Source organism: Oncorhynchus nerka, linkage group LG8 (genome assembly GCF_034236695.1).
Source record: "Oncorhynchus nerka isolate Pitt River linkage group LG8, Oner_Uvic_2.0, whole genome shotgun sequence".
Taxonomy (NCBI): domain Eukaryota; kingdom Metazoa; phylum Chordata; class Actinopteri; order Salmoniformes; family Salmonidae; genus Oncorhynchus; species Oncorhynchus nerka.
Window position 1 is genome coordinate 43,415,988 of NC_088403.1, and position 144,179 is coordinate 43,560,166.

Here is a 144,179-nt window from a genome sequence, read left to right on the forward strand (position 1 = left end):
AGTTTATGGAAATGTGAAAGGAATGTAGTAGATTATAACACAATAGATCTGGTAAAAGATAATTAAAGGAAAAAAACAACCATTCTTTTGTATTTTTTTGTACCATCATCTTTGAAATGCAAGACAAAGGCCATAAAGTATTATTCCAGCCCAGGTGCCATTTAGATTTTGGCCACTAGATGGCGTCAAGGTGTGTGCAAAGTTTAAGACTGATCAATGAACCATTGTATTGCTGTTCAAAATGTTGTATCAAGACTAACCAAATGTGCCTAATTTGTTTATTAATAACTTTTCATGTTCAAAATTGTGCACTCTCCTCAAACAATAGCATGGTATTATTTCAGTGTAATAGCTACTGTAAATTGGACAGTGCAGTTAGATTAACAAGAATGTAAGCTTTCTGCCAATATCAGATATGTCTATGTCTTGGGGAAGTTGTTTATAAGTTTTTTTATATGACCTTTATTTAACTAGGCAAATCAGTTAAGAATAAATTATTATTTTCAATGACGGCTTAGGGGGTTAACTGCCTCGTTCAGGGGCAGAACCTTGTCAGCTCTGAGATTCAATCTTGCAAGCTTTCGGTTACTAGTCCAATGCTCTAACGACTAGGCTACCCGCTGCCCCAAAAGTTATGGGAACATTTGTTGTTAGCTGGGTTGTGGAGTTAGTCCTGAGTTAACCTGCCCCAGAGCAGGTTAGTTCTGAACGATTCATTGCCATAGAAATGTATCTAGCTGAAAGGTGAGACACTTTCGTGGAGTTGAACTCATTTGACCTTGCTGACTTAAACCTGATTCGTAGTATAGGGCTCAGATGTTTTGAAATGTGTTATGTATTGGGCCTTGTTATTGAAACTACTGTAATAAAATTCTAATGAACACATTTCAAATGTCACTTTTGTCAGACGGACTTTTATACTGAATTCCAAAGAAGCGGAAGTAGACGACTTTTATTCTGACAAAAATGTGCAACGAACACTGTAAATTGGTGTAACGTTAGCTAGGTGGACATTGTATTTAGCTAACTAACCCTACCTGTAGATATTTTTCTAGTGTTATATCAACAAGTTCGTTGGGAAATCAGTTGATTTTTTTCAACGAACATAACTTTGTCTATTTGCAAGTAAGTGGCTTAGCTAGCTATCTTCTCAAGATGATTGACGTTTAGACTACCATTTAACGTTAGCATTTAGCTAACGTTCACTAGCTAGCTAATGAAATTGCATTTGTTGTTGATTTAGCTACTGTAGCTAGAAGCAAATGAATAAAGCACTAACGTTAGTGCTACTTTTTGTTGGAAAACTGAAGCTATGAAGAGATATTTAGTAGAGTAGTCAGGGTAGCTAACAGTACCGACAGACTAACTAGCTAACGTTAGCTGATGTGTTTGCTCGAGCTAACTTTACAATCATATATTGACTGACTAACGTTAGCTAGCTGGTTAGGAAACGTTACCATAATCTTTGGTGTAACGTTAACTGCCTCGTCCTCCGCGAAACACACCCTAACTATCTAGCTAGTCGCGCATACGCCGGTTATGTCCCTCTCACCAGTTAGCTAACTGACGTTCCCTTAACTTGAACCACTGAAGCTAATTAGCCAGCTAGGTATCTTCGCTTGCCAACTGTCATAATGTTTGTGCTTGATGACGCTTTCACCTAGCTTGGTCCCGCAACTAGCAATTACATTTCGATTGTTACTTTTAAGGTGACAGGTAACTTTTTAAAAATCAAAATTGTTCATTTAAATTACAAAGATACTTTCACCTGACCTTACAGGGCAGGATGATACTAACAACCTCTGAAATAGATACTCCCCAGGATGAGCATTTTCAATTGGTGACAATGACAGTGCTGGCGTGAGCATAATCAGGAACGCATTCTTTCACACTGACTGAGTGATGTTCTTTTTTTGAGTAGCTACAGAGATCCTTATCAGTCTACTACAGGGAGACTACAATGTTATTGTTTATTTACTGGGATTGGGCAGAATTACACCGGTTCACTTCAAAGAATTGTAACGTTTGTTGAATCCCGAAGCACCAAAAATAATGGTGAGGAGGAGCTTTGCAGACTCTTTGTGTCCGGAAGTAATTTAGCCATTCATTGTACACCTTTTGCGTTCTGTAGAGTTGCTATTTTCTCAAATTTTTTCGTGTCATTATATGAATAAAGTCTGATTTAATCAAGAAATATGATAGTCAGTTTATAAAACGTTAAAGGTACCGGACTGTGTTATGTCTGTTGGAAAAAAAACACTACATATCCCATTGAGCCAAGCAGGGAGAGGCTGCCAGTTGTCACAGTTCCAAGACCAGTCATAAACGTCCAGCTAACCTTAACCCTTGGGGGCTCCCGAGTGGTGCAATGGTCTAAGGCACTGCATCTCAGTGCTTGAGGCATCACCACAGACCGTGGTCCCAAAGGGCGGCGCAGAATTGGCCCAACCATCGTCCAGGTTAGGGTTTGGCCGGGGTAGGTCGTCATTGTAAATAAGATTTTGTTTTTAACTGACTTGCCTAGTTAAATAAATCCAATGACGCCTGTGGATCTCAAAATTGAACATGGATCTGCGTTAAGTAGAAATTCTATCCTTTGCCAGTGTTGTCTGATGGTTTGAACCAGTCATGACTATTCTACAAACAATAAATAATGTAAGTATCTTTCCAGCGGATTTCTTAGTGAAATGATTGTATAACTAGCAAAGGAGTTTTGAAGTTGAGGGTCTAGTATTTATGAAGTTGGTCATTGGTGATAACTGGAATAGTTTAGCAAGAGAGAACTGGGAAAAACAAGCTTGGAACAGCATTTAGCTGGGCGCACATGCACACTAGGTTAATTCAGGAGACAGATTTTTTTTTTTTTAGCCCCTAATATCAGGAGCTGGCAGCGAAAGTTAGATGAAACAATTCAGAGACTGACACAATAGGCTACATCAGATGATATCTATTTAAAGAGAGCCAATCGATTTACAGTCCCAAAATCATTTTGAACTGTTAATGCTAAAGGAAAGATTTAAACATTGTTTGAGTGAAGTCTCTTCCGGACACGGTAGACTACTCCACCTCACCACTCTATAGCATCCGGTTAGGCCCTCCTCTTTTGCACCCCTCTCCTGTCTCCTCTTGCAAGGACATATAAGAGGAGAGAGAGAGAGAAGCTTTCACTCCTTGTTTTATACAATTGTTTTTGGTGATAAATAAGACAAGTCAATATGGCTGGAATGCGCAGGCGGCATTCTGTGGCCGTCCCGGCGATGGGCCTGGGTATTGGCCGGGGCAGCTTGGTGAGTCTATCTGATATTCTGCCTAAGACTAGGCTTGTCTTTAGGCTATAGCTACATTTATTTGATTGAACAAACAGCAACAGTCAGCTATTTTTGCCTATGACTAGTAATTGGCTATCTACATTTTGATTTGATTTACATTTCATTTTTTGTTGTTATTGTGCCACCTTTTGAGAACAGAACTGTATCAAGAGGAGTTTTCATGTTGATACTGCTGGCAAAGAAATGAAGATAAAATCATGGTTTTACTCACAGTGCAGGCGATACAGCAAGGTCCTGTAGATGATGATGTTGGTGATGTTGTGGCTCCATGATCTGTTCACCTCTTCATTTGAAGAAGTCATTGTTAGGATGGGTGGTCTATTCCAGTTTTGAAGGGTATTTCCTGGTGGTTCATTTTTATTCCAATGTTATTACCAATGGCATACATGGGAGCTCAGTTTCTCCTTCTTCTCTTGTTTCTAACACCATTCCTGCCATGATTGGATTCTGGCTAGTCCTCCCAGTTGTCTGCCCTTCGGACGATATCCAGAAGGCTAGCTACCGTGAATCTGGTCTCCTCTCACATGGCATTGCCTCGCCGAAGACCGAGACCAAGATCCTCCACTGCCCCCATTTGACCATTTTTATGAATGAGTTCCTCTGTGTCTAGACAGTGAGTGGTGCTCTCTGTGTGTCTGCTGGCTGTAATGGTTACAGGGTGCTGAACCATATGACTGGGTGTGTGACTGTGTCCTCAGGCTGTCTGTGTCCTAGCTATCGACGAGTCAGCTGGTTGACATTCAGACAAAGGGAACTAGGCCTAATGATACGTCATCAACAATATGTTTTTTGAATCTAGTTCTTGTTGTGGAATAGCCCTTTTATCATATATTTTCCCTCTCAGCTTCTTCCTAGCTGTCTATATGGCCTAGCTAGTAGACAGAAGTCAGCTGTCTGATATTCACAGGGAACTATGCCTAATGGCTCACAAAAAAAAAATATATATATATATTATATATTTTTTTTAAAACTAGGCAAGTCAGTTAAGAACACATTCTTGTTTACAATGACGTCCTACACCGGCCAAACCCAGACGATGCTGGACCAATTGTGTGCCGTCCTATGGGACTCTCAATCACGGCTGGTTGTGATGAAGTCTGGATACGAACCAGGGTGTTCAGTGATGCCTCTAGCACTGCGATGCAGTGCCTTAGACCGCTGTGCCACTTGGGAGCCCACTTCTTCACTTGAGTCTGAGACTGCCAACATTGAAGTTGTTTCTGGTGACGTGAGGCATTGTGCAAAACAAAGTCATCGGCGATTGGGTTGGCTCTAACCATTCAGAGTATCAAAGCCAATGATACATTTACAAACTGCTGCTTTACCCACGTGTTCCGACCCAACTCATCAGTTTCTGGACCAATCAGATGGCCCCAAATGTGTTCACATTCGGTGAAGGGTCGGGGAGGTACTCTGATCCAGACTCCTTGCAGAGAAGAAACTAATGTCCTTGGGCGTGGTGCAGTGTTGGTGCAGCGAGTCTGGGTAGCCAGGCAATTAATGGGGCATTGAGTTGATGGCATATCCATTCCCCCTCAACAACTATTATTCACTTAAATGACACATTTCATGGTTTAAAGTCTTAATGATAACAAAATCAAAGTGTTCTTACTGACCACTTACAGTGGCTCAGTGTACAACAACAGTCCTTGCTTTCTGTCCCTCCAGCAACCATTAGTGGACTCTGCTCCACCCTCTAATGACCCGCTGTGTCCCCCTCTTTCTCCTCCCTCCCCAGCTCTTCAGCAGCCCCCTCCTGAGCAAGATGAGTGCAGACGGGGGCGGCAAGCCTGCTAAGGTGGGCTCGGTGGTGGAGGTGATCGGTAAGGGTCAGCGTGGTACGGTGGCTTACGTGGGCGCCACGCTCTTCGCCACTGGTAAGTGGGTGGGCGTGATCCTGGACGAGCCCAAGGGCAAGAACGACGGCACGGTCCAGGGGAAGAGATACTTTCAGTGTGATGAGAACTGTGGTATCTTCGTGCGCCAGTCCCAGGTAAGCTAAGTTTACACGTCACACAATATAGACACTTCATACAGTGCATTCAGGAAAGTATTCAGTCCCCTTGACTTTTTCCACATTTTGTTACGTTACAGCCTTTTTCTAAAATTGATTTAAATTGTTTGTCCTCATCAATCTACACACAATACCCAATAATGACAAATCGAAAAAGTTTTTTTTAGAACTGTCATCAAATTTATTAAAAACAGAAATCCCTTATTTACATAAGTATTCAGACCCTTTGCTATGAGACTCGAAATTGAGCTCAGGTGCATCCTGTTTCCATTGGTCATCCTTGATATGTTTCTACAACTTGGAGTCCAGCTGTAGTACATTCAATTGATTGGACATTGAGGTACACACCTGTCTATATGGTCCCACCCTTGACAGTGCAGGAAACCTGGCACCACCCCTACGCGAAACATGGTGGTGGCAGCATCATGCGGTGGGTATGTTTTTTTAGCGGCAGGGACTAGGAGACTAGTCAGAGATCCAGTACAGATGAAAACCTTCTCCAGAGCGATCAGGACCTCAGACTGGGGCAAAGGTTCACAGCTAAGACAATGTAGGAGTTGCATCGGGACAAGTCTCTAAATGTCCTTGAGTGGCCCAGCCAGACCCTGGACTTGAACCCGATCAAACATCTCTGGAGAGACCTGAAAATAGCTGTGCTGTGACGCTCCCCATCCAACCTGACAGAGCTTCTGCAGAGAATACTGGGAGAAACTGCCCAAATATAGGTGTGCCAAGCTTGTAGTGTCATACCCAAGAAGACATGTGGCTGTAATTGCTGCCAAAGGTGTTTCATCAAAGTACTGAGTAAAGTCTGAATACTTATGTAAATGTGATATTTCCATTTTGCTTGGTCATTATGGGTTGTTTGTAGATAGAGGGGGGTATTTGATCCATTTTAGAATAAGGTTGTAAAGTAACAAAATGTGGGAAAAAATCAAATTTTATTTGTCATATTTGTCACAGGTGTAGACCTTACAGTGAAATGCTTACGTACAAGCCCTTAACCAACGATGCTTTAAGAAGTTAAGAAAAAAAAATGTGATAAGTAAAAAATAGAGGGTTCTGAATACTTTCCGAATGCACTGTATGCACTCCAATGCAGATGCACGCTCTCACGCATAAGGGGAAGAGAAGATATTTGATGACGAGACATTCATTTTAGTGGGCATAAACTACTTGCATAGGAACAATAGTATTCACAAACACACACTCTGTGGTGGACTGACGTATTGAGCATCTCTCTCCCTCTTTATCTTTGTCAGATCCAGCTAGTGGAAGATGGATCCAGTGCCACCTCTCCAGACACCCCAGAGGCGGCCACTGCCAAGTTCCTGCCCAAGCAGAAAGGTGAGCTGGATAACAAAGCTTTTATACTGTCATTTAGGCCTCCTACAGGGTCTGGACCCATGCTCATACAGCGTCTCAGAGCAGGAGTGTGATCTAGGATCAGTTTTTCCTTTTCAAATGATTATTAGTAAGATTACATGGACAGAGGGGACCTGATCCTAGATCAGCACTCGTACATAGACTGTGAATACTGACCCCGGTGTTCCTCGTATGCTCCACTCATAAGACTACACTGTAAAACTTTACATTGATGATACCAAAAAAGCATTTATAAGTAGTTTATAAACTAGAATGAGTTTGAGATAAATCTTTTTTTTCCCCCCCAGACATTCCTGAGACTCCGAAATCAGTCAAACAGGTGCAGTAACAATACAGACAATATATGGGTTGTTTTAGAATGATTTGTGCCCTTGTGCTGATTTATACCCCGTCCCTCTCTTCTTCCCCTCCCTCCCATTTCTCCTTTTTCAAGTGATTGTCCTCCCTTTCCCCTACTTCTCTCTCTCCCTCTCCTTTCCCCCCCGAATACCGTTACAGATGCCCATTCCCAAGAAGGTATAGATATTTAAACTGTGCTCATCTGCCTTGCCATGGTGCTTGCTTGTCACGTTTTCTTTTCCAACACTTTTTAAAATTTAGAATTGATCTATTCTGGGTTATATTTGTGCTCAACAGTAATATCTTTTCTGTAGTTTGTCTTTCGCAGTTTATACCTCAACTGTTTTACATGGACATTTTGTGTGCTCATTTTTTCCCCTTTGATTTCTTGAGACATTTGGGAGCATGATTTCACATTTTTGGGCTGTTTACGCACATTTTTTTAGATTGTATTTTTTGGTGAACCTTTCTGAGACAAGTGTATGCTTGCTTGCATTGTGATGCGCCGTGTTTGTGCCTGCACATCACTTGGGTTTTGAATTTGAACTAATTTGATATACTTTTAAAAATCAACTTCACCCACTAATCTATTACAGTATGTCTTCAGATTTTGAACACAGTCGTTATGGTCAGTACATACTTGCATAAAGACTTAAGTGGTTAATCCAGTAACACACAGTAGTAATCCTGCCTGTAGAGTGATATCTCTGTGTGTAGACTAATCTTAACCCTGTGTATTTCTGCTCCTCTCGTACTGCTATTTGCTGCCCTCGCGTCCTCTGCTGGGCCTATGTATGTCTATCTGTGTATGTGTCCTCTATCCTCTCCTCCGCCTCTACCCACCCTCCTCCAGTTCGTAACCCGCCGTAGTACCAAGGTGAGCCTTTGAACATCAGGCAGAGGCATTCAGTGAGGTAACAGGGGTACTAAGAGGGAAGAGTTCACCTGTCTGTCATTTTGTGTATCACATGAAATGAAACATGGGTTATAGCTCTTAGATATGGATGTTGTAGGAATGTAACAGATTAGGAATGCAGAAGGTCATCTACAGTCTATAAATTATGTTCAGAGTGCGATATTCCTGCTACAGTGTACATCATATAGGTCTAATCTGATAGTAGCCAATAATTAACATGCAGTATTTCACACACACTACATGGAGTGTGTGTATGTGTATCTGCATCGGCCTAACTATAGAATGTGGGTGTAGTAGTGTGTAAAGTTGATATGTAGAGAATGCCCACAGGAAGAGAGATCACAGCAGCAGACAGTTCTTCGAGCCCTAACAGAGTCTACTTTATCACACACAACAACAGTTGAACACTCCTGATCGCCTCTCCTCCTCCAGCTCCCTCCCCTCCCTCCTCATGGTACGTTCCAGGCCTAAAACCACCCCCTCCCCCAGGGAGAGACCAACTCACATCCTGGAGGGGTGAACTCTGGTTCTTCTGGTCATTGGTCAAAGGTCAAAATCCCTACAAGAACTGGAATGACTACAGCATGTATATAGTTTGTTTTTGAAACCAAGTTCCCACAAAAGGGAAATAGTAACTTGCTGCTGTGGTTTAGCAACCATCTACAACCAGAGTTCACCTTTTTCCATATAGTTCAGTTAACCTGTGCCAGTTCCTTCAAGGACAGTTGATACTTTTTAGTGTAGGCCAGATCAGTACTGTAAGGGGAGACTTATATGGCACTGGGTGTGGCGTTCTATCACCTGTGTGCCAGGTGTGTTGACTCACTATGACCGGTTAACTTTACCATGGGTTGACCTTAGTTCACCTGGGTTTGTTTGTCTGTTCTTAGCCTGCATGCCAGTCTGTTTCTGCTCTCTTGCCAACTCCTTATGGGCAAATAACAGCAAATGGATCTAGGACCAGGCTATGTACCTGTGTTCTGGGTGGCAGTCTGTTTCCTCTATGATCACTGGGATTAACAGGTAATGGTACTGTCTCACGGATGTTGTTTTCTCTTTTACATGCGTTTTACTTTTATTTCTCGATTCCTTCCTGTTCTTTCTCTTTCTATCTTTTCTCCATCTCTCCCTGCCCCCCTACTCTTCCCCTCCCCAGACCCCCCGAGTCTTAGCCACCCCGGCCTCTGGTCTGTCCAGCTCTCTTTCCAGGGAGGATGTCAGTGAGGGCAGCCTGTCTTCCAAGGGTGCACTGGGGGCTCCCGTTGTCCCCCTGCCCAGCGGCACCCCCACCACGCCCGGTGCTCCTCCCCCTGCCACCCCTAGCAAGGTCAGTCCACAACTCACCCTAGCCAATCAGATCATTAGCTAAGGTAGTGTACACCAATTCTGTTTCTGTGTATGTACTGTGTGTAGGCTTTTGTTCTAGCACAGCAAGAAAACACCATAGTCAAATAGTCATTATGACTTTGATAAGTTGATGGATGTTTTTAGTGCTGGGCTGGAACAAAAGCCTGCCTTAACTGAAGCTCTCCAGAACCAGAGTTGGGGAACACTAATCTAAGGCCAAGGTATCACCTCAATCCATTGTTTCCTCATTTGTCATATCATCTTGTTGACTGTTCTATTCATGTTGCCATTGTAAACAGGCTGAGCCTCCCGTAGCGAAGCAGGTAGGGTAACATTACCTGGACGCATGCGTAGATCTGGCCTGGGCATGTTGTTTGACTGAGTTCACAGGGTGTTTCAGAAGAGTGCTTCTCCTCAACCTCACTACTACTGCACTTCCCCAATGTGCCCACAGAGGGCAGAGTTTCCATCTTTAGTTTCATGTCAGTGGAACTGTGTCAATGTAACGATGGTCCTTGGTGGTGGGAGCATGTATTTGAGCTATGTGGGGGTTTTATATGCGGGTGCTTTAGACTCCAGTCACTCTCTGAGATGTCAACTATCCCCTCTCTCGTTGTTAAAAATGCCTTTCCCAATTGACCACACATCAACATGAAGTGATTCTCTGTGTGCACCTCTCTCTTTCCACTTCTTTATTCCGTTCTTCCCCCAGGAGGAGGAGTCTCTGCGAGGTCAGGTGAAGGATCTAGAGGAGAAGCTGGAGACCCTGAAGATGAAGCGGGCAGAGGACAAGGTCAAGCTGAAGGAGCTGGAGAAGTACAAGATCCAGCTGGAGCAGCTGCAGGAATGGAAGACCAAGATGCAGGAGCAGCAGGCCGACCTGCAGAAACAACTCAAGGAGGCCAAGAAGGTAATAGTACCCACCATAGAAATGAATAAATCACGTTGATGTCTCTTTATGGGTACCTGTCCACTTTCCCTATTAGATAAGAAACATTTTCAATGAACAGTAAAACATGATATTCTATTTGGCAGAAATTCTTATTTTTCTTATAGGGTAACTGATGTAATTGTCTTGTATGTGAAGTGAGATTACTGATGTCAACTCTCGTCATTCAGGATGCTCGGGAGGCCCTGGAGTCTAAGGACCGCTACATGGAGGAGATGTCAGACACGGCGGACGCCATCGAGATGGCCACACTGGACAAGGAGATGGCCGAGGAGCGGTCGGAGAGCTTGCAGGTGGAGGTGGAGTCACTGAAGGAGAAGGTGGAGGAGCTCACCATGGACCTGGAGATCATCAAACACGAGGTCGAGGAGAAAGGTCAGAGTTCACTCAACAGGGTGGTAATGTTAATTGATTGGTAGCATGTTGACCTATTCTTAAGGGGGGAAATAAAGTTGTTTGGATTGAATGGACCTTATGGCTAATGTTACCAAATTTGGAAGTAATACAATTCTGATTGTGAGGTTGAGGAGAAAGGTCAGAGGTCACTAGTAGTGTGTTGGCGTGAACAATTGCTAAATTTATGGCGTTTTGTTCTTCCTGGAACTTAATGTGAATCCCTTTTTACTACAGGGATTATTGAGTAGCTACTCAAATGTATTTTTATTTTTTTCCTAAGAAACAAATAATTTTTGTCATTTTTAAATCATATTTGTCACATGCACTGAATACAACACAGTGAAATGCTTACTTACAAGCCCTTAACCAAGTTTGAAGAAAATACCCTCCAAAAAGTAAGAGATAAGAATAACAAATAATTAAAGAGCAGCGGTAAATAACAATGGTGGGGAAATATACAGGGGGTACCGGTACAGAGTCAATGTGCTGGGGCACTGGTGTCAAGGTAATTGAGGTAATATGTACAGTAGGTAGAGTTATTAAAGTGACTTTGCATAGATAATAACAGAGAGTAGCAGCAGTGTGGGGGGAGGCAATGCAAATAGTCTGGGTACCTATTCGATTTAGCTGTTCAGGAGTCTTATGGCTTTGGGGGTAGAAGCTGTTTAGAAGCTTCTTGGACCTAGACTTGGTACTCCGGTACCGCTTGCCATGCGGTAGCAGAGAGAACAGTCTATAACTAGGGTGGCTGGAGTCTTTTTGACAATTTTTAGGGCCTTCCTCTGACACCGCCTGGTATAGAGGTCCTGGATGGCAGGAAGCTTGGTCCAGTTATGTACCCGGCCGTTCGCACTACCCTCTGTAGTGCCTTGCAGTTGGAGACCGAGCAGTTGCCATACCAGGGAGTGATGCAACCCGTCCGGATGCCCTCGATGGTGCAGCTGTAGAACCTTTTGAGGACCCATGCCAAATCTTTTCAGTCTCCTGAGGGGGAATAGGTTTTGTTGTGCCCTCTTCACGACTGTCTTGGTGTGCTTGGACCATGTTATTTTGTTGGTGATGTGGATGGCAAGGAACTTGAAGCTCTCAACCTGCTCCACTACAGCCTCGTCGTTGAGAATGGGGAGTGCTCGGTCCTCCTTTTCCTGTAGTCCACAATCATCTCCTTTGTCTTGGTCACGTTGAGGGAGAGGTTGTTGTCCTTGCACCACACAGTCAGGTCTCTGATTTCCTCCCTATAGGCTGTCTCATCGTTGTCGGTGATCAGGCCTACCACTGTTGTAATCAGCAAACTTAATGATGGTGTTGGATTCGTGCCTAGCCGTGCAATCATGAGTGAACAGGGAGTATAGGAGGGGACTTTGCACGCACCCCTGAGGGGCCCCCGTGTTGAGGATCAGCGTGGCGGATGTGTTGTTACCTACCCTTACCACCTGAGGGTGGCCCGTCAGGAAGGCCAGGATCCAATTGCAGAGGGTGGTGTTTAATCCCAGGGTCCTTAGCTTAGTGATGAGCTTTGAGGGCACTATGGTGTTGAACGCTGAGCTGTTGTCAATGAACAGCATTCTCACATAGGTGTTCCTTTTGTCCATGTGTGAAAGGGCAGTGTGGAGTACAGTAGAGATGGCATCATCTGTGGATCTGTTGGTGCGGTATGCAAATTGCAGTGGGTCTAGGGTTTCTGGTGTAGCTGTGAGCCATGGCCAGCCTTTCAAAGCATTTCATGGCTACAGACGTGAGTGCTAAGGGTCGGTAGTCATTTAGGCAGGTTACCTTAGTGTTCTTGGGCACAGGAACTATGGTGTGCTGCTTGAAACATGTTGGTATTACAGACTCAGACAGGTAGAGGTTGAAAATGTCAGTGAAGACACTTGCCAGTTGGTCAGCGCATGCTTGGAGTACACGTCCTGGTAATTTGTCTGGCCCTGCGGCCTTGTGATTAAGACCTTTAAACAGGCCAACATCCACATCGGCTGCGGAGAGCGTGATCACACAGTCGTCCGGAACAGCTGATGCTCTCATGCATGTTTCAGTGTTACTTGCCCCGAAGTGAGCATAGAAGTAATTGAGCTAATCTGGCAGTCTTGTGTCACTGGGCAGCTCTCGGCTGTGCTTCCCTTTTGTAGTCTGTAGTGGTTTGCAAGCCCTGCCACATCCAACGAGCGTCGGAGCCGGTGTAGTACGATTCGATCATAGTCCTGTATTGACGATTTGCCTGTTTGATGGTTCGTCGGAGGGCATAGCGGGATTTCTTATAAGTACCGCTCCTGAAAGCGGTAGCTCTACCCTTTAGCTCAGTTTGAATGTTGCCTGTAATCCATGGCTTCTGGTTTGGGCATGTACGTACAACCACTGTGGGGATTACGTCCTCGATGCACTTATTGATAAAGCCAGTGACTGATGTGGTGTACTCCTCAATGCTATCAGAAGAATCCCGGAACATATTCCAGTCTGTGATACTAAACTACCGGACTGTTTTGCTATCTGCTTCATCTGACCACTTTTTTATTGACCAAGTCACTGGTGCTTCCTGTTTTTAATTTTGGCTTGTAAGCAGGAATCAGGAGGATAGAATTATGGTTAGATTTGCCAAATGGAGGGCAGGGAGAGCTTTGTATGCGTCAGTGTGTTGAGTAAAGGTGGTCTTGAATTTCTTCCCCCTCTGGTTGCACATTTAACATGCTGATAGAAATGAGGTAAAATGTATTTAAGTTTCCCTGCATCAAAGTCCCCAACCACTAGGACCGCCGCCTCTGGATGAGCGTTTTCCTCTTTGCTTATGATGGTATACAGTTAATTGAGTGCGGCTTTAGTGCTAGCATTGGTCTGTGGTGGTATGTAGACAGCTACGAACAATACATAGTGAGGTCTACAGCATGAGATACTTTACCTCAGGTGAGCAAAACCTTGAGACTTCCTTAGACAAACAAACAAAGTAGCTATTCTTTAAGAGGATTTATCCAGTATTGCTTGGCAAGTTGAGACATAACCTAACTGCATTTCTTCACCAGGTTCTGATGGAGCTGCCTCCAGTTACCATGTCAAGCAGCTGGAGGAGCAGAACAGCAGACTGAAAGAGGCTCTGGTCAGGTGAGTGTCTTTAAAAAACAAACACCCATCTCCCTTGAACATGCATTTTACTCCAGGATTCATTTTAATGTGTGTCCAGAAAACCAACCCATAATTTTTTCCTTTGGTTTGAGCTTTAACATAACTATCTCTCCTCCCAGGATGCGTGACCTGTCTTCCTCTGAGAAGCAGGAGCATGTGAAGCTCCAGAAGCAGATGGAGAAGAAGAATGGAGAGCTGGAGACTCTGAGGACCCAGAAGGAGAAGCTACAGGAGGAGATGAAGCAGGCTGAGGCCACCATTGATGAGCTGAAGGAGCAGGTTAGTCAGCCAGTTATATTTTAGTACAAGTCAAACATTTGGACACCTTCTCAGTCCAGGGTTTTTATTTTATTTTTACCATTGTCTACATTGTAGAATAATAGTCAAGGCATCAAAACTACAAAATAACACATGGAATCATGTTGTAACCAAAAAAGGGATAAACAAATCAAAATGTACTTTATATTTGAGATTCTTCAAAGTAGCCACCGTTTGCCTTGATGACGGCTTTGCACACTCTTGGCATTCTCTCAACCAGTTTCATGAGGTAGTCTCCTGGAATGCATTTCAATTAACAGGTGTGCCTTGTAAGCGGTTAATTTGTGGAATTTCTTTCCTTAATGCGTATGAGCCAATCAGTTGTGTTGTGACAAGGTAGAGGTGGTATACAAAAGATAACCCCATTTGGTAAAAGACCAAGTCCATATTATGGCAGGAACAGTTGAAGTAAGCAAAGAGAAAGGACAGTTTGTCATTACTTTAAGACGGGAAGCTCAGTCGATCCGGAAAATGTCAAGAACTTTGAAAGATTCTTCAAGTGCAGTCGCAAAAACCATCAAGCACTGTGATGAAACTGGCTTTCATGAGGACCGCCACAGGAATGGAAGACCCAGAGCTGTTGTTTTTGGGTGCTATTTAATGAAGCTGCCAGTTGAGGACTTGTGAGGTGTCTGTTTCTCAAACTAGACACTAATGCACTTGTTCTCTTGCTCAGTTGTGCACCGGGGCCTCCCACTCTTTCTATTCTGGTTAGAGACAGTTTGCGCTGTTCTGTGAAGGGAGTAGTACACAGCATTGTACGAGATCTTCAGTTTCTTGGCCATTTCTCGCATGGAATAGCCTTCATTTCTCAGAACAAGAATAGACTGACGAGTTTCATAAGAAAGGTCTTTGTTTCTGGCCATTTTGAGCCTGTAATCGAGCCCACAAATGCTGATGCTCCAGATACTTAACTAGTCTAAAGAAGGCCAGTTTTATTGCTTCTTTAATCAGAACAGTTTTCAGCTGTGCTAACATAATTGCTAAAGGGTTTTCTAATGATCAATTAGCCTTTTAAAAGGATAAACTTGGATTAGCTAACACAACGTGCCATTCGAACACAGGAGTGATGGTTGCCGGTAATGGGCCTCTTTACACCTATGTAGATATTCCATAAGAAATCTGCCGTTTCCAGCTACAATAGTCATTTACAACATTGTTAATGTCTACACTATATTTCTGTTCAATTTTATGTTATTTTAATGGACAACAAATGTGCTTTTCTTTAAAAAACAAGGGAATTTCTAAGTGACCCAAACTTTTGAGTGTGTGTGTGTGCGTGCATTCGGAAAGTATTCAGACCCCTATAGACCCCCAGACCCCTATACCTTCTCCCCATTTTGTTATGTTACAGTCTTAAAATGGATTAAATTGTTTTTTCTCTTAATCTACACACAGTACCCCATAATGACAAAGCAAAAACAGGTTTAGATATTTTTGCAAATGTATAAAAAATGCACTGATATCACATTTAAATAAGTGTTACTCAGTATTTTGTTGAAGCATTTTTAGCAGCGATTACAGCCTTGAGTCTTCTCGGGTATGACGCTACAAGTTTCTCCCATTCTGCATGCAGATCCTCTCGAGCGGCAGGGTAGCCTAGTGGTTAGAGCGTTGGACTAGTAACCGGAAGGTTGTAAGTTCAAATCCCCGAGCTGTCGTTCTGCCCCTGAACAGGCAGTTAACCCACTGTTCCTAGGCCTTCATTGAAAATAAGAATTTGTTCTTAACTGACTTGCCTAGTTAAATAAAGGTTGGATGGGGAGTGTCGCTGCACTGCTATTTTCAGGTCTCTCCAGAGATGTTTGATAGGGTTCAAGTCTGGGCTCTGGCTCAAGGACATTCAGAGAATTGTCCCGAAGACACGTTGTCTTGGCTGTGTGCTCAGTCTGAGAACCTGCTCCAGAGCATTCAGGACTTCATCATCGTTCATCTGTCCCTTCATCTGATCCTTGCCACTGAAAAACATCCCCACAACATGATGCTGCTTCACCGTACAGATGGTCCAGGTTTCCTCCAGACATGAAGCTTGGTATTCAGGCCAAATAGTTTAATCTTGTTTGGCAAACTCCAACCGGGCTGTCATGTACTGAGCAGTGGATTCTGTCTGGCCACTCTACCATAAAGGCCTGATTTGCGAAGTGCTGCAGAGATGGTTGTCCTGGAAGGTTCCACTGAGGAATTCTAGAACTCTGTCAGGTCACCTCCCTTCTTGGTCACCTCCCTGACGAAGGCCCTTCTCCCCCTGATTGCTCAGCTTGGCTGAGTGGCCAGCTCTAGGAAGAGTTTGGTGTTTTCAAACATCTTCCATTTAAGAATGTTGGCGGCCACTGTGTTCGTGAACTTTCAATGCTGCAAAACAATTTTGGTACCCTTCCACAGATCTGTGCCTCGAGACAATCCTGTCTCTGAGCTCTATGGACAATTCCTTTGACCTCATGGCTTGGTTTTGGTCTGACATGCACTGTCAACAGTGAGATCTTATATAGACAGGTGTGTGCCTTTCCAAATCATGTCCAATGAATCTACCCAATCAATTGAGTTGACCAATCAAGTTGTAGAAACATTTCAAGGATGATCATTGGAAACAGGATACACCTGAGCTACATTTCTAGTCTCATAGCAAAGGGTCTGAATACTTAAATAAGGTTTTTTAATTTTTAATATATTTGCCAACATTTCTAAAAACCTATTTTCACCTATTGTGTGTAGATAGAGGAACATTTTTTATTTAATCAATTTTTAGGATAAAGCTGTAACATAAATATGGAACAGGTCAACGGGGCTGAATACTTTCCCGAATGCACTGTATACTACTTGAGGTGATGAAGCAGGTTGAGGTTACCTAATGATCTCCATGAACAACATAGGACGTTTTTCTATGCTAGTGTCACTTCGGATTACTCTCATCTGTATGTGTATAATTTATTTTTGTATATGCCTAGGTTGCTTTTAAGAGCTTTGTATCATACGTATTTGTGTCCTAGGTTGATGCTGCTCTCGGGGCAGAGGAGATGGTGGAGACTCTGACTGAGAGGAATCTGGACCTGGAGGAGAAAGTCCGAGAGCTCAGAGAGACTGTCACAGACCTGGTGAGTTCAAATCAATACTCCTGTCAACCCTGTTACCTTAATACCAATGTCAACCCTGTTACCTGTCAACCCTGTTACCTTAATATCAATGTCAACCCTGTTACTTTGTATGGTTTGAGTAGTCAGTGATTTGAGTTCACACAGTTGGTATGTTTTGAATAACCAACTCTGTCAACGCTATGCCCCTGATGTGCACACACTATATTGGTAAGGACACTGTTTTAGAGACCGAGATACACCCCTTTGTGTTTGAACCCTGTCCACTCAATACTCCCCACACCACCACATAAGACACCTCTTCCACCTCTGACCCATTCCAGGAAGCGATCAACGAGATGAATGACGAGCTGCAGGAGAACAGCAGGGAGACGGAGATGGAGCTGAGGGAGCAGCTGGACTTGAACGGGGCCAGGGTGAGAGAGGCCCAGAAGAGGGTGGAGGCCGCTCAGGAGACGGTGGCTGACTATCAGCAGACAATCAACAAGTATCGCGAGCTCACCACCAGCCTACAGGTATAGAGTTTGAATTCATTGTTTCGGTGTAGTGTCATACAACATGCAATCGGGAGAAGGACACTTAACACTATCGTTGTTAATAGTTAAAAAAAAAAAACGATTCTGTGAACTTCTTTGCCTCAGTCAGGGTTTTACTGACATCCTGAATACATCAGCCTTTAGGCAAAATGGCAAAGGTCTTGTTAGCAGACTGGTTTATTTTGGTTATTTGTATATGAATTGTGTGTGTAGGATACCAACAGGGAGCTGACCATTGCTCAGAATGCCAATGCAGAACAGGTCCAACAGCCTCCTGCTGAGCTGTTTGACTTCAAGATCAAGTTTGCTGAGACCAAGGCCTACGCCAAGGTAAGAAAGTGTGCCACACACATACATTTTAGTGCAGTGGTTCCTTTACAGGGACCACCAGATCACTGTTTTTTTATTTTTACATCAGATATTTATCAGTGAATGTAGTAGTTTAAAGGCCTATTATCGCAGGATGTGTGAGATTCTACCATTGCAACAACAAATAACATGTTTATCCTATTCACGTGTGTCTCCCCAGGCCATCGAGATGGAGCTGAGAAAGATGGAGGTGGGCCAGGCCAACCGACAGGTGTCTCTCCTCACCTCCTTCATGCCCGACTCCTTCCTGCGTCATGGAGGAGACCACGACTGTATTCTGGTGCTCTTGCTCATACCAAGACTCATTTGCAAGGTATTGTGTGTGTGTCTGTGTGTTCCAGTTGATTAGTATTACAAGCTCAGAATTTGACGAGGAATGTGTGTGAGTATTTAAGGTTCTTACTGTGTGTGAGTGTGCCTAATGTGTGTGTTCCTCCCTCTCTGTAGGCTGAGTTGATCAGCAAGCAGGCCCAAGAGAAGTTTGATCTGAATGGTAACCCAGTGGAGAGGACTGGGATGAAGATGAGAGGACCACCTGGAGAACAACTCAGCTTTGCCTCTGGACTGGTGTATTCTCTAACCCTGCTACAGGCCACGCTGCACAAATATGAACAGTAAGGAGGATCGAATTAAGCAATATGGTCAATATACCACGGCTAAGGGCAAAACGGAATGCCTGGATACAGCCCTTAGCTGTGGTATATTGGTCATATACCACAAACCCCCAGAGGTGCCTTATTGCTATTATCAACAGGTTACCAATGTAATTAGGGCAGTACAAATATTTTTTTTGTCATACCTGTGGAATACTGTCTGATATACCACGGCTGTCAGCCAATCAGCATTCAGGGCTCGAACCACCCAGTTTATAATCCCACTTATACTTCTAAAATAGTAACAGCATATTGAAGTGGTTGCTTTGTCTCTCTCGCCTGCCTGATCACACTTGTTTTCCAATAGTGTACATCTAATGATAATCGAGCAAGGGGAAATCAAGGAGTGCCATGTTCTTGAAAGAGCGAATGCCCCTAAAAAAAGCAACTTCTTGTTTTGAAAATGGCCTATGTAGCATCTGAGTCAAACATTTATTCTAGTGTAAAATGGACTACAACGTGTAAATAGGATCGTTTTGGTCATGAAGTCGGCCTCGTCCAAAACAGATTTGCATCATAGGAAAAAAGGGCATGTCACGGAATGAAGGGTAACGTAACAAGTTTTTCTTGGGTTGGGTTTATTTCAATCCTGCACACAGCTGGCAGCACCCAAGTAAGTATCAATTTGGAGTGCAGCTGCACACGGCCCGATCTTAATGTCCACGGTCAATTTGGTTTGACATTCGATATCCCCATGGGGTTAGTTGGGGACCATCAGTAAATTACACAATATTGGACAATATATTAAAAGGTTGATAGCTCCAAATTTCAATAACTTAAAAACCTCAAACCAACTATGCATTGTAGAAATGCGTATACAAATATTAATAGCATTTAATGAGAACTAAGATGTGTAACATTTACATTGTTCATTTATTTACGATCCATAACTAGCCACAGAGATAGGCTATCCAATGCCAAACCATCTTTACCACGGTTGCACACCAACCAGCTGAAACTAATTGGTGAGAAAAGTTGACTAGCACTAGCTAGCCTAGGTGACTTCAAGACACAAGACCTGGTAAGTTATCTAAATGGGTGAATGACTAACTTTGTACTGTTTTGGCAGAGTGAATGGACAAACGCTTGCCATGTGTGAACACACACGAGAGACCCACATTAAACCCCCCCCCCCCAAGACATCTCTTGTTTGGCTCCAGTCATGGCCACTTAATTTCTTACTGAAAACGAGGCCAAATCAGGAAGTTCATACATTTCCTTTTCTCTCCCCTCTCCCTCAGATCTCTGAACTGCTGCAGTGTGGAGGTGTATAAGCGGATGGGGACTCTCTACTCAGAGATGAGTGTCCATGAGCGTTCTCTAGACTTCTTTATAGACCTGCTGCACAAAGACCAGCTGGATGAGACTGTACACGTGGAGCCTCTCACCAAGGCCATCAAGTACTACCAGGTACGCAATACACACCCTGAACACTCGCAACAGAGAACACACACTTCACACACAAACTCTTGTTGACACTCAATATATAACACACAATTGACCACACATGCTGTACACTCTTGAGAAAGCGCTAGGACCAAGACGTACCATTGCTTCACCATACCATTATTTGGCCACTCTTGACAGAACACTCCACACGCTCTGTCCACTCAATTGTGCTCATTCTCTCAACTCGCACACCCCAGCACTGACATACTATCAAGTTAATCAAATGCTATGAGTAAGGCCTTGTAAGCCACTCATTGACTAATCTGTTTTTATTTTGCAGCAACTGTACAGCATCCACCTGGCTGATCAGACTGAAGATTGCACCGTGCAGCTGGCTGATCACATCAAGGTACAACCATCCTTCATCAACAAAAGCGCAATTACATTTTATTATACAATTGCTAGAAAGACTATATTTAAAAAAAGAAAATACCCTTGTAGCCTATTACAAACATATCTTACATAAAATCAGTTATAACACTGAACTGAATTTGACCTCTGACCTCCAGTTCATCCAGAGTGCATTGGACTGTATGGGTGCAGAGGTGGTGCGTCTCAGGGCCTTCCTGCAGCCGGGGCAAGAGGGGGCTGACCTGAACATCCTGCTGAAGGACCTAGACACATCCTGCAGGTCGAATATACAAAACTTAATATGTCATTTCTATGTAGATCAATTTATCTCAATTTATACTTTTGTTATTTACCCCCTGCAGCGACATCAAACAGTTCTGCAAGAAGATCAGACGCAGGATGCCAGGGACCGACGTGCCAGGGGTGCCCGCCGCTCTGGCCTTTGGCGCACCGGTATGTGCCGAGTGCTATGCTTAGGTCTTATGTTTAGGTTGGGGAGTTTTAGCCCTGGGCCAAGTATTTACAGTAGCTCATAAAGTACAGTAATGCAACTCAACTTTGCATTTGTGGAACCGGGACTACTGCATGAGAATTTGACTGACAGTTCTGTGGACCAATGGCAGGTGTCAGAGACTCTAACGGACTGCAGGCGTCAGCTGACTCGGGTGGTTGCCGTGCTACAGGAGGTAGCTGCGGCGGGGGCGCAGATGGTCGCCCCTCTAGGAGAACAGGAGGGGCTCAACACCCTCAAACTGGAGGACGTGGCCTTCAAGGCTGTTGAACAGGTACTGTGACCATATCAGTATAGACTCTATATCAGTATAGACTGATCATTGCATGTTTGCGATTGACTACATTGCAGTTGGATTGCACAGAACCATTGATCTAATATTAAAAATCCCCTTGAGGGACTCCTGAGTGGCGCAGCGGTCTAAGGCAATGCATTGCAGATCTGAGGTGCCACTAAAATCTGGGGTTTGATCCGTGACCTGGAGCCCCATAGGGCGGCGCACAATTGGCCCAGCGCCGTCCAGATTAGGAGATAGTTTGGCCGGGGGACATTCCTTGTCTCATTGCGCTCTAGCGACTCCTTGTGGCGGTCCGGGCTCCTGCAGCCTGACTTCAGTCGTCAGTCGAAAGGTGTTTCCTCTGGCACATTGGTGCGGCTGGCTTCCTGGTTAAGGGAACAGTGTGTGAAGAAGCAGCGTGGCTCGGCGGGTCATGTTTTGGTGGACCTTCGCCTTTCCCGAGCTGGTTGGCGAGTTGCAGCGATGAGACAAGAGCGTAGCTACCAATTGTGTATCACGAAATTGGAGAGAAATGGGGTGAAATTACAATAATAATAATAAACAGAAAATATCACCTTACATCCCAAATAACTACTTTGTGATCAAGAATAGTGATTCTGTCTTGCTCAAACTGACCCCTTCAAACACTCTGACTGTCTCTCCCTCCTCTCCAGGTGTATGGGTCCCATGGCCTGAATCCCCATGAGTGTCTGCGTCAGTCCTGCAGCTCTGTCATCTCCACCATGAACAAGATGGCTACCGCCATGCAGGAGGGAGAGTATGACGCCGAGCGACCACAGGGAAAGGTATGTACGGGACTAGGGCTGGGGGGAGTATGACAATAGGGCGGGAGGTATGGCTGGAGACTGAATTTCTTCACATTTTCTAGCCTTTTCAAAACTAAGAACACTACGTCTGTAGCACGTTTGCCCCTCATTTAATTGACATTCACAGTTCATCCCCTTCCTGTCTCCCCCCTCCCTGCATAGACTCCCCCGGTAGAGGCTCGTGCAGTGGCCCTCAGGGCAGAGATCACTGACGCAGAGGGTCTGGGAGTCAAACTGGAGGACAGAGACACTGTCATCAAGGAGCTCAAGAAGTCCCTGAAGATCAAAGTACGGACATGTCTCTCCTTTCTCTCTCGCGCACACACAAAGATACACACGATTATTCTCATCCTTGCACTTTTTCTTATACACACACATTTTTCCCTCGCATGCACTCACCATCTCTCACATTAACACCCGCACACTCTCACTCTCTCCCTGTCTCTCTAACCCAGGGAGAGGAGTTGAGTGAGGCCCACGTCCGTCTCAGCCTGCTAGAGAAGAAGCTGGATACGTCCACTAAAGATGCAGACGAACGTGTGGAGAAGATCCAGACCAAACTGGATGAGACCCTCGCCCTGCTCAATAAGAAAGAGAAGTAGGACTGGGGAACACGGTGGCTGTGGGAATTATTAAGCAAGGAAGGAGGATGTTATAGAATCAGGACACTTCTGTCTGTGTATAGTTGTGTGCAAAGAATTTAGCTTTCTCATATCCCAGTGCCTTTCAGATCAACATATGGGAGACGTAAGAGAGGAGTAGGGGTGAAGATGGTAGATGGCATATTTTCACCTAATATAAGTGTTTTTGCATCGTTGCCTGCTGTAGAGCCAGGAGAGGACATTATTTTAATTCACATAGTGAATGTATTACATTGATCAAGTATTTGTGTAAAACCTAAGTTTTTTTTCTCTCACTCTCCCTCCCCAACCCAGGGAGTTTGAGGAAACCATGGACGCCCTGCAGGCAGACATCGACCAGCTGGAGGCAGAGAAAGCAGAGCTGAAGCAGCGTCTCTCCAACCAGTCAAAGGTGACCATTGAGGGCCTCAGGGCCCCGCCTGCCTCTGGCATCGCATCCATCGTCTCAGGAACCGCCGGAGGTGAGTCTCATGAGTCTTTTGATACCTCACACGCCTTTATACCTATATAACACACCTTACACCTCACATTATACCATCACTCACATTCTGATGAAGCTGTTTCAGAAGATTGACATGTAAAAAGCCATGTGGGGTTTGGACGAAATCAACTTTAGTCGTGAGTTTGTACTTAGAAAATCGCCCGATAGACAATATTATCGCCTCCTAGCGGCCATCCCAAAAATGTCAAATACGAATGTAATAAAAAATAAAAAAAACATTTAAGACAGCGAGCTCGCATGCTACGGGAGGGACAGGGTTACCATGACATTGACAAAGCAAATTATTGAAGCTAAATATTTTCCAGTAGCCTGCCCTGTTCCATTCTGGTGGAGCTGTGGCACGAAAGAGGTGTGTAGGCCTGTCTGGGGGGATATGCATCTTTCCCTTTTCAAGACAATTCGATGCGTATCTCGATACATTGGCTTAGAAACGTTACATGAGCGATGCGATTGGTTTGATTAGAGGAAGGGATCGATGCGGTACAATCCGGTGCACTAACATTTGTTGCATACACACACACAAGCTTTCCGTTCTAATTTAAAATCTTCTGCTGATGGAGATCATGAGCTGGATCTGTCTGAGGTGATATGTGTGTGTATGTAGGCACCTGAGCTAAGCCATAAGGGAAACTTACCACCCCACACGGAACCCAAACCGGCTGCGCGCGTGCACCATCGTGCATACATTTATTTTGCCCCCCCAGACCAAACGCTATCACGACACGCAGGTTAAAATATCAAAACAAACTCTGAACCAATTACATTAATTTGAGGACAGGTCGAAAAGCATTAAACATTTATGGCAATTTAGCTAGCTAGCTTGCAGTTGCTAAAATGCACAAGGTCCTCTACTCCGACAATTAATCCACACATAAAACGGTCAACCGAATAGTTTCTAGTCATATCTCCTCCTTCTAGGCTTTTTCTTCTCTTGACTTTATATTGCGATTGGCAACTTTCATAAATTAGGTGCATTTACCGCAACCGACCTCGTTCGTCTTTCACCCACGTGGGTATAACCAATGAGGAGATGGTACCTGCTTCTATAAACCAATGAGGAGATGGGAGAGGCAGGACTTGCACCGCGATCTGCGTCACAAACAGAACTGACTTTTATTTTAGCTCTTGGCAACGCAGATGAGTCAGCCTGTTAAATGTTAGCTATTGTCGTCCAACCACCCGCCCCCCACACTTTTGATCTGAAATCAACATCACCCACTAATTAATTTGTAATTTTATAAAAAAGTGTTAGAGCAAGATTGAAATAAAACATTTGGTATAACCTAGCCAATGAATATAAAGCACAACTTTGGATTTTTTTTTGAAATAGTGCAAGATATATATATATAACATATTTTTTTAAATGGACTATAGCCAATAGAAATATATAGGCCATTTGCTCAATGTCACCCATGAAACTCTCTGCTGGCTTTGCCTGACTCTGCTTTTTACTGTGCGGCCACAGTCAAGCTGAAATAGGCGTGGTATTGTCTGTCACATCACCATCGATGGCATCATCTATCACAATATCATCCAATCCTAAAGCCATGTGATTAGGGTTTATAATCTGCTAAATATGTTCCGACTGTTTTAATTTACAAATGTCTTACCCCTCCCTATTCCTCCACCCCCTCCCTTCCTCCTCTCCAGCGGGTGTTGCCCCAGGAGCAGGGGGCCTGTCTGGGCCGATGCAGGTGGTGGACTCCCCTCTCCTCCGTCAGCAGGTGGAGACCCAGAGACTGGGCATCAAACACCTGAAGAACGAGAACAACAGACTGAAGGTCAGAACACTGCAGGGAACTGACTTGTGTGTGTCACTTTTAGTGCCATCTCTATTGTCCTAATCAAAATATGGATTCATTCTTTCTCTTGTTACCAGTAACGAGAACTGTGTTTTTGCAGATCATTGAAGTCTGTGTTGTATGCTTCTCTTGATGTAGTTCACTGAAGTCTATTTACCATGGAACATATATTCACTAGTTGTCCATTTTAATGTATGCATGTATGTTTGACTGTAGTTGGCTCTGTGTTGATAACTCTGTATATCGCTCTCCTCCAGGCAGAGAAGATGAGAGCCCAGTTAGCCTCCCTCCCTCCCCTCCACGTCCCCAAGCTTCCTCTGAGAGAGGCCTCCACCTCTCCCCCTGCTGAGGGGCCTCTCCACGGGGCTCTCTACAGGAAGACAGACCAGCTCCTGGGGACCCTACTCAAGATGAGTGCCGCCGTTAAGGTGGTCGACATCACTGGGAAGACTCCAGGTGGGAGGGATGTGGGTGTGTGAAGGGTGTTGTGAGTGTGTAGCGTCGTTGTTTTTCAGTACGTGTGTATTTGCGTTAAGATAATAAAATCTCATATGTTCTTTCTCCCCTACAGTGAGTGCGAGTGCTCAGCTCCTGGACCAGACAGCTCGACTGCAGTCTTTGAGTGACGCTCTGGACAAACTGAAGGTGACCTGAATTTATATGATCAACCCTAGTAATAATCACAGTATTTCTCTACACTAGACAGATTTTGTCGACACATCTCTCTCTCTCAGGGTGAAGTGTCAGAGCATGTGGTTTCTCAGCAGCCTGGGGCGAAGGTCTCCTCTGACTTTGCCACCTTCCCCATTTCCTCCTTCGTCAAGGTACACACACATTGTAGGCACTCAAATAAATACCTGGTTTAGGTAGAAGACTTTATTTGTTGTCCTTTGACCTGTTCTTCTCTCTTGTCCTCTCAGGCCAAGGAGGAGAAGCAGGGGGGTACGGTGTTCATAGGGCGCGTGGCCATCCCATGTGCCAAGGGCCAGGAGCAGGTGCACCGTCTTGTCCTATCACAGCAGCACCTGCAGCAAGTGCACCGCCTCCTCATGACCTAAGATGCCATCCCATTGGCCTGCGTCCACAAGTGATAGCAAGCTCCTCCAATCAGATCACAGCAGATGCAAAAAATGTTTTCAGTTCCAGTCCATTTCCTATTGTTCATCAGATTCTCTCAGGACACGGTTACACTACACCACCTGGTCAAAAGGTATTACCGATCTATGCCAAAGAGACACACAAGTGTTCTCGTCTAGTTATAATACATAGAGTAATTGCTATTCTTTACCAACACGTTCTACATGATTGTCAGAAGTCTTTTTAAAACGACTTGACTCGTAAATGTTGCATCTCTAGAATTGATTTAAAAGTATGGAGAAACAAACAACAAAATGTATGCACACCAAGCGAGATGATGGAGCAGAAATTGGTTAACGGCAATTATTCATGCATTGCACTTTTTTTTGTACTGTGGTGATTATTTAAATCTACACCGGTGTAAACCAGCAGTCGGGACCAAGCAAATTCACCACTGAAATAAATGCCATTTAGCCACGTTAATGTGTGATTCCCGTTTGAGATAGACTAATGTATTCTAAATCAGGGTGTCAAGGCACCCTATGACAATGAGGTTCCAATTCAGACACCTTTAACTTATGTTGAGATGGGATGCTAATTTGAGAAATGTAGAGTGTTTGACATGCCTACAGCAACCAGGTTTCACTGATAGTGTTGGTCATTCAACTATGGTCTATCATATGTACCGGTGTCATTATGGTAGATGAATGCAAGTATGTCTGGGTGGAAAAGACATGAATAGTCTAACTTTCAGCACTAGCCACATCCTAATCTCAAAAGCCATTATACTGTATAACGGTTGAAATGTTCTGCACTGAACACATATATACCTACTCTCCAACAGTGTTCATTGTGGACTGAGTGACTATCCATCTGTCCTGTATCCAAAAACAGACCAATAAAGTTCTTACCTAACAAAATTGATTACTTGGTAACATGAAATTCCTTCCATGCCTAGACCTGGACTAAAACACAAGGAGACTCGATGAGAACTAAACATTAAATCAGTGTAAGTTTATTGTAAAAAAAAATCCAGTATGCCTAAACATACAACCAACCCCCACCAGGGCAAGAAAATACTAAGATATAGACTGACAGAATGTCACAGCCTTTCAGCCTCAAAATAGTAATACAAAAAAAAAAACTTTCTTGAGCAGAAGACAACACAGCCCTCTAGGAATGTAGTTGAGGCACAAGCAAATGACAGAATTATGAAATAACTTTAAGCACTGCCCATACACGAGCAAGTGCAATGTCTTTGACCACTATATACATGGTCCAGGAAAAACTCCTGACCCAATGTGCCACTCCCTCCTTAGGGCCAGGAGTTTTCCCCCCTAACCCAACCAGGAAAAGCTCTGTCCTAGTTTGCACCGTCCACAGCAAAGAGCTACATGGCCTGTATAAGAGCTTTCCAGTCAGTATCTCTGGCATGTGTATGGGGCGTAGTGCTTCCTGGGTTGTTTCTTCCTCATCACATACTTGTTCTCAGGACGGCGAGGGACGTAGGGTCTGGGGTGGTAGCCCTCATTATGCTGCACCGGCCTGGAGTGTCCAGCTGGAAGAGAGAAAAGGGAGAGTGCTAAACAGTAATTTATAGCCCAATCACCCCAGGATTGATACAATTCTTGGCTACAGAGCAGAGGCTCTACTTGTAAATTCATTTTGCATCAAGCAAGGGAGGAGAGACTTCACAATGGAATCAAGAGGGATAGGTACAAAGAATTACACTTCATGGCTGTGTCCAAAATCTGTCTTGCCTACTATGGCCAGTGTCAGAGGTCCCATGTTTAAACTACTGTGTGCACACGTTTCAACTTACTCCTGTTCCGGACCATCCTGTTATTTTCACTGCATCTGTTGTTCAATGAGTGTCTGTTGACTAGGGGATGTCTGTAGACCGCCGTGTGTCTGTGATGCACTGGGGCAGTCGGCCGTCTGTTGGCTTGGTTCTCCTCGAAGCCGAAGTAGCCAGCGCCGAACTTGGGGAACGCGTCCTCATAGAATCAAGTCAAATTGTCTATTCATTTTTAAATGTGTTGGACATTGTTAAATTGTGACTTGACTATTTAAAAGTGCATTTAGAATCGCAACACTTCAATAAAAATAAATAAAATGGAAGAAATTAAAAGCAAACAAAAGGCAATCAAATCACAGATTAAAGGCCAAGCTAAAACGGTGGAGTTAAGTGCAATTTCAACCTCACCACTTTTAAAGGGGTCATAATTTCAAGCAACATACCAGTATCTACATGAGAAAACGGGAAATAGTGGTGAAGTGTCCCTTTAAAGCCCTCAATGGTGTTTGCCCCTTACCTCGTAGAACTTTTCTCCGCAGTCATTGTATTTCCCTTCCAGAGGCCTGTAGGGTTCATCCGAAGCTGGTCTGTAGGGTTCATCCGAAGCTGGTCTGTAGGGCTCAAGGCCTGAGTCCTCAGCAGGATGCCATCCTAGAGCTAAAAAAGAAAAGAAAAATGTTGTTCAGTTTAATGTACGTAAGCTATCCTTCCATAGATCTGAAGGACAGAGTCAAATGCAGGCTGCCACCTTTAGAGATACAGGACACGAGGAGAGATGGATGTTGCAGTTGAATTAAAGAATACAGAATTGTTCTTCCCAGAAAGGTTTCACAAGAGCTGTATTAGGAAGTTGTCATTATACAAATATCTGATTCATACCTGCTGAATTGGGAGTGAAATAGTTTGCCTGAGGCTCGTATCCGTCATAGTGTCCAAACCTCTCCGTTGCCCAGGCAACTGGTGAATTACATCGCAGGGTCAGTACACATTATACATACATTTGTCTCCACTCACCGAAAGATTCCTTAGGATCCAAACCCTCCCATAACCTGTGGTCATGAATCATTACGCAGTTGTGGGACTTGTGAATGAATTGGTTACTCAGGTGCTGTGCACAGAGGGACAGGTGTGAAGGAGGCAAGTCCAAGTGGGTGTGAATGACAGCAGCCTTTTTAAAGTGGCATTAGGTGAAGATGCAGGTTAAACTCCACAGTAGTCAAGTGAACCAGGCAGTCAAGTCAATCACTTTACCACTGCAGTGACCTGGGTTCATCATCCTGGGGTCTGGTCTCCTGAAATGAGGCTCTGGTGGGTAGTGCCAGGTGTGTAGCAATGAGGGAATAACACCAACTCCAAAGCAAATCAGGGGGAGAAAAATAGGTTTATTTGAGAAGGACAAATCATAGATGTTATGCTGGGAGGTAGATGTTCAGTCTCCCCTGTCCTCAGTTTTTGTCCACAGAACAAAAGAAACAGGATGCCATTTATAATCCCCCCCACCCTAGCCTGGGGTTGACCAATCAGAAGTCTTTGGAGCACAACTGGGCCAATGGCCAAATAAGTATCCTGCTCCAGACTCGATGTACAGACCGTAGCACACGTAGCTCTGAGTTCAAGTGACATTCCACAGATTCTAAACAGATGTTGAACTGAAACCCAACTCCTATTTACAATTCCCCATTAGTACTCTAGTTTTTACTCTTCTCATCCTGTGTTGTGTATTTATCTTCAAAATATTCTTTCAACGTCACGATAACCTGGCATGGTAAAACTGTACTGACCAATACAGTGAGGAGGAAGCCACCACTTACCTGTGTTCTTGGTCATGGTTTTTGTGTAGGCTTTGAGCTGCTGCTGCTCTGAATGATCAATGTGCTCTACAGGGAGAAGAATACCAGTCTTTCAACTGACAGTCAAATTCAAAAACAGACAGGTGATGTGTGTATGTATATTTCTTATACTCTATGTGTGTGGTGTTCTACTAACTAACGGTGGTGAGAGGACAGTGTAGCACAAACCCCCAGACCTGTGCAGTAGCAGTAAGGATGTGAAGCATCAGTGAGCTAGAGTTCCAGTGTGTATGTGTGTGTACTAACCAATCGTAGTGGCAGGACAGTGCAGCACCACTCCCCAGGCCTCTGCAGCATGTTGCAGTAGTAAGGTGGTGATGCGTCGGTGGGCCAGAGAGTTCCAGTGGACCCCATCCTTCATGCGGTGCTCAAGCGAGAAGCGGAACTGGAAGTGAAGGTCCAGGACGTCAAGGCCGTAGGCGTCGGCCATTTTGCTGCTGTAGAAGTTGGCCTGGATCACGTCGTAGCACAGCGTTTGGCCCCTGTGCTCTATCTGGTTGGGAGAAATTAAAAGGGGAAGCTATAATAGTTCTTTAGCCATTATTGTTGTGCACTGTACATCATTTACTATAATTGAGAAATTACTGGGTCACATTAAATAGGAGCAAACATTCTTAAAGCGGAAAGCCAAAAATAAGCATTCAAGTTTGGGTAGTAAATCAAAGATGGTTCCAAATCCGCGCTTATTGAACACAACCCGGCCTTGTCATCCATCTACCTCAGGAACGAAGAAGCCCCCTACGATCCTCTTCCCCAGGGGCATGGTCATGTTCCACATGACCAGACATTCAGGAGGCAGGATGGAGTTCATCTTGTCAAAGAGCTTATGAAGGTTCTCCTGGTACTCATCGTGCCATTTAGGGTTATACCTGGGTGACAAGACCAGGGACAAACTGGTGAGGGCCCTAAAAAAAGTTAAATGTTTAAATGTGCACACAAAAAAGTTGTATAATGCAAGAAAATGTGTCTATTTTCAGGATGAAATTGTCGCAATACAGAGTAGTATCGGGATACCCAAGGGGTTAGCCCTGTCCCCCCCCAGAACACATGTTCCCGTTTTGGATACATTCTGCACAAAAACCTGTCCCTGATAGTTACACCTCTGCACAATACAACAAATTGAATTTAACTTCACAGTTCAGTGTTCCCCTAGGATATTTTTCATCAGCAGCAAAGTTTGCATGGGGGAGTGGCGGGGCGTAGTAGTGGCTGTGGACAATAGAGCGGTTTCTGACAAGATTATATAGGCCCTCTTGGCCGAAGAGAAAATGTTGCTGTTTTAAACCTAATTTCCTGCAATTCTATACATTTTGCCATGTTGTTATGCCATCAGACTGACTCATAAAAATAAATAAAGATACACACACACAAACTCAGCAAAAAAAGAAACGTCCTCTCACTGTCAACTGCGTTTACTTTCAGCAAACTTAACATGTTTAAATATTGGTATGAACATAACAAGATTCAACAACTAAGTCATAAACTGAACAAGTTCCACAGACATGTGACTAACACAGATGGAATGATGTGTCCCTGAAGAAAGGTGGGGTCAAAATCAAAAGTAACAGTCATTATCTGGTGTGGCTATGGAGCTGCATTAAGTACTGCAGTGCATCTCCTCCTCGTGGACTGCACCAGATTTGCCATTTCCTACTGTGAGATGTTACCCCACTCTTCCATCAAGGCACCTGCAAGTTCTGACATTTCTGTGGGGAATGACCCTATCCCTCACCCTCCAATCCAAAAGGTCCCAGACGTGCGCAATGGGATTGAGATCCGGGCTCTTAGCTGGCCATGGCAGAACACTGACATTCCTCTCTTGCAGGAAATCACACACGAGCAGTATGGCTGGTGGCATTGTCATGCTGGAGGGTCATGTCAGGATGAGCCTGCAGGAAGGGTACCACATGAGGGAGGAGGATGTCTTCCCTGTAACGCACAGCGTTGAGATTGCCTGCAATGACAACCAGCTCAGTCCAATGATGCTGTGACACACCGCCCCAGACCATGACGGACCCTCCACCTCCAAATCGATCACGCTCCAGAGTACAGGCCTCGGTATAACGCTCATTCCGTCGACGATAAACGCGAATCCAACCATCACCCCTGGTGAGACAAAACTGCGACTCGTCAGCGACGAGCACTTTTTGACAGTCCTGTCTGGTCCAGCGACGGTGGGTTTGTGCCCATAGGTGACGTTGTTGCCGGTGAAGTCTGGTGAGGACCTGCCTTACAACAGGCCTACAAGCCCTCAGTTCAGCCTAATGCGGACAGTCTGCGCACTGATGGAGGGATTGTGCGTTCCTGGTGTAACTCGGGCAGTTGTTGTTGCCATCCTGTACCTGTCCCACAGGTGTGATGTTCAGATGTACCGATCCTGTGCAGGTGTTACACGTGATCTGCCACTGCCAGGACGATTAGCTGTCCGTTCTGTCTCCCTGTAGAGCTATCTTAGGCGTCTCACAGTACGGACATGGCAATTTATTGCCCTGGCCACATCTGCAGTCCTCATGCCTCCTTGCAGCATGCCTAAGGAACGTTCACGCAGATGAGCAGGGACCCTGGGTATCTTTCTTTTGGTGTTTTTCAGAGTCAGTAGAAAGGCCTCTTTAGTGTCCTAAGTTCTCATAACTGTGACCTTAATTGCCTAAGCTGTTAGTGTCTTGACGACCGTTCCACAGGTGCATGTACATTAATTGTTTATGGTTCATTGAAGCATGGGAAACAGTGTTTAAACCCTTTACAGTGAAGTTATTTGGATTTTTACGAATTATTTTTGAAAGACAGGGTCCTGAAAAAGGGGAAACACTGAACTTTTTACTGTATAATAGAAAAGGCTATTGCAGAAAATGGCTGATTTGCACATATCCAAAGGCCTACATGTGGGCAGGAGGAATGTAAGTAAGTAATAAAAACGCATAATGATCTGCCTTTTCATTAAATAAGGCGGGGGACCCCACATCTTTAGCCTACTCTTCAGACAACCTTACACACAGCCTACACACTCTCCCTCTCTCACACACACATCCATTTTCTCTCACACACACATCCATTTTCTCTCACACACACACACTGCTCCCTAAAGTTAGGCACCAAACAGAATAAGGAACACCAGAAAAATATGGATTTTGGATTCAGATTTAGCTTAGAATTACATTGATTAGACATACGCTTCCTACTTTTGAGGCACTACTATGAGTAGGCCAACTATCCCTTTTTCTTTTGCCATCCAAATGTGTGCATCACCAAAGGGTACCATGTTAGCTAGCAAGCCAGGCAACATGACTAAACATGGTCGTGTGTTATCAAACCAAAAACCTCACAGACCAAGAGTAATTTAAAAAACGGCCCCGCGACATGGTTTATAAAATGATATAACATATGCGCCAATTCGCGGTAGAATGGGGTTTGGGCTAGAAACTTGCGGTTTTCAGTGATGTTAAGGCGCAAGCATGACTGTCACTGTGCTCCGTTATTCCTCTATGGCAGTGACAGCGAAGACTAGTCAGACTGGAGAACTTGTTCTTACAGGCGAAATGAAAAGGTATCTACGTATCCACTTCACTCGCGTTGCGAGCCACTCCAATCAAAATGTAATAAGTGAAAATGTGCTTATGTCATCGGTCCAAACAAGAAAAACATTAGGCCATTTTTATGCCCAAAATTGTCAGATGCTAAATGCTGATCCACATAATTCAAAATTGTATTATATTTCCAAGTACGATACATTTGTTCACATTTTCATGTCTTTAAATCCATAATATCAAAAAACAAGTTGCTTATAGTTGGAACTAGCCTAAAAACAGCCAAAAAGCACTATTTTTCAAAATAATGGCCTTATTGTGCTTTGTAGCCACTATTCATGTGTAATTCAGTTAAGAAAAATCTGCAAATGGGGAGTTGAAAATGGGAAGGGATGGCCAGAAAAGCAATTTTGGGGAAAGATTTGATCTCATGGTCCAAGTGGCTCTATGCCCGTTTTCAAATGTGCCCATTTATTTATTGTTTGCTTATAGGCCCTACAGAAACAATTTAATTTGTCAATGTTTTAATTGTGTCTGTACTCTAGAAAATGAATAGGCCTCCATTAGAATTGGCTACTTCTTGGCCGTTTTAACTGTTATAAATACCACCTCAGTCACCGGCTTCATCAATAAGTGCATTGACGACGTCGTCCCCACAGTGATCGTACGTACATATCCCAACCAGAACCCATGGATTACAGGCAACATCTGCATCGAGCTGATGGGTTTGGATTTCTGAGCTTTAACCATTATTAATCATTAGTTATAATAGAGACATGAGGGGTGCCATAGCCGAGGGTCTTAATGGTTATCTGGAGTTAGTGGTTATCTGTAGGAGGAAGGGTTATGGTGAGAGCAATTAAGCTTGGAAAGGGCTGAGTGGTCACATGTGGAAGTACTGATAAGGGGAGAAAGCCTTGGATAAGGGGGTCACGGTCAGGTCACTTTAAGGGAACCGTTTATTGCCCGTATCACTTAGGTTCCTGCCAAGCAATAAATATGCAATGTTTAGCGATAAGGAGGAGACTCCACCCAAATTGGGGTATGTATACTACCACAGGTGGAACCGTGTCTGTCTGATGCAGCTGTATTGACCCTCTGGGAAGAATAAACTTGGTTTAAGCTAGGGATGCACGATATAGGGGTGAACATATCGGAATTGGACGATATTAGCTAAAAATGCCAACATCGGTATCGGCCCGATGTCTAGTTTAACACAGATGTCAACGCTACCATGCATACCCATATAACGTAGGTACATGGTGTAATGACGCACGTGTAGCGCAAAATTTAACGCGGCAACACAGAATTCCTAACCTAGCACACACAATGACTGCTGTGTGAAAAGAGCAGTCAACGAGTCGAGCAGTCATTTGAAAGAGTAAAAGAATTTCAGCAAGACAACTCAAAGGTGAAATCCATTAAAGCCCTTGACCCACAACCGTTCTCTGTCGTGGATGTTGGCTTTTGCCGACTGGTCGAGCACCAGTACACACTACCAAGTGCGCTATTTTTCAGATGTTGCCCTACCAGAGTTACACAGTAATAGCGTCACTGCTATTAGCTTCACGACATACATAATATGGAACGCCGTTTGGGTCTTTGAGTGTCAAAAAAGATACAGTAGCACTGTCAAAGCAGTACAAAAAAAGTCTGCAAACAAGCAAACACAGACCACAAATGATGTTTACAATAACACAACTTCTGGGATAGCTAGCTTTAGCTTGGTACCTAGCAAGCACCAATGCAACCAGCCTGAAAACAATGACCAATTGAAACTGCAGTCATTTTCATTATTCTTAGCAATGATTTAGGAATCCTTGTGAGTAAGTATTAGCTAGGTTGCCACTTGTTGTTAGTCTATTGAAATTGAAATTCAGTTCATGAAAATAAATAGCTAGCCAGCTACTTAAACCTGTTGCCCAAAGCTAACGTTATAAGCAGCCAGCTAGCTTCATCAGTCTAGAGAGCTTGACCGGACCGAGTAATGTGCTGTGAAGCTAGCCATAATAAGGATTAGGCACAAAAGTGGAATTTGAAGTTTGCCTTCAAAATAAGTGTCATTGACAGTGATGCAAATTAATACAAATAGAATTATGCCAAACTTTGATTTTGAAGGCTAACCGCAAAGTCCACTATTGTGGCTAATCCTTATTGTGGCTAGCTTCACATAGATGGGTCCGACCACATTAATCAATTAACTGTCTTGTAAATTAGGGTTATTTTAGATGACACCTAGCTATATAGTTAGCTAGCTAACTATAGCTACTGAAACAGTTGTCATTTTGCTATGTTTTTGGGGAAGAACATTGTTTGCATCCATAAGCAAGCTAGCATTTTTTTTAATGACCAGCCCTGCAGGTGCCCGAGATAACTTCACCAGCTTCATAGCATAAGTATCGATGAATCGTTGTGACATGTGAAATACGAGGGAAAGTGTAATCAATGTGTAATAACTACATAACAAATGAACTAACGTATTAAATTATGTGATGTCATATTATGTTGTATTCAGGTCCCGATTGGTCAAATAGTGTTACTTAACATGTCAAATAGTAGTGGTATTTGACATGTATCTTTTTTGACACGCAAAAACAAGTGCCGTTCAATAGAAATCCTGGTTGAGAATGAAATGACTGAACAACAAAACAGCACAGCAAGTAAGTGAAAGAAAATCGTTTTTTTACTGGTAATGGGGACAAAAAGTAAATGCCAACAAAATAACTTTTTGGTCAGTGTGGTGTATGTGTATAACCTTCATTTAACTAAGACAGTTTTACAATGATGGCCCGGACGACGCTGGGCCAATTGTGCGCCGCCCTATGGGACTCCCAATCACGGCCGGATGTGATACAGTCTGGATTCGAACCAGGGACTGTAGTTACGCCTCTTGCACCGAGATGCAGTGCCTTAGACCACTGCGTCCGTGTGCCTGTTAAATAGTTAACAGTACTAGAATGCTTAAGGCCACTAACATTTTTAATATCGGTTATTTAGTATTGTTTTTTTGGGCAAGGAAAATATTGGATTTCGGTATCGGACAAAAAAATGTCATATCGGTGCATCACTAGTTTAAGCTTTCAAGGTGTTCGTCAAGTTCTTACTCTGATAAATAGAACCTTAACAGAGCTAAAGACTAGAGCTGCCGCTTTCAAGGAGCGGGACACTAATCCGGACGCTTGTAAGCAATCCCACTATGCCCTCAGACGAACAAGCAAAGCGTCAATAAAGGATTAAGATTGAATCCTACTACACCGACTGATGCTCCTCGGATGTTGCAGGGCTTGAAAACTATTATGGCCTACAAAGGGAGACCCAGATGCGAGCTCCTCACTGACGTGAGCCTACCAGACGAGCCGAATGCCTTTTACGCTGGCTTCGAGGTAAGCAACACTGAAGCATGCATGAGAGCACCAGCTGTTCTGGACAACTGTGTGATAACGCTCTCGGTAGCCAATGTAAGCAAGACCTTTAAACAGGTCAACATTCACAAAGCCGCTGGGCCAGACGGATTACCAGGACAGGTACTCAAAGCATGCGCGGACCAACTGGCAAGTGTCTTCCCTGACATTTACAACCTCTCCCTGACGGAGTCTATAATTCCTACGTTTCAAGCAGACCACCATTGTCCCTGTACCCAAGGAAGCAAAGGTAACCTGCCTAAACGATTACCGCCCCATAGCACTCAAGTCGGTAGCCATAAAGTGCTTTGAAAGGCTGGGCATGGCTCACAACAGCATCCTCCCGGATACCCAGACCCAATCCAATTTACATCTCACCCCAACAGATCCACAATCTCTATTGCACTCCACACTGCCTTTTCCCACCTGGACAAAAGGAACACGTATGAGAATGCTGTTCACTGACTACAGCTCAGCGTGCCCAAAAAGCTCATTACTAAGCTAAGGACCCTGGGACTAAACACCTCCCTCTGCAACTGGATCCTGGCCTTCCTGACGGGCCACCCTCAGGTGGTAAGGGTAGGCAACAACACGTCTGCCACGCTGATCCTCAACACTGGGGCCCCTCAGGGGTGTGCACTTAGTCCCCTCCTGTACTCCCTGTTAACCCACGACTGCGTGGCCAAACACGACTCCAACACCGTTAAGTTTGTTGATGACAACAGTGGTATGCCTGATCACCGAAAACGATGAGACAGCCTATAGAGTGGTCAGAGACCTGGCAGTGTGGTGCCAGGACAACAACCTCCCCCTCAATGTGAGCAAGACAAAGGAGTTGATCATGGACTACAGGAAAAGGTGAGCTGAATACGTTCCCATTCACATCGACAGGGCTGTAGTGGAGCGGGTCGAGAGTTAAGTTCCTTGGTGTCCACACATGGTCCAAACATACAAAGACAGTCGTTAAGAGGGTACGACAACACCTTTTCCCCCTCAGGAGACTGAAAAGAATTGGCATGGGTCCCCAGATCCTAAAAGTTCTACAGCTGTACCATCGAGAGCATCCTGACCGGTTGCATCACTGCCTGGTATGGCAACTGCTCAGCATCTGACCATAGGGTGCTAGTGGACGGTGCGTACGGCCCAGTACAGGGAACACTTAAACAACACAATGTAACTCCAAGTCAATCACACTTCTGTGAAATCAAACTGTCCACTTAGGAAGCAACACTGATTGACAATCAATTTCACATGCTGTTGTGCAAATGGAATAGACAACAGGTGGAAATTATAGACAATTAGCAAGACACCCCCTATAAAAGGAGTGGTTCTGCAGGTGGGGACCACAGACCACTTCTCAGTTCCTATGCTTCCTGGCTGATGTTTTGGTCACTGTTGAATGCTGGCGGTGCTTTCATTCTAGTGGTAGCATGAGACGGAGTCTACAACCCACACAAGTGGCTCAGGTAGTGCAGCTCATCCAGGATGGCACATCAATGCGAGCTATGGCAAGAAGATTTGCTGTGTCTGTCAGCGTAGTGTCCAGAGCATGGAGGCGCTACCAGAAGACAGGCCAGTACATCAGGAGACGTGGAGGAGGCCGTAGGAGGGCAACAACCCAGCAGCAGGACCGCTACCTCCGCCTTTGTGCAAGGAGGAGCAGGAGGAGCACTGCCAGAGCCCTGCAAAATGACCTCCAGCAGGTCACAAATGTGCATGTGTCTGCTCAAACGGTCAGAAACAGACTCCATGAGGGTGGTATGAGGGCCCGACGTCCACAGGTGGGGGTTGTGCTTACAGCCCAACACCGTACAGGACGTTTTTAATTTGCCAGAGAACACCAAGATTGGCAAATTCGCCACTGGCTCCCTGTGCTCTTCGCAGATGAAAGCAGGTTCACACTGAGCACATGTGACATACGTGACAGTCTGGAGATGCCGTGGAGAACGTTCTGCTGCCTGCAACATCCTCCAGCATGAACGGTTTGGCGGTGGGTCAGTCATGGTGTGGGGTGGCATTTCTTTGGGGGGCCGCACAGCCCTCCATGTGCTCGTCAGAGGTAGCCTGACTGCCATTAGGTACCGAGATGAGATCCTCAGACCCCTTGTGAGACCATATGCTGGTGCGGTTGGCCCTGGGTTCCTCCTAATGCAAGACAATGCTAGACCTCATGTGGCTGGAGTGTGTCAGCAGTTCCTGCAAGAGGAAGGCATTGATTCTATGGACTGGCCCGCCCGTTCCCCAGACCTGAATCCAATTGAGCACATCTGGGACATCATGTCTCGCTCCATCCACCAACGCCACGTTGCACCACAGACTGTCCAGGAGTTGGCGGATGCTTTAGTCCAGGTCTGGGAGGACCATCCGCCACCTCATCAGGAGCATGCCCAGACGTTGTAGGGAGGTCATACAGGCACGTGGAGGTCACACACACTACTGAGCTTCATTTTGACTTGTTTTAAGGACATTACATCAACGTTGGATCAGCCTGTAGTGTGGTTTTCCCCTTTAATTTTGAGTGTGACTCCAAATCCAGACCTCCATGGGTTGATAAATTTGATTTCCATTGATAATTTGTGTGATTTTGTTGTCAGCACATTCAACTATGTAAAGAAAAAAGTATTTAATAAGAATATTTCATTCATTCAGATCTAGGATGTGTTATTTTAGTGTTCCCTTTATTTTTTTGAGCAGTGTACTAGGCAGTGTCCAATTACCCAAGTTATAGACTGTTTTCTCTGCTACCGGTACCGGAGCGCAAAGTCTAGGACCAAAAGGCTCCTTAACAGCTTCTACCCCCAAGCCATAAGACGATTTACATTGACGACACCACCCCAAACCCATTTGATTTGTACACTGCTGTTACTCACTGTTCATCATCTATGCAGTCACTTCACCCCTACCTCCATGTACAAATTACCCCGACTAACCTATACCCCCTCACATTGACTCTGTACCAGTACCCCTGTATTTAGCCTCGTTATTGTTATTTTATTGTGTTACTCATTTTTTACATTAACTTATTTGGTAACGTTTCCTTAACTCTTCCTTGACCTGCACTGTTGGTTAAGGGCCTGTAAGTAAGCATTTCATGGTAAGGTCTACACTTGCTGTATTCGGCGCAAGTGACAAATATAGTTTGATTTGATAATAATAATGATTTACCTCTACAATGGTTCATGAACTCAGGCCTATATTATAAACTTTAGATATTTCTACAACTTAAAACAAACATAAGCCATCTAACAATAAAAAAGGTCAACATCATAATAGCATTAATTAAAAGCCCATCTTTTATTTAAGCAGACTAACTACACTAGGGGTCGGTTTGGGAGGGAAACCTGTGAGGGGACGGTTAGAGCACGTAGGTTACCCGGACTGTCTAACGCCTCCCGCGACCTTCGCTCCTGCAATGCCTGGACTGTACACCCTGGGACGGCGGCTCCTGCGGACAGGGCGGCTGGTGGTTTGTCTGAGTCTTCTGGACATTGTGATTGATAGGCTAGGTAAGACTATGAATGACTGAGACTTGCTTTGGCTTCATTATATAGGGTGGCTCTACCGTGCCTTTCCAAAGCACAAAAACCAGGCAGATACAACAAATGACAAAACACAGCGAAATATAAAAGTGGCCTACCGGATGTAAGAGGGGGACACTTCTTTTGAGCGTAAATTAGGAAAATCGGCATAGGTTTTCCACATGTTATGTAGATCACATGTAGCTAAGAATCCTTAGCGTAATATATACTGTGCATTCAGAAAGTATTCAGACCCCTGGACTTTTTCTACATTTTTGTTACATTACAGCCTTATTCTGAAATTGATTAAACACCCCCCCCCAATCCACACATAATACCCCACAATGTCAAAGCGAGCAGTTTATTTTTGCAAATGTATAAAAAAAAGAAATATCTTATTTACATAAGTATTCAGACCCTTTGCTATGAGACTCAAAATTGAGCTCAGGTGCATCCTGTTTCCATTAATCATCCTTGAAATGTTTCTACAACTTGATTGGAATCCACCTGTGGTAAATTCAATTGATTGGACATGATTTGTAAAGGCACACACCTGTCTATATAAAAAGGTCCCACAGTTGACAGTGCACGTCAGAGCAAAAACCAAGTCAATGAGGGCGAAGGAATTGTCCGTAGAGCTCAGAGACAGGATTGTGTCTAGGCACAGATCTGGGGAAGGGTACCAGCAAGTTTCAGCAGCATTGAAGGTCCCCAAGAACACAGTGGCCTCCATCATTCTTAAATGGAAGAAGTTTGGAACCATCAAGACTCTTCCTAGAGCTGGCCACCCGGCCAACCTGAGCAGTCGGGGGAGAAAGGCCTTGGTCAGGGAGGTAACCAAGAACCCGATGGTCACTGGAGAAGGTTGTCCCTCTGGAAAGATTCTCCCATCTCTGCAGCACTCCATCATTCAGGCCTTTGTGGTAGAGTGGCCAGAGAGAAGCCACTCCTCAGTAAAAGACATGACAGCCCACTTGGAGTTTGCACATAAAGGACTCTCAGACCATGATAAACAAGATTCTCTGGTCTGATGAAACCAAGATTGAACTCTTTGGCCTGAATGCCAAGCATCACGTCTGGATGAAACCTGGCACCATCCCTAAAGTGAAGCATGGTGGTGGCAGCATCATGATGTGGGGATTTTTTCAGCAGCAGGGACTGGGAAACAAGTCAGGATCAAGGGAAAGATTAACAGGGTAAAGGACAGAGATATCTACCCTTTGGACAACGACCCTAAGCACACAGCCCGGACAACACAGGAATGGCTTCGGGACAAGTCTCTGAATGTCCTTGAGCAGCCCAGCCAGAGCCCGGAATTGAACCCGATCGAACATCTCTGGAGAGATTCAAAATAGCTGTGCAGCGATACTCCCCATCCAACCCGACAGAGCTTGAGGATCTGAAGAGAAAAATGGGAGAAACTCACCAAATACAGGTGTGCCAAGCTTGTAGCGTCATACCCAAAAAGACTTGAGGCTGTAATCGCTGCCAAAGGTGCTTCAACAAAGTACTGAGTAAAGGGTCTGAATACTTATGTAAATGTGATATTATTATTTTTAAATGGTTTTGTCATTATGGGGTAGATTCAGGTGGGGAAAAAACAATTAAATCAATTTTAAAAGAAGGCTGTAACGTCACAAAATGTGGAAAAATTCAAGGGTCTGAATATCTTCCGAATGTAATAGCCTAAAGCTATGACTGTAGCAGCCAGCCCTCAAGGAGGCAATGCAAAGTCAACCGCCACAGCAAAAAACATTTTTAGAAAACACTTTACCATGATAAGAAAACTAGTCCATTACACATCCCTACAGAACCAATAAAACCATTCAGTCTCTAATGGCTTATTCAGCATTGGCATCTGCAACTAAAACAAAGATTTGTCGCACAACACACCAAACTCTTATTTTGAAGGCTTGGTTTGGAAAGGATATGCGTTTGACCAATGATACAGCACTAGAGATTTAGCCCCACCCGCATCACCAGTAATGAGAAATGGAACCCATTCTTTATCTTCGCTCATCATTATCTACTTGTATAATGAGTGCTTTTTTGTTTTCAGCAATATGACAACTTAAACTTATTTCGGATTTGAAGACATGAAAGGAAAACAGGAATTATCCATAAGCAGACTGTCCTCGTCTTGCCTTTTAGTTGATTGCCCCTTTTCTTCTTGGACTTTTCAGATTGAGAAGATTAAACAATGTCAACACTATAAAACAGACCTAGTAGGTATCATGAATGCTTAATTTTTAAAAAAAAATTTTTTTAAGTGTGTGTAAAACCTGCAGACATCCTTAACAGACTGGTCACCTGGAGACGTCCCAGAGACAGGAGTTAACGATGACGACGTCTGGTTTGAGACCGTCTTCAAAGTCCCTCAGGATGCTCTGCATGTAGCGTGAGTAGATCCTCGTCAGGAAGTAGAACCGCACCAGGTGGTGGTCTGAGCGGAACTGACGCACCTTAGGACGAGATAAAGGAGAAGGCCGATGTCATAAGAGATCAGGGAGTGCACGTGGAAGCCAAGAGTTAGAATTGTGTCAAACAGGACCATTCATTCCCAGTGCAGGTATACTTCCTAAAGAATCACCGTCTTCTCATCCTAGTGACGCACCTCACGGTATTCCGTCCCGTTGGTCATTTGACCCAGCCGTCCGCCCTCCACCAGGATGTCCTGCTCGAAGCTCGTCTCTCCCTGGTGATGAGGGGGTAGATTGTGAGGGGGAAGAAGCTAGAAGCCACTTTAGTCCTGGTATTATTAAATCAATCATGGATCTGTTTTTTTTAGGACACATTGAAAGAAAAGCTGCAAAAATATTACAATAGAGAGATAGAATGTATCTACAGTAGGGTTGGACAATATGGTCAAAATATAATATCAATGATTTTCTTATTTTTTACAGTATGGCATTATGATAGTATTTTATGTTTCTGAATAATACAAGTTTTCTATTTTATGAGTCATGCATGACCCTAGGATGGCAACTAATGCATTCTAAATAGTTTTATTGTGCTTTCTCCAATCAAATGTTTTTATACTCAACCAAACTATGACAAAACTGACAGTGAAGTTCTCATTTATTTAGCACTGTATTGTAAAAATCCATACCGGTATGTGGATCCATACCGTTATACCTTAAAAGACAATATATCACCCAGACTTAATCTATAGATCAAATTTCTTTCTAGAAATGTTGCATGGGATCTCTCACTTTCACCTACCAAATCTGTGAGTCAAGGTTTACCTTACTCTTGAGCTGAGCCAAGCTGAGATATTTGTCCTTTTGCAGCAGAAGCACAATGTCCTTATACACTGAGCGCTGAACTGTGGAGAACACAAATTATGGACATTGACTGACAACATAAGTTCAGTTGGCAATTTGTCATCCAAAGGGTGCACTGCACATTCAATTTGATAACCACAGGCAAGCACTCAAATCTGGACCCCGGAAGCCAGTTCTACTGCTTTGTTTGTTAATGTTTATTTGTTTCCCTCTAATCAGGCAATGATTTAGGCCTTGGGACACTAGGTGGGTGCAATTCATTAACAGGTTGAACAAAAAAACTGCAGTATCCAGACGTCGTTGGGTAAGATTTGATACCCCTGGGCTAGGGCTTCTTGGGCCTGGAGATATGCAAAGACTGTACAAACCAATGTATGTCAGTGGTTCACTTACTTGAGTCCCCCAGGACAACAACAAACTTGTTGTGTAAGAGCTGGCTGGCTTGCTGCTGGCTCACAGCCTTCATGTTCTCCCTCTGTTCATTAAAGTACAGATTAGGTTCCCAATATTTATAGGAGTGCCTATCAGACGTTGATTTAAAATTGTGTGAGCACTGATTGGATAACAGAGGTTCAGAGGACAGAGTAGCAATTATATAGTTAGTGGTGTGTTCATAGACATTGCTGGGAAGTAGCCTACTCACTTCAATAGTCACCAATGCATGGGGTCCAATTGTTGCAGATTTCACATAAAGCTAACACACATTGCTAAGCAGGCCAAAAGGCTATCTGGTAACTCATTGCAACTATGTCAGACTGTTATTAGCAAGGATGTTAAATCCTTGATAATGTCGCAGGTTAGCTCTGGTTCAAGGCGTTCGTGCTCGTTCCTCACGGACACTAACGCACATGGACCAGAGCTATCAACCAGGTCACCATACTTACCATGATTGGTTGAACTTTAATTATCTTGATTGAACTATTAACATTAATAAATGTAGGCAGGTGGTTGAAGTCAAACCTCTTAACCAGGACGCCCCTGATCTGAATAATCGAGTTATTGTCCAAATGATCCAATTATTAGTTGGCTGCTGCTACTACAATTAGCTAGTAACGTTAGCAAACCCGTTGAGTTTTTGGAGCGAAAAAAAATAATGCCGTTTGCTGGTAACTTGATTTTCCAGGAGCGGTTTGGTTAAATATGCAGTTTTTGTACGTGATTCTTTCGCCACAACAATCCTCGTCTGATTTTATTGAACATATGACTAGTCATTCGCACGCGAATTAATTGCAATACCAATTTTCACCTGTATTGCTAGCCAGTAGTAGCCAGCTAGCAAGACAGGGAATGAGAAGTCCAATTCCACCTGCATTGCGAGAAAGCCATCAACATAAATGTATTTTCAATTAGCATTAGACGCACGTTAGACAATAAGTTCTCTATGGTTTGATAAAATACTGTAATAATTTTGCATCGAAATGTGGCTAATCTTTGGGTCCGATGACTTCCAACTATCTGCAAACCATTCACGCCGTGAAATTTGATTTATGAATTTGAACTTGGCGGAGCGGGCGTCGAGTCGTAAGTAAAGTCGTAATGAGCGCTCATCGGTCGTAATGACCAACTTTGTCCAGCAGATGGTAGTAAATTAAAGTCACTGTGATCATAACGAGATGATAAACAGCATCATTGCCATTGGACTCATTGATCAAACAAACATGCAGCTATTTTTTTAGATGCAGTTTGATCTCCATTTCTACAAGATTCTACAAATATTATTTATAGAGTATTTTGTTAGTTTACACGCCGAAAAAGAATAACTTTATCAGACAGTAATATGTTTTATTATACAAGGTCAGACGTTTACGGTTATTCAATAGTCTTTATTTTAAGAGTGGTCAGTTTGTCAGTCACACAATCTATTCACAGGGACCACAATTCCTATCTGTTTCATGATATCCTTTTCATATTTCCACTTTTAGTAAAAGTCACTGTCATCATCATCAATGTCATAATCTATCACTTGTATTTGGTCTTCTTTCTTCAATGTTTCCTTCTCTTCCTCCTCTTGCTCCTTATCTTCCTCCTTCTCGTCATTCTCTTCAACCTTCTTGGTCTCTTGATCTCTCTTCTGGCGATAGTCCCAGTATATCCCAGTCAAAGTCTTTGCTGCTTCCAGAGAGACTTTGAGTTTTCCCATCACCTCTTTCTCTACATCCACACTGACAACTATTTAGGGAGAGAGAGCGAGAGAGAGGGGGAGATGGAGAGAAGGAGAGAGGAAGAGAAAGAGGAGTGGTAGAGAAATAGGGGCGAGTAGAGCAAGAAATGCAGTGCATAAGGGAGGAGATATTACAGAATATGTCACAGAAATATATACAACAATAGAAATATAGAATCTCACTGTCGATCTGCCGCTCGGTGATGTCATTTCCTGTTAGCAGCAGTTCCTGTAAGTCCAGGAAAGCGTGGCCAACGTCGGTACACTCCTCATCATCGTCATCATACTCCTCATCATCGTCATCATCCATTGGCTCGTTGACCACTGTGAACTTCAACCTGGGTAGACACACACATTATAGCATGTATTGACTCTATTGAAAAGGGCACATACACATTCAGGGGTATCATCCAGTGATGGCTGGTGGCACTATAAATTGGGGGGGGTCATCTCTCTCTCTCTCTCTCTCTCACCTGCCCTGGTTTGGGTCAGTTCCCTCCAGCATGGTGTACAGGTACTGTCTTAGTGGGGCTGCCTCAGAGCCATCCACATAGATGACTGGGAGAAGGGGAGAATGAGGGAAATAAAGAATATATGGTGATACAGGGATTTTGAGTATCAACACCTACACCCATCCAAACACACACACAGACACACACACACACCTCGTGTGAAGTTGTAATGTATCTCCTCCCCTTCCGATGGTTTACGGAGTGACATGGGTGTCTCTGTGGTTTCCATGGGAACTCCCAGGAGGCGGTACTCCACATAGACACGCTGCACTGACTCATCGAGAGCCACTCGGGAGGTGGGCTCAAAAGAGAGAGAGAGAATCTCCACTCTCAACTTGTCTCCCTGAAACACAGAAATAAAGACTTCAATGAAAATGAGAAAAATGTAAGATGTCTATTTTTCTATTTTTCTCATTCTTACCTCAATCAGTCACCAGACCCAATTGATTGATTGATTCTTACCTTTCTGATTCTCCTTGAAGATGGAGGAATAATGAGGACGTCACTACGGTTGGAGGTCCTTGATTCTCTGGATTCCATGACCTCACGATCCACTTGGGCTACAGAGGGAAGTAGAACCAATGACTGTTCATGACATCAGGAGATTCCTATTCAACTCCAGGACAAGAGTACTTTATTGTTCTTAAATAGGATATAGATAGCACTGTAATGAATGATCACCTTCGTCACTTTTCTCCTCCTGCTCCTCCTCCTCTTCCTCCTCTTCCATAGACACCTGTTCCAGTGAGGGGGTGTCCTGAGAGGCAGGAAGAGACAAAGGTGTCAAACGTTCACTCTTAAACATATGATGATCAAATCATTAGTCCTTTTAGTACACACCTTTTAAATGTGATCCTGCTTTTGAAATTATTCCCTATAATTCGTTATATATTTTACCTTTATTTAACTAGACATAGACATAAAACAATTCTTATTTACAACAACGGCCAAAACCGGACTCCCAATCACGGCTGGTTGTGATACAGCCTGGATTCGAACCAGCGTGTCTTGTAGTGACACCTCTAGCACTGAGATGCTGTACCTTAGGCCGCTGTGCCACTCGGGAGCCCAATTGTCTTTCCTGCACTGCTTATGGCCCTTGTCTGCATTTAAATTTTTGCTATACTATCTATATCCACTCACCTTAAAATAACTCTTATCATCACTGGCGGAACTCCTGGTGGAACGAGCCGAGTCAGGTCGAGATGGGGTCAACTCTGACACAGGCGAACGCTGACCTCTGACCTCAGGTAGCCTCAGAGGGGTGGCCTGCTTCCTGGTGGGCGACTGGGAGGGCGTGGCTTGACCTGTCCCAAGTGTCAAGAGTGTGGCAGGTGATCTAAGAGGCGTGGCCCGTTTTCTCGCTGGAGATTGGAGGGGTGTGGCGACACTGGGTTCCGGGGACGTCACAGGTGTGGCTCGCTCTGATTGGGCGTTGGGTTGGGGTAATCGCAGCTTGATTGGTGGAGGACGGGGCTTGGGCTAACAAGTAGAGAGAGTGATAACTCAGTATCTCTTGAGTTTTTCAAATCTCATAATAGAGCAAATACTTTGTTGCATATTCAGATGACAATGGTTGGTTGTTTGTGTGCAAGTGTGTTCCATACCTGAATGTTGGTCTCTTTATGTGCAGCAGGTCTGTCCACTCTGGGCTCAACAGCCTTTGACTGAAATAAGGAGAATATAACGAGAGGTAGAAAAAGGTTTTAAGAGAAAGGAGATGCTAACAATTAATGTGACCAGTCTATGTAAAAATGAAATGTGAACCATACCTTCACCCTAGGCTTGGCAATAGGCCTCGGCAGTTCCTCTGCTCTCTCGCTACTCCTCTCCATCGCTCTCTCCATCCTGTCCATCTCCTTGTGTCTTTGGGTGCTGCCCTCTGGTGGTTGGAAGGGGTAAATCCATCGTATGAACACGCGGACCATCCCCCGCCGACCGCCACCCGTGTCCCTCAGAACATAGTCACCTGAGAGTAAGGAAGGAATTAAAGAAGGGAGGAAGGTAGGAAGCAAGATGCAGATGGAAGCGAAGTATAGCAGGAAGCATGGCTTCGGAGTGCGACCAAAGTTTCCCCTAGGTACAGATCTAGGATCAGCTTCATGACACACTGTTCACACCCCTCTTGTTGACGGAGAGTTTGGGAACTAGGGGGGGCACAGTTTGGGAACACAGACCTTTAGGATAAGTCACCTGAGAGGTCAGAGCATGAAGGTGAGACATACTTTTTATTTCTATGAAACAATATGATCTATTATGTCTTTAACAATGTGAAGAGTTTAAGGTTTTGCAGGGTTTTACTCCAACTCAGCACTAAGACACCTGACGGATCTAATCAAGGGCACCCTGTAGCTCTACAGAATTGGTGATAGATAGGGTATGATTAGGGTTGATGACAACTGTCATTTCTCACCTCTGATAGGTCGTCCTGCTGCCAGCTGGCGGAGTGGTATGGGGGTCTTGGCCAGGTAAGCAGGTGGAGTCTGATCATCATTGTCATCGAACACATAGACCCAGAGACTGCACCCTCTTAGGTACTCCAGAACGTCAGTGGTCACGGCCAGAGGGTAGCTGACCGTGTCGTTGAACAGTGGGTCGGCGCTGCACGGTATTGTGGGGGAGGCGTGAGGCGGCAGGTCGTAGAGACGGTACATGAGGTAGGAGTCCGGAAGTAGTTCCGGCCAGCGGGCGCTTAGACCCACGCAATGCTCTAGCACCACCTCCAACTCGTTGGGTATACCTCTGCCATAGTCAAATAGTTCCTGCTGTAGTGGAAAATAACATTGTGCTCTGCATGAATTCAACCACCCAGTGAATCTTTGGTCTTTTAAGAGCAGAGCTAGGCTTACAATATTCCGGTAACTTTCCACAAATTCCCAGGTTTTACAGAAATGCCAGTTAGAAGATTCCTGGAATCAGGAGGGAATAAGCTGGATATCAGGAAATGTTCCAATTAGGATTTCTATAAAACCTGGGGATTTTAAATGACAGACCTGTTGTAAAATTGTCTCAGTAGCCTACCTCACGCACACTGTCCTCCAAGCCTAGACCTCTCTGGGCCCAGATGGGGCTCCACTGTCTCTGTGGACTGATGGTCCTTCTGTCCATCAGTCTGTCTGTCATCCTGTCTGCTCCTCTCTCTATCCATCTGTCTGCTCCTCTCTCTGTCATTCGGCCTGCTCCTCTCTCTATCCGTCTGTCTGCTCCTCTCTCTGTCATTCTGTCCACTCCTCTCTCTATCAGTGTGTCCACGGGCTCCGCAGGAGGGAAGAGACGCACCCAGAAGTCCAGGATCCCTATGACATCTCCCTCCGAGCCTTCGAGGGATAATAGGTTAGTCTCAGTGATGGGCGCAATCACACAGTATGTCATATTACTGGTATACTGTATATCTAATGTTTCCACATTTGCATGGCCTCGCATAGTGTCTGCTAATAATGATGCACATTAGAACACATAATAAAGCCACAATTGTGGCTATAACAGTGGTTGATCCATGATAGCTGAAACCGTTGTTGCTGCAATATAATGACACCAGGTGATGCTAAGACTTACCTGCGATGTTGACTCGTCCGCTCACCTGCTCCCCTCTCCTCTCTACCGCTCCAACCAGTGGCACCTGCGCCCCCTCGGGTCACAAAACGCACCCCTCCCAATGCCTGGTGCAGCTCCACCAGCACCCCTCCCCCCTGACCCCCCAGCCTCCCCAAATCACGGGCAGAGAGGGGGTACTTCGATGTGAACCCGTAGTTGGGCTGCCCTCCCGAAACCAGGGGTGTGGAGTGCATTTCAAAGTCCAGGAGGGCGTAAGTGCAAAAGGTCACGACCGCTTCATCTTTTGACCCCGCCCCTTTCCGGGCGCCCCCCATGGTCCGTAGCCCTCCAGGGGTGAAAGCTGCCCCCCTGAGGTGGATCTCCAAAAGGGACTCCCCCGCTCGTAGTTGAGAGAAAGTGGTGTCGTCTTCAATGGGCTGTACCACTTCCTGGTCCCACCCCGGCCAGGTGTACTGTAGTGGTATGCTCCGTTTGTAGTTCCTAGGGCTGTAGGCTAACTCCCTCAGCTGCGCTTTAAAGAAGAAGAAGAAAAAAATGATTTTAAACTCATTGAGCTGAGCTTTAGTAGATAACGCTCAATTTAATGTTTGATATTAAAGGAATAATTCACTCAAAAACTATATGTATTTTTTTCATTTCTGCCCAAAATGTTTTGCATGTCAGCAGTCAAGTTTTCAAGATATTGGACGTTTAAAATGAAGAGCGTAACTTGCCACATCATGAAAATGAATCATATGATGCAAAACGCATCATGATGATGATGTGGCAAGTAACGTGCTAGTTGGAATTAGGAAACTCTGACATTTCCAACTTGCTAACTGTTTGTAGTTATACACTTGCCGCGTTCAATGAATCAGCAACTCTTTATCTTTGCCAGGTCGCAGTTGCAAATGAGAACTTGTTCTCAACTAGCCTACCTGGTTAAATAAAGGTGGGGGAAAAAAAAAAGTAGGATATTTCAAGAGTTTCCTAGTTCCGACTAGCATGTGAATGCGGCATTACGCTTTGCTTCTTTAAAGTCATATATCGTGAAAACTTGACTGCTGACATGCAACACATTTTGGGACTGTATCAACAGTAGAGTAATGAAAAAAATACGAAAGATCATTTTTGAGCGGACTATTCCTTTGAAGAATAATTATTTAGATACCATTTGAATTGAATTAGTGATATCTTATTCAAACATTGTAAGTCGTCACACTTTATGATAGGGATCACATATTGAGGTACTATGCCCTTATGAGTCCCACAATGAGACTGCTTACTAAAAGTGTGTTTCTTGTGTAACATGCTCTTCTGGCTTACAATGAGGTTATTAAGGATTGGCCGGTAAAACGTGACTTATAATGTTTGAATTAGAAAACACTTCCTTAAGACCTAATATATGGCTAATAAGACATTATAATGGCCTTATAAGCTACTAATTTACACACTTATAAACTACAAATTAGTGGCTAATATGTGTACCTTCAAATAAAGTGTTACCACATTCTTTGTACCTTGTAAAGTGTTGATCTGCAAGGCTCTTCTTCCAAGTAGTTTATCTTTCTCCGCTACCCTCCTCTTGGTCTCCTCCCTCTCTCTTTCTGCTCTCTCTATCATTGTGTTCAACTCAGCCTGTGACAGGACAGGAATAGGAAGGAGAACAGAGGAGAGGGGGTTATTGAAGATAACCTTTATAATTACCTTTGTGTGTATGCAAGCGTCCATGCGTGTCTGTGTGTGTGTGTGTGTGTGTGTGTGTGTGTGTGTGTGTGTGTGTGTGTGTGTGTGTGTGTGTGTGTGTGTGTGTGAATAATAATAATAATAATACATGGGATTTATATATCTCTTTTCAAGGACCCAAAATTGCTTTACAATTATAGAAATTAAAAAGAAAAACAGGTAGGCCTATCTGCCTACCTGCAAATCATTATTGATGCGGTGCTGCAGTAACAGTATGTCTCTGGTCTTCTGTAATTCTAACACAGTCTCTGCTTGGGATGCCTGGAGGTCCCTCAGCTCTCTCGATGAGTCCTCCGCCTTCCCATCAATCCCGAGGAACTGCAGACCCTCACGGCCCTCCTGCTGTAACCTAAATGTCTACGAAAGGGATTTCAAAATGCACAGTAAGAGAGAAAGTTAATAAGGTTTAAAGGACCTCTTATATTGTTAGCTCGTTATATTGTCTTTATTTAACTAATCTGAGAAGGGCCTAACCTTAATCTGTATCAAGGTTTCACTGAGGTCCTCAACACTCATGTCAAACTCCTGAGAGAAACGGAGGGAGAAAGAAGAAAAAGAGAGAATGGAGAGACATGAAAAACGGAGCAAAACAGTTTTATAACATACAGTATATTATTAAGTTGTTATTAACATATTCTTAACATGTTATTCGTGTCAATAATAATCTCTCACCTTTGTGACTGAGTCCAGTCTCTCCTGCAGTGATGTCACTTCTTGTCTGTACTGTAGAACTTCCTGTTCCATTCGATCATGTTTTCCTCTAATCGACTCAACGGACTCTATGAAAATGCATATAAAAAGAATTGTCAAACAACAGAATAGACTGCCTATGATATTTATAACACAATTGATACCCAATAAGTAAGGAGTTTTCCTAGACCACATGACCTGACCGGGAAAAACCCTAGGTCCTAGTTATATGCCAGAGCTTTGTGCAAATGGCACCCTATTCCCCATGTAGTGCACTAAAATTGAGAATAGCCAGTGTACCATTTGGAACACATCCTAGGTCAGGTCACATGGTCAAGAAGAAACTCTTGGCTTTACCAATAAGTAGTATTGAACTTAATCTCTCTCTCCTTCACCTCTCTCCCTCTCCTGTTGTTCCTCTATCCTCTCTTTGTCCAGTTGCAACCTTTCTTTCTCCTCTTCCAGCCTCCCTCGTTCCTCCCTCTCCACTCGCAGAATCTCCTCAAGCCGTTTTATGTCCATCCTCCAGATCTCCTCTTTCTCTCTCTCCCTATCTTTTTCCCTCTCTCTCTCTCTATCCACCTTCTCCTCCACATGACAGTGGGCAGATAAAGTGCTGAGAAGGAGAGAGAGAGAGCACGAGAGAGAGAGAGAGAGAGAGAGAGAGAGAGAGAGAGAGAGAGAGAGAGAGAGAGAGAGAGAGAGAGAGAGAGAGAGAGAGAGGTGGGCAGGTGAAGAAAGAGAAAGACAGAAACAGTGTCAGTCCATTTACGATAGTTAATTAATTCCTCACCTCTCCAGGAGTGTATCATAGCTGTCCTTCAGTAGGTTCTTCTCTCCTTCCAGGTCTGACACTCTCTCTTGGAACTGAATGGAATAGTATGCAGTTAGAAGTATTTGGCCTTGTATCAATGGGTAGGGAGGGACAACTTCTACCTACTTCCTCCACCCCTACTTGCAGACTCGTTGCAATACCTCCTCGAGGGCTTGCATGGAAAGAGTGGCAGCGGTGAGCTGTCCCTCCAGTGTCAGCGCTCTCTGTCTCTCTTGTTTCAGCTGTTCACTCAGCTCCTCTACCTTCTCCAGCAATGCCCCCTGGCTCTCCTTCAGTGACCTCTGACCCTTTAGCGGACATAGGGAATATTAGACGGTGAATACAAGTTCTTTCATGTTATTGATTGATTGTTCATAGTCACACTGAAGGTTTCTCTTACTACCTCTTCCAATTGAGCTTCATAAGCCTAGAAATGGGGGGGGGGGGGGGGGGGGTAAAGAGAGGGGGAGAAAAAGAAAGAACAAGGTAGAAGTTGTCAGTTTCTCATCATGATGAAGTGAAAGAAGGATGAACGAGGTAGAGAGAGCCCCCCCACCTCTTGCAACACGTTGAACTTCTCCTGGCTGACACGCAGGGCAGCGCTCTTGTCTGACAGATGCTTCTGCAGGCGGATCACGTCCACATTGTCCTTTATAGTGATCCTGGAGAAGGAAAAGGTCATCGTTCAGATTCACAACATACTACAGCTCAGAGGTGTGCTAAGAAGTAGGAATGGGTAAGTGTGTGTGTGTGTGTGTGTGTGTGTGTGTGTGTCAAATCAAATCAAATCAAATTTATTTATATAGCCCTTCGTACATCAGCTGATATCTCAAAGTGCTGTACAGAAACCCAGCCTAAAACCCCAAACAGCAAACAATGCAGGTGTAAAAGCACGGTGTGTGTGTGTGTGAACTGCCCCCACCTGTGTCCGTTGGCCTGTTGTCTCCTCATCTCTTTCATACTGTCCTCTATCTCTCTCTCTTTCTCCCCAAGTGTGTCTCTCAGGGACTGGGCAGCCTGCTCCAGTTCTGTCACCCTCACCTTCTGGGTCTCGATCACACTGGACCTGCTAGATCAAAGAGGAAAGAAGACGGAGAAATATAGGAGGGGGAGGAAAGAGGAGTAGTTATGCTTCTGGTAAGGCAAGATCACACAGGCCTCACAGCAAAGCATTGTCATCTATGGGTCTGTTAGTGTACTGTTAGGAAATTGATGTGGTTTCATAGTAATACCACTTAGAATAAAGCAATGTATTAAATTAAGCATGTGTTCTAAGTGGTTTGCTTGTGTGGATATTGGAACATGGCCTATGATCTGCCTCATGGGTTGCTTGCCCAGCTCTACATCAGAGTGATTTGCAATTGTAATGGTCTGTTCTTATGCAGACAGGCATTCACTCACAGACCCGAGGAGCGTATGTCTGTTTAGTAGTGGTACAGTGGTGGAGGGGTGGAAGGAAGAACGTTGGACGAATGTTGGACACTTGCTTCTCTACTCAACTGTTTTTTTTCTCATGGTCTCTTGCGTGCACACACACACCCACTCTCTCCCTCTCCCTCGCTCTCTCCTTACAATTTCTCTGTCTCTCCTCTGGTGTCCTCCAGGCTGAGGCCGTAGTGGGGCGGAGCTGTCTGTGCTGCTCGTGTGACTCCTCCCTGCCCATCCATTCCCCGCCCTGAAAGGAGAAAGGGGAAAGGTGTATGATTGGATATGTGATTGGATCAGTGAAAGCCTACAGAGGATCCACTGGATAGCTTTCACTCCTTTACTCAATCAGTCAAATGTATTTAATAAAGCCCTTTTTACACCAGCAGTTGTCACAAAGTGATATACAGAAACCCAGCCTAAAACTCGAGGAGCAAGCAATGCAGATGCAGAAGCACAGTGGCTCGGGAAGAAAATCCCTAGAAGGCAGGAATCTAGGAAGAAACCTAGAGAGGAACAAAGCTCTGAGGGTTGGCCACTCCTCTTCTGGCTGTACCAGGTGGAGATTTAGTCATGTCACATCAGTGATGACGTACAGGGAGGGAGGACAATAAATATAATTTCATAAACAATATTGTGTAAAATTATTTTCACAAAGATTACTCAAAATATCGCTCTATAGTTACACAGACAGCTAAGTACCTCTGTGTCTGTGGTAACTCCGTCCAGGCCCCAGGTCCATGATGTGCTGCCTGGCCATGCTGAGTTTGCTCTGCAGTGCCCCCTTCTGGCTCTCCAAGGTGGCCACACGCGCCTCCAGCTCCTGGATCATGTCCTCCATGTCCCCCTCCCTGACCCTGGTACCGGCCTCACCCGGACGCCCCTCCCTTAGACGCATCAACTTGGTGGACATCCTGAGGAGAGAGGACATGGAGGATATACACTGGGTGGTCTGGTTCAGCTGGGTTGTGTTGATTAGGGCACAGCGTAGCAAAATGTTATGTAATGCAGAACAAAAAGAACCGTGTCTCATTGGAAAAGTACCGGCGTAGCCTCTGTTCCTGTGTGCGTGTGTGCTGTCTCAGTAGGTTGTTCTCCTCTTGCAGACGGAAACACTGGTCCTCCAGCTGCTCCCTGGGCACCTGGAACACTCTCTGACGGTCTGATGGAGAGGAGGAAGAAAAAGAAGGAAGAAGGAGAGGGAAAATAAGGGAATGGAACAGAGGTGAGGAAAAGTGTGGGGGGAGCGAAAGAGAAAGGGGAGAAAGAGGGGAAAGAGAGAGGGAATAAAGAGAGAGGGAATAAAGAGAAAGGGAATAAAGAGAAAGGGGAGAAAGAGAGAGAGAATAAAGAGAGAGTGAGAGGTGGAAGAAACTGACAGTGAAGAAGAGGAGAAAGAAATGCAATTAGGAGGGATGAAAGAGAGAGGGAAGAAAAAAGAGAGGAAGAGACTAAGAGAAGAAAGACAAGAGAAGGAAGAAAGATATTGAAGGGATTAGAGGTGAAAAACTCCCAGAAATAGATACATTGTCCTTTTGATCTGTGAGTTCCTGGTTTTGATCTGTGAGTTCCTGGTTTTGTTTGACCTTTTAACTTGAGCACCTGTGGTTTCTTCCATGACCTTCCGTCTCTCACAGAGTCTGGCAAAGGAGAGACAGACAGAAAGCGAAGGAGACAGGGTGTTAAACCACATTGCTCCAATCAAATCTATTTATTTCCTGATACTAACCTTTTATACGACATGAATCTAAAATGTAAATGCACTGTTTTGTTCAGTTACTCATTTCTTCTACATTCTTTTCTTCTCTTGTCCCCCCACCCCCTCCCATCTCACTCTCCCCCACTCCATCCTTCTTACCTGGTACGGTGGGCATTAGCCCTCCTCTCATCAGCCCTACGTCCCTCACTGGTAGATCTCCGGCTGTCTCGTCCACTGTCAGAGACATGATTGGTCCTAATGAAGGTTCAGCCAATCACAATGCTTATTTCTATGGAGATGGGGCTCTGGTGGTGATGTCATCACAGAGGATGGGACTGACATCACACGTAGTGGGTCGGTATGATCACAGAATCCATTTTCTTTTGGTGCTTCCTGATAAACAACAGAATATGATGCAGTAGACTTCCAAATATTATGTTTGTTGTCCCTTACAATCATTTCTGAGCTAGGAGAAAACACACAGATGACTCATACATGGCAGAGAATAGATCTTAAGAATAATGCCTATTTACTCTGTACTTTTAACATAAACGATAGTAAGGGCCTTACCTTTGAGCATATTACCTCTACTTCACTGACATTTCAAGCCCAGATATTAAGCTGAATTCCTTTTACAGCTCATTGAGCACAGCACAGTGTCAGTATGGTAGCTAGCAGTGTTGTCACCTACCTGTTTCGTCACAGTAGCATGCAGGTAATCAGTTACAGAAGAAGTGTCGATGATGACAAAGCCGATGCTGTTAAATGTTATGATGACGATACCAATTGTGAAAAAAATGAAGTAGTTGAGGGTTACATTTTGTCCCGTCACAATCTTCCAGGCACTATAAGTGTCTCTAAATCAGCTACTATGATAGAGCCCAATAGAACTAATCCTTAGGATCCCTCCCCCCACTTTTCTCTCTCTCTCTCTCTCTCTCTCTCTCTCTCTCTCTCTCTCTGTCTCTGTCTCTGTCTTCCTTGGTGTACAGCCTCCAGCCTGTCTCAGTTTTTATCCCAAATGGCACCCTATTTAGTGCACTACTTTTGACCAGAGCCCGAATGGACCCTATGTAGAGAAGAGGGTGCCATTTTGGACACAGTCTTAGTGTCCCACCTGCTCCTTTACTAATCCTATCTCAGTCTTAATCTGATTAGCTAGGCTGAAGGAATGGTCTAGGATGAAGTTAGACACTGGGGGTCAGTTTGTAGGTTTTGGCTTAACTGGCTGAGGTTAGGATTAGGAGAGGATAAACTGATCCTAGATATGTACAGACAACTGGGCAAGGAAGAGAGGGTGAGAGGAAGAGAGGTGGGCAGGGGCACTTGTGGTTATTAGGTGAAGGGGGAGGAGGAGAGAAGGAAAGGAAGAAGGAGGGATACATGACATTAGCAACATGCATGCCCCGCCCACCTGAGGATCTTTCCTTTTCAGCGATCTATTTCCTGTGTTTGAGGGGTGCAACATCCACATAATCACCTAATCAGTGGCAACCCGTCATTAAAAGCAGGTGGGGCAGAACCTGTTTTGAGCCCCACATTTTTAGCAAAAAAAGTATAAATATTAATACATGTAACATATCAATTCGCAAACAATGTAAATAAAAATGATGTCATCGAGTTAATACATTCTGAGCTAGGCTATATGCACAAACATGGTCTCTTTTTTTGTTTTCTTGAGTTAGGCAGCTCCAAAATGCAGGTGTTTCATCCTAGCTCAGTGCTTTCTGTGGTGGTTGGGCAAGCCAGCAGAAAATACGGAGCGTTGCACCGTGACTGACTCAGTGTTCTGTCACTGGGGACACTACGTCACTGCAAAGTCTAAGGGTAGACATTGAAAATTCTAGCTCTTTGGGAGCTGCCATAGAGTTACATTGGAATGTCATTGGCCACAGATAAAATGATGTCAAATCACGTTATATGTACAGTAGTTTTGATTGGACTGATCATGCCAACATCATACTTTCAAAATCTTAGCTAGCAGTCGTCATCATGAATCAAGTCAACAATCTCCTGGCAAATCCATTTCAATCCTTGTCATATGATGATAAATAATGAAGAGAAATTATAGATAAAACGTATCATGGACATAAACATTTCACAACAAGTTGGAAATCGCAAATTCAACAATGAGTTGTTTGGAAGGAAGTGAACACAGCTCCAAAAATGTATTGTATGTTGCTGCATAAATTATGTAATATGTCAGGGAGATATGTATACCGTAGCAAAGAAAGTAATACTAAGTGTATACCTGTTAGAAGCCCATGTGCCTCTTGATAATAAGTTGGTCCCTTTTCTGGTCTTGATTTCACCTACTGTTCTGACTTGGTGGTGCACATGTAGCCTATAGCCTGTTTTAGAGAAATGTTACCATTGAATAGTGTAAGAGCTTTCATTGCCTGCTTCTGTTATTTACCCTACGGTTCTGACTTGGTGTACAGGGAGAATAAGGTAAGAACGGGCCATGTCCTGAATTCTGTCGCTGTACATTTCAAAAGTGCTGAACAAATAGTTATATTCACTACGTCCGTCCTAGCTTGCTCATTAATGTCTTAATCTACATTACGGATTGCCTCTTGTCCGCTCATCGTTCCCTTATGCCATAGTTTGTACATCTCAATTGTCAGTAGAAACCACATTTGTTTAAACAAGTCAGCCATATCAGGTATGTTTTTTTAAAAGGCAGTAAATGAGGCTGAATTAACTGTTTCGCTGCCAGACAAGGCTCCGCTGATAGCCAGGTGTAGCAGTGATAAGGTGTTGGGACAGCTTTATGTAGGCTCTAACAGTTGGTGGGCACCGTTTGTCACCATTATAGTGCAATTAATGTACTGTTTAGTGTTGTGTTTTGTAGTGGCTTTGCTGGCATGCATATCTTTTTGTTTGTTTTGCCACACCAAGATATACATGCTAAAATTGCTACTGCACCTACATCTCAGTGGATTGATTGCTTTTAAAATCCATGTGTCACTTAAATCTTTCCCACTCTTGCTTGTAACATTAGTGTTTTCCTGTTAACATAACGATTGTGGAAACATTTGTAATGACCTGTCAAACACACTCCGGCAATGGCTAAAATGGGCTCAATGGAATACATTGGCTTTCTGTTGCATCGATAAGAGCGCTAAACGCTTTGCTCGACAGTTACATCACAAGAAAGAGAAGAAAGATAACTTTATTTTGGTGGGTGTTAATTCTTTGTGCAATTGAAAAAGTAAGATATAATACAGTTGAAAGGTTTGTAGATGAAAGCATCTTCCAAAAATGAGCACTCGAATTATAGTAATATTATGTCTGATCTCGCAAACGTACACTACCAGTCAAATGTTTGGACACACCTACTCATTCAAGGGTATTTCTTTATTTTTTATAATTTTATACATTGTAGAATAATAGTGAAGACATCAAAACTATGAAATAACACATATGGGATCATGTAGTAACCAAAAAAGTGTTAAGCAAATCAAAAACTATTTTATATTTGAGATTCTTCAAAGTAGCCACCATTTGCCTTGATGACAGCTTTTCACACTCTTGGCATTCTCTCAACCAGCTTCACCTGGAATGCTTTTCCAACAGTCTTGAAGGAGTTCCCACATAAGCTGAACACTTGTTGGCTGCTTTTCCTTCACTCTGCGGTCCAACTCATTCCAAACCATCTCAATTGGTTTGAGGTCGGGTGATTGTGGAAGCCAAGTCATCTGATGCACTACTCTATCACTCTCCTTATTGGTCAAATAGCCCTTACACAGCCTGGAGGTGTGTTGGGTCATTGTCCTGTTGAAAAACAAATGACAGTTCCACTAAGCGCAAACCAGATGGGATGGTGTTTCCCTGCAGAATGCTGTGGTAGCCATGCTGGTTAAGTGTGCCTTGAATTCTAAATAAATCACTGACAATGTCACCAGCAAAGTACTCCCACACCATCACACCTCCTCCTCCATGCTTCACGGTAGGGTACCACACACGAGGAGAACATCCGTTCACCTACTCTGCGTCTCACAAAGACACAGCGGTTGGAACCAAAAACCTCAAATTTAGACTCATCAGACCAAAGGACAGATTTCCACTGGTCTAATGTCCATTTCTCGTGTTTCTTGGCCCAAGCAAGTCTCTTCTTATTATTGGTGTCCTTTAGTAGTGTTTTTTGCAGCAATTTGACCATGAAGGCCTGATTCACACAGTCTCCTCTGAACAGTTGATGTTGAAATGTGTCTGTTACTTGAACTCTGTGAAGCATTTATTTGGGCTGCAATTTCTGAGGCTGGTAACTCTAATGAACGTATCCTCTGCAGCCGAGGTAACTCTGGGTCTTCCTTCCTCATGAGAGCCAGATTCATCATAGCGCTTGATGGTTTTTGCAACTGCAGTTGAAGAAACTTTAAAAGTTCTTGAAATTTTCCAGATTGACTGACCTTCATGTCTTGAAGAAATTATGGACTGTAATTTCTCTTTGCTTTTTTTGAGCTGCTCTTGCCGTAATATGGACTTTGTCTTTTACCAATTTTGATTTGTTTAACCCTTTTTTGGTTACTACATCATCCTTCTCTTGACACACTTATTAAATTATGTAATAAAATGTGACAAAATTATTAATGAGGCAGCCTAGACAGCTCAGGTAGTACGAGACAGATACATTTTTTGGTGGTTGTAGCCCTGTTCCACCCCTTTATATTAATTTATTAATGTATGCAAATACATATAGTGTATAGATAGTGTATGCAAATGAGGCACATATAGATATATTTTTCACAACGTATATATTTTAAAAAACATTTTACAGTACATTGAATACCTGAATTCCAACCTAAATACCCCAAATCTATAAACGATTTGTCCATGCTAGAACAATGTTTTATTCAGTCAGTATATGAGGGATTTGAAAAGTTTGGAATATCTTCATCTATTGTACAACTGTTACATTCATTCAAATAGTAAAAAAAAAAAAAAAATTGATGACCGTTGCTAATGACATGAGCTAATAAAGATTGGTTTGGATAGTTGCATTAACTTCTGTCTTCTTCTCAGACAATGACATAAAATATAAATAAATAAAACACAACCTATCTGCATTTAAAAGAGCATTCATAATTTAATTGAATTCAACAAAATTAAATGGAGTGAATCTTACTGAATCTTTCTATAACCCATTTATCAATTTTAGTCCATGGCAATTTAAGTCCATTTGGTTTTCTATTTTCCTCTTTAGGACACTTTCAAAATGAAATGTATTGTCCATGACAAAGTCAATTTCATATTGTTATGTCATCATCCAAACTACCACCTCCATTGAAAACACCAACAGGACGTATAATGAGCGGTGATATGTTGTTCCCGCTGTCACGCATATCTGGGTTGAGCAAAGGGATCACCCTCTCAGTAAACTGGTAGCCCGTGAACGAATAAATATGAGACCTGTCGGTTACATTATAAAACGACACCTTCCCCTCCTCGTAATCCACAAACACCCCAACCTTCCGTGGTTTCTCTCTGAAGTGGAGCAACACCGACTGTCCCTCACATGCTCTGTACTCACTTCCTCTCCTCAAACATATCGTCCAATAGCCGTCCTCAGGGCTCAGTGTGACCATGCCCTTCCTGTTGATGGACTCCTTGGCCACACCCAGGTCCCAAGCCGTCTTGTCTCCGACCTTGACCAATTGAAAAAAGTATAAACCACACCCCTATAGTCCAGTAGCTTTACCAATACTTAAAGGTAAGGTGCCTATAGGCTTACCTATACCTACAGTATTACTTGGGGTATGGAAAAAAACTGTACACTGAAAAATAAAAGAATCTCCAGATCTTGATGCCCCACAGATTTTATGCATTTTAACCAATGTTTCAGTCTGATAGACCTACATCAATTAAACAACGTATATAACATGCTTTTTCCTTTTCATTTCAGTACAAACCCACCTCGACCTCCCAGTAGTGCCTCCCGGTGGCAAAGCCGTCCTTGGCAAGGACACAGGGTGCCGTGTCGAATCGTTGAGGGCCGTTCAGGAGGCTCGGCTCCATGTCCCCGTCCCAGACTTGCTTACCATCTTCAGACACGACCAGCCAGGGGTTGGCAGTGCTCGGGTCCAGGGATACGTCAACTTTGAGGAGACAGAAAATAGATAAGAAAACAAAATGTTATTGTCCATTTTCTTCTTTGGTGCTCTAATTTACAGGGTCAAAAGGTAACAACATTGGCATATAACATTAAACACATTGAACATTTACATGTGTCAACGTTCAAATGATTCTGTTATATTTGTACTGCATGGCCATTCTTCTAGGGAATCACCATCACGGAAGCAACAGCTGAACAATGAAGAGAAAAAGTATTAATTCAAATGATACATTTCCATTTCCAACACCAAAGAAAACTTTTACCTGCACACAGCTGTATCTTTTCATGCTCTGCAAGGTAAGGAACCACAGAAAACACAACATAAAAATGTACGTTTTACAATGGATTTCATAAATGTAGTGAGAAGACAGATGATGACAACGACCTTTAATTGACAGTTTGTTTTTTGCGGTCTCCACTGTCTCCTCCAGAAGAGATACAGCTCTCCTCGCATTCCCCAAACACAGGTCAGAGTGAACACTGATCTCAGACCAGTCCTTGGTGGGTGGAGGGGTGCACAGGCATGGAAAAATCTACCATGGGAAACAGGAGAAACACTTCCAGACAACATCCTCTGATGTTGACAGTGAGGTGAATCCTAACTTCCACTTAAGTCGGATTTTCATTTCGTCATTCATTGATGGAAATGAGGGAGTAGGTGAAAATTCAACTTAAGAGAGGGACACTGACCTTTAGGAGGTGGAGGTGGTCCTCGGTGTGTGAGAGCTGCTCCAGCTCAGTGCTTCTCCTCTGTAGCTCAGTGATTTCCTGCTCCAGCTCTTTGACGAGCCCTTCAGCTCGCCTCTCTGCTGCTGACTGCTTCTCCTCGATCAACTCGATGAGCTCAGCCTGGCTTCTCTCGATGGAGCGCACCAGAGCGGTGAAGACCTGCACTCCATCCTCTATCTCTTTCTTTGAATTTATCTGATCAAATAACATACATTTGAAAACAGTTAGGCCGAGAGTTGAACCCTATGGTACCCCACCCAGAAATTAACATTGACGTTGTGCACATTGCCCTCTATTTCTTTCTTCGAACTTGCTTGATGACAACAAGGAAATACTGTAGAAAACAGTCACATTCGGGTGTGCCTATGGAACTGAATCAGTGATAGTAGATAACAAGATGCTCAACATAAGGACTCACTCTGCTAAGTTTGACTGAGTGTTTGATCTCATCCAACTTCTTCAATCTGGCCTGGATCATCTGCTGCACCTCTGCTTCAGTTTTCTTCATCTGAGCCTGTCAATCAGAATCAGATGAAGAACCAGAATTGAAACCAGAAATGGAACCAGAATTGGAATCAGATTCCGAATGAAAATCAGGAACATAGGAATTTATCTTGGCTAAAAATACATATGAGATTTAGTCTAAATGAAAGAATAATCAGAGCATTACCTTCTTGGCCGTACTCTCTCTCTCCGCTGGAACGGTGTCGTGAGCCCTGTGCTCCGTCTCCGTGCAGAGCACACACACACATCTCTGGTCACTCCTACAGAACAGCTCCAGGAGTCTCTGATGCTTCTTACACATCCTGTCCTCCAGCTTCTCCACAGGGTCCACCAGCTTGTGTCTCTTCAGAGTCATCACTCTCTGATGAGGCTCCAGGTGAGTCTCACAGTAAGAAGTCAGGCACACCAGGCAGGACTTCAGGGCCTTGAGCTTTCTCCCCATGCAGACATCACAGTGCACGCCTCCGGATTTGGCATCCGATTGCTTGATTCCGTTCCGTCTGTTCGTCCTGATCTTTTCTGAAATGTCTTTAGCGAATGAGTTCGCAAGGAGATCAGGGCGTCCCGCAAACACCCTCTTACATTTGGGACAATAGCAGGCATCACTGCTATCCCAGTGTCTCTTTATACAGGCCATGCAGAAACTGTGGCCACATGGGATGGAGACTGGCTCAGTGAAGACATCCAGGCAGATAGAGCACTGGAACTGCTCTTCAGATAGTATATCGCCTGAAGAAGGCATGTCTTCAGATAGAACAGATGGGATCAAACACCGTTTCAGAAAGGCAGCCCAAAATAGCCCAAGCAGTCTTTCAAATGTATTTCGGCTGTAAATGGAATCAAATACTCCCTAATTTGATCATTAAAAAAAAAATCTAAAATGTATTATAATCCCATGTAAAACACTATGCTTCAGAGAAAGTAAATCAAACAGTTATAGTGTAGCTCCCTGCATGCAGTTGCTTTAGCGACAAACCATGACCTTAAAACTCAGCCCCGGGGTGTATTCATTAGTGCACACCATAGCAGAAATTTTTTCTTTGAAATCTAGCGTTTCTTATTGGAAAAGTTCAGGTTAGTCCCTCCCCGTTTCGACCTGTTTGATTCTTAGTGAATACAGCCCTTGTGCCTTATCAGCTGTCTGTGAAAAACATCAGCGGTCAAAGTACAAAGAGTCATCATAGCCCATACTCAGAGCAGGAAACCAGTGTACTGTGACAGCCAACCCAGCGTTTTAGGTTAGAGTCAATAGGAAATAACTGCATTGAAGAGTTTCTCTCTACTTAATTCTTGCCTCGGTGTAAAGTCATAACCTCTTCCTTGAAACTAAACTTATCCTCATCAAAGTTGTCACTTACCTTGGCAGCCAAGGGTTTGCCCTCAGGTGACAGAGTAGAGTTATCTAGGTTCTGCTGTGTTCCAATCAATTGCTTAAGCCCCTCCCCTTCATACAGTGGGATAGTGTATGTATGGGAACTTCCTGATGTATTAACTCTTTCCACTCCATTTCACCACTGAGCTACATTGACACACATTATAACATTGCATCACAATACTTGAAGAAACACAAACAATAGTAAAGATTTCTTCCTGGTGCTACTCCACTGTAAAAAGTGACTGTCAAACAGGAAGGTATTGGTGTTCCCTTTCCCTTTCCTTTTATTCTGAAGGACAAAAAACAGACATCTAAAAACAGACAGGTATTCAGAAGGACAAAAAACAGACAGGTATTCAGAAGGACAAAAAACAGACAGGTATTGGGGTGGCAGGGTAGCCTAGTGGTTACAGTGTTGGACTAGTAACCAGAAGGTTGCAAGTTCATATCCCTGAGCTGACAAGGTACAAATCTGTTGTTCTGCCCCTGAACAGGCAGTTTAACCCACTGTTTCTAGGCCATCATTGAAAATAAGAATTTGTTCTTAACTGACTTGCCTAGTTAAATAAAGGTAAAAAAAAAAAAAATTCAGAAGGATAAAAACAGACAGAAGGACAAAAAATAGGCAGGGATTCAGAAGGACAAAAAATACATTTCCATGATTTCTCAAAATCAAATACCTGAACAGGCCCTCATCCCCGTCATTTGCAGGAGAAAAAGACAAAAGGAGATCGGGTGCCTTGTGAGGATCTGTCGACGAGTAGCTAATCTGCCTTTGCCATCGGTCCTATTGGCCAACGTACAATCGCTGGATAATAAATTGGACAAACTAAAAGCAAGTATATCCTACCAACAGGACATTAAAAACTGTAATATATTATGTTTTACCAAGTTGTGGCTGAACGATGACATGAATAACATGCAGCTGGCGGGTTACACACTGTATCGGCACGAAAGAACAGCAGCCTCTGGTAAGTCAAGGGGTGACGGTCTATGTATATTTGTAAACAACTGCTGGTGCACGATATCTAAGGAAGTCTCAAGGTTTTGCTCGCCTGAGGTAGAGTATCTCATGATATGCTATAGACCACACTATCTACCTAGAGAGTTTTCATCTGTATTTTTCGTAGCTGCCTACATACCACCACAGACCGATGCTGGCACTAAGACCGCACTAAATGAGCTGTGTCCCACCATAAACAAACAGGAAAATGCTCATCCAGAGGCGATGCTCCTAGTGGCCCGGGACTTTATTGCAGAGAAACTTAAATCCGTTTTACCTCAATTCTACCAGCATGTTGAAAGTGCAACCAGAGGGAAAAAATCTCTAGACCACCTTTACTCCACACACGGAGACGCGTACAAAGCTCTCCCTCACCCTCCATTTGGTAAATCTGACTATAATTATATTCTCCTGATTCCTGCTTACAAGCAAAAATGAAAGCAGGAAGCACCAGTGACTCGATCAATAAAAAAGTAGTCAGATGAAGCAGATGCGAAGCTACCGGACTGTTTTGCTAGCACAGACTGGAATATATTCCAGGATTCTTCCGATGGCATTTAGGAGTACATCACATCAGTCACTGGCTTCATTGATAAGTGCACCAATTTGTAAGTCGCTCTGGATAAGAGCGTCTGCTAAATGACTTAAATGTAAATGTATCGATGACGTCGTCCCCACAGTGACTGTACGTACATACCCCAAACAGAAGCCAAACCTGTCGCTTTCAAGGAACAGGACTCAATTTTTTATTTAACTAGGCAAGTCAGTTAATAAAAATTCTTATTTACAACCTAGTTTCAAGAGGTTAAGAAAAAATATTATTTACAATGACAGCCTACCAAAAGGCAAAAGGCTTCCTGCGGGGATGAGGGCCTGGATGTAAAAAAACAACAAATACAATATATATATAGGACAAAACACACATCACATCAAGAGAGACAACACTACATAAAGAGAGACCTAAGACAACATAGCAAGGCAGCAACACATGACAACACAGCATGGTAGCAACACAACATGACAACAACAAATCAAATCAAATTTTATTGGTCATATACACATGGTTAACAGATGTTAATGCGAGTGCAGTGAAATGTTTGTGCTTCTAGTTCCGACAGTGCAGTAATATTTAACAAGTAATCTAACAATTTCACAACAACTACCTTATTATACACACAAGTGTAAAGGGATGAATAAGAATATGTACATATAAATATATGGATGAGCGATGGCTTTGTGGCATAGGCAAGATCAGGTAGATGGTATAGAGTACAGTATATACATATGAGATTAGTAATATAGGGTATATAAACATTATATAAAGTGACATTGTTTAAAGTATCTAGTGATACATTTATTACATCCAATTATTAATTATTAAGGTGGCTAGAGATTTGAGTCTGTATGTTGGCAGTAGCCACTCAATGTTAGTGATGGCTGTTTACCAGTCTAATGACCTTGAGATAGAAGCTGTTTCTCAGTCTCTCAGTCCCAGCTTTGATGCACCTGTACTGACCTCGCCTTCTGGATGATAGCGGGGTGACCCGGCAGTGGCTCAGGTGGTTGTTGTCCTTGATGATCTTTTTGGCCTTCCTGTGACATCGGGTGATGTAGGTGTCCTGGAGGGCAGGTAGTTTGTCCCCGGTGATGCGTTGTGCAGACCGCACTACCCTCTGGAGAGCCTTATGGTTGTGGGTGGAGCAGTTGCCATACCAGGCCTTGATGCAGGCCGACAGGATGCTCTTGACTGTGCATCTGTAAAAGTTTGTGAGTGTTTTCGGTGACAAGACAAAATTCTTCAGCCTCCTGAGGTTGAAGGGGCGCTGTTGCACCTTCTTCACCATGCTGTCTGTGTGGGTGTATCATTTCAGTTTGCCTCACAAGTACCCAACCGGCAGCTTCATTAAAGAGTTATTTTGCCCACCTTAATCTTTTATTTTTATTGGCCAATCTGAGATATGGCTTTTTCTTTGCAACTCTGTCTAGAAGTACGTCAATGTAGATATTCCATAAAAAAATCTGCCGTTTTGTTACAGGAATTAAATTCCTTTATGTTTTATTTAACCAATTCAATTAAACACTCTGTCCACTCCTAAGAATTTGTAAGACCCTTATTTGCATAAAATGGACAGAGACCAGTCTCAAAATCAATCAGTAGCGTTTATTCTCGAGAGTACCGAACACAATACAGTTTACCACAGGTTATAAACTGAAAATGACGTCATTAGTTTTCGAACTGTCCCGTCTCTTCTCCACCCTGGTACAAAGGCAGTATCTCAAGCCTTCCCACATCGTCTCCCACCAATTAAATATAATTTATGACCGAGCCAAGGTCTCCCTGTGTAGATAAGCATTCTAGCCAGTCTGACGATAAGTTCATTCATTTCTACCAAGCAACAGACAGTCATTTTTCTAATTATTGATTATATTTACACACATTATATTCAGTACTAGGATTAAAAGAAAATTCATACATCTATACAGTAACATAATAGTATTCTGATTATTCAGTCCTGATTGAAATGTATACATAATTAGTCATTATTGACCAAAAATCCCTTAACACGTTTCCAGCTACAATAGTCATTTACAACATTAACAATGTCTACACTGAATTTCTGATCAATTTGATGTTATTTTAATGGACATAAAATGTAGCTTTTCTTTCAAAAACAAGGACATGTGTAAGTGATCTCATGGTAAAGGTAGGGAAAAACACCTGGAATTATCTTAGCCTGAATTATCTTCAGGTGAGTTGTTTGGTGCAAAATTATTTATGATTCATTATCTACAGTATTTTCAAAATAATGTCTTAAACCCCACCTTACTGAAGACAATGATTTGTTAGTCCTGTGAAATATTTAGTAGTGAAAGGTAAAAAATAAACCATGGCTTAACTGGGTTGATTTCACTTTAGCTAGACAAGAGTTGAATTGAACTGTTTCAAGGATGTGATATTCCACTGAGTGTGAATCATAGTTTGGCAGTCCCACACCATGGGATAACAATATGTACCCGTCTACTTCTTAAGCACTCGACTTCCTAGTGATGCGATGTCCAGAAACCTCTGTCCACACACACACACACACATTTCTCTGTCGCCAAGTGATTTCCCGCTCCAGCTCTTTGACGAGCCCTTCAGCCTGTCTCTCTGCTGCTTTAATAACTTCTTTAGCATACTGGTTATTGTTCAGAATTTCGGATGACTGACGTGCCCAAAGTAAACTGCCTGTTACTCAGGCGTAAATGCAAGTAAACACAGTTTACCCACTTTTTTCCCCCAAAAAATGCATTGTTGAAAGAGTAGGGAGAGTCTATCCACCTATTTCTTTACCACCACGTCACTGTTACCGGTAGGCCTATTTGATGTTCATGGTAATACACATTGTTTTTATTTATTTTTTTATTTCACCTTTATTTAACCAGGTAGGCTAGTTGAGAACAAGTTCTCATTTGCAACTGCGACCTGGCCAAGATAAAGCATAGCAGTGTAAACAGACACCACAGAGTTACACATGGAGTAAACAATTAACAAGTCAATAACACAGTAGAAAAAAAGGGAGTCTATATACATTGTGTGCAAAAGGCATGAGGAGGTAGGTCGAATAATTACAATTTTGCAGATTAACACTGGAGTGATAAATGATCAGATGGTCATGTACAGGTAGAGATATTGGTGTGCAAAAGAGCAGAAAAGTAAATAAATAAAAACAGTATGGGGATGAGGTAGGTAAAAATGGGTGGGCTATTTACCGATAGACTATGTACAGCTGCAGCGATCAGTTAGCTGCTCAGATAGCAGATGTTTGAAGTTGGTGAGGGAGATAAAAGTCTCCATCTTCAGCGATTTTTGCAATTCGTTCCAGTCACAGGCAGCAGAGAACTGGAAGGAAAGGCGGCCAAATTAGGTGTTGGCTTTAGGGATGATCAGTGAGATACACCTGCTGGAGCGCGTGCTACGGGTGGGTGTTGCCATCGTGACCAGTGAACTGAGATAAGGCGGAGCTTTACCTAGCATGGACTTGTAGATGACCTGGAGCCAGTGGGTCTGGCGACGAATATGTAGCGAGGGCCAGCCGACTAGAGCATACAGGTCGCAGTGGTGGGTGGTATAAGGTGCTTTAGTGACAAAACGGATGGCACTGTGATAAACTGCATCCAGTTTGCTGAGTAAAGTGTTGGAAGCAATTTTGCAGATGACATCGCCGAAGTCGAGGATCGGTAGGATAGTCAGTTTTACTAGGGTAAGTTTGGCGGCGTGAGTGAAGGAGGCTTTGTTGCAGAATAGAAAGCCGACTCTAGATTTGATTTTCAATTGGAGATGTTTGATATGAGTCTGGAAGGAGAGTTTACAGTCTAGCCAGACACCTAGGTACTTATAGATGTCCACATATTCAAGGTCGGAACCATCCAGGGTGGTGATGCTAGTCAGGCGTGCGGGTGCAGGCAGCGAACGGTTGAAAAGCATGCATTTGGTTTTACTATCGTTTAAGAGCAGTTGGAGGCCACGGAAGGAGTGTTGTATGGCATTGAAGCTCGTTTGGAGGTTAGATAGCACAGTGTCCAAGGACGGGCCGGAAGTATATAGAATGGTGTCGTCTGCGTAGAGGTGGATCAAGGAATCGCCCGCAGCAAGAGCAACATCATTGATATATACAGAGAAAAGAGTCGGCCCGAGATTTTAACCCTGTGGCACCCCCATAGAGACTGCCAGAGGACCGGACAGCATGCCCTCCGATTTGACACACTGAACTCTGTCTGCAAAGTAGTTGGTGAACCAGGCAAGGCAGTCATCAGAAAAACCGAGGCTACTGAGTCTGCCGATAAGAATATGGTGATTGACAGAGTCGAAAGCCTTGGCAAGGTCGATGAAGACGGCTGCACAGTACTGTCTTTTATCGATGGCGGTTATGATATCGTTTAGTACCTTGAGCGTGGCTGAGGTGCACCCGTGACCGGCTCGGAAACCAGATTGCACAGCGGAGAAGGTACGGTGGGATTCGAGATGGTCAGTGACCTGTTTGTTGACTTGGCTTTCGAAGACCTTAGATAGGCAGGGCAGGATGGATATAGGTCTGTAGCAGTTTGGGTCCAGGGTGTCTCCCCCTTTGAAGAGGGGGATGACCGCGGCAGCTTTCCAATCCTTGGGGATCTCAGACGATATGAAAGAGAGGTTGAACAGGCTGGTAATAGGGGTTGCGAAAATGGCGGCGGATAGTTTCAGAAATAGAGGGTCCAGATTGTCAAGCCCAGCTGATTTGTACGGGTCCAGGTTTTGCAGCTCTTTCAGAACAGAGAATTGTGGCCTAGCCTAGTAAACTGGCCTGTCACATTCTGACCTTAGTTCCTTTGTTTTGTCTTTGTTTTAGTATGGTCAGGGCGTGAGTTGTGGTGGGCAGTCTATGTTGGTTTTTTGTGTTCGGCCGAGTGTGGTTCTCAATCAGAGGCAGGTGTCGTTAGTTGTCTCTGATTGAGAATCATACTTAGGTAGCCTTTTTCCACCTGTGTTTTGTGGGTGTTTATTTTCTGTCTTTGTGTATGTCGCCAGACAGGACTGTTTCGGTTTTCGTTTGTTCACGTTATTGTTTTTGTATTTCAGTGTTCAGTTTTGATTCATTAAATATTACATCATGAACACTTACCACGCTGCGTTTTGGTCCTCCGATCCTTCTCGCTACTCCTCCTCAGAAGAGGAGGACGAGATCCGTTACATGGCCATGTGTGTTAGGGTGACCATCCCATTTTTCCCTGGACAGTTTCAGCCCCATTTCAGGTGTCACAACTTTTCAGGCTACAACAAAAGTCAATTTGTCAGCAAGACCCATCTATTAATGTAGGCCTAATCAATGGCAATCACTGAATGTCATAAGGCACACTGCTTGGTGTTTTGTTAACAGATGTCTATTTCCATTCATCAGATGGAGCGAGTGTACATGCAGCGCACTGTTTGGATGCTGGAATTATTTTGGAGTGGACAAACATGCACAGGTAGCCTACTTTTTTAAGTGATTTGTTTAACAATCAGGTAATTGTCAAGGATCCCCCTGTACTGCTGCTCATTCCGCTCACCAGCTCCAGAGGTCTATGTCACCGGCCTTCTAGGCGTCACTGAACTGGATTCATTACCAGCAACCCCGGACTGTCTTGTCTCATTACACACACCTGGTTCCCATTCCCCCTGATCAGTATGTGTATATGTGTGTTCCCCATTGGCTTCCATGCTATGTGTTATTGTGCACTTGTTTTACGGGTCTCGTCCTGTGTATTATTTAGAGGGTTACTACACCACGCTCTTTGTTTGGGTGGAGAAAATTTTAAAAACTATTACGTATTCCTGCGCTTGTCTCCTATCATTATACAACGTGGCAGTAATACATTGTTACTGTTAAATTACGTCTATTACTAGGCCTAATGGAGAATCTCAATTGAAAATACTTTTAATTCCATGATTAGGTTTACCCTGTGGCCAGGATAGCACCCCCACCAATGTTCCCTCAAAGAATTTTCAGCACTGATTTCAGGTCTGCTGAGCCCTAACTAAAAATGAACGTTTACTGTGAACACTGAGGCTGTACCTGCTCAAAGTTCCAGTTTTAACAGTGGCCAAGTAGGTTACTGTGGCTATTTGATCATAATGTAGGCCTACCAGAGTGGCCTACCATCAAAAACGTGGAGAAAATGCATCCCATAACATTTTAACATGGAAATAGCTGTTCTATCATTCAGCCTACAGTAGCAGCCAATGTGTGGTGTTCAATGTAGGCCTACCATTCCATGAGACTTCTGGGGAAAAAAACATGCAGAGCTTGACATTAACCCATTTATCCACCTGTCTTTCAGACAAGGAGGTGACTGAAAATGTTGTGTTTGATGAAAGAAATCAATTTACAAAATAAAATGCATTATTATTCACATACCATTTTTACAGACAATCAGACAAATTACGCTAAACTCTGCCTAGTGGCTACTTAGCTTTTTCAAGATGTCTCAAAATACAACACTGCCCCTTTAAGACAAAAAGACACTCTACCTGAATGCTTTTCAAAGATGGCTAGAAATGCACACATTTTGTGCTCTTGTTGAAAGCAACCACTGTTGACTAGAAATTAGCTATAACTGGGCTAATAACTCACTTACTAGCAATGAAAATGAACAAATGTGCACATGTGGCTACTTGGAGCCTTCACTTTGATTTCAAAACAACCACATTCCGACCTATACATGCCCAGTTCAAAGTGAATGGCACAGATCCATATATGGCAATGGTTATTTGCATTTCCTCAGTGTTCAGGGTTGTGCGAGCTCCTCATCAAAATCTCTTTTCTAAATATTTTCTCTTGTCAGGTTGTGCCTCAAATGGAAGCCTATTTTTTATTGCACTAATTTTGACCAGGACCCATAGGGAATAGAGAGTGACATTTGGGACACAGCCTTAGTTTCTGGCAGCTACAGTAACTACGTATTTCCACAGGGACGAATGAACTACATTACAACATTATCATCAGACAGACCACAGACATTCTGTCACATGTTTATGAGTGCCATGTTTCACCATGCCAGTAAGCCAATTATGGTAACACTTGGATCAAATCTACATTGTAAAAAGGGCACTGTAATGTGACGTTTTACTGTTGTTTCCATTTATAGTCACAGGTCGTAATGTGACACATGCTGTACATTAAGGGAGCATGAATTCTGGAGCTGACTCGAGACACCTTTCCATGTAAATGCAGTACACTCAGAACATTACATAATGGAATGATACTATCCAGGATGTCATTCTATCTCAGAAAACCTTTGCGGCTTCCTCTCACTTAAGGGCTTCCCCTTTCTGTTCCTTACCAAATGTTTCCTTGTAGTTGTTGGGACCATGGATGTGTATGAGAGTTAATATGGTTATTCCATCAAATTTGAAATTATTAGAATAGTACACAACGCAGAAAATATATCCAGGTTAAGGATCAATTGCCAAATCCCGCGAAAGGGAATATTCCAAGTTCAGACAGAAGGGGGAGTCAGATCGCTATGATCAACAGGAACTTTACTTTTGGTTTCTATTTTCAATTGTTGAACTACTAGTACTGCCTGTTGATATTACGTAGGCAGCTACAGTAGCTGGATGATATTAACATATTCGTTTTTTTTTAATTAAATGTGTTTTATTTCATCTGGGTGCATACATTACCTACAATCACCCTGGTACTACTCGTAGCTCCCGTTCTCCTCAATCCGAGAAAACATTGAGAGAAAGGTGTGTCGCAGATTAGAAATCCATAACGTTAACTAATAAGGCATCCCAAGGTTAATGCTATGGGTATTGTTATAAGGGAGTGTGAGACTATTGAAACATGTGACTTTCAGAGCTTTATCGTTATTGATATAGTTTTACAGAGCTAGCATGTCTTTCTGTGGTGCAGATGGTTAGCTGAGCTGTTTATTTATTCTAGCATTGCATTATGGGAGATATAGTTTTAACCCTCAAAGGTCTGAACGGGATAAATGCGATTTCACGTTGTAGATTGTTTGTATTACGGTGTTTTTGTACATGAGTTGTTGTATTTTAATACTGTTAACACTGAAAGCACCTAGTAATGTATTGGAGATGTAAGACAGGGTATGTGTTTTACCTTTCTTCATGCTCCTCTGTAGAACAACTTGTCAGAGGGTGAATTGGAGACTGATGTGTTCCTGTCCTGTCTTTTCATAATTCTATTGCAGGTATGGTTCTATTGTCTAAGAATTACTATTATATAGTCATTGTATTAAATATTCTATACATTATGGCTATATGCATGAATGTAATTGTGTGAGTCAGAGAAAACACTGAGAGAAAGAACAACTTGTCATATGGTGCATTGGAGACTGATGTATTTCTGTCCTGTCTTTTCATAATATTTTTGCTGATCTACATAAATGCCCAAAAAGACAGCCGTGGTGTCGCTTTTCATTTCTTGGTTCTTCTATGGTACATATAAAGACCGCTACATATGCATCCCAAATGCAACACTATTCCCTATATAGTGCACTACTTTTGTATAAGTAATGCACTATATAGGCCGGGACTAGGGTGCCGTTCGGGACGTATCCCAAGCATAACACAATAAATTGTTTTCAAGTGTCCAATGGGGGTAGAACATGCTATGACAACAGTGTTCTGTTTTATCCCCCCCCCCCCATACAGTAGAAAAATAGTAAAACTTATCTAAGAATAAACACACATTACAGTATGGTAGATATACTAAAACCTTTATTTCAAATACTACAGTGGGTCCTCATTTAAAAGTTGCGTCATACCACAGCACAGCTTGCAGTAAGTATGGTATGGCATGGCATGTTTGAGTGCATGACATCATAGTATTTTACTGTCGGCCATTGTTGCCATTAATGCTAGTTCAACCACCAGAGGGCATCTTTGATCAATATTATGGTGTTTCTATTCCAAGAAAAACAAAAAATGCATTTTACAGTAGCATATGTAGGCCTCAGGGTTTCCGTTAGGAAAATGTGGCGCTGTACACCTTGACCAGTCATTTAGTACGCCTAAATAATCCTAACATTTCCACAGTGGTGTCAAGTACTACTTAAGTCATTTTTGGGGGTATCTGTACTTTACTTTTAATATTTTTTACAACTTCGACTTTTACTCTACTACATTTCTAAAGAAAATAATTTACTTTTTACTCCATATACTTTCCCTGACACCCAAAAGTCCTCGTTACATATTGAATGCTTAGCAGGACTGGAAAACGGTCAAATTCACACGCTTATCAAGGAAACATTCCTGGTCTACTGCCTCTGATCTGGCAGACTCACTAAACACAAATGCTTTGTTCGTAAATTGTCTGAGTGTACCCCTGGCTATTTGTAAAAACATTTTTTAAATGTGCCGTCTGGTTTGCCTAATATAAGGAATTTGAAATGATCCATACTTTTACATTTACCTTTGATACTTAAGTATATTTAAAACCAAATACTTTTAGTCATGTATTATTTTTACTGGGTGACTTTCACTTTTATATTAGTCCTTTTCTACTACGGTATCTTAAGGTACTTTTCCTCAAGTATGGCAATTGGGTACTTTTTCCACCACTGCATTTCCACAGCCTAATTGTAGCCTAACCAATATCCAAACAAAGATTCAGTGAAAATAAAAATCGGATTTATCGAAACCAATCCCCATGCTAGTCTCAAAGCAGCGGAAAACAGTGCTGAAATAGTTGACCACACGCGGGTAGGCTATTGCTTCAAATCCTATTAAAGAAATTGGACGACTTTGGGTGTTTTAGTAAGCAACTATTTATTGCCTTCAATTGCATTAGCCTACTTTAGGCTAAGTAGTTGTTCACCTTGCTCGGCAAGGGCCGTGGCTTTTGTGGTGCGATGGGTAACGATGCTTTGAGGGTGACTGTTGTCGATGTGTGCGGAGGTTCCCTGGTTCGAGCCCAGGTAGGGGCGAGGAGAGGGAGGGAAGCTATATTGATGCTGTTGAATAGACATGCAGACATATTAATTCATGCAGGAAAATAGGTTTAATAGCCTACTATATATAGTCATAAAAACAATTAGGCTAAATACATTCCTGTTATTTTTGTGTAATGGATGGGCTCTCGGGAACTCATATAATAATTAATTCATAAGGTTAAACCCATAGGTCTTAGGCCCACAATAAATTAAATTAGATTACCAGGCTAATTTTTCATTACATAATAAAAATCCATGCCTTCTGAGAATGTTATAAAGTACAAAGGTTATGGGCGGAGTTAGAGAGTTGGCTGTCAGAAGTATTACAATGGAAATGTACTTTTAATTTGTCTCTCTTCATATTTCAAGACATGGTAAATGAGGGTCCAGTGAGATACCCAATGGGTATGACAATACTTTTCCCGTCAATCATCGTTAAAAATCTGGAAAACAACTAATTGTCAGTCTTTAAATGCATTATTATCCAAATGTGACTCGTTTCAGAAAACTAAGCATATATCATGTGTCAATACCTCACAGGAGCGCCATTTGACATTTATTTTTTATCCAAATGCATTTTTTGGCAGAAATGCCTTCTGGAACATGTGAACTTTCATGTGCCTTAATGGCAAACTTGTATGCCATCTGTAAATATAAAATAATAAATTGTTAAATTATGAGCCTAGTTTGTTTAGCCATGGAAAAATACGGCAAACCTTCCTGCTAGCCATGATTGGTTGAGATAATGAGTGGGCTGAACATGCCGAGAGATGAGTTCGGATTGGTCTACCATGTAGCACGCTTCTAGCTATAATATGAGCTGGTCAGTATGTGTAGGTAATCTTTTCTGACACAGCTTTTTTGAAAGATGTCACATAGTAGAACTGCATAAGTGATGCTCTCCACTTTCTGGAGGACCAAGTGTTGACATCAGTGGAATTAGAGTGTATTAGCTAAGGAGATGGCGACAATTCTGGCATTTGATTGCAAATATGCAGACGGGGTCGAAAAGAGAACACAGAAGGCTACAGATTACATCTTCAAACTAAGGGCAACAACCTCTTGTTGCTGATCGTGGACTACAGTAAAAGGCAGGCCGAACAGGCTCGCATTAACATTGACGGGGCTGTAGTGGTGCGGGTCGAGAGTTTCAAGTTCCTTAGTGTCCACATCCCCAATGAACTATCATGGTCCAAACACACCAAGACAGTCGTGAAGAGGGCACGACAACACCTTTTCCCCCTCAGGAGACTGAAAAGATTTGGCATGGATCCCCAGATCCTCAAAAAGTTATACAGCTGCACCATCGAGAGCATCCTGACCGGTTGCCTCATCGCCTGGTATAGTAACTGCTCTGCATCTGAACGTAAGGCGCTACAGAGGGTAGTGCGTACAGCCCAGTACATCACTGGGGCAAAGCTTCCTGCTATCCAGAACCTACACTACCATTCAACATTTTGGGTTCACTTAGAAATGTCCTTGTTATTGAAAGAAAATAACATTTGTTGTCCATTAAAATAACATAACATTTATCAAAAATACAGTGTAGACATTGTTAATGTTGTAAATGACTGTTTTAGCTGGAAACGGTACATGGTGAACAGCAATCTTCAAGTCTTTCCACATATTTTTTAAACGGGACTCATGTCTGGGCTTTTGCTGGGCCACTCAAGGACTTTTGCATTCTTGTTCTGAAGTCATTCCAGCATTGCTTTGGCTGTATGCTTGGGGTCATTGCCCTGTTGGAATGTAAATTTTCGCTCCGTCATTTGCACTCTGAAGCAGGTTCTCATTAAGAATTTGCCTGTATTTGGCTCCATTCATTGTTCCCTCTATTATTACCAGTCTTCCAGTCCCTGCCGCTGAAAAGCATCCCCATAGCATGATGCTGCCACCACCATGCTTCACGGTAGAAATGGTGTTAGACGGGTGATGAGCTGTCCCTGGATTTCTTCAGGCCAAAGAGTTACAGTTCTCTCTAAGCAGAACACATAACCTTTTGCCTTATAATCTCAGAGTCTTTCACGTGCCTCTAGGCAGAGTCTGGGTAGTTCCACATTTTTGAATTTTGCCAATGATGGAGACCACTGTGCTCTTGGAAACTTTCAACACTCTAGAAATAGTTATATACCCTTCCCCAGACATTTGCCTCATCACAATTGTATCTCAGAGATCTCCGGACAGGTCCCTGAACTTCATGGTAAAGTTTCTGCTCTGACAGGTAATGTCAACTTTGGGACCTTATATAGACGTGTGTTTCTTTCTAAATCATGTCTGAACAATTGAATTGGCCACAGGTGAACTCCAGTCGATTTGTAGCAACATCTCAAGGATGATCAAAGGAAATTGGATGCACCTTAGCCCAAATTGGGGTGCCATAGCAAAGGGGTGTGAATACTTATGTAAATGAGATATTTCTGTATTTTATTTTCAATAGATTTGCAAAATGTCTTAAAACAGTTTTTCACTTTGTCATTATGCTGTATTGTGTGTAAATGTGGGAGAGAGAAAAAATCGATTTAATCCATTTTGAATTCAGGCTGTAACACAACAAAATGTGGAATGAGTCAAGGTTCATTCAGGTCCATGTTCTGGTCATTTGGGGTCAGCCTCATTCTCACCACTGACTTTGTCTTCTTCACCGGAGGAGCTTACAAATACACCGACGTGGATAAAACGTCATGTTGATCGCAGTGAATGTTACAAAGTAAAAGGAAAGTTATACCGTCCTTTTCTGCACAAATTTTTACTTACAAATTGCATCAAACATGTTTTAGACCTTGTTTATGGAAAACTGTTTATAACTATATTTCACGGTTGCAACAGTATAATTTTGTATAACACTCAAAGACCACAAATGGAAGAATACAGAATACTGTATTTCTTTCACAAGAAATAGTTGTCACTTTAGTAGAAGAGTCTATACAGTAACTCACAACTGTAGCAAACGAAAGGATAGCTGTCATTCCAGTTCAAATTGAACCATCTGTCTGACCTCGTGCCTTGTGCACTGCAGCATCACAGGACTGAATCCCTCTGTCATTATTGGGTTGTCAAGGCCACCAGTATCTGAAGGAGGAGTGACTTTGTCTGACCACTTCTAGGAGTCTGAACAGGCCGAGCCACACAGTCTCATTGTCTACTTGTGTCTGTATCTAATCCTGCTTCCTCACACTGGCCAGGTCTGTGTAGCGAACTCTGCAGTAGCTCTGAGCATCACACCAGCTTTTTTGGGGTTCATTTACTATGATTAATCTCAGACGTTTGTTGTGGATGGGTTTTAAAATCATCCTGGGTGGGTATTTTTTAAACAAATGTTTGCACTTCAAATAAATTTGACTGGTCAAGTGCAACGAACATGCTGGACTTTCACGGTGCAGTGTATTAGCATTGGTTTCCTTAAAACGATACTAGCAATCATTTTACTTATATTTTTTTAAACAACCACCTTATAAACTACACACAAACCAAAACCCCTGTTTTGTCAAGTGGCAATAAATCACTCATCGATTAGGAGGGATATGTGCTGTTGGACATATTTTTACAGCACTGGTTAGAGGACAACCTGCCGAACACAGTCAGCGACATTTTGGTAGCTGAAAGAGAAACAAACTGTTTTGTCAAATAACTTGGATGGATTATCACATTGAAATGAATTGGGAGAGGGGGTAGATGAGGTTGCAAGTCCTGTTAAAACTAACACAGCTCAAGAAGCACACAGACCAGGAATAGTGTGTACATCACTGTTAAGAGGACAATTTGTAGAAGACAGATAGCTACATTTTGAAGTGTTGCATTTTGATTCAAGTAGGTCACCAGTGCGATTAGTGTAACGCAACACCTTTTGAGGTGGGGTTATGGTATAGGCAGGCATAATTTATTTTACTAGGCAAGTCAGTTAAAAACCTGTTGTGACTAGGGGGCAGTATTTTCATTTTTGGAGAAAAAAACGTTCCCGTAGTAAACTGGATATTTTGTCAGGACAAGATGCTAGAATATGCATATAATTGACAGCTTATGATAGAAAACACTCTAAAGTTTCCAAAACTGTAAACATATTGTTTGTGAGTATAACAGAACTGATGTTGCAGGACAAAGCCTGAGAAAAATCCAATCCGGAAGTGCCTCCTGTTTTGAAAGCGCTGCGTTCCAATGAGTCCCTATTGAGCAGTGAATGGGCTATCAACCAGATTACTCTTTCTCCGTATTTTTTTTTCTCTTTCTCCGTATTCCCGAAGGTGTCTACAGCATTGTGACGTAGTTTTACGCATTTATGTTGAAGAATACCCGTAAGCGGCTACATTGCGCAAGTGGTCACCTGATGCTCCCAGAGAGATTCTCTCGTAAAATACAGAGGTAGCCATTACTCCAATCGGTCCAAACTGAAAAACTAATTGTCCCGATGGATATATTATCGAATAGATATTTGAAAAACACCTTGAGGATTGATTATAAACAACGTTTGCCATGTTTCTGTCGATATTATGGAGCTAATTTGGAATATTTTTCTCCGTTTTCGTGACTGCAAATACCGGGCGATTTCTCAGCCAAACGTGAAGAACAAACGGAGTTCTATTTCGCCTACAAAATAATATTTTGTGAAAAAATGTACATTTGCTATCTAACTGGGAGTCTCGTGAGTGAAAACATCCGAAGCTCATCAAAGGTAAACGATTTAATTTGATTGCTTTTCTGATTTCCGTGACCAAGTTACCTGCTGCTAGCTGGACAAAATGCTATGCTAGGCTATCGATAAACTTACACAAATGCTTGTCTAGCTTTGGCTGTAAAGCATATTTTGAAAATCTGAGATGACAGGGTGATTAACAAAAGGCTAAGCTGTGTCTCAATATATTTAATTTGTGATTTTCATGAATAGGAATATTTATGTCCGTTGCGTTATGCTAATTAGTGTCAAGCGATGATTACGCTCCCTCATGCGGGATGGGGAGTCACTAGAGGTTAAAAACTAATTCTTATTTTCAATGATGGCCTAGTGGGTTAGCTGCCTTGTTCAAGGGCAGAACAACAGATTTGTACCTTGTCAGCTCAGGGATTTGATCTTGCAAACCTTTGGTTACAAGTCCAATGCTCTAACCACTAGGCTACGCTGCTGCCCCAACTCAAAACAACAAACACCATGCATTTTATCAATGGCAATTTGAATGCACAGAGATAGCGTGACGAGATCCTGAGGCCCATTGTTGTGACATTCATTCCCCGCCATCACCTCATGTTTCAGCATGATAATGCACGGCCCTCATGGGGCAAGAGGATAATGAAAGCTCTCAGAAGTAATGAGTAAAAGTAGACCTACCAATTAGTTATAGTGATTTTAATGATCTCAAGTTTGTTTATTGTTAGATTCTAGCTTGAAATGTACTTATTCATGTTACCATATCAGAACTAGGGGTTAGGGATCAAGGAACGTTGTGTGTGGAAAGTTACTGAGTGATATGGAATGTTACTGAGTGAGAAAAGGGGAAGTTCATATTCTGTTCAAATATGTTGTTGTTGAATATGAATGTTCCTAAAGAGGGTGGCAAAGTGCCACAGTCTAGTTTCAGTTCCTGATAAGGCAGTTCCTGTGCGGGACCAGGACCTTGAGGGATGTGGAACTCAACTCCAGATAACGTCAACAGTTGAAGAGAGAAGACTGCTGGGAGGTTGGCCACAGGGGCCCACCTCAAAGACCATCTGATTACAGTCCTATCTAGCAGACACATTTCCACGCCCATGAGGGTCCTAGACTTCGGAAGGGCAATGAAAATACCAGTAAGAGGAACCTAATTGTGTTCCTTCCTAACAACAGAGGAGTGTCTATCTTAGACATGCAAGTAGACGACTCCACCTAGTTGGACGGTATAAAGATGTGCTTGTGTGACTTGTATGTTGTCTTTGCAGTTGTATGACCCAGTGGGGTGAATAAAGCTTGGTTTGAGCTTTTTCCTACTCGTTCGTTTGAATGTTTACCCTATTTGTTCAGAACCTTACATTATGAATTATTGAGTAATTTTATCTTTCTGTTGTCTGGTGGTCACAGCAAGACTTTGAAAACAGTCTGGAGAACCCCATTTCCATTTACTGTAACAAGCATCCTCATGCCTGAGCACCGACCGACACCGGGCGTCTATGGACGTTGAAAAGTAGTTGAAATTTGGTCAGTTCAGACCAAATCTAGAGTAGAGTACAGTTTAACACTAGAGTAGAGTACAGTTTAATGTACTGTATTGTACTATACTCTACTGTACTGTACTGTACTCTACTGTGCTGTACTGTGATGTCCAAACTTGTGAAACACAGACATCTATAATTGTTTCATATTTGGTCTGGTCGGACCAACATAATGTGGTCTTGTTTGGGGGTGGAGCTAAGGCTGTGGCGGTCGTGTAATTTTGTCAGCTGGTGATTGTCAAGCAAATAACTGCCAGCCTCATGGTAATTGACCGTTAATGAATATAAACACACGTAGAATCTCCTGGCTTCCACGCATAGCCTACAAGCCACTGATGCAGACCTTTGGAACATCTACATTTTAAAAAGTATAATAAATCCATCTAATATAGCCCACACCACAATAAATCCATTATTTATTTTAGACAGGTCTAAAGAAACATGATATGAAGAAAATGTAGTCTATATCAGAAAAACAGAATGAATAGCGTACTCTGAGTTGTCCTTATGTTGGGGCCTGATCTGGCTATGCCGTATGGCTGTGGGCTACACTTGTTCACATAGCAGACAAGATTTGCTTAGAATTCCGTGGCATTATTTTATATTATTTTATAGTATTAGGAATACAATTTAACATAGCTGAATAAAATAGAAAGGATATTTTCTCCAAACGATTTGAAGGAGTGCGCACACGTGTCTATTCTGTGTTGAGCAGTTAACAAAGACATTATATGCTTAATTTATTTATTTATGTAACTTTAGTTGTGATACAAATGTTGGGCTATATGGTTTAGATTTTTATATGGTTTTTTAATACATTCTAAGGCTGCATGATGTGACTCCAATGATGATTTGTAAAAAGTTGCATGAAAGGCATCAGCTCTGCTTTGTTTTTTTGCTCAGGCTGCACACACTTCATCAGTCTCTCATTCCCAATTTGACGTGCACTTGATAATGCCTCGAATTTCCCAACTGCATCCCCTTTGTTGTGGCTGTAATGCTCCCTAAAAAATCCAGGCCTTTTGCAGCCACTGACCATTGTGCCCTTGGGCTGAATATAGTCATTATAATTCCCTTCTCCCAGCTGCATGCCGAAGCACCTCTCACTCACAGGTCTCTCTGCCACGTGATCGGGTCATTCTCACAGGCTCCAAGTGAAGACAGACACATCGGGGATGCAACTGCGCTTATATTGAAGATATTGGAAGAATTGTAGACATTTACTTTTCGCCAGCCAACAAAATGAGTAGGCCTAACAAACAGCAAAAGCTCTAGCCTATGACAATCTGCTATCCCCCATAGTACCAAAGTTGACCTATTCTATTCTGTGCAAAAAAATAAATATTCCAAACATAGTCTAGAACAATGGTGGGATACGATAGATCCCAAATTAATACAACCACTAGCATAAAAAAACTGTTTTAAGCAATGAGCCTGACGTAACAGATGAGAACGTTTAGCTTAAAATGTTGATAAACTATTAGGCTATTTCTTCACTTTATTAGTGCAGCAATGCGCACACGGCAGCAGGCTATAAGCGCGAATGTTCCATTAGTGAAAAACACAATTTTTAAAAGTGACTGCAAATGTGATTATGCATGGAATGCTTTTATTATAAAGGTGCATTTTTATGGTGAAAATTATCTTCCCCAAACTTGAAACTCACACGCTGCGTATGTATGCCAGTTAGTCTCTACACCAGTTGTAAAGTGGGTTAATGTGCTTTATTTTAAGAAGTTATTTAGCCACTTTAGTTGTGATTACAAACCTTTTCAAAACATATACGCCTTTGGGCTATATGTTTTCAAGTTTGGGGAAGATCATTTTCACCATAAAAATGCACCTTTATAATAAAAGCATTCCATGCATAATCTCATTTGTGGTCACTTTTGAGAATGGTGTTTTCCTGCTAATGGAAGTTTTGCGCTTATAGCCTACTGCCATGTGCGCATAACTGTGCTTATAATGTGAAGAAATAACTGAATAATTTATCAACAGGGACTAGGATTTGAAAAAGTCGTAAAAAAAAGCATGCACTGTTTCTAGCCTTAAACTGGGCATTATCCACAAGTGATAATATATAATTCATGAGTGACAGGCTAGTTTTGTCACCCATCACACTATTCTTGATTTAATCTTGTTTTTACACATACTAAATAATATATGTTTGAAATTTGTTTTAGAATGGACCATTATCATGCACCTGTCTCGAAACAGGGGCAGCTGAAGAAAATGTAATGCAAATGGAGGATGCTTTTCATATGGTTCATTTTCATGCCAGCCAGGTATTACATTTTTATTTTATTTAACAAGGCAAGTCAGTTAAGAACCCCGGCCAAACCCTAACCCGGACGACACTGGGCCAATTGAGCACCGCACTATGGAACTCCCAATCACGTCCGGTTGTGATACAGCCTGGAATCAAACCAGGGTCTGGAGTGACGCCTCTAGCACTGAGATGGAGTGCCTAAGACCGCTGCGCCACTCGGGAGCCCAGGTAGGCTATACTCCTGCTGTTAAGAAAAGCAATGTGCTTAATGTGACTAATTTCAGAAAACTAGGCGTATGTCACACTACTTCACAGGAGCGCCATTTGAACGTAAACTTTTTTTAATCAATATGGTAGAAATGCCTTCTGAAACATTTGAACTTTCATGTGCTTTAATAACAAACTTGTATGCAATATGTAAATACGAATACAAATGTTAAATTAGGGAGCTACTTGCTTTAGCCACAGAAAAAGGAAGCAACCTTCCCGTTAGCCATGATTGGTTGAGATAATGAGTGGGTTGGACATGCCGAGAGATGACTTTGGATTGGTCTGCCATGTACCACGCTTCTGTCTGTAACATGAGCTGGTTCAGTATGTGTAGGTTATCCTTTCTAACGCAGCTTTTTTTAAATATATCACATAGTAGAACTGCATAAGTGTTGCTCTCTGCTGTCTGGAGGACAGGGTTTTGAAATCAATGGAATTAGTGTATGATAGGAGATGGAGAAAAATCTGGCATTTTATTGAAATTAAGCAGACGGAGTCGAAAAGAGAACACACAGAAGGCTGTTGTATAAAAGACCTGTCTCCGGATTACATCTTCAAACTAAGTGAAACCATGGCGTCCGTGACAGAGAGGGAGAAGCGTCTATCCATGTATACAGGTAAGAGAGTCTAGCTAGCTACATTTTCAGATATTACACATTTCTAATTTTGTCAGAAATTCATTTTCAATTCAAGTTAAAGAGTACTGTTAGCTAGCTAGCTATCGTTAGCTGGCTGGCGAGCTAGCCAAATTACGTGTATGATCTGTTTGCATTGCTAGTTATACCCTAATGTTAGCTAGCTAACATTGAACCTGGTTGGTTAGCTACCTGCAGATTCATTCAGGGTAGTAGCATTATGAGTTGGGATTATGGTTAATTGTTTAGCTAGCTGGCTAGCTACATGTCTAAACAAACGACTCCGCTATGCAAGTACCTATTTCAATAGAATGTTCGGTCTGGCTATCTACTCCGATTTCAGAGCACTCTTGTCTGAGTGTGCCAGAGCGCAGAATAACTGTTGAATTTATGAACACTCAACACCAGTTGAATATGGCCGTTGTCAGCAAACGTTGGCAAAAAAGTGCAATGAAATTGTTGCCAGCAGCACAGTTGCAGTCACCAACGCTCTGGATAACATAAAAACAGCCTAACCAGCTCTGCAAGGGCGAATTCAATGGTCAGTGAGCTGTTCTCTCATTTGTGTCTGGAAGTAGCTAGCAAGCTAGCCAACGTTAGCCAGTTAGCTTGGGTGCATCGACTGTTGTTTTTAGGTCAGAAGGCTCGGATCAACCACTACTCCTCGTCCAGAGCATCCATGGATCATCACTGGAGGCTCCAGGCCCTGGATCATCACTGGAGGCTCCGGGGCCTGATCATCACTGGAGGCTCCGGGCCATGGATCCTCACTGGAGGCTCCGAGCCGTGGATCATCACTGGAGGGTCCGGACTGGGAACCGTCGCTGGAGGCTCCGGACTGGAAACCATCGCTGGAGGCTCCGGACGGCAGATAGTCGCTGGAGGCTCCGGACTGCAGACCGTCACTGGAGGCTCTGGACTGCAAACCGTTGAAGGAGGCCTGGTGCGTGGAGCTGGCACAGGACGTACCAGGCTGGGGAGACGCACTGGAAGCCTGGTGCATGGAGCTGGCACAGGGCGTACCGGGTTGGGGACACGCACTGGAGGCCGGGTGCGTAGAGCTGGCACAACGTGTCCTGGACAGATGACAATCTTCGCACGGCAACTGCAGGGAGCTGGCACAGGTTGTACCGGACTGGGGGACACGCACTTCCGGGAGAGTACGAGGAGCAGGCACAGGACGTACCGGACTGGGGACACGCACTTCAGGGAGAGTGCGAGGAGGAGACACAGGACGTACCGGACTGGGGAGGTGCACTGGAGGCCAGATGCGTGAAACTGGTGCATATGACACCGGACTGGTGTCACGCTCCTCCTGGTGTCACGTCTTTTGGGCTTACTCTGTGGCCACGAACCCCGGCGTCGTCACTGTCCTCCCTTCTCTCCTGTCGTCTCTTTCCCCGGCAGGCTTTCATTTCTTGCCAAGACTTTCTCCCAAGTCCAGGATATTCTCTCCTCGACCTCCTCCAAAGACCAGGATGCCATCTCCTCCCGGGCACGCTGCTTGGTCCAGTTGTGGTGGGATCTTCTGTCACGATCATTATAATGATCGAGAATAAAGATTCTCTAAGGTCAGGGCGTGACAAATACACTCATCTTTACTAGAGGCTGTTCGCCTACTAATCTCACTGCAACCCCCCTCCAGGTCTCTGATCACTACTTTGTTTATTTTTCTTTCTCCCTTTCCTCCAACCCAACCCTAACAATCTTCGCTCTCTCTCCCACTACTCTCTCCTCTTCTGTCCTATAATTTCTCACTTCTGCTAAATCCTTCTCCCTCCTGTTTCCTGATTCTGCCTCTTTGACCCTACTCTCCTCCCTTTCCGCATCCTATGACTCGTACTGACTGTCCCCTTTCCTCACAACCGGCGTGGCCTTCCGCTCCTGAGTGACTCATTGCGAGGAAAATTGAGGAAAACTAAACTTCCGGAAGACCTATTGTCCTTTCACGGCCCGCTCCCTACCTTCTCTTCCTCTGTATCCACAGCTAAAGCCACTTTCTAAACGTCAAGCTTCTGCCTCTATCCCTCCCTCCCTAATCCTCCACCCCCCTCTCTGCAGACGACTTTGTCAACCACTTTGAAAAGAAGGTTGATGACATCCGCTCCTCATTCACTCAGCCGTTTGAGTCCACTGGTTCCACTCACACAGTACTACACTACGCCTTGACCTCTTTCTCCAAAAGAAATCCTGTGACTAGTGAGGTCGGCCCGCTCGACAACCTACCCACTCGGCCCCATCCCCTCCTCCCTTGTCCAGACCATCTCTGGAGACCTTTTCCCATTCCTTAATTTCCTCATCAACTCATTCCTGACCACTGGCTGCGTCCCCTCTGACTTCAAAATGGCCCGAGTTGCTCCCCTCTTCAAGAAACCAACACTCGACTCATCTGACGTCAAACTATAGACCTGTATCCCTCCCTCCCTTCTTTCCAAAACACTTGTGCGTGCTGTCTCTCATCAACTCTCTCATTATCTCTCTCAGAACAATCTCCTTGACCCGAACTAGGCTTCAAGATGGGTCACTCAACAGAGACTGCTCTTTTCTGTGTCACATAGGCTCTCCTCACTGCCAAATCTGACTCGTCTCTCCTCTGTTCCAATCCTCCTAGATCTATCTTCGACACCGTGAACCATGAGATCCTCCGCTTCACCCTCTCAGGGCTGGGCGTCTCAGGCTCTGCACACTCTTGAATTGCATCCTACCTGGCAGGCCGCTCCTACCAGGTGACGTGGAGAGGATCTGTCTGCACCATGTACTCGCTGGTGTCCTCCAAGGCTCGGTTCTAGGCTCTCTTATCTCTATACACCAAGTCACTCAGCTCCATCATATCCTCATATGTTCTCTCCTGTCATTGCTATGTGGATGACACTCAACTACGTTTCTTCTTCCCCCTTCTGACACACAGGTGGCAACACGCATCTCTGCGTGCCTGGCAGATATCTCAGCTTGGGTGTCGGCCCACCACCTCAAGCTCAACCTCGACAAGACGGACCTGCTCTTCCTCCCGAGGAAGGCCTGTCTGCTCAAAGACCTCTCCATCACGGTTGACAACTCCAGTGTCACCCTCCCAGAGTGCAAAGATCCTTGGTGTGACCCTGGACAACACCCCGTTCTCTGCTAATATCAAAGCAGTGACTCGCTCCTGCAGGCTCATGCTCTACAACATCTGTAGAGTACAACCCTACCTCACACAGGAAGTGGTGCAGGTCCTAATCCAGGAGTAGTCCCGTCTGGACTACTGCAACTCACTGTTGGCTGGGCTCCCCGCTTGTGCCATCAAACCCCTACAATTTATCTCAAACACTGCAGCCTACCTGGGTTTCAACCTTCCCAAGTTCTCCCATGTCACCCCCTCCTCTGCACACTCCACTGGCTTCCAGTCAAAGCTCTCATCCACTACAAGACCATGGTGCTTGCCTATAGAGAAGCAAGAGGAACTGACTATGCTGACTATGCTACCTTCAGACTATGCTCAAACTCTACAACCCAACCACTCCACTCTGCCATCTCTGGACTCTTGGCCCTCTGCTAATGACTCAAATGTACATCACCATGAAGATAATGATATTTATAAACATAATTATGCATTTCTGTATAGTACAGATCATGGACCCATGATGTAATTTGGTTACCGGATGTAAATCCACTTCACCTACTGTTGTTCAATAACCAAAACAAATATTTTCAAACTCAAGATGTCATGTCATAACTGACACCCCATTCTTTCTGCAGACATCTTTGAATCTCATGTTGGAGTTTTTGGGAAATGTGGTCGAGATTTTAACCTAATTCTGTTAACAAACTTTGCATCTGCACAGTTCTTCCAATAAATGTGTAAATTGTTCAAAGCAGTTAGAAATCAATGGTTTTTGTTTGGCATACATTCTAAAGTGAAAAATCCGATTCAAAGCATAATTCCATTACCGTGAAAATGCCCATAAGCAGACTTCCACAGGTGAAACTCCAAGTCATCCATTAGCGACTCCTAATGACCGGTCATTTCCCTAGCCTCGCTCACCATGGTAATAGGCACTCCCTTCATTAGCCTAGCAAATCCCAATGGCCAGTGATGAATGTGTCCAAGGTGACCAACTGGGATTGAACCTGGGTCACTTGTGTTCACCAGACAACTGTTAGACCTATGAGCTAAATCAGTGATGCTCAGACCTCTCCTCAGGGACCCCCAGCCATTCCATGGTTTTTATTTTTTTCCAGAGCTAGCACACCTGAATCAACTTTCCAACTAATCCTCAAGCCCTTTATAAGGTAGTTCAGAAATGTTTAAATGCTTGAGGGTCCCCAAGGAGAGGGTTGAGAACCACTGAGCTAAAGCCTAGGCATTAGGCTGCCAACATGTGGCTTTGAATGACAGACCGGAAAAGCTCAGTGTTTCCACTGTCCCTCCCAGCTGAGACTGAGGATGCAGCAGGTGAGAGGTCAAGGTGCATCAGGCCCAAACCTTCACAGTCACACTACCAGCGGCCATGACATCATCACACAGAAGTGGAAATTATTTCACTGCCCAGAGTTACAAGGTTTAACTCAAATGAATTGAATTAGTACATTACAAACACGTTTATAATTAATTTCAAACATGATTTATATGGATCATACATATGAAGAGTTTAATTCCAAAATGCTAAAATGATATGTCCATTTTCAGAAATGTTGGCAAATGAGCTTTTATTGTTTAAAGAAATTATAGAAGAGATTTGAGGGTAAAATAAAAGCACAACAGTTCTTAAATCACACCAGGAGACCACTTTTACAGTCGGGTAAAAATCTGAGAAATGTAGGTTTTTGGGTGTAGTTACATTTAGTTAATTCTCTACTAAGGTCAATACATTTTTGAATATTGTTGAATTCTGTTTCAAAGCCTGGATTTTGTGACGGCCCTGATTTACATAATTTGGACCAGAATGAGGCTCTCTCTCTATTGTTCCTGCAGTGATGATTCACCATACTCATCGAATGTTTTCATAATTTTTCTGCAGATAATCTCCAAAATGTCTAGACCTACTACCAGTGGCCTATTCAAATTAGGGAGCTAAATGATCGGCTCTCATTCGGTAGGCTACACTGATTGACAAGGGGAGAGTCACTTCACTTTGGCGCCACTGTCTAGCAAGCCCCGACATCCTAAGAATGGAAACCTAGGAAATCATTGGATTTACTTTTCGGGATGTGATACCATGGACATATAACCACGTTGCATGATTTATGAATGGCAAAGGGATATAGGAGATCGAGTTTATTCAGTCAGTTCGACATCTTTTATCGATTAGTAAACACTTGCTGTTCAGTTGTCAATCAAAGCACAGTCAATAGTTGAACTACGTCTAGACTCCGCTTGGCTGGCTATGTGAAACACGCAAAAGAAAATAAATGAATGTGCCATAAAACAATAATTCGGCTAAGTGATTTTCGACTCTTTACCGTGTATGCTGTGTTTAGACAGAACCGGGTAGACGGTAGACAGCAAACCGGATGTCATTGTTTTCAATTAGAGAACGAACGTAAATGATGTTGACTTCAAATATTTAAACTTTTGCCGTCTGCTGTAGCGTTGTTATCTACCGGATGTTGATTTGCACTGTTTGTTTACTGTAATTACCATAGCAACGCATACCGTGCTTGTGCCGCCACCATCTTTCTTGCTTTCTTGGCCCTCTATAACGACTGGTGTGACAGTTTTTGCGTACCTCGTCTAAATGCAGAATTAAATTACATGGCGCTAATTAGAATTAAATTACATTGCCTACAACCGGCGCTAATGGAAAATACTGGTTAATCCATCCCTGTAGTAATGTTTGTCTGCCAGAGACCACTGCCACACCATGGTGTCTCCCTTCTCCAGCATATCTAGACTGATCCATTATCAGTGTTGAACAGCCGGTTCATGTCTTCAATGTGGTGACCGGCTCAGTGTACTTCTCTTTGCAGTAGCTCTGTGCCTCAGTCCAGTTCTTAGGGTTGTTAACATAGTTGTACTCATGGGTGAGGCAGGAGGAGAGGGTGCACAGCCCTGTGGAGAAATGCAATTCTGTGTATGATGCAAAGACAACCCCAGAGATACACTGCCGCACTCTCTCTCTCCCTCTTTCTTTATCTGTCCCTCCTCCTTTACAGTTGGGTCTTTTCTCTCTCTGACCTGGAGGTTGTGTCCCAAATGGCACCCTAGCTCCCTACATGGGGCACTTCCTTTGACCAGAGCCTTAGTCATAAGTAATGCACTACTTATGGAATAGGGTGCCATTTGGGATGAAATGGAAAGATGCAAACATTAGACATATAGGTGACATGGCCTCCTTCCCCTTTACTCAGTCACCTGTATGTGAGCATGTGTGTTAGGCTCCTTGAAGTTACCCCTAGACACAGATCTAGGATCAGCTTCCCCGTCCTCAATCCTGACCATTAGTGGGGGAAATGCAGGTCAAACTTTATTTGGATAGTCCTGTTTTTTTAATCTGTAGTACTATCAACAAACTTTATGTTGCTAAGCAACTGCTTGCTAAGGTTACGTTAGGGTAAGGGTTAAGGTTAGGGTTAGGGCTAGATCACTGTCACTATGTCAACCAAATCACGTTTTCCTTTATTGAGTAAACATGCTGTTTCTAAGACATATTCTCCAGTCCACAAGTTGAACCTGACCTTCAAAATGCAATAGGTATCTCTTTCTGTGGGCCGTTAGAGTTGTAGGGTCTACTAGCCCCGGTTTGCTCAAAGTGGGGTCCGCCCAGTTATTGCTGGGAGTCTGTAGTTATATCAAAAAATACATAACAAAAAAAGTGCATTTCATTTTTTTAAATCAATATTACTAGCAACAGATTAAACGACTTTAAGCCAAGGGATCCATTAAATAAGTGTAAAGTGTGTAATACAATATAATGTAATAAGCTGCAGTAACAAAAAATATCTCTTCCCATTGAATTGCAGGTAATTAGCTTGACAACTGCTAAATGTTCTCTCCGATGTCAAGAGGTGGGCCTTTTAAATGTTCTTTCTCCGGGCCAGAGACTTGGTTCGTACAGACATGTACTGAAGACGTCATAGTACAACTCCTTGTAGGCTATTTTTATCGCACTCGAGTGGTGTTCTGATTATGAAGGGGATCCCTGATGAATTTGCCAACACGAAAGGTGTCCCCGGACGCTAAAACTTTGAGAACCCTATAGTAAACTATTAGAATAGAAGTATATATAAATATTGGAATTGGAACCTGAGAATGTAACATTTTTTGAGCATTCCTGGTATGGTTCACTGACTGATAAGACGTGGAAGAACACTATCATCGGTAATTTGAGGCATTTACAATAAACAAGTGTTTGTTGTTGTTTGAATCCAAGATTGCCCCGTTAAAAAAGTATGTGGTTATATCCATGGTTCATTTAGCAAATGATCAAGTCCCAAATAGCACCCTCTTTCCTACAGTAAATAGTGCACTACTTTTGACCAGAGCCCCAGTGAAAAGTGGTGCACCATAAAGGGAATATGGTGTAATTTGGGATGCAGACAATGTCCTCTGAGGTCTCTGCATGCATCTGAGCTCTCAGCACCAGTAGGCCTATGCAAAACACATGGAAACTCTGGTTCTGGGTGGATGCAAACTAGTAAGTTACACTCAGATGGAGGGGAAAAGCATGACATTACAGTAAATGAGCACATTCAAAATGTTTATTCCCATTGAGTATTATAATACATAGGGTGTAATAAGTAATGTGACAAGTATTGATGCAAACTTTTATCAGAGACAGTTTAATTGAAAAATCTAAAACAATACATTTATTAGAATTTGTAGACAGCTGGTCAAGATTAAGTGCAATGTCAATCAAAACATTTAAGCGACTTGTTTGTCTTTAATCACAAGGTTATTTTACATGGTCGCACACCATGATTGACAAGGGAGATGACCAATGGGGCTAGCAGCATACCACTCTGCATCCCACTGCTGGCTGAAGCTAAGCAGGGTTGGTCCTGGTCAATCCCTGAATGGGAGAGCAGATGCTGCTGTAAGTGGTGATAGAGGTCCAGTAGGAGGCACTCTTTCCTCTGGTCCAAAAAATGATCCATAAATGCCATAAATAGAGCTGACGTGAACCGTTATTCTACATGTCAGAGAGGCACGTGTGTTCTACATTGCATATTTATATCTGAAAGTTCCAAAACGTTGTGTCCTGCTGAACACACCTACTGGAACTGAGGAATGGTTAGAGGCAAATCAGAAACCTAAGCTTCATGATTGACAGGGGAGATGACCAATGGGGCTGAGTTTTTACCATCATCACTAACACTGGGGCTGAGGAATGGATAGAGCCTTTCAGTGAAGGAGTATCCAGTGAAAGAATAGATATGAGCCTTGGCCTCCACATCGTAAAAGGACACTAACCCTTCCTCATAATCCACAAACACCCCAACCTTCTGGGGTTTCTCCCCCAGGGAGAGGAGAATGGAGGGGGATGCAAGGGCCCGGTACTCTTCCCCTCCTCTGAGCCTAATGGTCCAGTAGCCGTTCTCTGGGGTCGAAGTTATCATCCCCTTCCGGTTGACGGACCCTCTGACCACGCCCAGATCCCAGTAGGTCTTGTCCCCCACCTGTGAAGACCAAAAATAGGATTAGTGCTAGGGCTAGAGTTAGGGTTAAGTTTAGGCTTAGGTTTAGGCTTAGGTTTAGTGTTGGGTAGTGAACTATGTGTAGTTCAACAAGTAATCAAACCAAATTTGCAGTAGCTTGGTGGTAGTTGAACTAAATCTAAATCTAGGTAGTGTTTTCAGTAATTAATAACTTTTTGCCATGTAGCCGTGTAGCTAACTACTGGAACTACACCAGTGGCGGTTGGTGCCGTTTAAGATAAGGGAGGACGGTAATTTTAGTTATGAGCGTGGTCTTATTTCTATTACAGCATATTGGATGACTGTCATTCATATTCCACTTACCCAGCTCAATGTATAGTCTTAGGCTACTACATGATAACCGAAATATCTCTACACCCATCATGAAGTTGCTACAAACTAGCCTATGAATGAAACTTTACCAAGTGGACAGACTGACACATTCAATACTGCCTTGCACACTCTTGCCTTCATCTAGCTGATCTAGGGTGTAATCATTATCATTACTCCAACAGTTGCAAACAAGAGTTTCTATTGGACAAATTCAGGCATGTTTATCCCTGTTTCGTTCTGTTTGCTTCCGCTTAAGAAATGTTTTTCAACAGAATCTGTGGAATAAATACCCCACTGATCACACGCAAACAGTTCGCTTTCATAGCAGCCACATACAGACAGCATGATCCCTTTAATCATTATATAATTCCTTTTTGCATCTACGCGCTTTCCTCCTCTCACCTTTTCCCCTCGCCTATGGACTTCAGTGTTCAATACATCAGCTGTCTGTGACCAAGCAAAAAAAACTTTCATAACAGCTAACGCTACAAACATATTAGCTAACGTCAAGTAAATGGAGCTACTAGAACTAACGCGTTAGTAAACCTGCTACAATCGTGCAGTGCGGTGTACAGTTAGCAATCAGTTTAGCAGTCATACCGGTGACCCCCGCTGGCAATAAATTAATAAAAACAAAAGTTTACCTTGACTTGGAAGAGTTCCACGAGCCTCCCAGGTTTTATATTGAAGTCAATGTATCCTAGAAGAGGCCGGAAACTAGCTGTCCTCTGACTACACCATTGTGCTACCCTACAGAGTGCTGTTGAGGCTACAATAGACCTTCATTGCTAAACAGTGTATTTTTATAAATTATTTGTTGGTATGTGAAAATATTTAGTGTAGTTTTATGTAAAAAGGATTACTAAACTATATTTTTCATAATGGTAGCTTTAGGGTAGCTTAACTTCTTCTATTGTGAAGTAATTGGTAGCTTGGTAAACTACATCTTCAGAGTAGCTTCCCCAACACAGGGTTAGCTTGGTAAACTACATCTTCAGAGTAGCTTCCCCAACACAGGGTTTAGGCAAAGAAAAACTGCAGAAACTGATCTAATATCAGTGGAAGTTAGGATTCGCCCAATGTTTGTCTACCTGAACCTCAAAGTAGAACCTCCCAATGGAGAAACCTCTCTTCCCCAAGATACAAAGCACCGGGTCGAAGCGCTGGGGGTTGTCAGGGAGAATCTGCAACATGTCACCGCGCCGTGCCTGCTTGCAGTCAGAGGACAGGACGATGTTGGGGTGTGCGGTGTCTGGGTCCAAAGTCACGTCCACTGTTGAGATACAGAGAGCATGGAAATTCTCGTAAATGCTTTATGAAGTGTTATATTGCCTTTTAGAAGCAGTCATAGCACCTCAGAGTTGCAGGCATAGAGCAGTATGAAGATAGTGAGAATGATGAAGATAGTGAGAGTCATTATGAAAATAGTCATAGGGAAGTTATACCTGCATACTTCTGGATCCTCTTAAATTCTGGAGCACAATAGAAAATGAAATATTCTCAGTTGTTACAGGAATACATTACCAGAACTACATATTATTCTCATCATGAAAGTAACATTCAGTATAATATTATAGTCATGTGCTTGATTAGTATAATTTCCCACTTCATTGATACTGTATCTGTGCATATGCATAGGTTTTCCGCAAGTCCTAAAAAAAGTAGAATGCGTTTAATTTACCTCTCTCTTTCAGGGTCTCTAACTCATTCTTAAGTGTGTCCTCTAGTTGAGATAGAGCTCTCCTCACATTCCCCACACACATGTCAGAGTCAACACTGATCTCAGACCAGTCCTTGGTGGGTGGAGTGGTGCACAGCGATGGCAAACTCTAAGACAGGACAAAAAACGAAACACGTCCATCTTTCTGGAGAATGATGTCTTGTCTTGTGATTGTTTAGTTGGCCTATTGCAGGGTTCCCAATCTTGCATCCTGGGGGCCAAATTCTGCCTGTGTAGGATTTTATTTGGTCACCCAAGTTTTCGGAGGATTTTATTTGATAAAAATGTTCATTGTTGTACCTAAAAGACTGTAATTCATCAGGAAATCAGCTCCAAGTGATTGCAATGAAGTGAATCTCCCCCCAAATATTCCCACACATAAATAGAGAGACATTATGTGATTGTATACCAATTTAATCAATGTCATCAAGGTTTGAAATTATTATGTTTTTGTCAAGTGCTATGTCTGTTTGGGCTTCTTGCAGTCAATTTACAATGTACAAATGATTTGTAGTTATGTTCTGGTCCCCCGACCACCGTGACTGAATGTAGTTGGGGACCCCTGGTCTATTGGTTAGTCAAGTCTTAAAATCAATGTATAAGTTCAATTGTCCACATTGACCAGATAGAGGGACACTAACCTGTAAGAGGTGGAGGTGGTCCTCAGTGATTGATAGCTGCTCCAGCTCAGTGCTTCTCCTCTGTAACTCAGTGATTTCCTGCTCCAGCTCTTTGACAAGCCCTTCAGCTCGCCTCTCTGCTGCTGACTGCTTCTCCTCGATCCCCTCATTGAGCTCGGCCTGGCTTCTCTCGATGGATTTCACCAGAGCGGTGAAGATCTGTGCACCATCTTCCATCTCTTTCTTAGAAGTTATCTAAATGAAATACATTTCGAAAAAAGTTGGACTGAGACTTGAACCCTGTGCAGTGGTGGGAAAAGTACCCAATTGTCATACTTGAGTAAAAGTAAAGATACCTTAATAGAAAATGATTGAAGTAAAATGGAAAGTCACCCAGTACAATTCTACAAGGCTTTGGTTTGAAATATAATTAAGTATCAAAAGTATCAAAAGTAAATGTAATTGCTAAAATATACTTAATTTACTGAAGTGGGCTAAATCAGGGTCACACAGAGTGTTTCTTAGTAGTTTTAAACAAATCTATTTTGGAACAAAAGTATACACCTCACACACATGGTTATGGGCTTACAAAAAAGAAGACACCTGTACCATGTGAGATATAGAGTTGAAATGTATTCAAGTTTGAGTTTGCATCCCAATATTACACTTTATATACATCACAGAACACTGAAATATAGCAAAACTGTGTGAAATAGAAACATCGTATTTTCGGCAGGATCTTTAAAATAATGTTTATTAATTATGAAATTATGAAAACTATTAATAACATTCCACCCATGAGTCCACTAGGTCATCTGACTGCAGGAAAGGCTATGTATCAAAAGTAAACTTATACATCATTTCAAATTCCTTTATATGTAGCAAACCAAACGGCACCATTTTTATTTTATTTGTTGTTTATTTTTTATGGATAACCAGGGGCTCCAACACAGACATCATTTACAAATGAAGCGTTGGTGTTTGGTGAGTCCGCCAGATCAGGCAATAGGGATGACCAGGGATGTTCTCTTGATAAGTATGTGAATTTGACCATGTTTCTGTCCTGCTAAGCATTCAAAATGTAACGAGTGCTTTTGGGTGCCGGGAAAAATGTATAGAGTAAAAAGTATCATCTTTCCTTTAGGAATGTAAAAGTAAAAGTTGTAAAAAAATATATAAAAAAATAGTCATGTGTTTTTACTTAAGTATTTTATACCACTGACCCTATGTTACCCCACAAAGACAGAAATACTCAGCTTACAGCTACATAATATAGGGTTGCACCTTTTAGTTTAAATACATTTGGACAATAATTCAACCCTGCCGTATTGATCGCGCATCCATCTGTGATTGTTTGCAGAACTTACCCTACTGAGTTCCATTGAATGTTTGATCTCCTCCACCTTCTTCTGTCTGGCCTGGATCATCTGCTGAACTCCTGACTCCATCTTCTTTATCTGAGCCTACAGAAAGAAGGAGAGGCAAACCATCTAAGAAGAAGGTGTAGTAGTACTAGTCTGGAAGTAATTCTGGGTGAAGATCTGGGTCAAGATGAGCTGGCAGGAGTAGATTTTTCCAAACTGGGGTTAAACCCAATATCAGAGTTTAGGCCCTATTGATTCTAGTCCTTTAAGAAAAAAAAAGAAATTGATCACGAAAAAGTTAATCACTATTGTGTATCAACATTCATCCCCCGATGCCTACAGTACCTTCTTTTCCCCACACTCCTCCTCTATAGCAACTGTGTGGTGAGTCTTGTGGCACGTCTCGGTGCAGAACTGACAGACACACATCTGGTCGGTCTTACAGAACGACTCCAGGAGCTTCTCGTGCTTCTTACACATCCTGTCTTCCAACTTCTCCACAGGGTCAATCAGTTTGTGGACCTTCAGCGTAACAACTCTCTTGTGAGGCTCCAGGTGAGGCTCGCAGTAAGAGGTCAGACACACCAAGCAGGACTTGAGGGCCTTGATCGTCCCTCCGGTACAGACATCGCAGGCCACCTCACCAGGCTTAGCCACAGTTAGGTTTGAGACGCCAACTTGAATCCTCTTGAATTGATCGGTGATTTCTTTGAATGCAACGTTGATGCTGATTTGGGGCCTAACTGTGAAGGTATTCTCACAGGTTGGGCACTTACAGCCATAACTGATCTTCCAGAGCCCTCTGATACAGGCCATGCAGAAGGTGTGGCCACATGGGGTCGTGACTGGGTCAGTGAACACATCCAGACAGACAGAACACTGGAACTGATTCTCTGATAACAGACTAGTAGGGGAAGCCATCCCTGGAGAGAAAAGAGGAACATATAGTGTACGTCGCAAACTACTTCCTATGTAGTGCACTACTTTTGACCAGAGCCCTAGGAAATAGGGAGACATTTAAGACACAGACAGTTTGACATTATACAGTCCATAATGATCACTGAGAGAGGAAGTCAGTGTTGAGTGGACGACCAATGACAAGCAATACAAGATCGGTATGATAACAATTGTGCTATGATAACAATTCAAAAAAGTGTTATTTCTCATTTCTGAAACGTTGGTATTAAAATATCTTATCTGAGCTCCTACAGGGTGCGGCTCTCCTTTATTTTTGATAGTGTTCTACTCTGCTAGCCAGCACCTCGCTTAACCAGGTGTGCGTTTCCTCCGCCTTCAGTATTCTAATTTCTTTACCTGATAATCATTTTAGTAGATTGTCTTTCCTATATTGATTGTTATATAAATAAGGTTACACTGGAAAATGAGTCAAGCTTCGTTCTTACAGATAACACCCTGTATTCACCCTTGTTTTCCAAACTAAAAAGACAAACCCTTGTAACACTACTTGAACATAAACATTATTAGCACAACACCCTTGGCATTGCGATGCAATTTACGGATTATAATACTCTAAATAACTATACTGAACAAAAATATAAGCGCAACATGTGAAGTGTTTGTTCCATGTTTCATGAGCTGAAATTAAAGATACCAGAAATGTTACATACGCACAAAAAGAGTATTTCTCTCCAATTGTATGCACAAATTTGTTTATATCCCTGTTAGTGAGCATTTCTCCTTTGCCAAGATAATCCATCCACCTGACAGGTGTGTCATAACAAGAAGCTGATTCAACAGCATGATCATTACACAGATGCACCTTGTGCTGGGATCAATAAAATGCCACTCTAAAATGTGCAGTGCCAAAGACTGCAGGAATGTCCACCAGAGCGGTTGACAAATAATTGAATGTTACTCTTTCTACCTTAAGCAGTCTCCAATGTTGCTTTAGAGAATTTAGCAGTACGTCCAACTGGCCTCACAACTGCTGACCACGTGTAAATACGTCACCCCAGGACCTATTTCTGTCTGTAAATAAAGACCTTTTGTGGGGGGGATTTTTTTTTTCTTATTGGCTGTGCCCCTGCCCAGCCTTGTGAAATCCATAGATTAGAGTTAATTCATTTATGTCCATTGATTTCGTTGTATGAACTGTAAGTCAGTAAAATAATTGAAATTGTTGCATTGTTGCTTTTATATTTTTGTTCAGTATATTTCTCACCATTGAAATAGTATAACGTGACAGTGCCTTTTTAATGTCATACTGTACAGCACCAGTCAAAAGTTTGGACACAGCTACTCATTCAAGGGGTTTTCTTTATTTGTACTATTTTCTACATTGTAAAATAACAGTGAAGACATCACAACTATTAAATAACACATATGGAATCATGTAGTAACCAAAAAAGTGATAAATAAATCTAAATCTAAAATATATTTGAGATTCTTCAAAGTAGCCGCCCTTTGCCTCGATAACAGCTTTGCACACTCTTGGCATTCTCTCAACCAGCTTCATGAGGTAGTCAGTTGTGTTGTGACAAGGTAGGGGTGGTATACAGAAAATAGCCTTATTTGGTAAAAGACCAAGACCACATTATGGCAAGAACATCTCAAATAAACAAAGAGAAATGACAGTTCATCATTACTTTAAGACATGAAGGTCAGTCAATCTGGGACATTTTAAGAACTTTTAAAGTTTCTTCAAGTGCAGTCGCAAAAACCATCAAGCGCTATGATGTAACTGACTCTCATGAGGACCGCCCCAGGAAAGGAAGACCCAGAGTTGCCTCTGCTGCAAAGGGTACGTTCATTAGAGTTACCAGCCTCAGAAATTGCATCCCAAATAAATGCTTCACAGAGTTCAAGTCATAGACACATCTCAACATCAACTGTTCAGAGGAGACTGTGTGAATCAGGCCTTCATGGTCGAATTTGTACAAAGGAACCACTACTAAGGGACACCAATAAGAAGAGACTTGCTTGGGCCAATCAACATGAGATATAAGAAACATGAGCATTGGACATTAGACCGGTGGAAATCTGTCCTTTGGTCTGGTCCAAATTTGAGATTTTTGGTTCCAACCACCGTGTCTTTGTGAGATGTAGAGTAGGTGAATGGATGATCTCAGCATGTGTGGTTCTCACTGTGAAGCATGGAGGAGGAGGTGTGATGGTGTGGGGGTGCTTTGCTGGTGAAACTGACAGGGATTTATTTAGAATTTAAGGCACACTTGACCAGCATGGCTACCACAACATTCTGCATCAATACGCCATCACATCTGGTTTGCGCTTAGTGGGACTATCATTTGTTTTTCAACAGGACAATGACCCAACACACCTCCAGGCTGTGTAAGGGCTATTTGACCAAGAAATAGAGTGATGGAGTGGTGCATCAGATGACCTGGCTTCCACAATCACCCGACCTCAACCCAATTGAGATGGTTTGAGATGAGTTGGACCACAGAGTAAAGGAAAAGCAGCCAACAAGGGCTCAGCATATGTGGGAACTCCTTCAATACTGTTGGGATAGCATTCCTCATGAATCTGGTTGAGAGAATGCCAAGAGTGTGCAAAGCTGTCATCAAGGCAAAGGGTGACTACTTTGAAGAATCTAAAATCTAAAATCTATTTTGATTTGTTTAACACATTTTTGGTTACTACAAATTCCATATGTGTTATTTCATAGTTTTGATGTCTTCACTATTATTCTACAATGTAGAAAATAGTCAAAATAAAGAAAAACCCTTGAATGAGTAGGTGTGTCCAAACTTTTGACTGGTACGGTATGTCTTTGACACATAATGACAGTTCAAGCATATAACTACTGTCCCTCCAATAGATCATACAGTCCCTTGCACTGTAGCTGTCAACATAACAGTATCTGTTACACTGTCAATTTTTCTTGAATGTTAAATATCGATACTTACTCTTCATTGTGTTGGGTACCTATTTCAGCTCTCTGCAGTTAGCAGCAGCCAGCCCTGAAGATCTCTTCTAACGCACACCGGGACAGGTGACTTGTGAGTGTGGCAGGTAGACTTTGTAAGGCTAGCTGTAAATCAGGTAAATGTCATAAGGTATCAATGCAGTTATTCACAGGTCAGTTAACCCCTCCCGTTCATGTGCCTCAGTGGTGCATGTCTGTCTGACTGTCTGTCTGTCTGTCTGTCTGTCTGTCTGTCTGTCTGTCTGTCTCTCTCTCTGTTTAAAACCTGCCTTAATGCGATAGCATTCACCACAAAACACAATCATTGTTATTTGTTTTGCGTAGACGCATTCACTTTACAATGCAATGACTTATTTGTGTGTGTGTGTGTGTGTGTGTGTGTGTGTGTGTGTGTGTGTGTGTGTGTGTGTGTGTGTGTGTGTGTGTGTGTGTGTGTGTTAGGGGCGTCCCTATTCAGTCCATGTGGCAACGTTTTCCAGCCATGATGACTCACCTAAATGTGCAGCTGACCACCTGACATGTGGAATGCTGCATTTCCAAATTAAAGCTGAACAAACATAGGCATGCACATACACACACAAACAACCAAGCAGGGAGGTCAGAGTAACATAATACTGACAAACTGAAGTTCATTACAGTAACACAATTACAAAACTCTAGGCACTAATGAATCATAAATCAAATGATAAGTACAATAGTCCAAGGTGTGTTCACTAACTAGGCTATGGGTGTGACTATGAGGTCATGTGGAATCAGTGTGACTGTGTCATGACTCGACAGCAGCACCTGAGCTGCCTGCATCTATTAAGTCCCTCCCTCTCCAGCTCTTACTGACAAATGGGAACTCAGACAACCCAGGAAATTGGATCTCTTTCAATATCAATACTAGCATATTATTTAGAATGACTGAAGAGAGCTGCTCATCTCAACAGCAACCTCGAGGGGGTAGTATCAATATATCTGTGTCTGTAAGGGCTGGTTCCTCCATACCCTCTTGTTCATTTCCTGATATGAGTATCCCATCCTCAATCCAACCAGGGCCTTCTCTCAATTAGATTTGATCAACTCCTGCGTCCTCCCTAATGTGTCCTCCCTCGCCTTCTTTTATTAAAAAAGGTCAAAGGTAATCGAGGAGAAGCGGCGAGGAGAGGGAACGTGGTCGAAAATGCGCTTGTATGAAACAAGAAGCTCCTTCTCCATTCGTGCATCATGAAGCAAATTATGTTTACAGGGGTGAATCCCAAAATAAATGTGTAAAGTGATAAAAACAAATGAAGTTAGTTGTGCAAGACATTTTATGAATAAAATAATAGAGTGCCTTCAGAAGGTAGTATTCACACCTCTTGACTTTTTCCACATTTTGTTGTGTTACAACCTGAATTTAAAATGGATGTAATTGAGATGTTGTGTCACTGACCTACACACAATACCCCATAATGTCAAACTGGAATTATGTGTTTATACATTTTTACAAATGAATTACAAATGGAAAGCTGAAATGTCTTGAGTCAGTAAGTATTCAACCCTTTTGTTATGGCCTAAATATGTTCAGGAGTAACAATTTGCTTAACAAGTCACATAAGAAGTTGCATGGAATCACTCTGTGTGAAGTAATAGTGTTTAACATTATTTTTGAATGACTACCTCATCTCTGTACCCCACACATACAATTATCTGTAAGCTTCCTCACTCGAGCAATGAATTTCAAACACAGATTCAACCACAAAGACCAGGGAGGTTTTTCATTGCTCTCAAAGAAAGGCACCGATTGGTAGACAGTTAGAAAATGTAAAAGCAGACATTGAATATTCCTTTGAGCATGGTGAAGTTATTAATTACACTTTGGATGGTGTATCAATACACCCAGTCACTACAAAGATACTGAAGTCCTTTCTAACTCAGTTGGCAGAGAGAAAGGAAACCGCTCAGGGATTTCACCATGAGGCCAATGGTGACTCTAAAACAGTTACAGAGTTTAATGGCTGTGATAGGAGAAAACTAAGGATGGATTAACAACATTTTAGTTACTCCACAATACTAACCTAAATGACAGAATGAAAAGAAGGAAGCTTGTACAGAATTCAATTTTTCAAAAACATTACATCCTGTTTGTAATAAGGCACTAAAGTAAAACTGCAAATAATGTGACAAAGAAATAAACTTCATTTCCTGAATACAAAGCATTATGTTTGGGGCAAATCCAACACAACACATTACTGAGTACCACTCTTCATATTTTCAAACATGGTGGTGGCTGCATCATGTTATGGGTATGATAAAAATGCCTCCCTCCAGTCCCTCGACTTCTTGGCACTGACGGAAACATGGATCACCACAGATAACACTGCTACTCCTACTGCTCTCTCTTCGTCCGCCCACGTGTTCTCGCACACCCCGAGAGCTTCTGGTCAGCGGGGTGGTGGCACCGGGATCCTCATCTCTCCCAAGTGGTCATTCTCTCTTTCTCCCCTTACCCATCTGTCTATCGCCTCCTTTGAATTCCATGCTGTCACAGTTACCAGCCCTTTCAAGCTTAACATCCTTATCATTTATCGCCCTCCAGGTTCCCTCGGAGAGTTCATCAATGAGCTTGATGCCTTGATAAGCTCCTTTCCTGAGGATGGCTCACCTCTCACAGTTCTGGGCGACTTTAACCTCCCCACGTCTACCTTTGACTCATTCCTCTCTGCCTCCTTCTTTCCACTCCTCTCCTCTTTTGACCTCACCCTCTCACCTTCCCCTCTACTCACAAGGCAGGCAATACGCTCGACCTCATCTTTACTAGATGCTGTTCTTCCACTAACCTCACTGCAACTCCCCTCCAAGTCTCCGACCACTACCTTGTATCCTTTTCCCTCTTGCTCTCATCCAACACTTCCCACACTGCCCCTACTCGGATGGTATCGCGCCGTCCCAATCTTCGTTCTCTCTCCCCCGCTACTCTCTCCTCTTCCATCCTATCATCTCTTCCCTCTGCTCAAACCTTCTCCAACCTATCTCCTGATTCTGCCTCCTCAACCCTCCTCTCCTCCCTTTCTGCATCCCTTGATTCTCTATGTCCCCTATCCTCCAGGCCGGCTCGGTCCTCCCCTCCTGCTCCGTGGCTCGACGACTCATTGCGAGCTCACAGAACAGGGCTCCGGGCAGCCGAGCGGAAATGGAGGAAAACTCGCCTCCCTGCGGACCTGGCATCCTTTCACTCCCTCCTCTCTACATTTTCCTCTTCTGTCTCTGCTGCTAAAGCCACTTTCTACCACTCTAAAGTCCAAGCATCTGCCTCTAACCCTAGGAAGCTCTTTGCCACCTTCTCCTCCCTCCTGAATCCTCCTCCCCCCTCCCCCTCCTCCTCTCTGCAGATGACTTCGTCAACCATTTTGAAAAGAAGGTCGACGACATCCGATCCTCGTTTGCTAAGTCAAACGACACCGCTGGTTCTGCTCACACTGCCCTACCCTGTGCTCTGACCTCTTTCTCCCTCTCTCTCCAGATGAAATCTCGCGTCTTGTGACGGCCGGCCGCCCAACAACCTGCCCGCTTGACCCTATTCCCTCCTCTCTTCTCCAGACCATTTCCGGAGACCTTCTCCCTTACCTCACCTCGCTCATCAACTCATCCCTGACCGCTGGCTACGTCCCTTCTGTCTTCAAGAGAGCGAGAGTTGCACCCCTTCTGAAAAAACCTACACTCGATCCCTCCGATGTCAACAACTACAGACCAGTATCCCTTCTTTCTTTTCTCTCCAAAACTCTTGAACGTGCCGTCCTTGGCCAGCTCTCCCGCTATCTCTCTCAGAATGACCTTCTTGATCCAAATCAGTCAGGTTTCAAGACTAGTCATTCAACTGAGACTGCTCTTCTCTGTATCACGGAGGCCCTCCGCACTGCTAAAGCTAACTCTCTCTCCTCTGCTCTCATCCTTCTAGACCTATCGGCTGCCTTCGATACTGTGAACCATCAGATCCTCCTCTCCACCCTCTCCGAGTTGGGCATCTCCGGCGCGGCCCACGCTTGATTGCGTCCTACCTGACAGGTCGCTCCTACCAGGTGGCGTGGCGAGAATCTGTCTCCTCACCACGCGCTCTCACCACTGGCGTCCCCAGGGCTCTGTTCTAGGCCCTCTCCTATTCTCACTATACACCAAGTCACTTGGCTCTGTCATAACCTCACATGGTCTCTCCTATCATTGCTATGCAGACGACACACAATTAATCTTCTCCTTTCCCCTTCTGATGACCAGGTGGCGAATCGCATCTCTGCATGTCTGGCAGACATATCAGTGTGGATGACGGATCACCACCTCAAGCTGAACCTCGGCAAGACGGAGCTGCTCTTCCTCCCGGGAAGGACTGCCCGTTCCATGATCTCGCCATCACGGTTGACAACTCCATTGTGTCCTCCTCCCAGAGCGCTAAGAACCTTGGCGTGATCCTGGACAACACCCTGTCGTTCTCAACTAACATCAAGGCGGTGGCCCGTTCTTGTAGGTTCATGCTCTACAACATCCGCAGAGTACGACCCTGCCTCACACAGGAAGCAGCGCAGGTCCTAATCCAGGCACTTGTCATCTCCCGTCTGGATTACTGCAACTCACTGTTGGCTGGGCTCCCTGCCTGTGCCATTAAACCCCTACAACTCATCCAGAACGCCGCAGCCCGTCTGGTGTTCAACCTTCCCAAGTTCTCTCACGTCACCCCGCTCCTCCGCTCTCTCCACTGGCTTCCAGTTGAAGCTCGCATCCGCTACAAGACCATGGTGCTTGCCTACGGAGCTGTGAGGGGAACGGCACCTCAGTACCTCCAGGCTCTGATCAGGCCCTACACCCAAACAAGGGCACTGCGTTCATCCACCTCTGGCCTGCTGGCCTCCCTACCACTGAGGAAGTACAGTTCCCGTGCAGCCCAGTCAAAACTGTTCGCTGCTCTGGCCCCCCAATGGTGGAACAAACTCCCTCACGACGCCAGGACAGCGGAGTCAATCACCACCTTCCGGAGACACCTGAAACCCCACCTCTTTCAGGAATACCTAGGATAGGATAAAGTAATCCTTCTCACCCCCTTAAAAGATTTAGATGCACTATTGTAAAGTGGCTGTTCCACTGGATGTCTTAAGGTGAACGCACCAATTTGTAAGTCGCTCTGGATAAGAGCGTCTGCTAAATGACTTAAATGTAAATGTAATAAAAAGAAATGGAACAGAGCTAAGCACAGGCAAAATCCTAGAGGAAAACCTGGTTCAGTCTGCTTTCCAACAGACACTGGGAGATAAATTCACCTTTCAGAAGGACAATGACCTAAAACACAAGGCCAAATATACACTGGAGTTGCTTACCAAGAAGACAGTGAATGTTCCTGAGTGGCCTAGTTGCAGTTTTGACTTAAATTGGGCTTGAACATCTGCAAATGGATCAACAACCAACTTGAAAAAGCTTGAAGAATTTTAAGAGAATAAAGGCAAATATGGTACATTCCAGGTGTGCAAATCTCTTAGAGACTTGCCCAGAAAGACTCACAGTTGTAACCTGAATCGACTTGTATTGATATTTCTGTACTTAATTTTCAATAGATTAGCGAAAAATATATATAAAAACATATTTTCACTTTGTCGTTATGGAGTATTGTGTGTAGATGGGTGATTGAAAACAAAACAATTTGATTCAGTTTGAATTCAGGCTATAACACAACAAAATGTGGAATAAGACAAGGGGTATGAATACTTTCTGAAGGCACTGTAAGTAGTATATTTAAAAAAATTGTGTGCATGCTTTTTGCCATCTAACAATGCAACATCAAAGGGGGTGTGGCAGATGTCAAAACTCTTCCGTGGTATGATACACTTGTGCTTCCTCGCTAAAAGGAGGCTATCGAGGAGGGGAGGACCTTCTTCCGTTTGCCTACTAACGAATTGACATGCTTCTGAACCACTTGACCACTTATCGGTTTCCGGGTCTTGGAGGAGAAAGGACGGAGGAGAGAGGACAGAGGATGGACTTTTGCCCAAATGAGAAAAGGCCCAGATCTCTGCCTTTACTCATCTTCCTCTTCCCCCCTCACTTTCTCCTCTTTCTCTTCAGTCTCTTTCACTCTGGGGTGAAGTTTCTGCTAGTTGCAAGTCTAGGATCAGCTTCCCCTTCCCCATCCCAAACGTAACCATTAGTAGGGAAAATGAGAAACTGACCCGAGATCAGTGTCTAGGGGAAACTTCACCCTACACCAGTCTCTCTCATTCACCCCCCTTTCATCCCCCTCATCAGCCCCTCAGGCCTATAATGGTTCTGCGCATGTGTGACAATGTCATGAAGGTTTGGACCTGGTGCACTTGGACCTCTAACATGCTCCATCCTCAGTCTCAGCTGGGGGGGGACAGTGGAAGGTGTAGGGGGAAGTTGCCCATAGATGCTGAACCAGGGACAGTTCTGAATTTCCCCCACTAATGTTAAAGGTAAGGATTGGGGGAGGTGGAGCTAATCATAGATCTGTACCTAGGTGTAACATCATCCTGGAGCACAGTAGAAACACATGTTTTTCAATCAAATGTATTATATAAAGCTCTTTTTACATCAGTTGTCACAAAGTGCTAAAAATTACACTCAACGCCCCATGTTGGCAACCTAATGCCTATGCTATATGCTTTAGCTCAGAGGGCTAACACAGTCATCTGGTGAACACAGGTCACCCAGGTTCCAACCCAAGTGCCTTTGTAGCCATATTCATCATTGACCACTGGCATTTGACAGGCTAATATAGGGAGTGCCTATTACCATGGTAAGCAATGCAATTCGATTAACATGGTGAGCGAGGCTAGGGAAATGACCAGTCATTAGGAGTCTCTAATGGATGACTTAGAGTCACGGCAGCGGTGGCCATTTTGTTTCACCTGTCGAAGTGGAAAGACACTGTAACGCGTTGTTTGGAGGGTTACTTTGCATCTCAGCCCTCTAAAGGACCTCTGTATAGAGGAGAGACAACCACTGACAGAGACGGCACCAGACACACAACAAGAGGGAGACCTCAGTCCACAGACCAGAGAGAGACCAGGCCAGACCCACTCAACAGGTTAATATCCTTTAATTCAAATTTCTGAATATAAACTGAATTATCCAAACTGAGTAATTAATCAGTTTATGTTTTTTGTAAATATGGACCAATAAAATGTTATAAATGTTTTTATAGATTTATAATAGATTTTCCCTTTATTTGCAGTGAATGTATTGAAGAGATAGTTTTCTGAAATTTTACCCCAATGTCATTCATTTTTATGAGTCTTACTCAGTGTTTGAATTGGACTAAAATAGGTGCCAGTATTTAATTCCTTAGAGTCTAACACTTTGAGGGAGGGGGGAGGGAAACAAGATTATCTGGTCTGATGAAACCAAGATTGAACTCTTTAGCCTGAATGTCAAGTGTCACGTCTGGAGGAAACTTGGCACCATCCCTACGGTGAAGCATGGTGGTTGCAGCATCATGGTGTGGGGATGTTTTTCAGCAGCGGGACTGGGAAAATAGTCAGGATCGAGGAAAAGATGAATGGAGCAAAGCACAGAGATCCTTGATGAAAACCTGATCCTCAACACACAGCCAAGCCAGAGCGCAGACTTGAACCCGATTGAACATCTCTGGAGAGACCTGAAAATAGCTGTGCAGCAACTCTCCCCATCCAACCTGACAGAGCTTGAGAGGATCTGCAGAGAAACATGGGATAAACTCCCCAAATACAGGTGTACCAACCTTGTAGCATCATCATACCCAAGAAGAATCAATGCTGTAATCGCTGCCAAAGGTGCTTCAACAAAGTACTGAGAAAAGGGTCTGATTAGTTATGTAAATGTGATATTTCAGTTTTTTTACATCTGAAAAAAATTATAAAAACTGTTTTTGCTTTGTCATTATGGGGTATTGTTTGTAGATTGATGAGGGGAAAAAAACAATTGAATACATTTTAGAATAAAGTTGTAAAGTAAAAAATGGTGGAAAAAGTCAAGGGGTCTGAATACTTTCCATTTGTATATACTTTTTTTCAATTGTAGTTTTTACGTATACATTTAACCCCATTTTTTGGCTAGGCACAACTACCTTCATACTTTCATTTGATTTAAAAAAATAAATAAAAAACTCTACCATTCAGACAGTCCCGTGACACTTGTGGGGACCCTAGCGTTAAAATAGAACACCATAATGTCCAATGAGAAGCTCCACTTTCCATAGAGTTTGTAGGTCAAACTATTCGGATGCTACAGACGTTTTCGTGAGAAGATTGATTTTTCAGGATGTCTCATGGTCCGACAAACACCGCTCTTGCAATGCCACCTTTCACTGCAGATGTGGAAGTGTGACACTGGCAGATGCAGTGGATTGAGATGCATCCAATACAAAAAATACTGTTCTCTAGCTTAAACTGACGGATTTGTGTAACTTAGATTGATGCACAGGTTGGTCAATCGACTCTAGGGGGTGAAAAGGGATAGTTCTCTGAAATTTTAACCCAATATGAATTGTTTTGTTATCTCTGGATGCGTTATGAGTGTTACTTATTAGTCTTATTTTAAGCCCTGTGAAGTAAACAATGCACCCAATTTGAGTACAAACAGTTGACATAAAAAAAAACTATTTCTGACCCAAAATCTTTCATTTTAAGTTAAACACCGATCTTCTTAAGTGATGTTGTCGCAATATACGTTGAATTGAAGTGTGAGAGCTAAGTTTTCGTAATTGGATTCTCTGTATAAAACGTTAGCGTATCGTGACTCTTTCCACCTTGTCCTATATATTGATGCACAGTGGCTGACGAAGGTACTCATTCCTCACATCTTTTGGAAAAGATGTTTTACCTTCCAAAGTAAATTGATTTTAATTGATATATTTATTATCTAAAATACTGTATATATTTGACTGAATTTAGCAGTAGCAGTTATCCGTTTTGAGCAGTTGGATTAGGAAGTGACAACAATGACTATAATGTAGTGTGAGAATTGCATTGTGAAAACAGTGAAAGAGCGATTTGGTTCAGTTAACAAAGGAATGTGAATTTGTTGTACTCAATGGAAATTGTCTTTAGAGTTTTAAAACATGAACCACTTTGATGATTGGTTTTCAGAGTTGTGAAAATTGAATTCCTACTTGAAAAAATTTCACCAAACAGATTAAAGAAAAACTGTAGATGTTAGCCCTTGTTATCAATCACTGATGATGAAGAAATAGATGCTAAATATATAATAAATATGTACTATATCATTATTATTATATTTAATTGATTAATCCCTTTTATATTCCATTAGTCAGCCAAACGATGGGGTGGAGAACCCATCTCTTACTATTTCTTACAGGTAAGTACAGTAAATGTGTGTCTGTACAGTATGTTATATTTCTGTGTTGTTGGATAGAAGGTATGTGACCATGTAAGGACTAGATATGTATGTACTAAATGACTTTTATTCCCAGGGTTGTATTTGCCTTCTCCATGCCTTCCTTATCAGTACCACTTTGTGGAAAGATGGATAACCTGGAAGGAAGCACAGACCTACTGCAGAGATACGTACACTGACCTGGTCACCATTCGCAATATTGAGGATATGAACAGATTGATGAAAATGGACAGGTTTAGTGTTAATTATTGGATAGGCACTGTCTGGATAGGGCTGTATGATGATAGGATTAACAGCTGGGGGTGGTCTCTTGAAGACAGTGACTACTACGGTAAGGGAGAGGCTGAGTTTAGACACTGGCAGAGTGGTGCACCTGATAACATTGCGGAACAACCCTGCGTGGTCATTAAAAATGGGATGTGGGAAAATCAGGATTGCAAGCTGGAGCGTTCCTTCATCTGCTGCACCGGTGAGAAATGTGATTTTTTCTTTGCCTTATTCCTCCGTCTAGAGTTTTAAGTAGACTATTACTATGCTAATCACTTTTCTTGTCATTTTCATGTTTACAAATACACACTCAAACAGGCATACTGTAAACACTGATGAGCAGCCTCAGTGTAATCCAGTCAAGTACATTTAAAAAAAAAAACATTTTAGCAGACACTCTTATCCAAAATGCATGAATGTTACTACTATTTCATACTGTTTCTCCTGTGGGAATTGAACTCACAACCCTGGCCTGGCAAGCACCATGCTCGACCAACTGAGTCACACATGACCACCTTAATTGAAGTGCAAAATGTAGATTTGTAAGAAAGTACCCACTCATCCTGATTTCTAAATCCATCCATTATTTGCAGGTGAGAAAAATAACAGTCCGAGATTTATCTTAGTAAATGAAACAAAAAAAAGCTGGGTTGAAGCTCAGAACTACTGCAGAAATCGCTACCGAGACCTGGCCAGTGTGAGGAACCAGGCTGAGAACCAGGAGATTGAGACCTTGGTTGGTGATAGTGACGTGTGGATTGGCCTGTTTAGCGACTCCTGGAAGTGGTCAGATGGCAGTGGTTCCTCATTTAGGCACTGGAAGTTGGGAGAACCCAATAACAATGACAGTAAACCTCAATGTGGTGGAGCAGTGTTCAAGGAAGGAAACACGGTTTCAGACGAATGGACAGATTGGCCCTGTGATAATACTTGGCAACCCTTTGTTTGCTACAGCAGTGAGTTAATGTATAAACTATTCTGACAAAGTGATAAACAACTGGATTGCTTGTAAAAAAAGAAAAATACATGATCCATTTCTAATTGTAGTCTTGAGCATTAGGGTCTACACAAAATGTCAATGTAACCCTCCCTTCACTTTCCTATATAACATGCACTGCGATCAACACGACAAAAGCTTAATTCTCGTGTCTGTTTATTTCTAAGCTCCTCCAGTGAAGACGACTCAGAAGGTGGTGCGAGTGAGACTGACTCCGAATGACCAAAACATGGACATGAATGATCCTGTCGTACAGGAGGCCATCTTACAGCAAGTGAGTCTCGTGGTATCTTTTTGGGGTCTATTATTGACACATTTCAAGTATAAAAAAGATAACATGATGCACTATATTATAATCCATTATTATATTATAGCATTGCACATTATACTGTGTTCCGTGTATTTTTGTTCCTCAGATAAAGAAGGAGCTGAGGGAGAAGGGGATGTCTGATGACGTCAAACTGAGATGGAAGGAGCAACCGGATGGGAAGATCTTCCACAAATAAGAAAAGGGGGTTCCCAAAGATGGAGAGAGAACCAGTTATGACAAAAAGAGGATTGTAAATTTTATTATATTTCTTGATTCGTAGGAAAACTCTCCTCCTATATATTATTTTAGCTGATTTTGAGTTTTGTATGTGTCCAACTATATGGAATGATCATATTTTACATTCACACATTAAGATTGTTACTATCCTTAATTAATTAAATGATTTAAAATGATTCATTATTTTGTGAACATCTATGTATTCCTAGAGCAGGGATCATCCACTAGATTCAGCCGCGTGCCGATTTTGTTCTTGAGCGGATGGTCAGGGGGCCAGAACATCATTTCAAATCATTTGTAGACAGCAAATTGACCATTAAGTCCAAACAGACTTTGAAATGCATCTCAATATTAGGAAGGTGTTTTTAATGTTTTGTGCACTCGATGTATATCATTCTATTTGCGTTAGAATACTTTAGAACAGATTCCCCAAGTTAAAATCACTTGGAGCTGATTTGCTGGTGTTTTTAGTCTTTTATGTCCAACAACAACAACAACAACAAATTCGTCCTTTGGGCCACCAGTTGGGGAACCCTGTCCTAGAGTATGTATTACATTACATATATTATATCACTGTATATGCTGTTGCAATCATTAACAATTAACAGGCAGATAGGAAAAAAGGGGGTGGAGAAAAGGGGGAAGAAGAGAATGAAGAGAAAGACAGAGATCTAACTCTAAATGATGTCGGATCATATAAGTGACTTGTAACCTTTTGGCTTTTGATATCATCTGACATTTTGTATGAAATATCATTTGAGTGTGTATTATAAACGTGTGTTAAGATATCTCGACTTTCTTTTGTGGGGAGATTATTCATTTGATTTAATTGACAATTTAAAAACACTAATATAATTCATTTAAAATCATTGAGGATAAAAATGTGCATAGTGTAAAAACCTATTTCCATTTTGGTCCTCTTGTTTTATTTAATTATAATCATGACATTACATTAATTTTAAAAAACGTCAAAATTAAGGTACACATTTTCTGTAATTAGTGTTGTTCTTTGTAATTTGGAAGCAAATTCTAATAAAGGATGACTACTTCTCTTGTGACTGTTTTTGTTTCTTTGTCAACACATAATTTAAAGGGCAACTCTTACCCAGAGCAGTGAGGGCAGAGGTGGGTGGGTTTAAGGGGACAGTATGTTCCCTGATTGGATAGGTGTGGTTAAATATTACCATTTCCCCACCTCCTATCAGGAACACCTGTATTGGAATCGACTGAACACGTTTTTTTTTCTGCTTACCTGGGTGTAATTACACACAGGTGAGTCACATTCACGTAGAATATTGTATAATATACAGTACCAGTCAAAAGTGTGGACACATCACAACTATTAAATAACACACACTCATGTAGTAACCAAAAAAGTGTTAAACAAATAAAAAATATAATTTATATTTGAGATTCTTCAAAGTAGCCACCCTTTGCCTCAATAACAGCTTTGGCATTCTCTCAAAAGCTCTTGGCATTCTCTCAACCAGCTTCATGAGGTAGTCACCTGGAATGCATTTCAATTAACACGTGTGCCTTGTTAAAAGTTCAATATTGGAATTCATTTCCTTCTTAATGCGTATGAGCCAATCAGTTGTGTTGTGACAATGTAGGGGTGGTATACAGAAGTTAGCGCTATTTCGGAAAAACCAAGAGTAATAATGAAGACATCAAAACTTGAAATAACACATATGGAATCATTAAGTTAAAAAAAAAGTGTTAAACAAATCCAAATATATTTTATATTCAAAATTCCTCAAAGTAGCCACCCTTTGCCTTTATGACAGCTTTGCACACTCTTGGCATTCTCTCAACCAGCTTCATGAGGTAGTCACCTGGAATACTTTTCCAACAGTCTTGAAGGAGTTCCCACATATGCTGAGCACTTCTTGGCTGCTTTTCCTTCACTCTGCAGTCTAACTAATCCCAAACCATCTCAATTTGGACCCCAGGAAGAGTAGCTGCTGCTTTTGCAACAGCTAATGGGGATACTAATAAAATACCAAAATACCAAATTGGGTTGAGGTCGGGTGTTTGTGGTCAGATCATCTGATGCACCACTCCATCACTCTCCCTCTTGGTCAAATAGCCCTTACACAGCCTGGAGGTGTGTTTTGGGTCATTGTCCTGCTGAAAAACCAATGATAGTCCCGCTAATTGCAAACCAGATGGGATGGCGTATCGCTGCAGAATGTTGTGGTAGCCATGCTGGTTAAGTGTGCCTTGAATTCTAAATAAATCATAGACAGTGTCACCAGCAAAGCACGCCAACACTATCCCACCTCCTCCATGTTTCACGGTGGGAAACACACATGCTGAGATCATCCGTACACCTACTCTGTGTCTCACAAAGACACAGCGGTTGGAACCAAAAGTCTCTAATTTGGACTCATCAGACCAAAGGACAGACTTCCACTGGTCTGATGTCCATTGCTCGTATTTCTTGGCCCCAGCAAGTCTCTTTTTCTTATTGGTTTAAAACCTGTTATGGCTAGGGGTTCCGCTAGCAACAACATCCGCTGAAATGGCAGATCGCGAAATTCACATTTTTAATTTTTTAATTTTTTACTTTCATACATTCACAAGTGCAATACACCAAATTAAAGCTTAACTACTTGTTAATCTAGCCATGAGATTTCAAAAAGGCTTGGTCAATGATTATGTTAGGTCAGCGCCTAGTCACAAAAAAAACATACAGCCATTTTCCAGCCAAAGAGAGGAGTCACAAAAGTAGAAATAGAGATAGTTAATCACTAACCTTTGATGATCTTCATCAGGTGGCACTCAAAGGACTTCATGTTACACAATACATGTATGTTTTGTTCGATAAAGTTCATATTAATATCCAAAAATCTCAGTTTACATTGGCGTGTTATGTTCAGTAATGTTGTGCCTCTAAAACATCTGGTGAATTTGCAGAGAGCCACATCGATTTACAGAAATACTCATCATAAACTTTGATGAAAGATACAAGTGTTATGCATAGAATTAAAGATATACTTCTCCTTAATACAACCGCTGTGTCAGATTTCAAAAAAGCTTTACGGCAAAAGCACACCATGCAATAATCTGAGTACAGCACTCAGCCACAAAAACAAGCCATACAGATACCCGCCATGTTGTGGAGTCAGTAAAAGTCAGAAATAGCATTATAAAGATATTGTCACGCACTGACCGTAGATATCTCTGTTTTTCTATATATTTTGGTTAGGTCAGGGTGTGACTAGGGTGGGTACTCTAGCTTTTGTATGTCTAGGGGTTTTTGTATGTCTATGTGTAGTTGCCTGTCAGCACTATATTGTATAGCTTCACGTTTCATTTATTATTTTGTTAGTTTGTTCAGTGTTAATTATTTTAATAAAGAGAATGTACGCTGGGTACGCTTGGTCTCCTTCATACAACGAACGTGCCATATATTCACTTACCTTTGATGATCTTCATCAGAATGCACTCCCAGGAATCCCAGTTCCACAATAAATGTTAGTTTTGTTCGATAAAGTTCATCTTTATGTCCAAATACCTCCTTTTTGTTAGCACGCTTAGTTCACCAATCAAAATTCACAAGGCGCGAGCAATAAGTCCAGACGAAAAGTCAATTAAGTTCCATTACAGTTCGTAGAAACATGTCAAACGATGTATAGAATCAATCTTTAGGATGTTTTTATCATAAATCTTCAATAATGTTTCAACCGAACAATTCCTTTGTCTTTAGAAATGAAAAGGAACAGAGCTCGCGCTCACGGCTGCGCGAGACTTAGCTCGGGGCATTCTGCAGGACCCCTGAACAGCTCTTATTCACTCCCCCTTCATAGTAGAAGGCTGAAACAACATTCTACAGACTGTTGACATCTAGTGGACGCCTTAGGAAGTGCAATATGACCCCATTTACACTGTATATTGGATAGGCAATCACTTGAAAAACTACAAACCTCAGATTTCCCACTTCCTGGTTGGATTTTTCGGAGGTTTTCGCCTGCCATACGAGTTCTGTTATACTCACAGACTGCATTCAAACAGTTTTAGAAACTTCAGAGTGTTTTCCATCCAAATCTACTAATAATATGCATATATTAGCTTCTGGGCCTGAGTAGCAAGCAGTTTACTCTGGGCATGCTTTTTATCTGAATGTGAAAATACTGCCCCCTATCCCAAACAGGTTAATTTAGTAGTGGTTTCTTTGCAGCAATTCAACCATGAAGGCCTGTTCCCCTCTGAACAGTTGATATTGAGATGTGTCTGTTACTAGAACTCTGTGAAGTATTTTTTGGGGCAGCAATCTGAGGTGCAATTAACTGCCGATTTCTGAGGCTGGTAACTAATGAAGTCATCCTCTGCAGCAGGGGTAACTCTGGGTCTTCCTTTCCTGCAGAGGTCCTCATGAGTGCCAGTTTCATCATAGCGATTGATGGTTTTTGTGACTGCACTTGAAGAAACTTGAAAAGTTCTTGACATTTTACGCATTGACTGACCTTCATGTTTTAAAGTAATGATGGACTGCTGTTTCTCTTTTCTTATTTGAGCTGTTCTTGCCATAATATGGACTTGGTCTTTTCCTAAATAGGGCTATCTTCTGTATACCACCCTACCTTGTCACAACACAACTGATTGGCTCAAACGCAAGAAGGAAAGAAATTCCACAAATGAGCTTTCAACAAGGCACACCTGTTAATTGAAATGCATTCCAGGTGACTACCTCATGAAGCTGGTTGAGAGAATGCAAAGAGTGTGCAAAGCTGTCATCAAGACAAAGTGTGGCTACTTCAAAGAATCTGAAATATAAAATATATTTTGATATGTTTAACACTTTTTTGGTTACTGCATGATTCCATATGTGTTACTTCATAGTTTTGATGTCTTCACTATTATTATACAATGTATAAAACAGTAAAAACAAAGAAAAACCCTTCAATGAGTAGGTGTGTCAAAACTTTTGACTAGTACTGTATATATTGAACATAAATATGAAGGCCTGTAGGGTAGCCAGGGCGGCAGGTAGCCTAGTGGTTAGAGCGGTGGACTAGTAACCGAAAGGTTCCAAGTTCAAATCCCCGAGCTGACAAGGTACAAATCTGTCATTCTGCCCCTGAACGGGCAGTTTAACCCACTGTTCCTAGGATGTCATTGAAAATAAGAATTTGTTCTTAACTGACTTGCCTAGTAAGATAAAAAATATATATATATTAACGCAACATGGAACAATTTCAAATACTTTGCTGAGTTACAGTTCATATGAGGAAATGAGTGATTTGAAAAAAATTAATTAGGCCTTAATCTATGATTCCACATGACTGGGCAGGGGCACAACCATGGGAGGGCATAGGCCCAGCCACTTGGGAGCCAGGCCCAGCCAATCAGAGTTTTTCCCCACAAAAGGGCTTTATTACAGACAGAAATACCCCGCAGACGATCCCGCAGGTGATGAAGCCAGATGTTGAGGTACTTGGCTGGCATGGTTACATGTGGTCTGCGGTTGTGAGGCCGGTCAGACGCACTGCCAAATTCTCTAAAACAACGTTGGAGGTGGCTTATGGCAGAGAAATTAACATTAAATCTCTGGCAATAGCTCTTGTGGACATTCCTACAGTCAGCATGCCAATTGCATGCTCCCTCAGGACATTTGTGGCTTTGTGTTGTGTGACAAAACTACAAATTTTAGAGTGGCCTTTTATTATCCCCTGCACAAGGAGCATTTGTGTAATGATCATGCTGTTTAATCAGCTTCTTGATATGCCACACCTGTCAGGTGGATGGATTATCTTGCCAAAGGATACAATTATCACTAACAGGTATGTTAACAAACAGAAACAAGCTTTGGAACATTCCTGGGATCTTTTATTTCAGCTCATGAAACATGGGACGAACACTTTAAAACAACTTTTATGTAATTATATCCATTGCAAAATTGTATCACCCCTTTGAACGTGATAGAGTCAATCTTACATTGTTTGTGTAATCCAATATCTATGAAAAACATATCTCATATAGAGACATATACACATATTCTTCGTAGATATTGGCTTGTTATGATGCAGTTGACATTTTAGTCATTTAGCAGACACTCTCATCAAAGGAGACTTACAGGAGCAATTAGGGTCAAGTGCCTTGCTCAAGGGCACATTGACAGATTTTGTACCTAGTCAGCTCGGGGAATCAAACCAGCAACCTTTTGGTTACTGGCGCAACACCCTTAACATCTCATGTTCTACAAAAACACTGCCGATCAAACAATAGTGCTCAGTGCCTGCACACTTCAATTAAAGGGTAACTACTGTCAAAAATCAACATGTCTTAGAGGCCTCAAAAGTGTGACTTTAAAAAGAAAACCTGAACAAATTGACAAAATTAGAGTATACGCACTTCTCCAGGCAACACTACACCACTGTTGCACCATCTCTCTCACACCATCATTCCTGCACAAGCTCAGCAGCATTCCATTGTTGGTTGCGTAAAAAAATAAGAACAAGAACAGAAGAAGAATTGTTGTGCAATTTCACAGGATGTGATCCAAGCACTGTTGAGTCACTGTAGGAGAAAGCTAGGGACGAGGAATTTCCAGTCATGTGACAATGAAAAACGGTTTTGTTTTCCTAAGGTTTCGGTTTGTGTGCTACCTAACCAGTTAATGGTTTGACATTCTGGTAATGACTCAAATCATCAGCTGCAGCTTTTCAGTAAATGTTCTCCTCAGGTCAATTTGGTTGCCCTTGCTTCGGGTGTTGTAGTAGATCCAGGGTAACAGCATGTATTCAAATAAACCAAACAAACACAGTTAAGAGTTCTGTCCTCCCTTAGGCATCAACAGGCTATTTTACCCTGAATCCTGATTCATGTAACTCAACTTCCCCCTCCCTGTCTTTTGGATGACAAAACACATGAAATGGAACTCCAAGGCCTTAGGATTCCTGTACTTAACTTTAGGTCCATTCTGTCTAACTTCTGTCTGAGGTCAATTTGGTTGTTATTTAAAGGGTAGGAAGCATGAGATTTTACTTAGTAACTTAGTTGTAGTCACGATCTAGTTACGTGTAAGTACAAACATAGTTATGTTTTGGGATTAATACATATTTATTTATTTGTTTCCGGATAACTTCTAAACTTCCCACAATGCACTATTTCTCAACGTCATTTGGATGATCAAATCAAATCAAATCAAATCAAATTTTATTTGTCACATACACATGGTTAGCAGATGTTAATGCGAGTGTAGCGAAATGCTTGTGCTTCTAGTTCCGACAATGCAGTGATAAACAACAAGTAATCTAACTAACAATTCTAAAACTACTGTCTTATACACAGTGTAAGGGGATAAAGAATATGTACATAAGGATATATGAGTGAGTGATGGTACAGAGCAGCATACAGTAGATGGTATCGAGTACAGTATATACATATGAGATGAGTATGTAGACAAAGTAAACAAAGTGGCATAGTTAAAGTGGCTAGTGATACATGTATTACATAAGGATGCAGTCGATGATGTAGAGTACAGTATATACGTATGCATATGAGATGAATAATGTAGGGTAAGTAACATTATATAAGGTAGCATTGTTTAAAGTGGCTAGTGATATATTTACATCATTTCCCATCAATTCCCATTATTAAAGTGGCTGGAGTTGAGTCAGTGTCAGTGTCAGTGTGTTGGCAGCAGCCACTCAATGTTAGTGGTGGCTGTTTAACAGTCTGATGGCCTTGAGATAGAAGCTGTTTTTCAGTCTCTCGGTCCCAGCTTTGATGCACCTGTACTGACCTCGCCTTCTGGATGATAGCGGGGTGAACAGGCAGTGGTTCGGGTGGTTGATGTCCTTGATGATCTTTATGGCCTTCCTGTAACATCGGGTGGTGTAGGTGTCCTGGAGGGCAGGTAGTTTGCCCCCGGTGATGCGTTGTGCAGACCTCACTACCCTCTGGAGAGCCTTACGGTTGAGGGCGGAGCAGTTGCCGTACCAGGCGGTGATACAGCCCGCCAGGATGCTCTCGATTGTGCATCTGTAGAAGTTCGTGAGTGCTTTTGGTGACAAGCCGAATTTCTTCAGCCTCCTGAGGTTGAAGAGGCGCTGCTGCGCCTTCTTCACGACGCTGTCAGTGTGAGTGGACCAATTCAGTTTGTCTGTGATGTGTATGCCGAGGAACTTAAAACTTGCTACCCTCTCCACTACTGTTCCATCGATGTGGATAGGGGGGTGTTCCCTCTGCTGTTTCCTGAAGTCCACAATCATCTCCTTAGTTTTGGGCCCTCACCTCCTCCCTGTAGGCCGTCTCGTCGTTGTTGGTAATCAAGCCTACCACTGTTGTGTCGTCCGCAAACTTGATGATTGAGTTGGAGGCGTGCGTGGCCACGCAGTCGTGGGTGAACAGGGAGTACAGGAGAGGGCTCAGAACGCACCCTTGTGGGGCCCCCGTGTTGAGGATCAGCGGGGAGGAGATGTTGTTGCCTACCCTCAGCACCTGGGGGCGGCCCGTCAGGAAGTCCAGTACCCAGTTGCACAGGGCGGGGTCGAGACCCAGGGTCTCGAGCTTGATGACGAGCTTGGAGGGTACTATGGTGTTGAATGCCGAGCTGTAGTCGATGAACAGCATTCTCACATAGGTATTCCTCTTGTCCAGGTGGGTTAGGGCAGTGTGCAGTGTGGTTGAGATTGCATCGTCTGTGGACCTATTTGGGCGGTAAGCAAATTGGAGTGGGTCTAGGGTGTCAGGTAGGGTGGAGGTGATATGGTCCTTGACTAGTCTCTCAAAGCACTTCATGATGACGGAAGTGAGTGCTACGGGGCGGTAGTCGTTTAGCTCAGTTACCTTAGCTTTCTTGGGAACAGGAACAATGGTGGCCCTCTTGAAGCATGTGGGAACAGCAGACTGGTATAGGGATTGATTGAATATGTCCGTAAACACACCGGCCAGCTGGTCTGCGCATGCTCTGAGGGCGCGGCTGGGGATGCCGTCTGGGCCTGCAGCCTTGCGAGGGTTAACACGTTTAAATGTCTTACTCACCTCGGCTGCAGTGAAGGAGAGACCGCATGTTTTCGTTGCAGGCCGTGTCAGTGGCACTGTATTGTCCTCAAAGCGGGCAAAAAGTTATTTAGTCTGCCTGGGAGCAAGACATCCTGGTCCGTGACTGGGCTGGGTTTCTTCTTGTAGTCCGTGATTGACTGTAGACCCTGCCACATGCCTCTTGTGTCTGAGCCATTGAATTGAGATTCCACTTTGTCCCTGTACTGACGCTTAGCTTGTTTAATAGCCTTGCGGAGGGAATAGCTGCATTGTTTATATTCGGACATGTTACCAGACACCTTGCCCTGATTAAAAGCAGTGGTTCGCGCTTTCAGTTTCACGCGAATGCTGCCATCAATCCACGGTTTCTGGTTTGGGAATGTTTTTATCGTTGCTATGGGAACGACATCTTCGACGCACGTTCTAATGAACTCGCACACCGAATCAGCGTATTCGTCAATATTTTCATCTGACGCAATACGAAACATGTCCCAGTCCACGTGATGGAAGCAGTCTTGGAGTGTGGAGTCAGCTTGGTCTGACCAGCGTTGGACAGACCTCAGCGTGGGAGCCTCTTGTTTAAGTTTCTGCCTGTAGGCAGGGATCAACAAAATGGAGTCGTGGTCAGCTTTTCCGAAAGGGGGGCGGGGCAGGGCCTTATATGCGTTGCGGAAGTTAGAGTAACAATGATCCAAGGTTTTACCACCCCTGGTTGCGCCTTCGATATGCTGATAAAATTTAGGGAGTCTTGTTTTCAGATTAGCTTTGTTAAAATCCCCAGCTACAATGAATGCAGCCTCCGGATAAATGGTTTCCAGTTTGCAAAGAGTTAAATAAAGTTCGTTCAGAGCCATCGATGTGTCTGCTTGGGGGATATATACGGCTGTGATTATAATCGAAGAGAATTCTCTTGGAAGATAATGCGGTCTACATTTGATTGTGAGGAATTCTAAATCAGGTGAACAGAAGGATTTGAGTTCCTGTATGTTTCCTTCATCACACCATGTCTTGTTAGTCATGAGGCATACGCCCCCGCCGCTCTTCTTACCAGAAAGATGTTTGTTTCTGTCGGCGCAATGCGTGGAGAAACCCGTTGGCTGCACCGCATCGGATAGCGTCTTCCCAGTAAGCCATGTTTCCGTGAAGCAGAGAACATTGCAGTCTCTGATGTCCCTCTGGAATGCTACCCTTGCTCGGATTTCATCAACCTTGTTGTCAAGAGACTGGACATTGGCAAGAAGAATGCTGGGGAGTGGTGCGCGATGTGCCCTTGTCCGGAGTCTGACCAGAAGACCGCTACGTTTCCCTCTTTTTCGGAGTCGTTTTCTTGGGTCGCTGCATGCGATCCATTCCGTTGTCCTGTTTGTAAGGCAGAACACAGGATCCGCGTCGCGGAAAACATATTCTTGGTCGTACTGATGGTGAGTTGACGCTGATCTTATATTCAGTAGTTCTTCTCGACTGTATGTAATGAAACCTAAGATGACCTGGGGTACTAATGTAAGAAATAACACGTAAAAAAACAAAAAACTGCATAGTTTCCTAGGAACGCGAAGCGAGGCGGCCATCTCTGTCGGCGCCGGAAGGATCTACTCTGTGATGCCGAATTCGAAATTATAATAACCAAGGCTGAAGGTATCTCTAGACTAACATATGGTGCTCTATCTTTATATCTTGACCGTAAAATAAGCAAGGAGATAGACCAGATGCTTTTCAACTTTCTTTGGAGAAACCGTACCCATTACATTAGGAAAACTGTTGTAATGGACACTTATGAGAATGGTGGACTGAATTTTCTGGACTTTACTACTTTAAATAATACTTTTAAGATCAATTGGAAACAACAATTCCTAAGAAGACCCACTTCTATCTGGAATTTTATTCCTCATCATGTCTTCTCTACTTTTGGTGGGCTTAACTTCATGTTGTTTTGCAATTATAATATTGACAAAGTTCCAGTGAAACGTTCTGCTTTTCATCGGCAGATTTTCTTGTCATGGTCCTTAATTTCTAAACACAATTTTTCTCCACACAGATATTATATATGGAATAATCGGGATATATTGTATAAAAATACCTCTCTGTTTTTAGAATATTGGTTCCGAAATAATATCCTATTGGTGAACCAACTGGTAAATGCAGTGTCTTTTATAACTATAAAGAATTCTTATCACTTTACAAGGTCCATGTAACACCATTCAACAACAGAGCGATACGATCCTTGTTTCAGCAGGATGTTGTATCTATACCTTATGTCATGCCTTATTGGAATGGATTTATTGATAATATCTGTTGGAAAAAAGTTTGGATGTTGCCACACACATACCTACTTGTTAACTAAATTAAGGAAGTTTCCTTTAAAATTATTCATAAATATTATCCTGCCAACCACTATATGAAGAAGTTTAAGGAAAACATCAACTCAAATTGCTCCTTTTGTAATGACCACCCAGAAACAGTTGTGCATCTTTTTTGGCATTGTATGCATGTAAGAAAACTGTGGCAAGACATCAGTAGGTTTATAATTGAACACATTTATGAAGATTTTACACTATTGTGGAGAGATGTACTGTTTGGATTCTTTACATACAATAGAAATAAGCGGAATCATTTTTATGTAATTAATTTCATTATTCTTTTTGCCAAATTTCATATACACAAATGTAAATTTACAAACAGAAAACCACATTTTCGTACCCTACAAAAATAAATTGAACTGTATTTTAAGACGGTTAAATGCTCTACTAACAAAAAAGCTGTTAGAATTGTAAGTATATGCATGTCCCTTAAGGTCCTTGTGTAATTGTAATGTGATATTGTACCCCCTAGCTCGATTGTCTATTGTTTGTAATCTATGTATGCTTGTGTTCCCTCATGTGCTTTATGTATTGATTTGATATTAATAATTAAAACATTCATTTAAAAAAATATTTAAAAAAATAAATAAAAAAGCAGAATTCGAAATGCTAGCTCGGTAGCTAGCTCAAACTGGCTAACATTAGCCACACCTCAAACTATTCACAGACTTTGTGGCCGGGTTATCTAATGGGAAAACGTTAGCTTGGCAGGCTCTGGTGCTTTCTTGCCGTGTGCTCAAAACTAAAGAGAAAATCATATCTGCTTGATCTAATTGTGTAGTATCTTGTCTGTTCTGCTTTTTTTCCTCTTTTTTCTCTTTTTTGACTTTTTATTTTATTTTTTACTTTTCGACATGTTCTCTGTATAGTAGGTTATGGGTTTTGTAACTTTTACCACCTTGGCTTAGTGCTAGCATGCTAGCTGACTGATATCTGGAATCTATTTTTGGGGATTTCGGCCCAGGGAAGCGCCCACCTCCCCCTCACTTTGGCAGCTAACTCAGTCTGCACTCACTTTGGCAGCTAACTCAGTCTGCACTCTTTTAAAAGTTTTACCATCAGATGGGGCCCCAAGCATCAGTCTGTAAGTCTCTCCACTATTTATATTTTAGTTGTGTTGTGGTGTGTTAGTTGTGTTCTAGCTGTTGGGCTCTAGCTTGCCAAGCATAACCGTGGTGGTTGGCTAGTCTGGCTAGGCTAATAGCTAGTTGGCTAAATAGCTCATGTTAGCTGGCGAACACTTTAAAGTAGCTGTAAGCTAGGTGTTTATAGCAACTGGCTGACTCATTCAGTGCTAACGTAACATTAACTGACTGGTTATGCTGAACGTTAGCAGAATAGTAGGGCTACTGTTAGCAGGCTAGTTGGCTAGCAACCTTGCAAGTTGATTTGTAACAATACATTCATAAAATGTTTGCTTGTAAATTGGCAGAAAATATAATTAAACCCAGTAGTGATGAGTGCCAACAATTTGGTTTAATTTAAAGTTGTACATTTTAAGTTATTTCTGTTGGAGTTTACATGATAGGGAATAGGCTCTTGCCTGGTCCTCCATATGACATCACACCCCAGAAAAATATTTTTCGACATCGGAATTCTGATCGATTTTATGTAATAACTCCAAAAAATTACAAATAAGGTAGAACTTTGCATAGGTACTTTGATGTGTATGCTAATGCAAATGCATATGTTACATGTGGTTACGTTTATGCTACCTACCCTTTAATGCTTCAGCTAGTTGTAAAGTAGTCTAGTTGTAAATCTCATGCAAACAAAGAAACAGGTTCAGGTTTATTTAACATAATTGCACATGTGCAAAACACACATAAAAGGTGATGGAACAGACTGAAGGTTCTTCTTTCGATCCCTGATACCTGTAAGAAGTTCCAGTGCTGTATCTGCCTAGACATCTTCACTAACCCCTTCTCTATACCCGGTTGCCACAACTTCTGCCTGGCCTGTGTCAAAGGCTACTGGGACACCAGCGACCGCTTTGAGTGCCCCCTCTGTAAGGAGTGCTTCCGCCGCCGACTCGAGTTATGCATCAACTGTGCTTTAAAGGACTTCACAGAGCACTGTAAGGGATCGCTGAAGGTGATAAATGGCATGTATTGTGTTTATACAGTCGAAGTTGGAAGTTTACATATACCTTGGCCAAGTACATTTAAACTCAATTTTCACAATTCCTGACATTTAATCCTCATAAAAATGTCCTGTCTTAGGTCAGTTAGGATCACCACTTTATTTTAAGAATGTGAAATTCCAGAATAATAGTAGAGAGAATGATTTATTTCAGCTTTTATTTCTTTCATCACATTCCCAGTGGGTCAGAAGTTTACATAGACTCATTTACAATTTGGAAGCATTGCCTTTAAATTGTTTAACTTGGATCAAACGTTTCGGGTAGCCTTCCACAAGCTTTCCACAATAAGTTGGGTGAATTTTGGCCCATTCCTCCTGACAAAGCTGATGTAACTGAGTCAGGTTTGTAGGCCTCCTTGCTCGCACACGCATTTTCAGTTCTGCCCACTAATGTTCTAAAGGATTGAGGTCAGGGCTTTTTGATGGCCACTCCAGCACCTTGACATTGTTGTCCTTAAGTAATTTTGCCACAACTTTGTAAGTACGTTTGGGGTCATTGTACATTTGGAAGACCCATTTGCAACGAAGCTTTAACTTCCTGACTGATGACTTGAGATGTTTCTTCAATATATTCACATAATTTTCCAACCTCATGATGCCATCTATTTTGTGAAGTGCACCAGTCCCTTCTGCAGTAAAGCACCCCCACAACATGATGCTGCCACCCCTGTGCTTCCTGGTTGGGATGGTGTTATTCGGCTTACAAGCCTCCCCCTTTCTACTTCAAACATAACGATGTTCATTATGGCCAAACAGTTCTATTTTTGTTTCATCAGAGCAGAGGATATTTCTCCAAAAAGTCTTTGTCCCCATGTGCAGTTGCAAACCCTTGTCTGGCTTTTTTTTGTGGTTTTGGACTAGTGGCTTCTTCCTTGCTTAGCGGCCTTTCAGGTTATGTCAATATCGGACTCGTTTTACTGTGAATATAGATACTTTTGTACCTGTTTCCTCCAGCATCTTCACAAGGTCCTTTGCTGTTGTTCTGGGATTGATTTGCACTTTTCGCACCAAAGTACGTTCATCTCTAGGAGACAGAATGCGTCTCCTTCCTGAGCAGTATGACGGCTGCGTGGTCCCATGGTGTTTATACTTGCGTAGTATTGTTTGTACAGATGAACATGGTACCTTCAGGTGTTTGGAAATTGCTCCCAAGGATGTACTTGTGGAGGCTTACAATTCTTTTGGCTGATTTCTTTTCATTTTCCCATGATGTCAAGCAAAGAGGCAGTGAGTTTGAAGGTAAGGCCTACAGTTTCCGGGTTGTCTTCAGAGACTTATGAAAAAGACTGAAGGAGATTTGCTGAGGATGGTTCAGGACAGACTGAGTAAGATGGATGAGATCAAACACTCAGTGGAGATCAGCAGAGTGAGTTCTCATGATAAGCATCCTGAATGTTATGGGGTACCCAAGGGCTCAACTCTGGGTCCATTAAAGTTGTATTAATTCAATCTGGTTGATAAATAATATTTATTAAATATACAGTACCGTAAGCTCAGTAGAGTGAGTTCTTATGATAAGCATCCTGACTGTTATTGTTTTCATCTATGTGGGGTACCCCAGGGCTCAACTCTGAGTCCTCTGCAGTTCTATTAATTTAACGTGGTTTGATGAATATGCAGGACTTCAGCAAGAACACTTGTTCAAAACCCTTGTCTTTAATATTGCATTATTTTCTATTTTCTTTGGTCTTGTGCTGAAAAAGAGATAAGTCAGGCTTGAGAGAAGCCAGGCTGAGCTCATCAAGGTGATTGAGGAGAAGCAGAAAGCAGCAGAGAGGTGGGCTGAGGGGCTAATCAAAGAGCTGGATCAGGAAATCACTGAGGTAAAAACAAAAGCACTGAGCTGGAGCAGCTCTCACACTGAGGACCAACAACACTTCATACAGGTCAGTGTCTCTTTTATCTCAATACTGATATAACATGTTATTTTGTAAACTGACTTTGCCTTTATAAATTTCCCTAGATGGGATAAATAAAATTATGTTAATAAATTGAATTGAAATGAACTGAACTTAAATGGATCGTTCCCCAAAATTACAAAATTACATAATGGTTTTCTTAGACAAGGTATGACAGTAATCCATGCTTTGGTTAAGTTTACTTGGCACTGTTTCCATGGTTTACGCCTGTGCCGGGCCATCCATCCCTGTGCCAGGCCACCTGGTTTACGCCTGTGCCGGGCCACCTGAGAGACAAGCCCAAGAAGGTGGGGGTGTTTCTGGATTATGAGGAGGGATTGGTCTCCTTTTATAATGTGGAAAATAAGGCCCATATTTATAGTTATAGTTGGTGTGTCTTCACCGAGACCCTGTATCAGTACTTTAGCCCGTCTCCATGGCGGAGGAAAGAACACAACCCTGTTTGGTGGAAAGGGCTTATACAGTTGTTAGGTCTATAGTCCCACCCGTGGTCCTGTCTATAGCTGTGAGGAGCCGTCAATCATCTGTTCGATCACATCACGTTGTTCTGAGACTGTTGTCTGACTGGAGATCGTCTCTCAATTCTGGCCAGAAATAGAAATAACTAACTGATGGACGGATATTTTGTAAACTCAAATGACTGATATAGATATTCTTATTCTACTGTGAGAAGTCTATATTCAATTCTTACATTTTTCTAAATCTAAGTGTCTAAATGCGCAACAAGTGTAAGCAAAAATCACCTTTATCAGTAGCTCAATGGCATTAAAGGGAGTGGGAAAGGATAGAGAATGGAAAGAGGATCTGAGATGACGGAGAGAAGAGGGAGGAGTGTGGAACAGGTAGGCGTTTGTGGGGGAGAGAAAACAGACGATTTATGATGGTTGTGATATGATTAAACGTCTGTTTGAACACAGGGGTTCCCTGACAGAGAGAGAGAGGGGAGGAGATAGGGAGAGAGAAAAAGAGAGAGAGTTGGAAGGAGAGAGGGTGGGATGAGATCGAGGAAGGAGAGAAAGGGAAGAGAGGGGGGAGAGGTGTGAGAGTGGGTGAGTGAGTGTGTGAGAGAGAGGTGGGGAGGGGGTGAGAAAGTGTGAGTGAGAGAAAAAGAAAGGGAGAGAGAGAGGGAGAGGGAGTCGGTGAAAAGAGAGAGAAAAGAGACAGAGAAAGGGGAATCTGCCTCTTGGGACAGAGTAACTTCCACGTCGATACAGGAAATATACTCATCGTAAAAGGTAAGATTTAATATTTCGTTTTTTTTCACTGTTGTAATTATTTATTATTATTTTTCCTGCTATACACAACAAAAAACATTTTCCATGGTAATGTGAGATGTTTTTTTGAAAATGGTTTGTTATATTGTTGTCATGACATTATTTCTGTCACTTTACCACTCTTTCGTTTATGTTTTCTGTAATAATCTTTGTCAATAAAGAGAACATTTTCCACATGGGGCAAATATAGACGTCTTATGTAAAACTGCTCATTTTGAACTGTGTGTCCTTCACCATCCAATGAGCGTAAAGGAATTTAGACTATGGGGAACAATGGGGAAATGTACAGTTTCTATGTGCATTTTTGTATATGGATAAATATATTGAATTGCAAATACATGGGCGATTACGCATGCGTGCGTCTATGTGTGTGTGTGCATGCATGTGTGTGTGTAAAGGAATGTGAGGAGAGTGTGTCCTACAGATGGTAGCTCAGAAGTGATGATGCAGGCTTCTCCTCCTCCCTCCCCTCCCCCTCTCCTGCCCTCCTCCTGTGTCCAGCTGGCTTCTATAGCCTCAGCCCCCTCCCTCCCCCTCCCTCTTTAAGCCAAGCCATTAAACTATCCCTTATTCTACCTCCTCCTCCTTTCCTTCTCATCCCTCAATTCTTTCTCCATCTACACCACCCAAAAATTGAACTATCGTTTACATTTGAGCACTACATTCACTTTAGGCCTGCTTCAAGAGTTTGTCTATATATTTTAATGCTGTATACTATGATTCTAAGACTTTAGACTGTCTTCCTCAGTGAATCAATTTCTGTTCTGAATCTTTATCTTTGGCAGAGTCAAGGTTGGCCTGTGAAAAACCACCTGACCAACTCCACTGAGACTTGTATTATAAATATTCTAAAACAGGTCGGGAACCTGGACAAACTTGGCCGTACCTGCAGGAGGTTTGGGTCGTGGCCCAAAGGTGGGTTTCAAGTGATCGGGCATACACCATCCACCATTCAGATTCAGTGGGTTTGGATCAATTGACCATCTGGGATTCAACCTTTCAGAGCCAACTGAAGATTCCGGAAGGATTTAAACTGTGGTCTAGCTGATTACCGTGTGGTTTAGACAAGACTGAAGAGACAGACATTGGTTTACTGAAATTTGTCTAGTATTCACAAAGGATTGTTTCTTTCTTCTGAAACTGTGTGGGAAACTGACATTTCCAACTGTGTCAAAATTGAAAAACCAACATCCAAAGAACACCCAAGACCTTACAACCATTTGAGACAATATGCACCGCCTTCCTCTTCCTTGTTCATCTTTGCCCCACCTCATAATAACACTTAACTACGCCCTTTTCCTTGGACTAATTTTAATCCTCCAATGGGGTCCCCTGGGGGCCAGAGCTCAGAATGACACTGAGCCAATCGTGTTGGAGGGGAAGTGTCTGGTGGTTTGTGACTCCACCCCCTCGTCGGAACCGTCGGGTAACGCGTTGGGGATGTCGGTGCGGTCAGGGGCCGGTCGAGTGGCGTTCTCCGCTGTCCGGAACACTAACCACGAACCCTCTGAGATGAGCAACCGTACCATGACCATCTACTTTGACCAGGTTAGTGAGACCATACCATGACCATCCAATAGACTGAATAACTGTGGTCAACTTTTACATGATAAAAAAGTCAACTTTTGTCAACTTGTTTCTCTCCCTCTCCGTCTCTCCCCCCTCTCTTTCTCCCTCTCGGTTCTCCACCTCTATCCCTCTCTCTCTCCCCCCACCTCTCTTTCTCCGTCTCTTTCTCAGATCCTGGTGAATGTGGGCAGCCATTTTGACCCAGCACGCAGCATCTTTGTGGCTCCCAGAAAAGGAGTCTTCAGTTTCTGCTTCCATGTGGTCAAAGTATACAACCGACAGACAATACAGGTAGGGGTTACACACGAAAACACAAATAATATTACCGCAAATTGATGTATATTTTCTCTCTCTCCCTTCCAGTGGAGGCTCATCAGAGGAGGAAGGGGAGTACCATCCTACTTAGTGGATTTCATAAAAATAAAAATAGTATAACATTCAAAAGTTAGATAATAATACTAAATATATTCAAGTCACCAAGTTATTGATTAAAACACTGTTTTATAATGAAGGTCTACTGTAGCCTCAACAGCACTCTCTGGGGAAGCACCATGGTGTAGCCAGAGGACAGCTATTTTCTGTCCTCCTCTGGGTACATTAACTTCAATACAAAACCTAGGAGGCTCATGGTTTTCAGTTTTTACCCCCTTTCTTAGACATACACAGTAATTATGATGGTTGCTAGCTAATTTAGCCTACTCAAACACCTGGCTCAAAGATCGAGCAATGCTATTTATGCTAGGGAGCTGGCTAAGGCTAACCAACACTGGAACTTTTCCAAGTCAAGGTAAGCTTTCGGTTTTGTTCATCTATTGCCACAGATTTGTTGGGTTTACCTGCACGTTAGTTCTAGTAGCTATGTTGACTATGATGTTAGCTAATATGGTGACATTGACAACGATGTAGGCTGTGTGCAGCAGTTAGCGGTTATGCTATGAAAGTTATTTTTGCCTGGCCACAGACAGCTGTTGTGCGGTGCACAGAAGTCCACTAGCGAAGGGAAAAGATGAGAGGAGGAGAGTGCATAGATGCAAGAAATAATTATACAATGAGCAAATTGATGATGCTGTTTGTATGTGAGTGCTATAAAAGTGATCGGTGTGTGCGGGTGATCAGGGGTGTATTCATTCTGCCGATTATGTTTTTTATTTTTTATTCTAAAATGGAAGCAAATGGAGCAAAACAAGGATAAACCTACCTGAAACTATTGTTTGCAATTGTTTGGAATAATGATTACACCCTATATCCGCTGGATGCAATGTGCAATGCCGTATTGAATGTGTCATTATTCCAAAACATGCATTGTGTTTGCAACTAGGCACTAAAGCAATACTACAAAAAGATTAGTATGTTTGGGGCAAATCCAATACAACACATTACTGAATATCACTCAACATATTTTCAAGCATGGTGGTGGCTGCATCTTGCTTTAGGTATGCTTGTCATCATTAAGGACTGGGGAGTTTTTCAGGATAAGAAACGGAATGGAGTTAAGCACAGGCAAAATCCTAGATGAAAACCTGGTTCAGTCTGTTTTTCACCAGACACTGGGAGATGAATTCACCTTTCAGTGGTGCAATAATCCAAGATGACAGTAAATGGTCCTTAGTGGCCGAGTTACAGTTTTGACTGAAATCTATTTGAAAAACGATGAAAAGACCTGAAAATGGTTGTACGGCATTGATCAACATCCAAATGTTGCACAATCCTGGTGTGTAAAGCTCGTAGAGACACACAGCTGTAATCGCTGCCAAAGGTGATTCCACAGAGTATTGACTCAGGGGTGCGAATATTTATGAATTAAAATTTCTATAAATTTGCAAACACGTCTAAAAACAAGTTTTCATTTTCAATATGGGTAGATGGGTGAGAAATACTGTGCGTTCGTAGGCTACGTTGTAGCAACCTCGTGATAGCTATAGGAAAAAATGTGAGTATCATGTAGTAGCCTAAACCTACCAATGTTACATTGAGCTGGGTGAATGGAATATGAATGACGGTCATCCTATATGCTGTAATACAAATAAGGCCATGCTCTAATCTTAAACGACACCGACTGCCACTTCTTCCTTCCTATCTCTCTCTCTCTCTCCCTCCCTTACGGACAAAGCGATTTGGGATCACTACTTTCACTGGTGACCAGGACATAAAGCCTTGTTCACACTGCAGGCCTTAATGCTCAAAACAGTTATGTTTTTCAAATCTGTTTTGAAATACTGACTGTCCAAACAACAAGTTACAAGTGACCAAATTGGATTTGTGTGTGTTCAGACAGCAGTAATATGCTGACATGGCTATGCTAGTAACAAGGAGTGTGTGTGCAGTGTTTTAGGCTGATTGCGGATGGTGCTCGTGCTTCCTATAACTCAGAAGTTATTTTATTGTATTTTTTATTTAACCTTTATTTAACTAGGCAAGTTAGTTAAGAACAAATTCTTATTTACAATGATGGCCTACTTTTAAACCCCCACCAGCCAAACCCTCCCCGAACCCGGGCGATGCTGGGCCAATTGTGCGCCGCCCTATGGGACTCCCGATCACGGCCGGTTATGATACAGCCCAGGATCAAACCCGGGTCTGTAGTGACGCCTCTAGCACTGCAATGCAGTGCCTTACACTGCTGTGCCACTCGGGAGGCCAATGTAGCAAGCTAAGGTGACAACAATGCCTGCCATGGAAGTTTCCCAGTTGCTTTGAATGTTCAAAATCATAGTGTAAGAGCACTTTTAAAGCCTCACTGGATAAGATGATTCATTTTTCAAAACAAGTACTTTTTGGCAAGCCACAGCAGTCAACTAGTTAGCTAGGTAGCTGTTTAGCTTTCTAGCACATTCACTAATTTGTTTGTAAATAATTAACAAGCTAGTTAGCTACGACATGTTCTTGTCAAACTGTCAACAGAGTAGCTAGCAAGCAAGAAAATATGCCAAATAAGAGTTAAAAAAAACACTTGAAGGCAAATAAATCCGATTTGTCACATGGCCAGGAATCAGATTTGTCACATGGCCAGGAATCAGATTTGTCACATGGCCAGGAATCAGATTTGTATCGGACATCAAACCACCTACGAAGGTGGTTTGAAATGTGGCTTTAAATATCTGATTCCATGTGCGTTTTGGCTCTTCAGACCGCAGGAAAAAGATTCAAATGTAAAATAATAGGATATGAGTCACTTCAAACTGCCAATGTGAACAACGCTTTACTCTCTCTCTCTCTCCCCCTCCCTCCCACCCCCTATGCCTCTATCCCTCTCTCTCAGGTGAGTCTGGTATTGAACGGACACCCGGTGATTTCAGCATTCGCTGGGGACCAGGACGTGACCAGGGAAGCAGCCACCAATGCTGGGTTGGTTACCATGGAGAGAGGAGACAAGGCTTATCTCAAACTGGAGAGAGGGAACCTGATGGGGGGATGGAAATACTCCACCTTCTCTGGGTTTCTGGTGTTTCCTTTGTAGAGAGGGAAAGATTGGAGGGAGAGAAAACGAGAGAGGTTCAGGGGAAAGGCAAGCAAGGTGACACAGGGTAGACATCAAGTAAGGACACAGCTAGGGTTAGGAGGACGAGTGTGTATGTATGAGAGCTACAATGAGTTTACAACTCGCTTTGTATCTGAAAATCCTGAATGCTACGATTTTTGAATGCACTTTTAAATACACTGCTCCATTATTTAAATGATACTGTAGTGTGTACAGTTTATGCTTGAGTATTCATGTAATATGTGTTGGCTTTTGTTGTCTGCATGCAAATAATTGTACGTGCTAATAAAAAGGTTTGGTCATACAGTAAATACGGGATTTTCTTCAAGGTGACTATCACTAGCTGAAACAATTGCTCCTCCTTTTCTCCATTAGGAAGAAAATCTGACCCTGAATCAGTGATTAGGGGAAACTTTCATTTTCTCCCAGCGGTGCATCTGTTAGTCCTGTAAATAGTGCAGCCACCTTCAACGCCCCGAGAGGAGGATTCTGGGTAAGGGCTCATGCGGCTCGTCCTGGTGGATCCGGTGACAGATGGGAGTTTTGGCGAGGGCCGTGTGTGTGTGTGTGTGTGTGTTGCCAGGAACCTGTGGGGTTCACACCGTACACTGTCACAACCAATTTGTTTCACTGCTCGAATACACAGCGGAGGAATGTTATAAGCACATTGGAGTGCTTTGTTCATTCTTCATAGACGTGTGTGTGTTACCACATAGGAGGGTGTAGCAGAGGCATGTGTTAGCACATATAGGAGTGAGTGATTATGGAATTGTGTTACTATCAAGCTTAATATATACAGATACACTTCCCTATGTTACTGTTGGTACTATATGTACAGTGGGGAGAACAAGTATTTGATACACTGCCGATTTGTGAAAATCACATTGTATGATTTTTAAGTAATTCATTTGCATTTTATTGCATGGCATAAGTATTTGATACATCAGAAAAGCAGAACTTAATATTTGGTACAGAAACCTTTGTTTGCAATTACAGAGATCATACGTTTCCTGTAGTTCTTGACCAGGTTTGCACACACTGCAGCAGGGATTTTGTCCCACTCCTCCATACAGACCTTCTCCATATCCTTCAGCTTTCGGGGCTTTCGCTGGACAATATGGACTTTCAGCTCCCTCCAAAGATTTTCTATTGGGTTCAGGTCTGGAGACTGGCTAGGCCACTCCAGGACCTTGAGATGCTTCTTACGGAGCCACTCCTTAGTTGCCCTGGCTGTGTTTCTTGCCGTTGTCATGCTGGAAAACCCAGCCACGACTCATCTTCAATGCTCTTACTGAGGGAAGGAGGTTGTTGGCCAAGATCTCGCGATACATGGCCCCATCCATCCTCCCCTCAATACGGTGCAGTCGTCCTGTCTCCTTTGCAGAAAAGCATCCCCAAAGAATGATGTTTCCACCCCCATGCTTCAGGGTTGGGATGGTGTTCTTGGGGTTGTACTCATCCTTCTTCTTCCTCCAAACACGGCGAGTGGAGTTTAGACCAAAAAGCTCTATTTTTGTCACATCAGACCACATGACCTTCTCCCATTTCTCCCCTGGATCATCCAGATGGTCATTGGCAAACTTCAGATGGGCCTGGACATGCGCTGGCTTGAGCAGGGGTACCTTGCGTGCACTGCAGGATTTTAATCCATGACGGCGTAGTGTGTTACTAATGGTTTTCTTTGAGACTGTGGTCCCAGCTCTCTTCAGGTCATTGACCAGGTCCTGTCGTGTAGTTCTGGGCTGATCCCTCACCTTCCTCACGATCATTGATGCCCCACGAGGTGAGATCTTGCATGGAGCCCCAGACCAAGGGTGATTGACCGTCATCTTGAACTTCTTCCATTTTCTAATAATTGCGCCAACAGTTGTTGCCTTCTCACCAAGCTGCTTGCCTATTGTCCTGTAGCCCATCCCAGCCTTGTGCAGGTCTACAATTTTATCCCTGATGTCCTTACATAGCTCTCTGGTCTTGGCCATTGTGGAGAGGTTGGAGTCTGTTTGATTGAGTGTGTGGACAGGTGTCTTTTATACAGGTAACGAGTTCAAACAGGTGCAGTTAATACAGGTAATGAGTGGAGAACAGGAGGGCTTCTTAAAGAAAAACTAACAGGTCTGTGAGAGCCGGAATTCTTACTGGTTGGTAGGTGATCAAAAACTTATGTCATGCAATAAAATGCAAATTAATTACTTAAAAATCATACAATGTGATTTTCTGGATTTACCTATGATAAAAATTACAGACCTCTACGTGCTTTGTAAGTTGGAAAACCTGCAAAATCGTCAGTGTATCAAATACTTGTTCTCCCCACTGTATGTATTTGGACAGTGATGCTAGAATGTTCAATTTGTCTCTATACTCCAGCATTTTGGATTTGATATCAAATGTTTCATATGAGGTGACAAAATGTACAAATGTCACCTTTTATTTGGTGGGTATTTTCATCCATATCTGATTTACTGTTCAATTGTTTTTAAATAATAATACATTTTTATTTGTATAGCACATTTCATTACAGAGTGATGTTAAAGCTCTACTTTATTTTATATACAGTACAATAAAAACAACATTAATTTGGAATCAAGGCAGGTAAAATAGCAATAGTGGGCTAGGTGCTAAATACATTTTTAGATAGGGAGTAAGACTATAAAAAAGGCCGTCTGTATAAGTAGGTTTTAAGGCCCGTTTCAAAAGTTCAGAGAGCAATCCATAGGCGAGGGACAAGGGAGCAGAAGGCGCTTCCCCCATAGTTCAGAGACGTGTCTTCAGGACTTCATAATCAATCTGAGAGAAGATGAAGGCGGGGGATGAGTTTCTTTGTTTTTAAGATGGAAATGATGTTTTACATATTTGTTTTAGGTGGGTATCGAAGGACAGAGAAGGGTCAAACTTGACTCCTAGGTTGGAGATGACAGAGGACAGGTAGCTGGCCTGGCCGTTGATTGTAGGGCAGATGTTTCCACCACTGGTGACCTGCTTAGATGTCCCAATAAGTGTAGCCTCAGTCTTGCTACACTGATGTCCTCTGGGCAGCTGCTGAGTTTTTCTAGGGCAGGGATGTTGTCCGGTTTGGTGTTAATGTAGACCTGGGTATCATCAGCATAGTAGTGGAAGTTGATGTTATAATCTCTGAGGATTTGGCCGAGGGGGAGCATGTTCATAAAAAACAGGATATGCCCCAGCACTAACCCCTGTGGTATGCCGCATGGGACTGCAGACTCCTCTAATCTGGACTCCCCATTAGTTATGTATTACTTCCTTTTAGAGAGGTAGGTGGAGAATCAGTTCAGAGCTGTTCCAAAGACAGAAGTGTGCTCTGAGACGACCACAGGAGGATGATGTGGTCTACGGTGTCAAAAGCAGAACTGAGATCTAAGAGGAGGTGGAGGATGCTGGGAGATCCAGAATCAGCAGCCAGACTGGAAAACCTGGAACAACTGATTAAATTCAAGATGCAATTGAAGCTATTTTGCGACCACTTTCTCCAGTACATTTGATAGGAAGGGGAGGATGGAGATGGGCCTGTTAGTTGGATAGGATGTCCTGGTCAAGGTTGGGTTTCTTCAGTAAGAGGGTGACTGCAGCTGTTTTGAAGATCAATGGTACCTCTCTTGTCAGCAGGGACTTGCTGATCAGGGTGGTGGCGAACATAAGCATGTTAGATGAGCAGGTTTGGAGTAGGGATGTGGTAAGTGGTGGCCTTCATTTTAGAGATTATTGACTGCTCAGCGGCGGATGTGACTTCTGTAAAGCTGCTTAAGGGAGGCGCAGTCTAGGTTTGAGGCTCAGGAGGTGGGGTGCAGGCAGTCTTAGAGGATGATGTTTGTCCTGATGGTGTCAATTTATGTCGTGAAGATATCTGAGACGCTATTGCACTGCAGGAGAGCATGAGTTTGCAGGGTTGAAAATGTGGTCGATGGTAGAGAACAGGGTTCTGGGGTTAACGTTGTTATTGTCAATTGTGGCAGAGTAGAAGGCTGATCGTGCTGCTTTTAAGGCATGTTGCTGGTGGTTTTATAGCCCAGTACGAGGCCGTCCTTTCTCCAATGTCTCTCAAGCTTACAGCCATGAGTCGTCCTTCTGCGCAGTTCATCAGTGAACCAAGGAGACAAGCGTTGGAATGTTACTTCACATGTTTTTTCAGGGGCAATGATGTTCAGGGTATTACTCCGAGTGCTGTTATACAGATTGACCATGTCATCGAGGGCCAGCTTACGGGCAGTCAGACGCAAAGGTGGGCTTGATGTGTTCTAGAAAGAAGGACGGGTTAAGTTTACTCAGGTTGAGGAATTGAATGGTCTTCTTTGGGCAGTAGAGAGGAGTTGGAGCAGTGCCCAGACAGCGTCACAGTCTTGTGGTCAGGCTACACGCATTTTCAATGTATTTGTGTCCAGGCGGAGCTGCTTCATGAAGATGGTAAAAGTCACCCTCTCTGTGCCATGTTTCAGTGAGGCATATCATGTTAAAGTCACTGTCAGAGATAAACTCATACAGAAGAAGAGACTTGTTCGTTAAGGATTGTAGATTGTAGAGTGCAAAATGTGTGGAGGCACTGGTCGAAAATGAAATGAAAACAATTTATGAAGCTATTTATATATCTAGTCTCCCCATCTGAAGATGCCATACAGTCAGGTCCATAATTATTGACACTCTTGATAAAAATGAGAGAAAATACTGTCTAAAATAAATAACTTATATCGCATGCTCATTTTTATTTTAAATTATAGTATGTTATAGTAATACAATTGCTCAGAACATTTTTTATTTTTTTATCTAAAAAAGATATGTTAAAATTATTGCCACCCCTGTTTTCAGTACTCCAGCACCCTACCCTTGCAAGAATAACGACACTGAGCTGTTTTCTAAAATGTTTTATGAGATTGGAGAACACGTTGGGAGGGATCTTAGACCATTTCCCCATATGGAATTTTTAAAGATAATTGATATTCTTCGTCTGTGCTTATCGACTGCCCTCTTCAGTTCAAACCACAGGTCTTCAATGGGGTTCAAGTTCAAAGGCTGATCTGGCTATTGTAAAATGTTGATTTTGTGGTCATTGCAAAATGTTGAATTTTGTTATAAGCTGTCATTGGTGGTTTTAAATTGTGATTCACCGACAGTTGCCTGCCCAGCTGATAATGGCCCAATGAAACTACATCTAAACTACATTGAGACTAATTTCACGTATATACTAATAGATGTAGCCTAAAGTTAAGATTAAATTAACAATAGTCTGATGGGTGACATTATGATAAATTGTTAAACAGCGTATGAAGAAACTGATGAACAGTGCAGTGTATAATTGACCCAGAGAGAACGGAGCACATGTTTTTCATTTTTTTACAAATTATAACTTTTTTTGCAGAATAACCGCAGTTCCACGGGTTCCACATGTGAGCTCTCGCGACACTCAGCTATTCTGTCCTTTTGAAATAGATTTTCTTAGTATAATAATGTTACTTATGATCTGCCTAAACAAAATAATGGATTTATTTGTGATGGTGTATATTAAATGGATTTATTAATTATTAAATTGATTTAGACTGTTAAATGTGGATGCCCCAAGGGCTCAGCTTTGGTGGCTATTTGTATATGTCAAGGACCAGTTAAGGCAAACCCCTTGCCATACCTGTTGCATACAAATGTATTTTGTTGATTTTATTTATGCGCTTTCATGTTACTTAGCTGGGGGAAATCTCTCCCACATATGTCACAGTGGTATGGCTTCTCCCCTGCGCATATTCTGCAAGTTCCCGGACATTTCTGGGGGGAATGGCCCTAGCCCTCACCCTCCGATCCAATAGGTCCCAGACGTGCTCAATGGGCTTGAGATCTGGGCTCCTTGCTGGCCATGGCAGAACACTGACATTCCTGTCTTCCAGGAAATCACACACGGAATGAGCAGTATGGCTGGTGGCATTGTCATGCTGGAGGGTCATGTCAGGATGAGCCTGCAGGAAGGGTACCACATGATGGAGGAGGATGTCTTCCCTGTAACGCACAGTGTTGACATTGACTGCAATGACAACAATCTCAGACCGATGATGCTGTGACACATCGCCCCAGACCATGACGGACCCTCCACCGCCAAATCGATCCAGCACCAGAGTACAGACCTCAGTGTAACGCTCATTCCTTCGACAATAAACGCGAATCTGACCATCACCCCTTCGCCCCAGTCTGAGAGCGCTCTGGAGCAGGTTTTCATCATGGATCTCTCTGTACTTTGCTCCGTTCATATTTCCCTCGATCCTGACTAGTCTCCTAGTTCCTACAGCTGAAAAACATCCCCACAGCATGATGCTGCCACCACCATGCTTCACCATAGGGATGGTGCCAGGTTTCCTCCAGACGTGACGCTTGGCATGAGAATCTTGATTCTCATTGTCTGGGAGTCTTTAGGTGCCTTTTGGCAAACTCCAAGCGGGCTGTCATGTGCCTTTTACTGAGGAGTGGCTTCCGTCTGCCCAATCTACCATAAAGGCCTGATTGGTGGAGTGCTGCAGAGATGGTTTTCTTTCTGGAAGGTTCTCCCATCTCCACAGAGGAACTCTGGGGCTCTGTCAGAGTGACCATCGGGTTCTTGGTCACCTCCCTGACCAAAGCCCTTCTCCACCGATTGCTCAGTTTGCCTGGGCAGCCAGCTCTAGGAAGAGTATTGGTGGTTCCAAACATCTTTCATGTAAGAATAGTGGAGGCCACGGTGTTCTGGGGACCTTCAGTGCTGCAGACATTTTTTGGTACCCTTCCCCAGATCTATTCCTCAACACAATCCTGTCTCGGAGCTCTACGGACAATTCCTTCACCCTCATATGGCTTGATTTTTACTCTGACATGCACTGTCAACTGTGGGACCTTATATAGACAGGTGTGTGCTTTTCCAAATTATGTCAAATCAATTGAATTTACCAAAGGTGGACTCCAATCAAGTTGTAGAAGCATTTCAAGGATGATCAATGGAAACATAGACAGGTGAGCTGCCCAGTGACACGAGCTAAACTACTTCTATAATCGCTTCGGGGCAAATAACACTGAACTGCATGAGAGCACCAGTTGTTCTGGTGTGTGATCACGCTCTTTGCCACCAATGTGAGTAAGATCTTAAATCAGGTCAACATTCACAAGGTAATTTTTTTATTTTACCTTTATTTAACTAGGCAAGTCAGTTAAGAACAAATTCTTATTTTCAATGACAGCCTAGGAACAGTGGGTTAACTGCCTTATTCAGGGGCAGAACGACAGATTTTTACCTTGTCAGCTCAGGGATTTGATCTTGCAACCTTTCGCTTACTAGTCCAACGATCTAGTCACTAGGCTACTTGCCGATTACCAGGACGAGTACTGCGAGATAGCAATGACCAACTGGCAAGTGTCTTCACTGACATTTTCAACCATTCCCTGTCCGAGTCTGTAATACCAACATGTTTTAAGCAGAACAACATAGTACCTGTGCCCAAGAACACTAAGGTAACCTACCTAAACGACTACCTTGTCTTTAGCCATGAAGTGCTTCGAAAGGCTGGTCATGGCTCACATCAACACCATTATCCCAGAAACCCTAGACCCACTCCAATTTGCATATCGCCCCAACAGATCCACAGATGATGCAATCTCTATTGCGCTCCACACTGCCCTTTCCCACCTGGACAAAAGGAACAACTATGTGAGAATACTATTCAATGACGACAGCTCAGCGTTCCAACACCATAGTGCCCTCAAAGCTCATCAATAAGCTACGGACCCTGGGACTAAACACCTTCCTCTGCAACTGGATCCTGGACTTCCTGATGGGCTGCCCCCAGGTGGTAAGGGTAGGTAACAACACATCCACCACGCTGATCCACAACACAGGGGCCCCTCAGGGGTGCATGCTCAGTCCCCTCCTGTACTCCCTGTTCACTCTTTACTGCACGGCCAGGCATGACTCCAACAACATCATTAAGTTTGCCGAAGACACAACAGTGGTAGGCCTGATCAACAAAAAGGCAGCCTACAGGGAGGAGGTCAGAGACCTGGCCGTGTGGTGGCAGGACAACAACCTCTCCCTCAACGTGATCAAGACAAAAGGGATGATTGTGGACGACAGGAAGAAATAGGACAGAGCACGCCCCCATTCTCATCGATAGCGCTGCAGTGGAGCAGGTTGAAAGCTTCAAGTTCCTTGGTATCCACATCACCAACAAACAAACATGGTCCAAGCACACCAAGACAGTGGTGAAGAGGGCACGACAAATCCTATTCCCCCTCAGAAGGCTGAAAAGATTTGGCATGGGTCCTCAGATCCTCAAAAGGTTCTACAGCTGCACCATCGAGAGCATCCTGACCGGTTGCATCACCGCCTGGTATGGCAAATGCTCCGCCTCCGACCGCAAGACACTACAGAAAGTAGTGTGAACAGCCCAGTGCATCACTAGGGCCAAGCTTTCTGCCATCCAAGACCTCTATACCAGACGGTGTCAGAGGAAGGCCCTAAAAACTGTCAAAGACTCCAGCCACTCTAGTCATAGACTGTTCTCTCTGCTAGTCATAGACTGTTCTCTCTGCAACCGCATGGCAAGCGGTACCGGAGCGCCAAGTCTAGGTCCAAGAGGCTTATAAACAGCTTCTACCCAAGCCATAAGACTCCTGAACACCTAATCAAATGGCTACCCAGACTATTTGCATACCCCCACCCTATTACACCGCTGCTACTCTCTGTTGTTATCATGTTATCATCATGCATAGTCACTTTAATAACTCTCCCTACATGTATATATTTCCTCAACAAACCAATGCCCCCCCGCACATTGACTCTGTATAGGTACCTCCCTGCATATAGTCTCGCTATTGTTATTTTACTGCTGTTCTTTAATTACTTGTTACTTTTATTTCTTATAATTATAATTAACTGCATTGTTGGTTAGGGGCTTGTAAGTAAGCATTTCACTTTTTTGACTACACCGGTTGTATTCGGCGCATGTGACTAATACAATTTGATTTGATTTAACAGGATGCACCTGAGCTCAATTTCGAATCTCACAGCGAAAGGTCTGAATACTTGT

At 42.9% G+C, this 144,179-nt stretch overlaps 6 protein-coding genes across 14 annotated transcripts; 2 read left to right on the forward strand and 4 right to left on the reverse strand.

Moving 5' to 3' along the window:
- The first annotated feature begins 948 nt into the window (after positions 1 to 948).
- LOC115133340 (dynactin subunit 1-like) lies at positions 949 to 27,113 on the forward strand. Of its 7 annotated transcripts, none has more exons than XM_029666468.2 (31): positions 949 to 1,125; positions 5,068 to 5,322; positions 6,606 to 6,690; positions 7,017 to 7,048; positions 7,228 to 7,245; positions 7,922 to 7,945; positions 9,141 to 9,311; positions 9,631 to 9,654; positions 10,044 to 10,241; positions 10,451 to 10,655; positions 13,688 to 13,766; positions 13,907 to 14,066; positions 17,093 to 17,197; positions 17,518 to 17,709; positions 17,944 to 18,060; positions 18,260 to 18,412; positions 18,547 to 18,713; positions 19,994 to 20,162; positions 20,482 to 20,550; positions 20,711 to 20,832; positions 20,915 to 21,005; positions 21,176 to 21,337; positions 22,015 to 22,146; positions 22,330 to 22,455; positions 22,623 to 22,765; positions 23,103 to 23,269; positions 24,961 to 25,091; positions 25,370 to 25,568; positions 25,684 to 25,757; positions 25,847 to 25,936; positions 26,033 to 27,113. In XM_029666468.2, the coding sequence occupies exons 2-31, from the start codon at positions 5,095 to 5,097 to the stop codon at positions 26,168 to 26,170; spliced, it is 3,771 nt and encodes a 1,256-aa protein (XP_029522328.1). In that variant the 5' UTR covers positions 949 to 1,125; positions 5,068 to 5,094; the 3' UTR covers positions 26,171 to 27,113. The 7 variants fall into 7 exon arrangements, with proteins under 7 accessions (XP_029522328.1, XP_064877888.1, XP_029522325.2 ...); XM_065021816.1 differs by lacking the exon at positions 949 to 1,125 and adding an exon at positions 3,201 to 3,287; XM_029666465.2 differs by lacking the exons at positions 949 to 1,125; positions 9,631 to 9,654 and adding an exon at positions 3,201 to 3,287.
- Positions 27,114 to 28,129: 1,016 nt separating this feature from the next.
- Positions 28,130 to 45,113, reverse strand: fam113 (family with sequence similarity 113; the record flags this gene model as incomplete). Its single annotated transcript, XM_029666473.2, has 12 exons — positions 44,449 to 45,113; positions 43,958 to 44,039; positions 43,526 to 43,605; positions 42,895 to 42,975; positions 42,591 to 42,742; positions 30,556 to 30,706; positions 30,084 to 30,330; positions 29,799 to 29,864; positions 29,239 to 29,337; positions 28,867 to 28,944; positions 28,505 to 28,644; positions 28,130 to 28,171 (listed from the first exon to the last, which is right to left on the reverse strand). Coding segments are annotated over exons 1-12 (1,221 nt in total), but the record flags the coding sequence as incomplete, so codon positions are not given.
- Positions 45,114 to 45,370: 257 nt separating this feature from the next.
- Positions 45,371 to 57,072, reverse strand: rpgrip1 (RPGR interacting protein 1). Its single transcript, XM_029666477.2, is given in 29 exon segments — positions 45,371 to 45,733; positions 45,909 to 46,063; positions 46,199 to 46,283; positions 46,391 to 46,580; positions 46,700 to 46,797; positions 46,919 to 46,994; positions 47,381 to 47,719; positions 47,845 to 47,904; positions 48,010 to 48,206; positions 48,651 to 49,002; positions 49,259 to 49,554; positions 49,793 to 49,863; positions 49,865 to 50,303; positions 51,292 to 51,409; positions 51,695 to 51,874; positions 51,992 to 52,042; positions 52,190 to 52,296; positions 52,603 to 52,823; positions 53,001 to 53,074; positions 53,183 to 53,329; positions 53,425 to 53,448; positions 53,578 to 53,683; positions 53,944 to 54,090; positions 54,594 to 54,696; positions 55,149 to 55,360; positions 55,491 to 55,608; positions 56,033 to 56,086; positions 56,305 to 56,538; positions 56,837 to 57,072. Coding segments are annotated over 28 exon segments (4,359 nt in total). The 5' UTR covers positions 56,393 to 56,538; positions 56,837 to 57,072; the 3' UTR covers positions 45,371 to 45,482.
- A 2,414-nt stretch (positions 57,073 to 59,486) lies between these two features.
- On the reverse strand, positions 59,487 to 64,941 carry LOC115133343 (E3 ubiquitin-protein ligase TRIM39-like). Of its 2 annotated transcripts, XM_029666478.2 has the most exons (8): positions 64,855 to 64,941; positions 63,663 to 64,240; positions 63,411 to 63,506; positions 62,954 to 63,187; positions 62,649 to 62,796; positions 62,527 to 62,553; positions 62,065 to 62,246; positions 59,487 to 61,796 (listed from the first exon to the last, which is right to left on the reverse strand). In XM_029666478.2, exons 2-8 carry the CDS (start codon positions 64,236 to 64,238, stop codon positions 61,398 to 61,400), a joined length of 1,662 nt encoding a protein of 553 aa, XP_029522338.1. In that variant the 5' UTR covers positions 64,239 to 64,240; positions 64,855 to 64,941; the 3' UTR covers positions 59,487 to 61,397. The 2 variants fall into 2 exon arrangements, with proteins under 2 accessions (XP_029522338.1, XP_029522339.1); XM_029666479.2 differs by lacking the exon at positions 64,855 to 64,941 and having other exon boundaries at positions 63,663 to 64,848.
- A 28,480-nt stretch (positions 64,942 to 93,421) lies between these two features.
- LOC115133344 (E3 ubiquitin-protein ligase TRIM39-like) lies at positions 93,422 to 102,498 on the reverse strand. The gene is made up of 8 exons (XM_029666480.2): positions 102,221 to 102,498; positions 98,679 to 99,256; positions 98,337 to 98,432; positions 96,991 to 97,224; positions 96,311 to 96,458; positions 96,075 to 96,101; positions 95,721 to 95,902; positions 93,422 to 94,278 (listed from the first exon to the last, which is right to left on the reverse strand). The coding sequence occupies exons 1-8, from the start codon at positions 102,225 to 102,227 to the stop codon at positions 93,913 to 93,915; spliced, it is 1,638 nt and encodes a 545-aa protein (XP_029522340.2). The 5' UTR covers positions 102,228 to 102,498; the 3' UTR covers positions 93,422 to 93,912.
- A 27,396-nt stretch (positions 102,499 to 129,894) lies between these two features.
- On the forward strand, positions 129,895 to 135,443 carry LOC115133346 (cerebellin-1-like). Of its 2 annotated transcripts, none has more exons than XM_029666482.2 (4): positions 129,895 to 130,052; positions 130,877 to 131,639; positions 131,832 to 131,951; positions 134,920 to 135,443. In XM_029666482.2, the coding sequence occupies exons 2-4, from the start codon at positions 131,322 to 131,324 to the stop codon at positions 135,115 to 135,117; spliced, it is 636 nt and encodes a 211-aa protein (XP_029522342.1). In that variant the 5' UTR covers positions 129,895 to 130,052; positions 130,877 to 131,321; the 3' UTR covers positions 135,118 to 135,443. The 2 variants fall into 2 exon arrangements, with proteins under 2 accessions (XP_029522342.1, XP_029522343.1); XM_029666483.2 differs by having other exon boundaries at positions 130,949 to 131,639.
- Positions 135,444 to 144,179: the final 8,736 nt, after the last annotated feature.

Bases quoted from the DNA above. Each gene is read 5' to 3' on its own strand.
- LOC115133343 (XM_029666478.2), bottom strand. From the start codon at position 64,238: ATGCCTTCTTCAGGCGATATACTATCTGAAGAGCAGTTCCAGTGCTCT. The intron at 63,507-63,662 runs GTAATGCTCTGA...TCTGATTGACAG, and splicing joins GAGAGAGTACGGCCAAGAAG to GCTCAGATGAAGAAAACTGA. The intron at 62,554-62,648 runs GTCGTTGTCATC...CTTACCTTGCAG, and splicing joins AAACAAACTGTCAATTAAAG to AGCATGAAAAGATACAGCTG.
- LOC115133346 (XM_029666482.2), top strand. From the start codon at position 131,322: ATGCACCGCCTTCCTCTTCCTTGTTCATCTTTGCCCCACCTCATAATA. The intron at 131,640-131,831 runs GTTAGTGAGACC...TCTCTTTCTCAG, and splicing joins TGACCATCTACTTTGACCAG to ATCCTGGTGAATGTGGGCAG. The intron at 131,952-134,919 runs GTAGGGGTTACA...CCTCTCTCTCAG, and splicing joins ACAACCGACAGACAATACAG to GTGAGTCTGGTATTGAACGG.
- LOC115133344 (XM_029666480.2), bottom strand. The intron at 96,102-96,310 runs GTAAATTAAACG...ATTGTGCTCCAG, and splicing joins AGAGACCCTGAAAGAGAGAG to AATTTAAGAGGATCCAGAAG. The intron at 95,903-96,074 runs GTATAACTTCCC...GTATCTCAACAG, and splicing joins GAGGATCCAGAAGTATGCAG to TGGACGTGACTTTGGACCCA.
- LOC115133340 (XM_065021816.1), top strand. From the start codon at position 3,216: ATGGCTGGAATGCGCAGGCGGCATTCTGTGGCCGTCCCGGCGATGGGC. The intron at 3,288-5,067 runs GTGAGTCTATCT...CTCCCTCCCCAG, and splicing joins GTATTGGCCGGGGCAGCTTG to CTCTTCAGCAGCCCCCTCCT. The intron at 21,006-21,175 runs GTATGTGCCGAG...GACCAATGGCAG, and splicing joins CTCTGGCCTTTGGCGCACCG to GTGTCAGAGACTCTAACGGA.